The following is a 144,179-nucleotide window of genomic DNA, read 5'->3' on the forward strand; positions in this document are numbered from 1 at the left end:
CACAGCCCAGCCTCGTCTCATCACAACGTGCAGTGGAGGACTATGACGAGGAGGAGGATGAAGACATGGAGCAACTCTCCGGCCAAATTGAGGATATGACATGCACACCAGTCATATCCTCGGTTCAGCGTGGCTGGCCAGAGGACAGGGTAGATGAGGAGGAGGAGGAGGAGGAGGAGGAGGAGGACAGCATGTTCAGTCATCTTGTTGGTCAGGCTACTGAAGTCCTGGCTGTTAAGAGTCTGGCGCACATGGCTGACTTTATGGTAAGCTGCCTGTCTCGTGACCCTCGCGTTAAGAACATCTTGGCCGACAATCATTACTGGTTGGTAACACTGTTAGACCCACGCTACAAGGAGAACTTTTTGTCTCTTATTCCCGTGGAGGAGAGGTCAACCAAAATGCAGCAGTTCCGGAAGGCCATACTCACGGAAGTAGGCAAAGCATTCCCCTCACAAAACGCTAGCGGCATAGGTCAGGAATCAGTGGACAACCGAGGCGTACAGCCGAGAGAGGCACAAGTCCAATCCGCCAGAGGTAGGGGAACAGTCTTTAAGATGTGGGACAGTTTTCTCAGCCCCTCACGTACCACAGCCCCTGAGGTGCGGGGTAGTGCCACAAGAAATCCTAAGTTTGCCCAGATGCTGAAGGAGTACCTTGCAGATCGAACAACTGTACTCCGACATTCCTCTGTGCCTTACAATTATTGGGTATCCAAGCTGGACACGTGGCATGAATTGGCTCTCTACGCCTTGGAAGTCCTGGCCTGCCCTGCTGCTAGCGTTTTGTCAGAGCGTGTTTTTAGTGCCGCAGGTGGAATCATTACAGATAAACGCACCCGCCTGTCAACTGAAAATGCTGACAGGCTGACTCTGATCAAGATGAACAAGGGTTGGATTGGGCCAGACTTCACCACACCACCAGCAAATGAGAGCGGAATTTAAAGTTTGCCATGTACCTCCACTCACCCATGGGTACACACTTCTGGACTTTGGATAATCGCTGGACTGCTCCTCCTTCTCCTCATGCGCCACCATGATGATGACCGTTACAAATTGCAATACTTAGGCCTTTGTTTCAGGTATACCCCCAGTGGTAAATTTTTTCGCCCATTCTTTGCAGAATGGACATTACAACGACAGGAGACCCGCTCCTTTGCAATGGGAACAATGTTTTGAGGCCCTCATGCACGTCTCTACCCAGGGACAACGTGGAGCCTCCCAATTTTTGGCTGCCCTGCCTAAGGGCTATACTATAATACACCCACTTCCTTAAAATGGACACTTAATGTTTTGAGGCCCTCATGCACGTCTCTACCCAGGGACAACGTGGAGCCTCCCAATTTTTGGCTGCCCTGCCTAAGGGCTATACTATAATACACCCACTTCCTTAAAATGGACACTTAATGTTTTGAGGCCCTCATGCAAGTCTCTACCCAGGGACAACGTGGAGCCTCCCAATTTGTGGCTGCCCTGGCAAAGGGCTATACTGAAATAGACCCACTTCCTTACAATGGGCACTTCAGGTTTACAGGCCATCATGCACGTCTGTATGCAGGGGCATTGGTGAACCTCACAATTTTGGACTGCCCTGGCAAAGGAAAATACTACAAAGACTCACTTCCTCAAAATGGGCACATTAGACTCAAGAGGCCTTCATGTACGTCTCTTCTCAGGGACATCGGAGTGCCACACAATGTTTTCACGTAAAATCTTTCATGTATTAATCTCAAAAAGTAACATACACCAGCTCTATCTCACTATAGGGTATGTGCCCTTAACATTTCTGCCATGAAAAATCATTTTGGGGTCATTTTGGAAGGTTTTCTGGTGAGTCCGTAAAAATGGCGTGAAACGCGGACAAAATTGTTCACAGCTGTGACTTTTGAGTGATAAATGCTTCAAGGGGTCTTCCCCATGCTGTTGCCATGTCATTTGAGCACTCTTCTGAGACTTTTGTGCCATTTTTAGGGTTTCTCCATGCTGCCGGGGGGTCATTTCACAAAAATACTCGGGTCTCCCATAGGATAACATTGGGCTCGTTGATCGGCCCGAGTACACGAGTATCTTGGGAGGCTCGGCCCGAGCTTCGAGCACCCGAGCTTTTTAGTACTCGCTCATCACTAAAACTGACATGTGTCTGGGTAGGAGCCTGGGCACCTTTGGCCAGGAGGTATATGGTGGCCTCAGCCTGCAGGTGCCAGGAATACGGCCAGGTGGAGCCGTGGTGGACCGGGACAGGGTAGTGGCCTGCCGGTACCGACCCGGGGAACCGACTGGAAACCGGAGCACACAAGGGGGGTACTCAGACCCTGAAGCTAGGTCCAGAAACCACTGGGGACTAGCTAATTAACTGATTGAGGCTAGGACTTTAGGTCCTTTCCCACCCAAAGTACCGACTGAAGACAACAGCCCGACGAGGGGGATAGAAAGCCACCGCACAGGCAGAGAGATCCCATGGGCCAGCGTCTGCGGGCAACGGGCTCTCCCGACATCCACAAAGCCGGGGAGCGGGCTCCCGCCCCTGAAGCGCAGGCAGCCCACAAAGACACAACACGGTGCAGCAGATAGGCAGAGACCACCAGCTGGGTGGGGGACCAGACGCAGCCGGCTGCGGGCACAGACCACCATCATCTTGGTTTACCAGAGACTTGAGTGTGTTACTAATCGTGAATACAACAGTGCCCTCTGGCTGCACACCTCCCTGCACTGCACATCACACCAACACCCCAACGGGTCCCGGGGCCACCATCCCTACCCATGGAGGGGTTAACATCTTGCTGCGCAACATCTCCCCCGGGTGCCCAGTAACCACAGCGGTGGTGCCCACCTTCACCACAACCCGTGGGTGGCGTCACGAACTCAAACACAGCTCCGGCCGTACACCTACGTCCCCCTAAAGCACCAGTTCCCCTTCAGATCGAAGTGGACCATGGGGCCCCTGGGTCCGGAGATGCTCGAGCCACCACTCGGCAGGTCCGGATCCGAGCAGCTCGGTTGCAGCCGAGCGCGGGGCGGTACACAAGGCCTCGTGCACACGTTCAGTATTGGTGAGTATTTACCTCAGTATGTGTAAGGCCTAGTGCACACGTTCAGTATTGGTGAGTATTTGTGATGCCCTGGCACCGCCAGGTGATCACACAAAATAGGCCCCCGCACAACATCTTCCCTCACAGGGTTAAACCTTGCAAACCAAATCCTAGTCACCCACCCAGGGTAGGAAAGGCACACTAGTGGGCGGGACCAGGCGGATGAAGAACGCCCACCTAGGGGTCTAGAGAACCCGGGGGGTAGGAAAAGAGCAGAGAAAGAGTTGTTTTCAGTGTCAGCTAAGAGTGGAGTGAAGAGGAGCAGGAGGAGAAAGTGGAGTTCAAGCTGAGAGAGCAGAAGCGCCGGGGTTGGAGCCCTGATGTATTGGCTAGGTGGCAGACGGAAGTCCGTGTCTGACAGGAGATGGTAAGACGGCAGCAGGAGATTCGAGGTGGACCGGGCAGGGTTGGAGCCCCCCGATACCGACACCGGAGACCCGGACCAGAAACTGTGCACAGAGGGGGTACTTGGACCCTGAAGCAAGGACCGGAACCAACGGCCTAGCTAATTAGCCAATTGAGGGCAGGATTATAGGTCCTGTCCCAACCAAAGTCCCAAAAGCAGACAACCACCCACTGAGAGGGATAGGGCATCCACCAGGGCCCGTTAGATACCAAGGGTCAGCGTCAGCGGGCATGGCTCCCAACCAAAGGACCGGGAGCGGACTCCCGTGTTCCACACTGGGAAGTCCACCATTCTAGAACACAGTGCAGAGGAAAGTGACACAGACCATCACCCGGGTGAGGGACCAGAGTACACCCGACCACGGCGGCCGGCCACCAGCACCTTGGTTAACCACTGGACTTGTCTGATTCATTTAATCGTGAGTAACCTGAGACTCCCTGATCTGACCAGGGGCAATCAGCTGCCATCCCATCGCCCCCGGGTGCCCCACAACAGCAGCGGTGGTGCCACACTTCACCACACACCATGTGTGGCGTCACAGACTGTGTACCACAGATCCCGTACAAATACGTCCCTTTTCATTTGAAGTGTCCGCGGGACCCCCGGGTCCTAAGGATCCCTCGAGGCACACCGCGGATCCGGATCCGAGCAGCCCGGCTGCTACTGACGTGGGGGTGGCACACCTCAAAAACTGGCGTCACGAACAGGATTGTAACCCATCCACCTACCTGGTGGAAATGCGCCTTGTTCTGGACTGTCAGCGGTGCTCCACTACAAAGATTCGGAAAAGCTGCCATTTTGCCGCCATTTTGGTCGTGAAAAAAAAACACAACCCAGTGTCTTCTCCCTCGAAAAAGGGCGCAAAGCCGAAGCCCCGCCCCCCTGGGAACAGAGCCGGAAGGAAGTGACTCCTGAGGCCGAAAACAAAACTAAAAAGCCACACGAAGGACTGCTCGCGAAAGACCAAGGGGGAGAAGCGGGAAGATGTCTGCGCACAATGTTGATGGCGGGGCAGTGCCTCTCGATGGAGCGGCGGCGCCTAGAAGTAGCAGAGGTGGAGCAGTGGTTCCCGTGGAGGAGCGAGAATTGGACCGCCTACTACTGGGGACCGCTGCCTGCCTAGAGCGGGAACTAGCGAGGTTCTGTGTCCGGGTACGAGCCCAGTCGCTACAACAGGTGCTGGACTGGAAGGCGGAGATCCGGAGGATGGTGGCGGTGGTGTGGGCCCGCGAGAACCAAGTCGCCCATACAGTGCTGTGTCGGGAGAGAGGAAAACAGACCCTCACTGCCTCACTGACCTGCCTGGAGCCGGAACCCATTCCCAGTGTGGCCGAGGAACACCGGCCGACACCGCTTCCAGGAGTAACAGTATCGCCTGCTGCACTGCGTCCGTTCCCGATGCAAAACCTAAATTACGGGATGTGCTGCGGCTGGTCCAGAGATGATGTTCCCAGAGCGCTGAGTGAGCCGTATGGCCCTATACAGCAGTGGTAGCGGATTCCTGGCTACCCCAGTTATGTGTCCCCGTTGGGCCAGTTCTACAGTTTCAGTTTTAAAAAATGAACCAAGGCCGAGAACTGGCAGGCCAACCCAAAAACTATTGGGCTTTGTAAATAGACCCTAACACCACCTTCTTGTAGCACCGCCCCGGTCTCCGGAGAGGCTGATTGGAGGAAGGGCCTGCGATGGAGTAGGCCGAGGCCCAGTCATCATTGCAACCGGTGACTACACTCCAGACCGAGGGTCCCCGGACTGTGAAACCCGTAACAAGGACTTCCAGGTAAGGAACTTTTTACCCTGCCAGTGTGGGCATTACCCGGACCCGTTCCTGGACTTGGGCAAAGGGGTGTCCACCTGTTTTAATGGGGGCACCAGGGAACAGGTTGTTTTGGGTGGCGGGGGCGAAAAGAAGGTGGTCCGGTCCGTTTAAAGTTTGTAACGTTTAAGATGTGCGCCTCCCGTACCGGGAAGAAATGTTCAAATGTTTTACATGTTTAATATACATTACATTTTTCCCATCTAACACATATGCAGTTGAATAAATGTTGGTGGTCGGACAGCCTGCGGACGGTCTGTATTAAACCAAGGAGGAATGTGATGCCCTGGCACCGCCAGGTGGTCACACAAAATAGGCCCCCGCTAAACACCTTCCCTCACAGGGTTAAACCTTGCCAACCAAATCCTAGTCACCCCCCCCCCAGGGTAAGAAAGGCACACCAGTGGGTGGGACCAGGCGGATGGAGAAAGCCCACCTACGGGGGGGTAGGAAAAGAGCATAGAAAGAGTTGTTTTCAGTGTCAGCTAAGAGTGGAGTGGCGAGGAGCAGGAGGAGAAAGTGGAGTTCAAGCTGAGAGAGCAAAAGCGCCGGGCTTGGAGCCCCAGTGTAGTGGCTAGGTGGCAGATGGTAGTCCGTGTCTGACAGGAGACGGGAAGATGGCAGCCGGAGATCCGAGGTGGACCGGGGCAGGGTTGGAGCCCGCCGGTACCGACACCGGAGAGCCGGACCGGAAACCGTGCACAGAGGGGGTCCTTTGACCCTGAAGCCAGGACTGGAACCAACGGCCTAGCTAATTAACCAATTGAGGGCAGGATTATAGGTCCTGTCCCAACTAAAGTCCCAAAAGCAGACAACCACCCACCGAGAGGGATAGGGCATCCGCCAGGGCCCGTTAGATACCAAGGGTCAGCGTCAGCGGGCATGGCTTCCAACCAAAGGACCGGGACCGGACTCCCGTGTTCCACACCGGGAAGTCCACCATTCTAGAACACAGAGGAAAGTGACACAGACCATCATCCCGGTGAGGGACCAAAGTACACCCGGCCACAGTGGACGGCCACCAGCACCTTGGTTAACCACTGGACTTGTCTGATTCATTTAATCATGAGTAACCTGAGACTCCCTGGTCTGACCAAGCGCGCCGGCCCCTGCCATAACTGTCCCCTGCACCGAGTCACCGGACTCCGGGGAAACCATCTGTCAGGTTTCCAGGTTTTCCAGTTCTCTTTTGAATGAGCTTGCCCTCGGTTAACATGGAGTTTACTGTTCTGTTGCCCTACTTCCTGTCTAGCTGCTTAAAAGGCCGCCTCTAAGCCTAGTCCAGTGCCTGAGTATACTGCTTGTTGTGTGCTCCTGCTTTGCTGCTGCAAATCCTGTTTGCCTTTGGATCCTCCTAAAGACTACCGACCGACCGACTCTGGACCTTACCCGGTTTCTCAAGCTGTGCCCGGATTCCGTCTGCCATCTTCGGTCAGCACTCTGCCCGGTTCTCTCTGGTTCGTAACCACTCTGGACATTCATCCCGTACGGACACTCCTGGACTTTTACCGCTTGCCCCTTGTGTCCCGGCTGCTGCGCATTTAGGCCTTCCGGGGTGATTGCCGGACAGTCCCTGTATAGGGGTTCGCTCTGGTGGTCTCCCTGGGGGAGTCCGGTGCGTGGCCCCGGGAATTCCCTTCGCTCCGTTTCGGGAAGGTATTGTGTGTATTTGTACCGCTGTGTTTTCCGTTGTGTATCTACCGTGGTTACATATTATAAAATATCTTGTACCAAGAACTCGTCTCTGATTGTCATTGCCCTACGCTATCGAAATCCTCAGAACATATATAAGTATTACACCATCCCTGCCCACGGAGGGGTTAGCAATCAGCTGCCATCCCATCACCCCCAGGTGCCCCACAACAGCAGCGGTGGTGCCACACTTCACCACACACCGTGGGTGGCGTCACATACTGTGTACCACAGATCCCGTACAAATACATCCCTTTTCATTTGAAGTATCTGCGCGACCCCCGGGTCTGGAGAATCCCTCGAGCCACACCGCGGATCCGGATCCGAGCAGCCCGGCTGCTACTGATGTGGGGGTGGCACATATTTACCTCAGTATGTGTAAGGACTCGTGCACACGTTCAGTATTGGTGAGTTTTTACCTCAGTATGTGTAAGGCCTCGTGCACATGTTCAGTATTGGTGAGTTTTTACCTCAGTATCTGTAAGGCCTAAAACACACTTCCGCAAAAAAAAGTCCGTGTGACACGGTCCATTTTTCGGGTCCGTGTTCCGTTTTTCTGGGGCGTTTCTCTGGTACGTATGGCATCCGTGTGATGGCGTATGCGAGCCGTGTGTACGTGTAAAATGTCCGTGTTTGTGTGTAAAATGCCCGTGTATGTGTACGCGGAATGTCCGTGTGGAATGTCCGTTTGTGTGTTGCATGTATGTCGTTGATACATGTCGGCTGACAGCAGACAGAGTTGCGCGATGAGAATGAACTCGGGTGAACTTCACCCCACTTCATTGTCATGCCGCGGCTGTCTGTGTGCCGCGTACTGATTAGCGGTCACCTGTGAAGGATTTACCAGTGACCGCTAATCCCCCGAGTGACTGAAGTGAGCAGCCCTCTCTCATACTTACCGCTCCCCAATCACCAGCGCGGCGAGGAACAGCTGTGCAGAGAATACGCGGAAACAATTACTTTGAATATGCCGGCCGCTCATTAATCAATCTCGTATTCCCTGATTTCCCCGCCCACAGGCGCCTATGATTGGTTGCAGTGAGACGCGCCCCCACGCTGAGTGACAGGTGTCTCACTGCACCCAATCACAACCGCCGGTGGGCGGGTCTATACTGTGCAGTGAAATAAATAAATAATTAAAAAAAACGGCGTGCGGTCCCCCCAATTTTAATACCAGCCAGATAAAGCCATACGGCTGAAGGCTGGTATTCTCAGGATGGGGAGCTCCACGTTATGGGGAACCCCCCAGCCTAACAATATCAGTCAGCAGCCGCCCAGAATTGCCGCATACATTAGATGCGACAGTTCTGGGACTGTACCCGGCTCTTCCCGATTTGCCCTGGTGCGTTGGCAAATTGGGGTACTAAGGAGTTAATGACAGCCCATAGCTGCCACTAAATCCTAGATTAATCATGTCAGGCGTCTCCACGAGATACCTTCCATGATTAATCTGTAAATTACAGTAAATAAACACACACACCCGAACAATCCTTTATTAGAAAAAAACACACTAACAAATTGCCTTGTTCACCAATATAATGAGCCCGAAAAAGCCCTCCATGTCCGGCGTACTCCAGGATGGTCCAGTGTCGCTTCCAGCTCTGCTGCATGAAGATGACCGGAGCTGCAGAAGTGTTAAAAAATATACTCTTAAATATATTTTTCTTCAAATACGTAAAAGCGCATGAAAGAAAGGACTTCAAAAATGTAAAAAATAAATGTATTTTATCTATTTAAAAATGGTTGCCAGGGTTCAGTTACAGAAAGGAAAAATAATATACTTCGTTAGCTTACGTAAAAGAGTTCATTTAGTCCATATTGATCAATAGAAAATCTTCATCCATCTCTCCTTGGATTCTGAATGGCAAGTCAGCATGTGTTCATCTTGCAGCCTCTAATCATTCTGGCAGCAGGCGACGTGCAGGAGCGACAATAGCCCCCTCCATCGTGTGTTATATGACAACTGTTCAATCCATATAGGGAAATCACTGCTGGACTCATGTCACATGGTGTAATCTCTAGAAGCTTCCAAAAGAATATATATATATACATCCTTCCATATCAGCACTTATGTAAATTCAATATGGATATTTTAATATTTATTCCTTATAAAAACTTTATTAATAAACTATGCCCTCCAACATAAACAGAACTGTGAACTTATATGTCCTACTATAAAATATTTGATAACTAGATGTATTAATTTTAGTGTGTTTAACAATTCCCCCTTGAAGCGGGTGAATTTAACCCCGAAAATTAATTAATACATCATTAAAATAACAAATCTTCTTTCCTTATTTGGCGATAATGGATTAATATCAATAATAATGATGAATAATAATTAATCTGCATTATTCATGTTGTAAGTTCAATAATATAATAATGTGGATTCATGTTATGATAGGCCATGACTGATCAATCATATAAAAATATATAACTATACTTCGCTAGACCTAAAAAGAAATGCAAAAAACAAATCCGGTCACCATATGATGTCCTCCGAGTTGATGTCTTCTTATCTCCGATGTAATCTGGCATAAACACAGTCTCTTAGAAATAAATCCTTTGATAAAAAATGAATGGTTACCAATTTAATACAGTCCCGTATTGCGTTTATCATCGTTAGATCAAGTCCATAAACTTTATTCTTTATTACAAAGTCCATAGCCAATGTTGATAAACCACAGTTCATGAGTGTAGAAGAATAGTCTTTGATGTCTGTGCAGTGTAATTTACATTAGTCACCTTTATCCTCCATGCTGCCTGTTGTCAAATCCTGGAACAGATGTTAAGACGTTCTTGGTCAGCACGACAGGGGTTAACTTTAACACGTCATTGCTCTTCTTAGTAACTGTAGTGAGCTCTTAATGCACAGACCATGTGTCATTGTCCATCCTGGAACCATAAGATCACTGTGTTTCTAAGGTGCAAACAAGGTAAGTGTATTTTGTATGTTTCACAGTCTCATTTGAGACGTTACCTTTTGGACCTTTTTGCAGAATCCCTTTTAACTTTAAAAAAATTATAAAGTCTTTTTTATCTTCTGTAATCTTGATTGAAGACTTCATTCCCTAATCTAGATACCAAATATGGCACTAACTATCACTAATAAATGTCACAGCGTATCATAACTCTAATACTATAATACCATGTCATTATTATTATCATCGTAGAAGTATTAATATAATTGATACTTAGAATGATAAAATACTGCATAATGGTATAGACAATAGTATTCTCATGTAAAGACCTTTTTTTATCATTGGTGTATTACCCTTCCAAACCCATAGGTGGCAATGTGTTGAATGTAACCAAAATATAATATAAAATATGAAACAATATAATGTGTACCTATAACATGTATCATATTATAAATATGAAAGGCAACAATGTAGCTTATTTAGTTAGATCATTTGTAAAATTATAAACCAAAGCAAATAACCTTTTAGAAAAGACTGGATGATTCCATCAAAACACAATAATACCCATTATAAATTATTATTGATTAAAAATATAATATAAATATTATTTGTAAATATAGGAAGGTAAACCTAGATGTACCTCGATCTTCCATCTTTATTACTCTAATTTAATTTATTTGATTTGTCTATTATTTATTAAATAACCAACTACATGAAAATGTGTAACTATAAGTAATATTTCATCCTTATTGTGTTAACATACTAATATAAAAATAATGTATAACTAGGAAGTATTCTTTTCTTCCAAAAAGTGGAACTTTCCCTTTTAATATGATTCATATTTAATAAAGTAATATTCTTATATTAGATATTACTTAACTAAATATTGAAGTGTTTTCTCAATTGAGATATTTAAAATTTGAAGAAAAAATAAAAATTGTAGAATTAAAATTTTGATTAAAAATGTGTATATTAAATAATAATAATTAATATAAAAAAAGAAATAAAAGGAAAAATGAAAATCGGAATAAAAATAAAAATTGAAATAAAAATAAAGCCTTCTATGTATATAACACCTATGTCTTTAATAATACATAACCTTAATGTTACCAGTATCTTATAGGATTTCCATACCTATCATATCAGTAACCTATAAAAATAATTAAGTCATATAACCTTGCAAATAATACTCTTCTCTTAGTATATAAATGCATTATGATATACCTCAAATATATATTTTTTTTTATTCCCAATTCTTCCTTTGTACTTGAAATATTAATCATTAAAGTATCCTGTAAACACATATATTTATCAAATATAAATGTGTGATTGAGACCAAACCTTTCCCTTTCAATATCATGAAATATGATATAATAAAAAATAATGTCAAGTTTAAATTAAATTAAAATTTATGTTATATATCTTCAAGACCATATAATAAATATTACTTTCATATTTAAAAAGAAAAATGATTACCAAAAGGAAGTAACTCATAACTGTATAAAAATCAAAAGTTAAAACCTTATTCTAGAATGTAATTCTTCAAAATAAACCCTTAATAAAAAATCCGAACATCTCTATACTAAAGAAATATGTCTAAGAGTAAGATATATTCGGTATAAATTCCTCCATTTATACTTATGTACTATAACTTATTTATTCTAATAGTATACATACATATATTATAACCTCAAAGTTAAAACAAAAATTCCCTTTTTTTTTTTTCTGGATCCAAGTACTTGACATCGGCAGCTGCTCAGACAATCAATCATTCATAGACACATCTATGCACACAAGACTGTCATGGTTCTTTAACATATATCCACATAGAAACTGACAGACACATATCCCTTTTTTTCCCAATTATTCTATGCGCATTTCAAAAATTATGTTATTAATTTGAAGTACTTCTTGAAAAATACAAATTCCAATGTATTACATACTGTACATTTGACCATAGAACAAACATTTATTATTAGCTTTAGTAATTCAAAAGTCACATGCTCTGGTTACGTGCAAAGAACACCATTCCAAAACAGCAAGCAGTTTTACTACACTCCAAAGCTCAGATTACATTTCTAATAACTCTAAAGAAGATATATATATTCATAAAAGAAACGTTAAAGTAATAGTTCTCTGGCAATTGGTACCTGAGAAAATAATAATTATTATTAATCATGCTTTCGCGATTAACCTTACACAATAAGATATATGTTACCTGATTGAGGACAAGAACAAATGTATAAATAAAAAGTTAATACTTCATCAATCTGCTTTACTGATAAATTCTAAGGGAAATAAAAGAATAAAATTATTATCATATTTATGATAAAAATGAAACACTTAGAATCTGTTACTTTCTCTTATTATTTCATTTTAAATATTATTATTCATATACAGAGATCAAATTATTAATTTATAACATTAAACTATCATTTTACTAAATGAAAATATGACCTTGATTTACTATCACTACCTTTAATATATATATATATATATATATATATATATATATATATATATATATATATATATATATATATATATGCATAGATTCACTGTATATGAATAATCATATTTATCAAACAATAAAATTAATTTACCCAGAAATCCACTTTATTTAGCTGAAGACCAAACCTAAATTTTTCTTCAAAGATTCGATTTATTAGATTCATTTTAAACTTATAGGAATCTGTGAACTTATTTTGTAGCTCAAGTTTTGTTCTTAAATGAGAAAGAACGTCTCCCAGCTGTCGCTGGCTATCAAATTCTAACCCAGGGAAAGAATCTGCACAAGACACCTGTTTCTGTCTTTCAAAGCTTTTACTCATCATTTGTCTGGGACCATCAATATCTGATCCTGTGACCAATCCCTTCACTGGAGACAAGGGAAACAAAGGTTTTTCCTGTGGAAAAAGATTTTTAGATGATAATAATTGGGATGGATTGTATGGTTTATAACACGTATGCATTTTCCTGCGAATTTCATATATCCTGTCACAGAAATATCTGGATCTGGGAGACACTGTTGGTTTTTCACAGAAACTCTCCCTTTTTCGTGTTGGTTTTTCAGAATTAATTAATTTCTGTTTTGATTGACTTTGGTGATTTCTAACAAAATCGATAAATGTCGTACATTCGAATAGGGACTTTTTATTTAATGCCACCGCACAAGCTGCATTATCAAGGAAATTAAATTTCTTGATGAATAAATGTATCATTCCATCCAATCTGACATTTGGAATGACCGCCCTATACAAACGTTCAAAAACGGACATAAATGAGAACGTACCCTCATTCTGTTCAATTTGTAATTCCTTTAACATCTCATAATTTGGATCAGATTCATTCTTTGCACAGAAGATGAGATTTTTCAGCCTTATGATATCGTTATCATTTGAACAATCAAATGTCTCATTGTCAGAAGACTTTTTTAATGCCAATTGTCTAAAGAAATGCTGAGGTATCCACATACGGAATAACTGATTCGTCTCACTATTGGTTAAATTTAACTTCTCAACGGAACTTTCAAATATCTCTGAATTTCTGCAAACATGTATTTTAGGATTATATGCGGGAATTAATTTGCATATGTCCAATAGACTCTTTCTAAGTTTAATTCCTAACTTAGTCTGTTCTATTTTTTTAAACTGATCGTCGCCATTTTCTCTCTGCACGTGTCCTTCTCTGACAACTTTCTGCACATGTCCCACTCTGGCTCCTCCCCCTTCTGGCTTCTCTACGTCATTTCCTGCTTCTTTCTCAGTATGCTGAAAGTCACCTTGATTAGGTAGCACATGTCGGCCGCCATTATCAAGATTCTGATTTGAATTACAGTCTAAATCTGACTTTTCATTTCCAACATTACAGTCAGAATTCACAATATCACTGACTGACATTCCAGGTTCTAAGCAGTCTTTAGATTTCTCTATCACTGACTCTCCTGAAAATTCAGGTTGTCTATTTCCACCATTTTTACATTTTTCTACGATTAACTTGTGAAAATCATAGACTAAATGACAGACATTTCTGATTTTCTGTTTCTCTCTATTAAAAGACCTTGCACATTCTATACGTGAATTCTCAAGTTCACACTCCCCATAAAAGCGTAACCAAATCTCCTCCACGTTAGAAATATCTGAATAAGTGAACTGAATTTTACTTTGCTTAACATATGAAGAGATAAAATCCATTTTCTTACCTGAACTGATCAGATGATCTGATGGATGATCCTCTAAGACTTGATTCACCTTGCTCAGCACGTCCAATACTTCTTATGGACTAACTTATTCTTTCTTGCTCAAAAATACGTCAAAAGTTAACTTCTGTGGCTTTATAAAGTCTTTAAAGTTCATTTAAAAAAACTTTCATGCAACTTGACTTATACGTATTTCCTAGGTTCTGCGTGATTTTTACAAATTGTCGATTCCCTATCACTTTGCAGGAGGCATATGTCTCTCTGTCCCCCCTTATGCAAAGTGAAGGAAGAAGCACAAAAATGAACAAAAAAACACGAATGACTGAGCTCGCCAAATGTTAAAAAATATACTCTTAAATATATTTTTCTTCAAATACGTAAAAGCGCATGAAAGAAAGAACTTCAAAAATGTTAAAAATAAATGTATTTTATCTATTTAAAAATGGTTGCCAGGGTTCAGTTACAGAAAGGAAAAATAATATACTTCGTTAGCTTACGTAAAAGAGTTCATTTAGTCCATATTGATCAATAGAAAATCTTCATCCATCTCTCCTTCGATTCTGAATGGTAAGTCAGCATGTGTTCATCTTGCAGCCTCTAATCATTCTGGCAGCAGGCGACGTGCAGGAGCGACAATAGCCCCCTCCATCGTGTGTTATATGACAACTGTTCAATCCATATAGGGAAATCACTGCTGGACTCATGTCACATGGTGTAATCTCTAGAAGCTTCCAAAAGAATATATATATATATACATCCTTCCATATCAGCACTTATGTAAATTCAATATGGATATTTTAATATTTATTCCTTATAAAAACTTTATTAATAAACTATGCCCTCCAACATAAACAGAAATGTGAACTTATATGTCCTACTATAAAATATTTGATAACTAGATGTATTAATTTTAGTGTTTTTAATAAGAAGACACCGCTGCTCCTGTCACCTCCACACAGCTAATGAAGGGAATAGATCAGCTGAGCTGTCACTGAGGTTACCCGCGGCCAACGCTGAATACAGCTGATCGCGCTATTCCCTTCATTAGCTGCGTGGAGCTGACAGGAGCGGCGGTGTATTCTGCAGCTCCGGTATATACCAAAGTATGTGTAAGGCCTCGTGCACACGTTCAGTAATGGTGAGTATTTACCTCAGTATGTGTAAGGCCTCGTGCACATGTTCAGTATTGGCGAGTTTTTACCTAAGTATGTGTAACGCCTCGTGCACATGTTCAGTATTGGTGAGTATTTACCTCAGTATGTGTAAGGCCTCGTGCACATGGTCAGTATTGGAGAGTTTTTACCTCAGTATGTGTAAGGCCTCGTGCACACGTTCAGTAATGGTGAGTATTTACCTCAGTATGTGTAAGGCCTCGTGCACATGTTCAGTATTGGTGAGTTTTTACCTAAGTATGTGTAAGGCCTCGTGCACATGTTCAGTATTGGTGAGTTATTACCTCAGTATGTGTAAGGCCTCGTGCACATGGTCAGTATTGGTGAGTTATTACCTCAGTATGTGTAAGGCCTCGTGCACATGGTCAGTATTGGTGAGTATTTACCTCAGTATGTGTAAGGCCTCGTGCACATGGTCAGTATTGGTGAGTATTTACCTCAGTATGTGTAAGGCCTCGTGCACATGGTCAGTATTGGTGAGTATTTACCTCAGTATGTGTAAGGCCTCGTGCACATGGTCAGTATTGGTGAGTTTTTACCTCAGTATGTGTAAGGCTATGTGCGCACTTTCAGTTTTCACCTGCGTTTCAGGTGCGTTTAGGGTCAGTTTTGCACTGCAGCGTTTTTGTGCCCAAATGCATGCGTTTTGGTTTTACATTAAAGACAATGAGAATTCATGATTTCTTGTCCGCACTTTGCGTTTCAAAACGCATCTCAAAATTTGCATAAGTTTGGTCAAAAACCATGCGTTCAGAAAAGGACCCTGTCAATTGTTTTTGCCATTTGTGGTGCGTTTTGTTAACATTGAAGTCAATGAGAAGTAGCAAAAAGCAAGAAATATAAAAATTCCTGCGCTTTACCTGCTTTTTCATTGCAGAAAACATGCGTTTTGGACTACCAAAACGCATGCTTTTTGGACATCAAAATAATTATTTGATATGTCCCTTTACACACACACATAATCCGACAATTAAATTTAAGAATAATATGCATTTATTGCTATTTTACCGATAAAATGTATATTAACGCTATAATTTTATTAAATATATCTTTTTCCATTATTTTTCCCATTAATATAGATTTGTCCCTTTTTTTTCTCTTTTTTCATTCTGTTTGACTATTTAATCTTTATTTAGCAGTGTCTTGATGTTCAAAACGCATCTGTGAAAACGCATGTGGAAACGCATGGAAAAAGCGCTAAATACGCATCTAAAACGTGGTAAAAACGCATGCGTTTTCTGCGCTAAATTTCTGAAAAAGGAAACTTTGGCTAAATCAATTAAGGCTAAAACGTACATTTACAACTGCATGTAGGACGACGGAAAGTGCGCACATAGCCTAAGGCCTCGTGCACATGTTCAGCATTGGTGAGTATTTACCTCAGTATGTGTAAGGCCTCGTGCACATGGTCAGTATTGGTGAGTTATTACCTCAGTATGTGTAAGGCCTCGTGCACATGGTCAGTATTGGTGAGTATTTACCTCAGTATGTGTAAGGCCTCATGCACATGGTCAGTATTGGTGAGTATTTACCTCAGTATGTGTAAGGCCTCGTGCACATGGTCAGCATTGGTGAGTATTTACCTCAGTATGTGTAAGGCCTCGTGCACATGTTCAGTATTGGTGAGTATTTACCTCAGTATGTGTAAGGCCTCGTGCACATGTTCAGTATTGGTGAGTTATTACCTCAGTATGTGTAAGGCCTCGTGCACATGGTCAGTATTGGTGAGTATTTACCTCAGTATGTGTAAGGCCTCGTGCACATGGTCATTATTGGTATTTACCTCAGTATGTTTAAGGCCTCGTGCACATGGTCAGTATTGGTATTTACCTCAGTATGTGTAAGGCCTCGTGCACATGGTCAGTATTGGTGAGTTTTTACCTCAGTATGTGTAAGGCCTCATGCACATGGTCAGTATTGGTGAGTTTTTACCTCAGTATGTGTAAGGTCTCGTGCACATGCTCAGTATTGGTGAGTTTTTACCTCAGTATTTGTAAGGCCTCGTGCAAATGCTCAGTATTGGTGAGTTTTTACCTCAGTATGTGTAAGGCCTCGTGCACATGGTAAGTATTGGTGAGTTATTACCTCAGTATGTGTAAGGCCTCGTGCACATGGTCAGTATTGGTGAGTATTTACCTCAGTATGTGTAAGGCCTCGTGCACATGGTCAGTATTGGTATTTACCTCAGTATGTTTAAGGCCTCGTGCACATGGTCAGTATTGGTATTTACCTCAGTATGTGTAAGGCCTCGTGCACATGGTCAGTATTGGGGAGTATTTACCTCAGTATGTGTAAGGCCTCGTGCACATGGTCAGTATTGGTGAGTTTTTACCTCAGTATGTGTAAGGCCTCGTGCACATGGTCAGTATTGGTGAGTTTTTACCTCAGTATGTGTAAGGTCTCGTGCACATGCTCAGTATTGGTGAGTTTTTACCTCAGTATGTGTAAGGTCTCGTGCACATGCTCAGTATTGGTGAGTTTTTACCTCAGTATGTGTAAGGGTGCGACCGCACTTTGCGTTTCCACCTGCGTTTCAGGTGCTTTTTAGGTCCGTTTTGAGAAGCACCTTTTTCATGCCAAAAGGCATGCGTTTTGATTTACCAGCAAATTCAATGGAAAATGGGGATTTCCAGACCGCACTTTGCGTTTTGAAATGCTGCGTTTAATTTGCATATTTTGTGCCAAAAACCATGCGTTCAAAGAAGCATGTCAATTGTTTTTGCCATTTTGGAAGCGTTTTGCTAACATTGCAGTCAATGGGAAATGGCAAAAACCAAGATTCCTTCAAATTCCTGCGTTTTACCTGCTTTTTTGGTGCAGAAAACATGTGTTTTGGACTTCAAAAACGCCAGCTTTCTGCACATCAAAATAATGATTTCATATCTCCCTTTAAACACACACACAAAATCTGACAATTAAAATAAGGAAATTCATGACTTTATTGCTATTTTTCCTTAAAATATCATATTACCGCAATAATTTAATGAAATACATATAATTCCATGAATTTTCCTAAAAATATAGATTTGTTTATTTTTTTCCAATTTTTTCTTTGAGTTTGACTAAAAAGGTAAAAAGCGCTGAAAACGCATCAAATACGCGGTAAATACGCATGCGTTTTCAGCGCTAAATTTCTGAAAAAGGCAACTTGAGTCAAATCAATTAATTACTAGAGTTGAGCGCGGTTCGCGGTTCGAGGTTCTCCAGTTCGCGGCTCGAGTGATTTTGGGGGCTATTCTAGATACAACTAGAACTCGAGCTTTTTGCTAAACCTCGATAGTTCTAGATACGTTCGAGAACGGTTCTAGCAGCAAAAAGACCAGCTAATTCCTAGCTGGCTTTCCGCTGTAATAGTGTAAGTCACTCTGTGACTCATACTATTATGACATTTCAGTGTATAGTGTGCGGGAACAGCGCATTCAGAACACTGCTGTATGGATAATGGCGATCGCCATTTTTTTTTTTCCCTTGTCTTCCTTCCCTAAGCGCGCGCGTGTAGTGGGGCGGGCCAGCATGTCAGCCAATCCCAGACACACACACAGCTAAGTGGACTTTTAGCCAGAGAAGCAACGGCATGTGTGATAGGATGTCCATGTCACATGTCCCTGCATTATAAAAACGGACATTTTCCTCCAGCACGCCATAATCTGCCTTCTGCGTCTTGGTGTCAGTCACCGCTGGCGTAGCTCCTGTCTCCTATACTGCTGTGTACGCTCTATACACAGCGCTATACAGAATAGGGATAGAAGTTTCTTTCAGCCCTTGTAAGGGCTAATACCGGCAGGGTCAGAGCCATAGGTGACAGTCAGGGCCGTGATAACAGATTTTAACAGCTACACAAGATGACAGCGTCTGTGTAGCTAAGGTCAGGGATTCCCTCGCTGCATTTCCCCATTAAGAGGGATAGAAAGGAAGGCTTCCTTTCCTCTACCCAGACCCACAACCCTGCCACTGTACCTTCCTACCCTTTGCACACTCAAACTCATTGTTACTAAGCCATTATACTAGCAAACACTGAGGAAACTTAGTGGCATCCTAAATGTGGCTGTTGGACTTCTGTATTGTCCCACTAGTGCAAAGATATAATTTGCAGCATGTCTGCCTGCATTGCACACTCATGAGTGAAAACTGTGGAAAAAGAAAGCGCAATAGGGTCTTACCCCAATATATATAGGGTGAAGCAAAGAATAATCCTACTCACCAATTCGGGTTGTGACAGTCACAACACCTATAGCAGCATGTAACACCAAGTCCCGGCAGCGGTCCCCATGAGGCAGATAACAGAGAGTAGTAGAGAATGGGTTTCAAATTTGATGATTCTTTGCTGGTTTGTCCTGAAGAAGGGAGCTGTGTTCTCCTGAAACGCGTAGACTTGACCTGTTATGAAATAAAAGAAACATTAATCTGAGAAGAATCCAGTAGTCTTTTGGCGCTGCTGTGAAACCCATTCTCTACTACTCTCTGTTATCTGCAGTGCACACTCAAACTCTTTGTTACTAAGCCATTATACTAGCAAACACTGAGTGAACTTAGTGGCATCCTAAACGTGGCTGTTGGACTTCTGTATTGTCCCACTAGTGCAAAGATATTTGCAGCACGTCTGCCTGCATTGCACACTCAAACTCATTGTTACTAAGCCATTATACTAGCAAACACTGAGGAAACTTAGTGGCATCCTAAACGTGGCTGTTGGACTTCTGTATTGTCCCACTAGTGCAAAGATATTTGCAGCACGTCTGCCTGCATTGCACACTCAAACTCATTGTTACTAAGCCATTATACTAGCAAACACTGAGTGAACTTAGTGGCATCCTAAACGTGGCTGTTGGACTTCTGTATTGTCCCACTAGTGCAAAGATATTTGCAGCACGTCTGCCTGCATTCCACACTCAAACTCATTGTTACTAAGCCATTATACTAGCAAACACTGAGAAAACTTAGTGGCATCCTAAACGTGGCTGTTGGACTTCTGTATTGTCCCACTAGTGCAAAGATATTTTCAGCACGTCTGCCTGCATTGCACACTCAAACTCATTGTTACTAAGCCATTATACTAGCAAACACTGAGGAAACTTAGTGGCATCCTAAAAGTGGCTGTTGGACTTCTGTATTGTCCCACTAGTGCAAAGATATTTGCAGCACGTCTGCCTGCATTGCACACTCAAACTCATTCTTACTAAGCCATTATACTAGCAAACACTGAGGAAACTTAGTGGCATCCTAAACATGGCTGTTGGACTTCTGTATTGTCCCACTAGTGCAAAGATATTTGCAGCACGTCTTCCTGCATTGCACACACAAACTCATTGTTACTAAGCCATTATACTAGCAAACACTGAGGAAACTTAGTGGCATCCTAAACGTGGCTGTTGGACTTCTGTATTGTCCCACTAGTGCAAAGATATTTGCAGCACGTCTGCCTGCATTGCACACTCAAACTCATTCTTACTAAGCCATTATACTAGCAAACACTGAGGAAACTTAGTGGCATCCTAAATGTGGCTGTTGGACTTCTGTATTGTCCCACTAGTGCAAAGATATTTGCAGCACGTCTGCCTGCATTGCACACTCAAACTCATTGTTACTAAGCCATTATACTAGCAAACACTGAGGAAACTTAGTGGCATCCTAAACGTGGCTGTTGGACTTCTGTATTGTCCCACTAGTGCAAAGATATTTGCAGCACGTCTGCCTGCATTCCACACTCAAACTCATTGTTACTAAGCCATTATACTAGCAAACACTGAGGAAACTTAGTGGCATCCTAAATGTGGCTGTTGGACTTCTGTATTGTCCCACTAGTGCAAAGATATTTGCAGCACGTCTGCCTGCATTGCACACTCAAACTCATTGTTACTAAGCCATTATACTAGCAAACACTGAGGAAACTTAGTGGCATCCTAAACGTGGCTGTTGGACTTCTGTATTGTCCCACTAGTGCAAAGATATTTGCAGCACGTCTGCCTGCATTGCACACTCAAACTCATTGTTACTAAGCCATTATACTAGCAAACACTGCTGCCAGTTTAAGGACCGTAGTTGCATTGTCAGGGATAATTATTGTTGTTTATTCTGCTGTTAATAAAGCTAGACCACCGCTGCAATCTACACCACCTCCCAATTTTTACTACCACATTTTAAGTGCACAATCTTTTCGCAATCAAAATGAGTGGCAAAATGACAGATGCTGGTGGAAAGGGGAAGAGGCATGTTGGAAAAGGAAAAACAAGGGTTTGTCCGTGGGGAAGGTGGCAAAGCTCCATTAACATCTGCTGAAGATAGACCATGTTCCAGCAAAAGTAAGATGTCTACTACTTACCGTGGACAATCCGATGTGCTCCCTTTTTTACGGACACGAACAACTGGAACAAAGGTAGATGATGGCCAAAAAAGGAAAATGCTTGAATGGATCTCAAGTGGTCCAACAAGTGCCCTCTCCGCCACCTCAACTACCGAATCCAAAAAACACCAGTCCTCTGAGTTGTCAGCCCAATCACACTTGCATTCTCCCAGCTCTGAAATCTCCATCCGCCCTGCACAGTATGGTGGAACTGAGATGGCTGAGTCTGCAGAGCTGTTCAGTCACACTATAGCCTGGGAATCAGAGGTCTGCTCCCAAGCTACAGTGAGTACAGACCAGGAAATGGTCTGCAGTGATGCCCAGAACCTTTGTGACTCTGATTCAGGCCGTGAAGACCAAGTTTCTGAGCATAATGTTGACCCTTTTTCACAAACTGTAACACCTGTTGTTATAGACAATGAGGAACATACTGATGACGATGAGACGCAGATACCAGATTGGGATGATAACTTAAATATTCAGTCAGGGCAAGAAGAGGCTTGGTCTGAGGGTGAGGGGAGTGCAAACACAACAATTGATGAGGAAGTTCTAGATCCCACTTACTGTCAACCCACAGTCAGGCACTCGAGGAGGTCAACAGAGGCGGTGGAGGAGGATGCAACCGACGACGAAGTTACCTTGCGCCTTCCTGGACAGAGTCGGAGCACTGGTAGCATGTCTACAACTGCATCCTCAGCCACCACTCTGCCTCTGAGCACTAGTCGGGGGGGCTCAGCAGGTCACATGCCCTCTAAGCCTTGCCTAGCCTGGTCCTTTTTTGACATAGCAAAAGATCGCCCAAATTATGTGATCTGTAAAATTTGTCGTGATTCTGTTAGTAGAGGGCAAAACCTCAGCAGTTTGACAACTTCTTCCATGAATCGTCACATGAATAAATATCATATGTCCCAGTGGGAAGCTCACCGTGCTGCAATGCGGCCTAGCGGAGCGAACCATCCACCGCCTGCCCCTTCCAGTGCATCCGCGCGCTCTTCATCTTCTAGAACTGTGAGGACAGCTGTCACACCTGGTTTTCCACGCACAACTTCCACCACTGTAACCGCAACAGCTAGTTTGCTTGGTAGGTCGTCAGTTGGTTTGGAAGGGGAAACAAGTACGTGTGTACAGCTCTCTCAGACATCGATACCACCAACGTTGGATGAAGGCAACATCATGTCTACGCCTGCACTTTCCTCACAAAGCTGCATTTTTCCAGGGACACCCTTCTCAACACCGTCTACACACAGCAGCCAGATCTCTGTCCCTCAGATGTGGACAAATAAAAGGCCATTTCCTGCGAGCCATGACAAAGCTAAGAGGTTGACTTTATCCCTCTGTAAGCTCTTGGCTACCGAAATGCTGCCTCTCCACCTGGTGGACACACAGGATTTTAGAGACCTTATGTCTGTCGCTGTGCCCCAGTACCAGATGCCCAGTCGCCACTACTTCTCTAAGAAAGGTGTGCCCGCGCTACACCAGCATGTCGCACACAACATCACCGCTTCCTTGAGAAACTGTTAAAAAATATACTCTTAAATATATTTTTCTTCAAATACGTAAAAGCGCATGAAAGAAAGGACTTCAAAAATGTAAAAAAATAAATGTATTTTATCTATTTAAAAATGGTTACCAGGGTTCAGTTACAGAAAGGAAAAATAATATACTTCGTTAGCTTACGTAAAAGAGTTCATTTAGTCCATATTGATCAATAGAAAATCTTCATCCATCTCTCCTTGGATTCTGAATGGCAAAGCAGGGGGTGATATCCCCTAGGCTGGACAGCATGTGTTCATCTTGCAGCCTCGGAGCCTTCTGGGACAGCTGACAACGTGCAGGACCAGTAGCCCCCTCCATCGTGTGTTATATGACAACTGTCCAGTCCATATAGGGTGTTTTAGTTGAACATAGTTCCATATGACATAATAGTCTAGAAGCTTCCAGACGATTTATATATATCCTTCCATGTCAGTACTCAAGTATATTCAATATGGATATTTTAATATTTATTCCTTATAAAAACTTTATTAATAAACTATGCCCTCCAACATAAACAGAACTGTGAACATATATGTCCTACTATGAAATATTTGATAACTAGATGTATTAATTTTAATGTTTTTACAATCCCCCCTTGAAGCGGGTGAATTTAACCCCGAAAATTAATTAATACATCATTAAAATAACAAATCTTCTTTCCTTATTTGGCGATAATGGATTAATATCAATATTAATGATGAATAATAATTAATTTGCATTATTCATGTTGTAAGTTCAATAATATAATAATGTGGATTCATGTTATGATAGGCCGTGACTGATCAATCATTTAAAAATATATAACTATACTTCGCTAGACCTATAAAGAAATGCAAAAACAAATCCGGTCACCATATGATGTCCTCTGAGGTGATGTCTTCTTATCTCCGATGTAATCTGGCATAAACACAGTCTCTTAGAAATAAATCCTTTGATAAAAAATAAATGGTTACCAATTTAATACAGTCCCGTATTGCGTTTATCATTGTTAGATTAAGTCCATAAACTTTATTCTTTATTACAAAGTCCATAGCCAATGTTGATGAACCACAGTTCATGAGTGTAGAAGAATAGCAGAAGTCTTTGATGTCTGTGCAGTGTAATTTACATTAGTCACCTTTATCCTCCATGCTGCCTGTTGTCAAATCCTGGAACAGATGTTAAGACGTTCTTGGTCAGCACGACAGGGGTTAACTTTAACACGTCATTGCTCTTCTTAGTAACTGTAGTGAAGTCTTAATGCACAGACCATGTGTCCTTGTCCATCCTGGAACCATAAGATCACTGTGTTTCTAAGGTGCAAACGCGGTAAGTGTATTGTATGTTTCACAGTCTCATTTGAGACGTTACCTTTTGGACCTTTTTGCAGAATCCCTTTTAACTTTAGGAAAATTATAAAGTCTTTTTTATCTTCTGTAATCTTGATTGAAGACTTCATTCCCTAATCTAGATACCAAATATGGCAATAACTATCACTAATAAATGTCACAGCGTATCATAACTCTAATACTATAATACCATGTCATTATTATTATTATCGTAGAAGTATTAATATAATTGATACTTAGAATGATGTAATAATACTGCATAATGGTATAGACAATAGTATTCTCATGTAATGACCTTTTTATCATTGGTGTATTACCCTTCCAAATCATAGGTGGCAATGTGTTGAATGTAACCAAAATATAATATAAAATATGAAACAATATAATGTGTACCTATAACATGTATCATATTATAAATATGAAAGGCAACAATGTAGCTTATTTAGTTAGATCATTTGTAAAATATAAACCAAAGCAAATAACCTTTTAAGAAAGACTGGATGATTCCATCAAAACACAATAATACCCATTATAAATTATTATTGATTAAAAATATAATATAAATATTATTTGTAAATATAGGAAGGTAAACCTAGATGTACCTCGATCTTCCATCTTTATTACTCTAATTTAATTTATTTGATTTGTCTATTATTTATTAAATAACCAACTATATAAGAAAATGTGTAACTATAAGTAATATTTCATCCTTATTGTGTTAACATACTAATATAAAAATAATGTATAACTAGGAAGTATTATTTTCTTCCAAAAAGTGGAACTTTTCCTTTTAATATGATTCATATTTAATAAAGTAATATTCTTATATTAGATATTACTTAACTAAATATTGAAGTGTTTTCTCAATTGAGATATTTAAAATTTGAAGAAAAAATAAAAATTGTAGAATTAAGATTTTGATTAAAAATGTGAATATTAAATAATAATAATTAATATAAAAAATAGGAATAAAAGGAAAAATGAAAATCGGAATAAAAATAAAAATTGAAATAAAAATAAAGCCTTCTATGTATATAACACCTATGTCTTTAATAATACATAACCTTAATGTTACCAGTATCTTATAGGATTTCCATACCTATCATATCAGTAACCTATAAAAATAATTAAGTCATGTAACCTTGCAAATAATACTCTTCTCTTAGTATATAAATGCATTATGATATACTTCAAATATATTTTTTTTTTCAATTCTTCCTTTGTACTTGAAATATTAATTATTAAAGTATCCTGTAAACACATATATTTATCAAATATAAATGTGTAATTAAAACCCAACCTTTCCCTTTCAACATCATGAAATGTGATGTTATAAAAATTAATATGTCAAGATTAAATTAAATTAAAATTTATGTTGTATATCTTCAAGACCATATTATACATATCACTTCCATATTTGAAAAGAAAAATGATTACCAATCTGTGTATCAGTAAAAGTAACTAACACAAAAGATCCTAACATCTCTATATTAAAGAAATATGTCTAAGAATAGGATATATTCGGTATAAATTCCTCCATTTATACTTATGTACTATAACTTATTTATTCTAATAGTATACATACATATATTATAACCTCAAAGTTAAAACAAAAATTCCCTTTTTTTTTTTTTTTTCTGGATCCAAGTACTTCACATCGGCAGCTGCTCAGACAATCAATCATTCATAGACACATCTATGCACACAAGACTGTCATGGTTCTTTAACATATATCCACATAGAAACTGATAGACACATATCCCTTTTTTTTCCCAATTATTCTATGCGCATTTCAAAAATTATGTTACTAATTTGAAGTACTTCTTGAAAAATACAAATTCCAATGTATTACATACTGTACATTTGACCATAGAACAAACATTTATTAATAGCTTTAGTAATTCAAAAGTCACATGCTCTGGTTACGTGCAAAGAACACCATTTCAAAACAGCAAGCAGTTTTACTACACTCCAAAGCTCAGATTACATTTCTAATAACTCTAAAGAAGATATATATATTCATAAAAGAAACGTTAAAGTAATAGTTCTCTGGCAATTGGTACCTGAGAAAATAATAATTATTATTAATCATGCTTTCGCGATTAACCTTACACAATAAGATATATGTTACCTGATTGAGGACAAGAACAAATGTATAAATAAAAAGTTAATACTTCATCAATCTGCTTTACTGATAAATTCTGAGGGAAATAAAAGAATAAAATTATTATCATATTTATGATAAAAATGAAAGACTTAGAATCTGTTACTTTCTCTTATTATTTCTTTTTAAATATTATTATTCATATACAGAGATCAAGTTATTAATTTATAACATTAAACTATCATTTTACTAAATGAAAATATGACCTTGATTTACTATCACTACTTTTAATATATATATATATATATATATATATATATATATATATATATATATATATATATATATATGCATAGATTCACTGTATATGAATAATCATATTTATCAAATAATAAAATTAATTTACCCAAAAATCCACTTTATTTAGCTGAAGACCAAACCTAAATTTTTCTTCAAAGATTCGGTCTATTAGATTCATTTTAAACTTATAGGAATCTGTGAACTTATTTTGTAGCTCAAGTTTTGTTCTTAAATGAGAAAGAACGTCTCCCAGCTGTCGCTGCCTATCAAATTCTAACCCAGGGAAAGAATCTGCACAAGACACCTGTTTCTGTCTTTCAACGCTTTTACTCATCATTTGTCTGGGACCATCAATATCTGATCCTGTGACCAATCCCTTCACTGGAGACAAGGGAAACAAAGGTTTTTCCTGTGGAAAAAGATTTTTAGATGATAGTAATTGGGATGGATTGTATGGTTTGTAACACGTATGCATTTTCCTGTGAATTTCATATATCCTGTCACAGAAATATCTGGATCTGGGAGACACTGTTGGTTTTTCACAGAAACTCTCCCTTTTTCGTGTTGGTTTTTCAGAATTAATTAATTTCTGTTTTGATTGACTTTGGTGATTTCTAACAAAATCGATAAATGTCGTACATTCGAATAGGGACTTTTTATTTAATGCCACCGAACAAGCTGCATTATCAAGGAAATTAAATTTCTTGATGAATAAATGTATCATTCCATCCAATCTGACATTTGGAATGACCGCCCTATACAAACGTTCAAAAACGGACATAAATGAGAACGTACTCTCATTCTGTTCAATTTGTAATTCCTTTAACATCTCATAATTTGGATCAGATTCATTCCTTGCACAGAAGATGAGATTTTTCAGCCTTATGATATCGTTATCATTTGAACAATCAAATGTCTCATTGTCAGAAGACTTTTTTAATGCCAATTGTCTAAAGAAATGCTGAGGTATCCACATACGGAATAACTGATTCGTCTCACTATTGGTTAAATTTAACTTTTCAACGGAACTTTCAAATATCTCTGAATTTCTGCAAACATGTATTTTAGGATTATATGCGGGAATTAATTTGCATATGTCCAATAGACTCTTTCTAAGTTTAATTCCTAACTTAGTCTGTTCTATTTTTTTAAACTGATCGTCGCCATTTTCTCTCTGCACGTGTCCTTCTCTGACAACTTTCTGCACATGTCCCACTCTGGCTCCTCCCCCTTCTGGCTTCTCTACGTCATTTCCTGCTTCTTTCTCAGTATGCTGAAAGTCACCTTGATTAGGTAGCACATGTCGGCCGCCATTATCAAGATTCTGATTTGAATTACAGTCTAAATCTGACTTTTCATTTCCAACATTACAGTCAGAATTCACAATATCACTGACTGACATTCCAGGTTCTAAGCAGTCTTTGGATTTCTCTATCACTGACTCTCCTGACAATTCAGGTTGTCTATTTCCACCATTTTTACATTTTTCTACAATTAACTTGTGAAAATCATAGACTAAATGACAGACATTTCTGATTTTCTGTTTCTCTCTATTAAAAGACCTTGCACATTCTATACATGAATTCTCAAGTTCACACTCCCCATAAAAGCGTAACCAAATCTCTTCCACATTAGAAATATCTGAATAAGTGAATTGAAGTTTACTTTGCTTAACATATGAAGAGATAAAATCCATGTTCTTACCTGAACTGATCAGATGATCTGATGGATGATCCTCTAAGACTTGATTCACCTTCCTCAGCACGTCCAATACTTCTTATGGACTGACTTTATCTTTCTTGCTCAAAAATACGTCAAAAGTTAACTTCTATGGCTTTATAAAGTCTTTAAAGTTCATGTAAAGAAAACTTTCATGCAACTTGACTTATACGTATTTCCTAGGTTCTGCGTGATTTTTATAAATTGTCGATTCCCTTTCACTTTGCAGGAGGCATATGTCTCTGATGTCTCTGTCTGTCCCCCCTTATGCAAAGTGAAGGAAGAAGCACAAAAATGAAAAAAAAACACGAATGACTGAGCTCGCCAAATGTTAAAAAATATACTCTTAAATATATTTTTCTTCAAATACGTAAAAGCACATGAAAGAAAGGACTTCAAAAATGTAAAAAATAAATGTATTTTATCTATTTAAAAATGGTTGCCAGGGTTCAGTTACAGAAAGTAAAAATAATATACTTCGTTAGCTTACGTAAAAGAGTTAATTTAGTCCATATTGATCAATATAAAATCTTCATCCATCTCTCCTTGGATTCTGACTGGCAAAGCAGGGGGTGATATCCCCTAGGCTGGACAGCATGTGTTCATCTTGCAGCCTCGGAGCCTTCTGGGACAGCTGACAACGTGCAGGAGCGACCAGTAGCCCCCTCCATCGTGTGTTATATGACAACTGTCCAGTCCATATAGGGTGTTTTAGTTGAACATAGTTCCATATGACATAATCTTCTAGAAGCTTCCAGAAGATTTATATATATTCTTCCATGTCAGTACTCAAGTATATTCAATATGGATATTTTAATATTTGTTCCTTATAAAAACTTTATTAATAAACTATGCCCTCCAACATAAACAGAACTGTGAACATATATGTCCCACTATGAAATATTTGATAACTAGATGTATTAATTTTAATGTTTTTACAGAAAGTCTGTGTGTGAACGGGTGCATTTCACCACCGATACTTGGACCAGTAAGCACGGACAGGGACGTTACATGTCGCTGACTGGGCACTGGGTAACTATGGTGATAGATGGTGAAGGGTCTGCTGCACAAGTCTTGCCGTCCCCACGACTTGTGTGTCAATCCTCTGTCTGTCCAAGTTCCGCCACTGCTTCTGCCTCCTCCACCTCATCTGGGTCCTCCACCTCCGCCTCAAGCCTGCCTGGTCAGGCCACCAGCGTTCTCACTGCGCAGAAGGAATCACGCACCCCTCATTACTATGCTGGCAGCAGAGCGCAACGACATCAGGCGGTCTTTAGCTTGACATGTCTTGGAAATAGGATTAAGGAATAACGTTTGGAACTCCATTCTATGTCTGAACTGGGTGCAAAAAACCTAAAAAACATCACTATGGGTAGATAAGGTATGCACACCAGTGACTATGGAAGGGGAATACATGGAATAGCAGAAACTGCTGTGTGAATACTGACATGAAAAATTCAATAGCATTTGTAAGAATGAAATGTGAAAAATGGAACCTGCATTACTGCCATGAATATATGAATAAAGAGAAATTTAGCTACTGAATTGATCAATGCAGAAGAGCCCCAACACTACGCCAAAGTATTTCTCTACGTTGGGGTCCCTAGCTTGTGTGTGTCCTCTCATGCAGTTAAAAAACTTACCGTGTATGGGACGCTGAGACCCAGGCTATATATGCGTATAATGTGGATTGGCAATAGGTGTGTATGGGGAGGGTTCACAAACGAAAAACTACTAACATTAAGGAATAACGTTTGGAACTCCATTCTATGTCTGAACTGGGTGCAAAAAACCTAAAAAACATCACTATGGGTAGATAAGGTATGCACACCAGTGACTATGGAAGGGGAATACATGGAATAGCAGAAACTGCTGTGTGAATACTGACATGAAAAATTCAATAGCATTTGTAAGAATGAAATGTGAAAAATGGAACCTGCATTACTGCCATGAATATATGAATAAAGAGAAATTTAGCTACTGAATTGATCAATGCAGAAGAGCCCCAACACTACGCCAAAGTATTTCTCTACGTTGGGGTCCCTAGCTTGTGTGTGTCCTCTCATGCAGTTAAAAAACTTACCGTGTATGGGACGCTGAGACCCAGGCTATATATGCGTATAATGTGGATTGGCAATAGGTGTGTATGGGGAGGGTTCACAAACGAAAAACTACTAACATTAAGGAATAACGTTTGGAACTCCATTCTATGTCTGAACTGGGTGCAAAAAACCTAAAAAACATCACTATGGGTAGATAAGGTATGCACACCAGTGACTATGGAAGGGGAATACATGGAATAGCAGAAACTGCTGTGTGAATACTGACATGAAAAATTCAATAGCATTTGTAAGAATGAAATGTGAAAAATGGAACCTGCATTACTGCCATGAATATATGAATAAAGAGAAATTTAGCTACTGAATTGATCAATGCAGAAGAGCCCCAACACTACGCCAAAGTATTTCTCTACGTTGGGGTCCCTAGCTTGTGTGTGTCCTCTCATGCAGTTAAAAAACTTACCGTGTATGGGACGCTGAGACCCAGGCTATATATGCGTATAATGTGGATTGGCAATAGGTGTGTATGGGGAGGGTTCACAAACGAAAAACTACTAACATTAAGGAATAACGTTTGGAACTCCATTCTATGTCTGAACTGGGTGCAAAAAACCTAAAAAACATCACTATGGGTAGATAAGGTATGCACACCAGTGACTATGGAAGGGGAATACATGGAATAGCAGAAACTGCTGTGTGAATACTGACATGAAAAATTCAATAGCATTTGTAAGAATGAAATGTGAAAAATGGAACCTGCATTACTGCCATGAATATATGAATAAAGAGAAATTTAGCTACTGAATTGATCAATGCAGAAGAGCCCCAACACTACGCCAAAGTATTTCTCTACGTTGGGGTCCCTAGCTTGTGTGTGTCCTCTCATGCAGTTAAAAAACTTACCGTGTATGGGACGCTGAGACCCAGGCTATATATGCGTATAATGTGGATTGGCAATAGGTGTGTATGGGGAGGGTTCACAAACGAAAAACTACTAACATTAAGGAATAACGTTTGGAACTCCATTCTATGTCTGAACTGGGTGCAAAAAACCTAAAAAACATCACTATGGGTAGATAAGGTATGCACACCAGTGACTATGGAAGGGGAATACATGGAATAGCAGAAACTGCTGTGTGAATACTGACATGAAAAATTCAATAGCATTTGTAAGAATGAAATGTGAAAAATGGAACCTGCATTACTGCCATGAATATATGAATAAAGAGAAATTTAGCTACTGAATTGATCAATGCAGAAGAGCCCCAACACTACGCCAAAGTATTTCTCTACGTTGGGGTCCCTAGCTTGTGTGTGTCCTCTCATGCAGTTAAAAAACTTACCGTGTATGGGACGCTGAGACCCAGGCTATATATGCGTATAATGTGGATTGGCAATAGGTGTGTATGGGGAGGGTTCACAAACGAAAAACTACTAACATTAAGGAATAACGTTTGGAACTCCATTCTATGTCTGAACTGGGTGCAAAAAACCTAAAAAACATCACTATGGGTAGATAAGGTATGCACACCAGTGACTATGGAAGGGGAATACATGGAATAGTGTTGGGGCTCTTCTGCATTGATCAATTCAGTAGCTAAATTTCTCTTTATTCATATATTCATGGCAGTAATGCAGGTTCCATTTTTCACATTTCATTCTTACAAATGCTATTGAATTTTTCATGTCAGTATTCACACAGCAGTTTCTGCTATTCCATGTATTCCCCTTCCATAGTCACTGGTTTTTTGCACCCAGTTCAGACATAGAATGGAGTTCCAAACGTTATTCCTTAATGTTAGTAGTTTTTCGTTTGGAAATAGGAGTCACACAGTGGCTGAGTTGTGGGCAGCTCTGGAGACTGAGTTTAATAAATGGTTGTCTCCACTCAACCTGCAGCCTGGTAAGGCCGTGTGCGACAATGCTGCAAACCTGGGTGCGGCCCTTTGCCTGCGCAAGGTGACACACGTGCCTTGTATGGCTCACGTGTTGAACCTTGTTGTCCAGCAATTTTTAACACACTATCCAGGCCTAGATGGCCTTCTGACCAGGGCACGAAAACTGTCTGCTCACTTCCGCCGTTCAACCGCTGCAGCTGAGTGACTTGCATCGCTTCAGAAGTCTTTCGGCCTGCCGGTTGATCGCCTGAAATGCGATGTGCCGACACGCTGGAATTCGACTCTCCACATGTTACAGCAACTGTGGCAGCACCGCCGAGCCCTGGTGCAATACGTCATGACGTATAGCCTGGGCCAACGAGATGCAGAGGTGGGGCAGATCAACCTAATGGAGTGGTCTCAGATCAAGGACCTATGCACCCTTCTGCACAGTTTCGACATGGCGACGAATATGTTTAGCGCTGACAATGCCATTATCAGCATGACAATTCCAGTCATTTACATGCTGGAGCACATGCTAAACACTATTCGGAGTCAGGGGGTGGGACAACAGGATGGGGAGGAACTACAGGAGGATTCATATGCGCAAGACACAACAACATCACCAAGGTCCAGACGTTCATCATCACCAACGCGGTAGGCATGGGACCATGGGGGACAGGGATCAACAAGGGTGCATGGTAGCAGGCGAAATGCAGGAGAACATGAAGAAATGGAGGACGAACTGTCCATGGACATGGAAGACTCAGCGGATGAGGGAGACCTTGGTCAAATTTCAGTTGAAAGAGGTTGGGGGGAGATGTCAGAGGAAGAAAGAACGGTTAGCACCTCTATGCCACAAACACAGTGTGGACTTGGTCCGCATGGCTGCGCAAGACACATGAGCGCCTTCTTGCTGCACTACCTCCAACATGACCCTCGTATTGTCAAAATTAGAAGTGATGATGACTACTGGCTTGCCACACTATTAGATCCCTGGTACAAGTCCAAATTTTGTGACATAATTCCAGCCATAGAAAGGGACGCACGTATGCAGGAGTATCAGCAGAAGCTGTTACTCGATCTTAGCTCGGCTTTTCCACCAAACAACCGTGCAGGTGCAGGGAGTGAATCTCCCAGTTGTAACTTGACAAACATGGGACGGTCTCGTCATCTTCAACAGTCTACCCGTACCAGTAGCACCATATCCGGTGCTGGTAACAGCAATTTTATGGAATCTTTTCATAATTTTTTTAGACCGTCCTTTGCAAGGCCACCAGAGACAACAAGTCAGACACATAGTCAACGGCTGGAGAGGATGATACAGGAGTATCTCCAAATGAACATCGATGCCATGACTTTGCAAATGGAGCCTTGCTCATTTTGGACTTCAAATCTTGAAAAATGGCCAGAGCTCTCAACTTACGCCTTGGAGAATTTGTCGTGTCCAGCTGCCAGCGTTGTCTCTGAACATGTCTTCAGTGCTGCTGGGTGTGTGCTGACAGATAAGCGCACGCGTCTGTCCAGTGACAATGTGGACAGACTAACGTTCATCAAAATGAACAAGTCATGGATCCACAAGGAATTTACTACCCCTGTGTCTTCCTGGGGAGAGTAAATGCTTGTGGATTTGGAATGTGCTTGATGCAAATCAAAACATCCTATTTGCAACTAGGGCACAAGTCCTGCCACTGATGGGGTGTCTGTGTGGCCCAATTTTTGGAAAAAAGGGAGACTCCGCTTGCAATAACCCTTGCTTGCTGTGTTTTTTTAAAAGGAGCCAAGATGAACAAGTCATGGTTCAGCAAAGACTTAGCTAACTACCCCAGGGTCATCCTGGGGACGGTTAAGTATGGCGTATTTTTGAATGTGCTTGATGGAAATCTAGCTGTGAAGTGTACAACTGGGGCACAAGTGCTGCCACTGAAGGGGTGGGTGTGTGTGTGTGTGGCCCAATTTTTGGAAAAAAGGGAGAACTCCACTTGGAGTCACCTTGTGGTGTTTTACATGATTTTAGAAGGGCGTGCCATGCCTATATCTGTGTCTCCTCCTCTTTTTCCTTGTCCAGCTCTTTTGTTTTCGCATGAGTATATGTCCTTGTCACTTTCCCATGTGTTTGTGTTGTGTTGTGAGTTGTTTGTCACCTTTTGGACACCTTTGAGGGTGTTTTCTAGGTGTTTTTATGTTTGTGATTGCCTGCCATTGTTTCCTATGCGGTTCGAGTTTGGTTCATCGAACGTTCGCCGAACTGAACTTGAACGAGACCTCCGTTCGACGAACCGAACTCGAGCCGAACCGCGGCTGGTTCGCTCATCTCAATTAATTACACCATAGGCGTTTTGACCTGCGTTATGGACGACGCAAAGTGCGGTCGCAGCCTAAGGCCTCGTGCACACATTCAGTATTGGTGAGAATTACCTCAGTATGTGTAAGGCCTCGTGCACATGGTCAGTATTGGTGAGTATTTACCTCAGTATGTGTAAAGCCTCGTGCACATGTTCAGTATTGGTGAGTATTTACCTCAGTATGTGTAAGGCCTCGTGCACATGGTCAGTATTGGTGAGTATTTACCTCAGTATGTGTAAGGCCTCGTGCACATGGTCAGTATTGGTGAGTATTTACCTCAGTATGTGTAAGGCCTCATGCACATGGTCAGTATTGGTGAGTTATTACCTCAGTATGTGTAAGGCCTCGTGCACATGTTCAGTATGGTGAGTGTTTACCTCAGTATGTGTAAGACCTCGTGCACATGTTCAGTATTGGTGAGTTTTTACCTCAGTATATGTAAGGCCTCGTGCACATGGTCAGTATTGGTGAGTATTTACCTTAGTATTTGTAAGGCCTCGTGCACATGTTCAGTATTGGTGAGGTTTTTCTTACCTCAGTATGTGTAAGGCCTTGTGCACATGTTCAGTATTGGTGAGTTTTTTACCTCAGTATGTGTAAGGCCTCATGCATATGTTCTGTATTGGTGAGTTTTTTACCTCAGTATGTGTAAGGACTGCTTCTAACTTGTGAGTTTCTCGCAGTAGAGCAATGCGAGAAAATCTCGCATTGGAATCGGACACATGTTAGTGAATGATTCAGCTCGCATTTGCATTTTTTTTCTCAGTCCAAATCGGACTGAGTAAAAAATCGCAGCATGCTGCTTTTTTGCGAGTTTCTCGAACGATTTTTCTCAATGATTCCCTATGGAAGAGGATTAAAATAAGGATCACACACGCGCACCAGCGTTCACATTTGCGAGTGTGGCAGGAACTATGCTCATTAAATAGTCAACAGATGAATGTGACATCACATTCCCAAAGGTAAATTAAATGACACATGAGTAATCGCTTTTATCTACTGTGTTTTTTAGAGTTGAGCGCGGTTCGCGGTTCGAGGTTCTCCAGTTCGCGTCTCGAGTGATTTTGGGGGCTGTTCTAGATAGAACTAGAACTCGATAGTTCTAGATACGTTCGAGAACGGTTCTAGCAGCAAAAAGACCAGCTAATTACTAGCTGGCTTTCCGCTGTAATAGTGTAAGTCACTCTGTGACTCACACTATTATGAAATTTCAGTGTATAGTGTGCGGGAACAGCACATTCAGATCACTGCTGTATGGATAATAGCGATCGCCATTTTTTTTTTTTTCCCTTGTCTTCCTTCCCTAAGCGCGTGCGTGTAGTGGGGCGGGCCAGCATGTCAGCCAATCCCAGACACACACACAGCTAAGTGTACTTTTAGCCAGAGAAGCAACGGCATGTGTGATAGGATGTCCATGTCACATGTCCCTGCATTATAAAAATGAGTATCTGCCCGTCCGGACGCCATTATCTCTTCTGCGTCCTTGGTGTCAGTCACTGCTGGCGCAGCTCCTATCTCCGATACTGCTGTGTACGCTCTATACACAGCGCTGTACAGAATAGGGATAGCACTTTCTATCAGTCCTTTTAAGGGCTAATACCGGCAGGGTCAGAGCCATAGGTGACAGGTCAGTGAAAACAGAGTTTAACAGCTACACAAGATGACAGCGTCTGTGTAGCTAAGGTCAGGGATTTCCTCGCTGCTTTTCCCCATTAGGAGGGATAGAAAGGCAGACTTCCTTTCCTCTACCCAGAGCCCCACAACCCTGCCACTGTACCCTCCTGCCCTTTGCACACTCCAACTCATTGTTACTAAGCCGTTATACTAGCAAACACTGAGTGAACTTAGTGGCATCCTAAACATGGCTGTTGGACTTCTGTATTGTCCCACTAGTGCAAAGATATTTGCAGCACGTCTGCCTGCATTGCACACTCAAACTCATTGTTACTAAGCCATTATACTAGCAATCACTGAGTGAACTTAGTGGCATCCTAAAAGTGGCTGTTGGACTTCTGTATTGTCCCACTAGTGCAAAGATATTTGCAGCACGTCTGCCTGCATTGCACACTCAAACTCATTGTTACTAAGCTATTATACTAGCAATTTATGCTGCCAGTTTAAGGCTATGTTCGCACGTTGCGTTTTTTCCCGCGTTTCTGCAGCGTTTTCAGCAGCAGCGTTTTTGCGCTAAAACGCATGCGTTTTTGTTTACCAGCAAAGTCAATGGGAAAAGCAGAAATCCTGTCTGCACTTTGCTTTTTTTTCTGCAGCGTTTAGTTTGCATATTTGTGGTCAAAAACCATGCTGAAAAAGAAGCAGCATGTCAGTTGTTTTTGCCATTTCTGCAGCGTTTCCTTTACATTGGAGTCAATGAGAAATGGCAAAACGCAACCAAAATCAACTTTCCTGCGTTTTTCATGCTTTTTACCTGCTTTTCTACTGCGTTTTTGGCTTCAAAAACGCATGCTTTTCTGGCATAAAATTAAAGGGTTATAATGTCCCTTTACACACACACTAAAACCGAAAATTTAAATGATAAAAAATATTAAACTTTACCTATTTTTCTGTTAAAATGTGCATAACCGCTATTATTTCATTAAAATTGATAATGTTTCATATATTTTTATTAAAAGTTAATTTTATCCTTTTTTGCTCTTTTTTCATTATTTTTGACTATTCCAACTTTATTTCTCAGTGTCTTGATCTACAAAACGCATCTGCAGAAACGCAGGTGAAAACGCAGATAAAAAGCGCTGAAAATGCACTAAAAACGCGGTAAATACGCATGCGTTTTTAGCGCTAAAAAATGGCCAAAAGCCATTTGGTCAAAAACCAAGGGAAGGAAAACGTGCAGAATAAACTGCAGGTACTCCGACGCAACGTGCGCACATAGCCTAAGGGCCGTAGTTGCATTGTCAGGGATAATTATTGTTGTTTATTCTGCTGTTAATAAAGCTAGACCACCGCTGCAATCTACACCACCTCTCCTTTTTTACTACCACATTTTAAGTGCATAATCTTGTCGCAATCAACATGAGTGGCAAAATGACAGATGCTGGTGGAAAGGGGAAGAGGCGTGTTGGAAAAGGAAAAAAAGGGTTTGTCCGTGGGCAAGGTGGCAAAGCTCCATTAACATCTGCTGAAGATAGACCATCTTTCAGCAAAAGTAAGATGTCTACTACTTACCGTGGACAATCCGATGTGCTCCCTTTTTTACGGACACGAACAACTGGAACAAAGGTAGATGATGGCCAAAAAAGGAAAATGCTTGAATGGATCTCAAGTGGTCCAACAAGTGCCCTCTCCTCCACCTCAACTACCGCATCCAAAAAACACCAGTCCTCTGAGTTTTCATCCCAATTAAACTTGCTTTCTCCCAGCTCTGAAGTCTCCATCCACCACCATACATGGTGGAACTGAGATGGCTGAGTCTGCAGAGCTGTTCAGTCACACTATAGCCTGGGAATCAGAAGTCTGCTCCCAAGCTACAGTGAGCACAGACCAGGAAATGGTCTGCAGTGATGCCCAGAACCTTTATGACTCTGATTCAGGCCGTGAGGACCAAGTTTCTGAGCATAATGTTGACCCTTTTTCACAAACTGTAACACCTGTTGTTATAGACAATGAGGAACATACTGATGACGATGAGACGCAGATACCAGATTGGGATGACAACTTAAATATTCGGTCAGGGCAAGAAGAGGCTCGGTCTGAGGGTGAGGGGAGTGCAAACACAACAATTGATGAGGAAGTTCTAGATCCTACCTACTGTCAACCCACAGTCAGGCACTCGAGGAGGTCAACAGAGGCGGTGGAGGAGGATGCAACCGACGACGAAGTTACCTTGCACCTTCCTGGACAGAGTCGGAGCACTGGTAGCACGTCTACAACTGCATCCTCAGCCACCACTCTGCCTCTGAGCACTAGTCGGGGGGGCTCAGCAGGTCACATGCCCTCTAAGCCTTGCCTATCCTGGTCCTTTTTTGACATAGCAAAAGATCGCCCAAATTATGTGATCTGTAAAATTTGTCGTGATTCTGTTAGTAGAGGGCAAAACCTCAGCAGTTTGACAACTTCTTCCATGAATCGTCACATGAATAAATATCATATGTCCCAGTGGGAAGCTCACCGTGCTGCAATGCGGCCTAGCGGAGCGAACCATCCACCGCCTGCCCCTTCCAGGGCATCCGTGCTCTCTTCATCTTCTAGGACTGTGGGGACAGCTGTCACACCTGGTTTTCCATGCACAACTTCCACCACTGTAACCGCAACAGGCAGATTGCTTGGTAGGTCGTCAGTTGGTTTGGAAGGGGAAACAAGTGCGTGTGTACAGCTCTCTCAGACATCGATAGCACCAACGTTGGATGAAGGCAACATCATGTCTCCGCCTGCACTTTCCTCACAAACCTGCATTTTTCCAGGGACACCCTACTCAACACCGTCTACACACAGCAGCCAGATCTCTGTCCCTCAGATGTGGACAAATAAAAGGCCATTTCCTGCGACCCATGACAAAGCTAAGAGGTTGACTTTATCCCTCTATAATCTCTTGGCTACCGAAATGCTGCCTTTCCGCCTGGTGGACACACAGGATTTTAGCGACCTTATGTCTGTTGCTGTGCCCTAGTACCAGATGCCCAGTCACCACTACTTCTCTAAGAAAGGTGTGCCCGCGCTACACCAGCATGTCGCACACAACATCACCGCTTCCTTGAGAAACTCTGTGTGTGAACGGGTGCATTTCACCACCGATACTTGCACCAGTAAGCATGGAAAGGGACGTTACATGTCGCTGACTGGGCACTGGGTAACTATGGTGATAGATGGTAAAGGGTCTGCTGCACAAGTCTTGCCGTCCCCACGACTTGTGTGTCAATCCTCTGTCTGTCCAAGTTCCGCCACTGCTTCTGCCTCCTCCACCTCATCATGAAGAAATGGAGGACAAACTGTCCATGGACATGGAAGACTCAGCGGATGAGGGAGACCTTGGTCAAATTTCAGTTGAAAGAGGTTGGGGGGAGATGTCAGAGGAAGAAAGAACGGTTAGCACCTCTATGCCACAAACACAGTGTGGACTTGGTCCGCATGGCTGCGCAAGACACATGAGCGCCTTCTTGCTGCACTACCTCCAACATGACCCTCGTATTGTCAAAATTAGAAGTGATGATGACTACTGGCTTGCCACACTATTAGATCCCCGGTACAAGTCCAAATTTTGTGACATAATTCCAGCCATAGAAAGGGACGCACGTATGCAGGAGTATCAGCAGAAGCTGTTACTCGATCTTAGCTCGGCTTTTCCACCAAACAACCGTGCAGGTGCAGGGAGTGAATCTCCCAGTTGTAACTTGACAAACATGGGACGGTCTCGTCATCTTCAACAGTCTACCCGTACCAGTAGCACCATATCCGGTGCTGGTAACAGCAATTTTATGGAATCTTTTCATAATTTTTTTAGACCGTCCTTTGCAAGGCCACCAGAGACAACAAGTCAGACACATAGTCAACGGCTGGAGAGGATGATACAGGAGTATCTCCAAATGAACATCGATGCCATGACTTTGCAAATGGAGCCTTGCTCATTTTGGACTTCAAATCTTGAAAAATGGCCAGAGCTCTCAACTTACGCCTTGGAGAATTTGTCGTGTCCAGCTGCCAGCGTTGTCTCTGAACATGTCTTCAGTGCTGCTGGGTGTGTGCTGACAGATAAGCGCACGCGTCTGTCCAGTGACAATGTGGACAGACTAACGTTCATCAAAATGAACAAGTCATGGATCCACAAGGAATTTACTACCCCTGTGTCTTCCTGGGGAGAGTAAATGCTTGTGGATTTGGAATGTGCTTGATGCAAATCAAAACATCCTGTTTGCAACTAGGGCACAAGTGCTGCCACTGATGGGGTGTCTGTGTGGCCCAATTTTTGGAAAAAAGGGAGACTCCGCTTGCAATAACCCTTGCTTGCTGTGTTTTTTTAAAAGGAGCCAAGATGAACAAGTCATGGTTCAGCAAAGACTTAGCTAACTACCCCAGGGTCATCCTGGGGACGGTTAAGTATGGCGTATTTTTGAATGTGCTTGATGGAAATCTAGCTGTGAAGTGTACAACTGGGGCACAAGTGCTGCCACTGAAGGGGTGGGTGTGTGTGTGTGTGGCCCAATTTTTGGAAAAAAGGGAGAACTCCACTTGGAGTCACCTTGTGGTGTTTTACATGATTTTAGAAGGGCGTGCCATGCCTATATCTGTGTCTCCTCCTCTTTTTCCTTGTCCAGCTCTTTTGTTTTCGCATGAGTATATGTCCTTGTCACTTTCCCATGTGTTTGTGTTGTGTTGTGAGTTGTTTGTCACCTTTTGGACACCTTTGAGGGTGTTTTCTAGGTGTTTTTATGTTTGTGATTGCCTGCCATTGTTTCCTATGCGGTTCGAGTTTGGTTCATCGAACGTTCGCCGAACTGAACTTGAACGAGACCTCCGTTCGACGAACCGAACTCGAGCCGAACCACGGCTGGTTCGCTCATCTCAATTAATTACACCATAGGCGTTTTGACCTGCGTTATGGACGACGCAAAGTGCGGTCGCAGCCTAAGGCCTCGTGCACACATTCAGTATTGGTGAGAATTACCTCAGTATGTGTAAGGCCTCGTGCACATGGTCAGTATTGGTGAGTATTTACCTCAGTATGTGTAAAGCCTTGTGCACATGATCAGTATTGGTGAGTATTTACCTCAGTATGTGTAAGGCCTCGTGCACATGGTCAGTATTGGTGAGTATTTACCTCAGTATGTGTAAGGCCTCGTGCACATGGTCAGTATTGGTGAGTATTTACCTCAGTATGTGTAAGGCCTCATGCACATGGTCAGTATTGGTGAGTTATTACCTCAGTATGTGTAAGGCCTCGTGCACATGTTCAGTATTGGTGAGTGTTTACCTCAGTATGTGTAAGACCTCGTGCACATGTTCAGTATTGGTGAGTTTTTACCTCAGTATATGTAAGGCCTCGTGCACCTGGTCAGTATTGGTGAGTATTTACCTTAGTATTTGTAAGGCCTCGTGCACATGTTCAGTATTGGTGAGGTTTTTCTTACCTCAGTATGTGTAAGGCCTTGTGCACATGTTCAGTATTGGTGAGTTTTTTACCTCAGTATGTGTAAGGCCTCGTGCATATGTTCTGTATTGGTGAGTTTTTTACCTCAGTATGTGTAAGGACTGCTTCTAACTTGTGAGTTTCTCGCAGTAGAGCAATGCGAGAAAATCTCGCATTGGAATCGGACACATGTTAGTGAATGATTCAGCTCGCATTTGCATTTTTTTTCTCAGTCCAAATCGGACTGAGTAAAAAATCGCAGCATGCTGCTTTTTTGCGAGTTTCTCGAACGATTTTTCTCAATGATTCCCTATGGAAGAGGATTAAAATAAGGATCACACACGCGCACCAGCGTTCACATTTGCGAGTGTGGCAGGAACTATGCTCATTAAATAGTCAACAGATGAATGTGACATCACATTCCCAAAGGTAAATTAAATGACACATGCTTCTGCCTCCTCCACCTCATCTGTGTCCTCCACCTTCGCCCCAAGCCTGCCTGGTCAGGCCACCAGCGTTCTCACTGCGCAGAAGGAATCACGCACTCCTCATTACTATGCTGGCAGCAGAGTGCAACGGCATCAGGCTGTCTTTAGCTTGACATGTCTTGGGAATAGGAGTCACACAGCTGAGGAGTTGTGGTCAGCTCTGCGGTCCGAGTTTAATAAATGGTTGTCTCCACTCAACCTGCAGCCTTGTAAGGCCGTGTGCGACAATGCTGCAAACCTGGGTGCGGCCCTTTGCCTGGGCAAGGTGACACACGTGCCTTGTATGGCTCACGTGTTGAACCTTGTTGTCCAGCAATTCTTAACACACTATCCCGGCCTAGATGGCCTTCTGACCAGGGCACGAAAACTGTCTGCTCACTTCCGCCGTTCAACCGCCGCAGCTGAGCGACTTGCATCGCTCCAGAAGTCTTTCGGCCTGCCGGTTCATTGCCTGAAATGCGATGTGGCGGCACGCTGGAATTCGACTCTCCACATGTTACAGCGACTGTGGCAGCACCGCCGAGCCCTGGTGCAATATGTCATGACGTATAGCCTGGGCCAACGAGATGCAGAGGTGGGGCAGATCACCCTGATGGAGTGGTCTCAGATCAAGGACCTATGCACCCTTCTGCACAGTTTCAACATGGCGACGAATATGTTCAGCGCTGACAAAGCCATTATCAGCATGACAATTCCAGTCATTTACATGCTGGAGCACCCGCTAAACACTATTCGGAGTCAGGGGGTGGGAAAACAAGAAGGGGAGGAACTACAGGAGGATTCATATGCGCAAGACGCAACATCATCACCAACGCGGTAGGCATGGGACCATGGGGGACAGGGATCAACATGGGCGCATGGTAGCAGGCGAAATGTTGAGGAAGGTGCAGGAGAACATGAAGAAATGGAGGACGAACTGTCCATGGACATGGAAGACTCAGCGGATGAGGGAGACCTTGGTCAAATTTCAGTTGAAAGAGGTTGGGGGGAGATGTCAGAGGAAGAAAGAACGGTTAGCACCTCTATGCCACAAACACAGCGTGGACTTGGTCCACATGGATGCGCAAGACACATGAGCGCCTTCTTGCTGCACTACCTCCAACATGACCCTCGTATTGTCAAAATTAGAAGTGATGATGACTACTGGCTTGCCACACTATTAGATCCCCGATACAAGTCCAAATTTTGTGACATAATTCCAGCCATAAAAAGGGACGCACGTATGCAGGAGTATCAGCAGAAGCTGTTACTCGATCTTAGCTCGGCTTTTCCACCAAACAACCGTGCAGGTGCAGGGAGTGAATCTCCCAGTTGTAACTTGACAAACATGGGACGGTCTCGTCATCTTCAACAGTCTACCCGTACCAGTAGCACCATATCTGGTGCTGGTAACAGCAATTTTATGGAATCTTTTCATAATTTTTTTACACCGTCCTTTGCAAGGCCACCAGAGACAACAAGTCTGACACATAGTCAACAGCTGGAGAGGATGATACAGGAGTATCTCCAAATGAACATCGATGCCATGACTTTGCAAATGGAGCCTTGCTCATTTTGGGTTTCAAATCTTGAAAAATGGCCAGAGCTCTCCACTTACGCCTTGGAGATTTTGTCGTGTCCAGCTGCCAGCGTTGTCTCTGAACGTGTCTTCAGTGCTGCTGGGTGTGTGCTGACAGATAAGCGCATGCGTCTGTCCAGTGACAATGTGGACAGACTAACGTTCATCAAGATGAACAAGTCATGCATCCACAAGGAATTTACTACCCCTGTGTCATCCTGGGGAGAGTAAATGCTTGTGGATTTGGAATGTGCTTGATGCAAATCAAAACATCCTGTTTGCAACTAGGGCACAAGTGGGTGGGTGTGTGTGGGGCACAATTTTTGGAAAAAAAAGGGAGACTCCGCTTGGAGTAACCCTTGCTTGCTGTGTTTTTTAAAAATGATCCAAGATGAACAGAGCTGGGATCAGGAAAGACTTTGCTACCTACCCCGGAGTCATCCTGGGGACGGTTAAATATGGCGTATTTTTGAATGTGCTTGATGCAAATCTAGCTGTGAAGTGTACAACTAGGGCACAAGTGCTGCCACTGAATGGGTGGGTGTGTGTGGGGTACAATTTTTGGAAAAAAAGGGAGACTCCGCTTGGAGTAACCCTTGCTTGCTGTGTTTTTGAAAGGAGCCAAGATGAACAAGTCATGGTTCAGCAAAGACTTTGCTACCTACCCCGGTGTCATCCTGGGGACAGTTAATTATGGCGTATTTTTGAATGTGCTTGATGCAAATCTAGCTGTGAAGTGTACAACTGGGGCACAACTGCTGCCACTGATGGGGTGTCTGTGTGGCCCAATTTTTGGAAAAAAGGGAGAACTCCGCTTGGAGTCACCTTGTGGTGTTTTACATGATTTTAGAAGGACGTGCCATGCCTATATCTGTGTCTCCTCTTTTTCCTTGTCTAGCTCTTTTGTTTTCGCATGAGTATATGTCCTTGTCACTTTCCCATGTGTTTGTGTTGCGTTGTGAGTTGTTTGTCACCTTTTGGACACCTTTGAGGGTGTTTTCTAGGTGTTTTTATGTGTTTGTGATTGCCTGCCATTGTTTCCTATGCGGTTCGAGTTCGGTTCGTCAAACGTTCGCCGAACCGAACTCGAGCCGAACCGGGACCGGTTCGCTCATCTCTACTCAGTATGTGTAAGGTCTTATGCACATGTTCAGTATTGGTGAGTTTTTACCTCAGTATTTGTAAGTCCTCGTGCACATGTTCAGTATTGGTGAGTTTTTACCTCAGTATTTGTAAGGCCTCGTGCACATGTTCAGTATCGGTGAGTTTTTACCTCAGTATCTGATATGCGGGCTTTACACGCTACAATATATCTAACGATGTGTCGGCGGGGTCACGTCGTAAGTGACGCACATCTGACATCGTTAGTGTTGTTGTAGCATGTGAAACCTACGTGCGACCCAGATTGAATGGAAAAAACGTTGATCGCATACACGTCGTTCATTTTCTAAAAATTGAACATTCGGTTGTTCAATGTTCCCGAGGCAGCACACATCGCTGTGTGTGACACCCCGGGAACGATGAACACCGCTTACCTGCGTTCCGCCGGCAATGCTGAAGGAAGGAGGTGGGCGGGATGTTTACGTCCCGCTCATCTCCACTCCTCCGCTGCGCTCTAAAACGCCACATGCGCACGGCCACTGCACAATCTCCATAGAAAAGCGCATACAAAGCGCAGCGTAACTGCATGTATTTACGCAACGTGCGCACATAGCCTAAGGCCTTGTGCACATGTTCAGTATTGGTGCGTTTTTACCTCAATATGTGTAAGGCTGGAATCACATCTATGCGAGTAAAATCGGTCCGAGTTGGCTGAAAAAAACTCGGCTGATTTTAGTTCACGTTAGGTCCGAGTGCAACGCAAGTGCGATGCTTTTTCTGAATCAATTAATGACTTTACTAGCGTCTGTAATGCGTGTGTAATGCGTGTGTAATGCGTATTTTTTACTATGTCATCTGCCATTCAGCTCTGCTACATGGCCGCTGACAGCAGACACAGACAGCCATGTAGCAGAGCTGAATGGCAGATGACAGCAGACACAGACAGAGCCGCACGATCAGAATGAACTCGGGTGAACTTCACCCGACTTCATTGTCATGCTGCGGCTCTGTCTGTGCTGCGTCCTGATTAGCGGTCACCTGTGAAGGGCTCACCGGTGACCGCTAATCCCCTGAGGGACTGAAGTTAGCAGCCCTCTCTCATACTCACCGATCCCTGATCCCCGGCGCGGCGCTGCACGGCGTTCACACTGCTCCGGAAGCTTTTACTATTTTGAAAAAGCCGGCCGCTCATTAAACAATCTCGTATTCCCTGATTTCCCCGCCCACAGGCGCCTATGATTGGTTTCAGTGAGACGCGCCCCCACGCTGAGTGACAGGTGTCTCACTGCACCCAATCACAACAGCCGGTGGGCGGGTCTATACTGTGCAGTGAAATAAATAAATAATTAAAAAAACCGGCATGCGGTCCCCCCAATTTTAATACCAGCCAGATAAAGCCATACGGCTGAAGGCTGGTATTCTCAGGATGGGGAGCTCCACGTTATGGGGAACCCCCCAGCCTAACAATATCAGTCAGCAGCCGCCCAGAATTGCCGCATACATTAGATGCGACAGTTCTGGGACTGTACCCGGCTCTTCCCGATTTGCCCTGGTGCGTTGGCAAATTGGGGTAATAAGGAGTTAATGACAGCCCATAGCTGCCACTAAATCCTAGATTAATCATGTCAGGCGTCTCCACGAGATACCTTCCATGATTAATCTGTAAGTTACAGTAAATAAACACACACATCCGAAAAATCATTTATTTGTAATGAAAGACAAAAAAACACCCTCTTTCACCACTTCATTAACCCCTCAAAAACACCTCCAGGTCCGACGTAATCCACGCAAGGTCCCCCAACGCTTCCAGCTCTGCTACATCGGAAGTTGACAGGAGCAGCAGTAGAACACCTGCGCTCCTGTGTGCTCCATGCAGCAACTGAAGTGAGTCACGCGATCAGCTGTGCTGTCACTGAGGTTACTCGCGGCCACCGCTCTCCGGTGGAGGACTGCAGCTGTGGCCGCGAATAACCTGAGTGAAAGCACAGCTGTTCGCGCGGCTCACTGCAGTCACTCAGGGGATTTGCGATCACAGGTGAGTCCTTTACATGTGACCGCAAATCAAGCCGCGGCACACACACAGAGCCGCGCGATCACAATGAAGTCGGGTGAAGTTCATCCGAGTTCATTCTGATCGCGCGGCACTGTCCCGTAGCCAGCCATGACAGTGCGATCCTACTCGGCTCTGCTGAAAGTCTATGGGGATGCTGTAGAGCCGAGTTGGTGCGTACTGTGAAAAATGTGCGTTCTGGATGCTTTCCCACTCTGTCTATGGCAGAGAAAGCATCCAGAATACATGAATTCTCTCCAGGAATGTCCGCACTTTGCGTTCTGCCAAATGCATCTCAGAACGCAGCTTTTTCGGCTGCGTTCTGAGACGCACACGCAGTGACTTACACACTGCAGAATTGAACTGCAAAGTGCGGACATAGCCTAAAGGGCTAGTACTGTTTCCCAAAGAGCACAAGAGAGTGTTTGCTGGTTAAAGACTGTATGTCCTGGGTAAAAACAAGTTCAGCAATTCAGGCACAGGCAGGAAAAATGGAGGAGCTGAATAAGCATTTGGTCCAGGCCAATGTCCAGCAGCAGCAGCAATGGCAGCAGTTTCAGCAGCGGCACCAGCCTGACAGAGGCTGTCAAAGGCAAGGAAACTGCACAAACCCCAAGTCACAGTGATGACAGCCTGGTGAGGAAGACTGTAAGGCTATGTGTCCACGATGCGTTGAGCTAGTTGCAGTTCTAAACGCACCCTCTGGCAGTAATTGATTTTGTCAAAGTTGCTTTTTACCAAAAAATAGCGCTAAAAACGCATGCGTATTTACCGCGTTTTAGGTGTGTTTTTTAGCGCTTTTTACATGCTTTTCCATTGTGTTTTGACAGATGTGTTTTGAACATAAAGACACTGCTAAATAAAGTTTAAACAGTCAAACATAATGAAAAAAAGAGAAAAAAAAGGACAACATATATAATTTATTAAAACAAAAAGAAAATAGTTATATTTCATATAATTCTAGCGGTTATATACTATTTAGCGGTAAAATAGCAATAAATTGATATTTTTCATTAATTTAATTGTCGGACTATGTGTGTGTGTGTAAAGGGACATATCAAATCTTTATTTTGATGTCCAAAAAGCATGCATTTTGTTAGTCCAAAACGCATGTTTTCTGCACCTAAAAGCAGGTAAAACGCTGGAATTTTGAGGTTTCTTGCTTTTTGCAACTTCTCATTGACTTCAATGTTATCAAAACGCAGCCCAAATGGCAAAAACAATTACATGTTGCTTCTTTAAACGCTGAGTTTTTGCCCAAAATTATGCAAATTAAACGCAGCGTTTTTAACTGCATGGTGGGCACAAGAAATCCCTATTTCTCATAGACTTTGCTGGAAAATCTCAACGCATGCATTTTGGCATTAAAAAGGTGCAGTTGAAAACGCTGCAGAAAAGCATGTAAAAACGCATCGTGGACACATAGCCTTAGAGGGGTGTTGCAACAGATGACTCAAGGGTAGGATGTAGGAACTTCTGTCTGTTTTTAAGATGTTGACAGATCGGGAGAAGTTGCCTCCTGAATAGTGGGTGGAGGTTCTAGTGTCATATCTGACTGGAAAACCTCAGAAGCAGTACTGTGACCTGGCCCTTCAGGATGCCAAGTAGTATGATATACTCACATTGCAGATTATGGCTAGGTGTAACCCTGGCAGTCAGGGCACAATGGATGGACCACTGGGGCTACCATAGGAACAAACCTCTCAGGTCCCAGATGTTTGACCTTATGCACTTGTGTCGCCCAGGGTTATGGAGTACTCAGTCCCGGGCAGTGTATACATGGGAAATGTAACTTCGGTGGCCGTTGCCTGGTTCCGTGCCCTGAGTGCTTTTTTTAGAAAAGGGATATATTTACAGGGGATTAGAATAATGTTCACACGTGACGCCACTTGCGGTGTTGCGGCTATGTAGATGGAGCCGCCGCTGCACAATGTCCACTACTGGGGCTGGTGTTAATTGCAGCCTGGATGGTAGGCCCTCCGCAAGCAAGGCCTGGCCCAAGAGGAGGGGTCATATAACGGCCGCAGGAAGGAGGTCGTCCACACAGAAGTTTAGTGCAACTGGTCTTTACTCACTGCTGGTTGGTGGTAGCTGGTTACCCGAGGCCGGCTGGTTTAACCTCCAGGTCCCCTTCGTCCCAGTGCCAGTTCAGTACTCTGGTACCTTCTTCCTCTGCACCTGTTCTCTGGTAAATGGGTCCCCGTGGCGTAGAGCAACTGGGGGTCCCCGTCTGATGGTTTGTCCACTTCTGTATGCCTGACAGTAGCGGGAACCCTGAGGGATTGGAGTCTCTGGTCCTGTCCCTGGTTCTCTTTGCTACTGAGACTTCGGATTTTTAAGGTCAGGGAGGTTCTTGATGGTCCCCTCGCTGTGCATGTGTTGTCAGGCCTGCCAGGAGCTTCTGCCTGACCTAGGGTCCTGTACCCCATTGGTGCGTAGTTCCAGGAGTACTCCACCGTACTCCCGGGCACCAGGTTACTGTTCACTCCTAGTCAGTGCGTCTCCCTTCACTGCTCAACTCCTCTGACTGTCCACTGTCTGCCCCTCCCACCTGGTCAACTAGTGGACTGGACTGGCTCCCCCTCTAGGCGGCCATCCATTGGTCCGACCCTAGCTTTGTACCATACTATGGGGGATTGTTGGGGAAAAGCTGGAATTTTGTGAAGTGTTTGTGTGTGAACGGCACTGGTCTTCCGGGGCCCTAGGGGGTATGCCCTGCATCCTGGTGAGGATGCAGAACCTTGTAGCTCCTGATGGCTTCAGGGGCGCTACACACTTCTTATAGAATTTGGCGGCAGCAAGAAACTTGATACCCAGCCCAAATGGTGGAGAGTGTGGTGATGGACTGATTCGTCCACACTCTGCCAAGACCGGTTTATGTTGGGATGCCCAGGGAGATCCCGAGAACGCAGGTGAATTGGTGGGCCTGGTGGAGAGGTACCTGGTGGTCAAAAAATCCCTGGTGAGTCAAGGGTGCTTAAGGTCACCTCACTGGTGTTCCCAAAGGGAGGTTGAGGCCCAAAAGAAAAAACAAGTCTTCACCTGTGGAGTCTGTAAAGTCCCAGGAGAGGTCTGAGCCGGGTTCGAGGGGTACATCTCAGGACATTATCTGTTGAAGGTGTCATGCCCCAGGGCATAAATCATCCAATTATCCCATAACCGCTGAGCCAATGGCCTGCAGCATTAGTCTAATATTAGGCCATTTTAGTGATGTTACAATGCTAATCTTTTACCACATCTCAGGTCTACAAACATGTATGAACATGCTCTATCTATTTATCTATTTACCTAGTACATGTGACCTTGTATTTAGTTCAGGTTTAAGCAAAATGACATAACATTTAGGGAAAAATATGCAGCCCAACAGCCCAGCATTAGAGGTCAGGATGGCAAATATCTCCACAGCCACCATATATTTGCCTTTAGTGCTGAGATAAGCCGGGATCATGGCTATCCAGACGCTGCAGAACACTAGCATACTGAAGGTGATGTACTTGGCCTCATTAAAACTGTCCGGTAATGTCCGGGCTAAGAAAGCTGTAATAAAACTAACAGCGGCCAGAATCCCCATATAACCCAGGACAGAGTAGAACCAAAGATCGGAGCCTTCATTGCACTGAACTATGATCTTCTCCGTATAAGACTGTGTGTCCAGCTCCTGGAAGGGGGAACAGAGGGTCACCCAACTCATACAGATGGCCACCTGGACGGAGGAGCAGATCAGGAGCACACAATTAGGGAGTTTTACTCCGGTCCATGTTCTCCACACACTTCCAGGTTTGGTGGCTTTGAACGCGATGTAAACCGTTATGGTCTTGGCTAACAATGAAGAGATGGATATTGAGAGAAGTAATCCAGTGCAGATCTGACGTAACATGCAGGTAATATCCACAGAACGACCAAGGAACAAGAAGACACAGAGGAAGCTGAGCATGATGGAGACCAGGAGAACGAAGCTCAGGTTCTTGTTATTCGCTCTTACAATCGGGGTGTCACGGTGTGAAACAAAAATTGCAAAAATTAAAGTTGTCAGAATACAGAAGAAAAATGATAAACAAGAAAAAGCTACAGAAATGATGTCCTCACTATAAGATAAATATTCTATCTTCTTTGAGATGCAGAATGTTCTGTTCTCACTTGACCAGGCGTCTTCTGGACACTTCATGCAGTTTTCACTATCTGTAGGACAAAGTGCATGTGAGATCCGCTCATTAGTTGAGGTTATATGTGCAGTTATATACAATATGTCACTGAGCTATTTATTCATAATTATTTCATGGTTGTTTTCTTCCACTTACATTAGGTGTTTGAAAAACTGAAATTGTACAAATGGGCTCCATAAGGGAGTGGATGGGGCTTTTGCTTATTAATTTCACACTTCCCTTACATGAGAAATCCTCCTTCACTGTGGATCTTTCCATCTACAATGATTCAGACGACTCATCACCAATCGCTGGTCATTGGTTTGAATCACAGAATAGCCCTTTATTTGTCTTGTAAGTAGATGGCAATGACTGTAGCTAGCCATTGTTAGAAGGGTTCTATCTATTTCAGAAACTAGGCCACCTACAGCGGACGATCAGAAAATAGGCCACCTACAGCGGACGATCAGAAAATAGGTCACCTACAGCGGATGATCAGGGTGTTGAGTTCTCTTTTTCTTGGGTGGACTTGCTTGGTCTGGAGGAGGTCTGAGTCTTGTGTTTATTGCACTGTGTCATGGCTGTAGACTTTAGAAGTCTTTGTAATCTATAATACTATCACTATCAATGCTGATCTGTTTTATATGTTAATATAATTTATGTTACTGGAAAAAAAAGCTGCAAAACTGATTATACCTGTGACATTAGATGTTTCTCCTGCTGAACAAGGGGCACAATCGTAACAGCAGAAGTGTATGCTAGAAGTGGCCACTTTCCTCTGTCCAGGTTCACAGCTTGTTGAGCATTGGGACCTTGGAGCCTGTAGAAAGCAGACAAGGTTCATACATTTGTATTTTCAGTGTCATTAAAGGGAACCTGTCACTGGATGTTCATAATACTCACCTAACGGTTGGTAAAGAGCAGACTGGTCAGATGGACGTCTCTGTTCTCCGGGTCCCACGCCTCCTCTTTCACCACAAAAGGTGGACAAAGATGACCAAAAGAGGAGGCGCGGGACCCGGAGAACGGAGATGCCCATCCGACCAGTCTGCTCTACACCGACCGTTAGGTGAGTATTATAAACATTTGGTGACAGGTTCCCTTTAAATTCCAACATTGGTACAAATAAAAATGTGATGATACATTGTATTTGACCTTGTCCAAAGTATTAGATAAGATAAATATGATGGCACTGTCAACCAAAGATCACCGGACACCAATAGCGATGGGCGAACCCCCCGATGTTCGTGTTCGAGAGACTTGCCCGAACGTTTTGTAAAGTTCTAGTTCGGGATCTGAGATAACCTGAACTTGCGTCCAAACACCGAACTTGGACTTTACAGTTATGGGATGGTGCAAGGGGGCTGTTAAAGAAAGAATATAGTTAATAATAAATATCCAAAAAAAGAGAGGAAACTCTGGGCACTATTTTTTCTTTTTTAGCTGAGCGAATGATTACACTCCAAAACCACCAGTAAAGACAAATAGTCAATTTGCTGTTTTGTTCCACCTTTTCAGGTATACGGCTCATCTCTCTCACGTGTAACACTTGCCTTAGTGTCAGTTGCTGGTGCTGTGACGCCCTGGGCAAGCCAGGGGTCACAGGTCACAACACCACACGCACCCCACATTCCCTGCAGGTACACACAAGGTCAAAACTAAAATCCTTGTTGCCTTCCTCCAGGGGCTGGTGTCCACACCAGGGGGTGGGCCAGGCGGTTGGCTCCGCCCACCGAGGAGTTCACAGATCTGGAGGCGGGAAAACCAGGCAGTCCAGCTAGGGCAGTGAAAGTGAAAGGAAGTGGAGTGAAGCTGGTGAAGTGGTAAAGGAGGAAAGTGAGAGTAGTGACAGAGAAAGTGACAGCAAGAAGCCTGAAGTTAGTCCGGGTGTGTGCCCCGGACTGAGACAGCAAGGTTGGCAGACGGCAGTGACCGTCTGCAGGAGAGATTGCTCGGAGGTTGCCGAAAGGATCGCAGACGGGTGGTGACCCAGCGGTACCGGAGCGGTATACAAAGAACAGTCAGCACCAGGGCAGGGGCCTTTCGGATCCCGGCAAGGCTAGGAGTCGCCATAATTTGCCAAATCCGTCAGTGAAGGGGACGACTGTCTCCCAACAACCAAGTCCCGTTTGAAGGCAACAGTCCGACCGTTAAGGGGAGACACCGCCACCGCCAAGGCACCAGTTTCCCAGGGCCAGCGCCTGCGGGCAAGAGTGGAGCTCCTCCGGCTCATATCCAAGCCGGGGAGCGGGTTACCGGTGGGAACCCATCGCAACCAAACAACTACACATAGGTGCAGGGAAGAGACCGTCACCGTCAACTGCAGGGATCATCAGCACCGTAACCGTCCAAGGGACCCATCCAACCAGCCGTTTGTTTACCGAGAACTGTGTCGTGTTTACTGGCTGAGTGAGTACTTCCGTGCCGTGCGGCACAGCGCTGCCCCTGCGCCCCTGCACCTCCTCAGGCCCCATACCCACCTGTCCACCATCCCAATTCCATCACTGGGCCCCGGGATCACCAACCCCTACCCACGGAGGGGCAAAACAACAACTGGCTGCTCCATACCATCACTCCCGGGTTCCCCAGCCAGAGCAGCGGTGGTGTACACTCAATCACCACAACCGTGGGTGGCGTCACGGACAATAAACAATCCCAACAACCAAACCCCTTTCACTCACGGGCGAGGAGCGCCGCTAGAGTCCCCGGGATCCGGCCCATCGCTCGAGCCACCGAGCAGCAGCAGGCCGCAGCAGCCGCGGCAGCCGGACCCGAGCAGTGGGAGAGCGCGGTGTCCCCTCCTCCGCCCGCGACAACTTGGCGTCACGAACAGGATCTTACCGCTCTGCCGTCTGGTAGAGGTGTGCCTTGTTACCGCCGGAGGTGTCTGGCCGGAAAATTTCAGAAGTCGCCATCTTTGGCGCGAAGAGTCCCCGCTCGAGTGTCTTCTCGAGTAGCAGAGGCGCGAAGGCCAAAACCCCGCCCCGATAGAGGAGGGGCCGGAAAGAAGCTAAGGGGGACGTGATGGCGGCTGGCTGCATGTGAACGCAGCTATAAAAGCAGGGACGCCAGGACTCTGCAGCCACCCTGTTCCTGGAAAGCACGACTGCCGAGATGTCCGCTCCAGCTAATAACAGCGAGACCCCCGCGCCCGGCACGGCGACGTGGATGTGGGACCGGACCGTCCCGCTGAGTAATCGTCTGCAGGCCCACATGCAACTCCTCCTGGAGGAGTGGGAGATCGACATGGCGGACGTGGTGGCTGCTATGTGGAGACGCGAGGTGGAAGAGGATTTGGAGGAGCGGGTGAGAGACCCATGCCCCTGTATTCCTGAGGGATCGGCCATTGGAGCTGAGGGGCCCGGCCGGCTTCCGCTCACCCTGCCTCTCTCCCCGCTACCCGCGATGGCTGCTGCCGCTCCGCCATTAGGCCCGCTACCTGCCCAACCGGTAGCGATACCCTGCCCAGCCGCTCCGGCGGACCAGCCAGCTGCAGACGTCCGGGACGTCCCTGAAGTACACCAGGGGGAACCGCTAGGACCGCGGCCCCTTAACAGAATGGTGCCAGAAGTCCCGGTAGTGACTGTGCTAGACCCCGAGCCCGGGACCGTGGCCTGGATGAAGGCCTGGGTGATTCAATTCCATCAGCGTAAGCAGGATCAGATCTTCTGGATGATGGAGCAGTGGACCAACGAGGTGGAGATGCTGATTACAACTGTCCCGATGTACGGAGAGGGAATGGATGTAGCAGAGTCGACTGGTGACCCACGTCCCTTTGTCCTACCAGGACCGGCCGCTGCGGCTGAGGGGCCCGGCCTAGTCTCGGCCTATGCATCCCCCTTGCCGTTACTTATGGGGCACCTCAGTGTAAGCTCGCCTAATCTGCTGCTCCGTGCTACCGCGGAAGGGTCTGAAGTGCTAGATGCTGGAGGCCGGGATGCTGCGGCAGCTGGCGGTAACCCGCCTGACGCAGGAACAAGAGATGATGACTCCGGCTCCAGCCCCGGGTCCGCTGCTGAGCTTGAGGAGGCAAGTGAGCGTTCCCGCTATGTAGGAGACCCAGTGGTTTTCCATACCCCGCGTACCGGTGGAAATGGGTACCGGGTGCCCCTGCCACAGCAGGCATGTCAGTGCATGCTGGATATGCTGGTGGAGGGGGATGGATCTGCCCTAGCTGAGGACTCTGAGTAGGGCAGCGGAACTCCATTGTTCAGTCCCCGTTGGGACCACCAGTGTGTTTGTTTGAAAATGTTTGAAAGTTTAAAAATGATGATAAGAGAAGATGAAACCGTGAAGTAATCTGATTTACACCGTGATTTGGAAAACCGGCCGTTGCCGACACCGTTGTCCCCGTGGGGACCGTTTAAAAAGTTGCATAAGGGACTCCTTATGGACAAGCCTGTGAACTTGCAGGGCAACCACAAACGTTAAGTGGGATGTAAATAAAAATCTGTTTGTTGCAGCTACCGTCACCGCCTCCTTGAGAGGCAGGTTGGAGGGAGGGCCCGCAGTAGAGCAGGCTGGGGCCCAGCCACCACAGGAACCAGTGGCTACCCTCTGGAGGGGAAGGACAGATCCCGCTCGGGTAACTTGTGCTGGACTGGGGTCAAGGGGTGCTGCCTGGGTTTTAGGGGCAGCATCAGGGCCAGGTTACATGGGTGGGAGAGAGCGGAGCCGCAACCGTTTAAAATGTTTGCAATGTTTAAATACCGAACCTCCCGATGTGGGATGATGTCATAAGCTGTATTATGTTTACCTTTTACATATTTTTCAGAAAAACAAAAGGAAAATAAAACCGGTGTTGGACGGGCAGCCCGAGGACGGTCTGCGTTTTGCTAAGGGGGAATGTGACGCCCTTGGCAAGCCAGGGGTCACAGGTCACAACACCACACGCACCCCACATTCCCTGCAGGTACACACAAGGTCAAAACTAAAATCCTTGTTGCCTTCCTCCAGGGGCTGGTGTCCACACCAGGGGGTGGGCCAGGCGGTTGGCTCCGCCCACCGAGGAGTTCACAGCTCTGGAGGCGGGAAAACCAGGCAGTCCAGCCAGGGCAGTGAAAGTGAAAGGAAGTGGAGTGAAGCTGGTGAAGTGGTAAAGGAGGAAAGTGAGAGTAGTGACAGAGAAAGTGACAGCAAGAAGCCTGAAGTTAGTCCGGGTGTGTGCCCCGGACTGAGACAGCAAGGTTGGCAGACGACGGTGACCGTCTGCAGGAGAGATTGCTCGGAGGTTGCCGAAAGGACCGCAGACGGGTGGTGACCCGGCGGAACCGGAGCGGTATACAAAGAACAGTCAGCACCAGGTCAGGGGCCTTTCGGATCCCGACAAGGCTAGGAGTCGCCATAATTTGCCAAATCCGTCAGTGAAGGGGACGACTGTCTCCCAACAACCAAGTCCCGTTTGAAGGCAACAGCCCGACCGTTAAGGGGAGACACCGCCACCGCCAAGGCACCAGCTTCCCAGGGCCAGCGCCTGCGGGCAAGAGTGGAGCTCCTCCGGCTCATATCCAAGCCGGGGAGCGGGTTACCGGTGGGAACCCATCGCAACCAAACAACTACACATAGGTGCAGGGAAGAGACCGTCACCGTCAACTGCAGGGATCATCAGCACCGTAACCGTCCAAGGGACCCGTCCAACCAGCCGTTTGTTTACCGAGAACTGTGTCGTGTTTACTGGCTGAGTGAGTACCTCCATGCCGTGCGGCACAGCGCTGCCCCTGCACCTCCACAGGCCCCATACCCGCCTGTCCACCATCCCAATTCCATCACTGGGCCCCGGGATCACCAACCCCTACCCACGGAGGGGCAAAGCAACAACTGGCTGCTCCATACCATCACTCCCGGGTTCCCCAGCCAGAGCAGCGGTGGTATACACTCAATCACCACAACCGTGGGTGGCGTCACGGACAATAAACAATCCCAACAACCAAACCCCTTTCACTCACGGGTGAGGAGCGCCGCTAGAGTCCCCGAGATCCGGCCCATCGCTCGAGCCACCGAGCAGCAGCAGGCCACAGCAGCCGCGGCAGCCGGACCCGAGCAGTGGGAGAGCGCGGCGTCCCCTCCTCCGCCCGCGACAGTGCTCATATTTTTTTTTTTACTGATGTCCGTATTTTGTAGTTCGCCAAACTAATTTTTTTTTATGGGGGGAGGGGTCTAGTTTCCATAATGGGGTCACATGTGGGGGAGCTCCATTGTTTAGGCACCTCAGGGGGGTCTCCAAACGCAACATGGCGTTGTTAGGTTGACCTAACAGTCACAGCTGTTGCCAGCGATGTCCGAATGCAGAGAGGGTACCGGTAACCCCCTCTGCTACTCCCTTTGCCTCAAATGAAAACAGGGAGACACTGTTATACACATAAGACTGGAGATGTGTGGCTCCGAATAGAAAGTGTATTATTTTGTTTACATTACAAGGTTATACAAAGTTGATTAGGACGTAACTATGCAACATACATATTCATTAAAGGCGTGAATTACATATTTGTCGAGCAAGAAAAATTAACATAATGACTTATACTCCCATAACAGTCTATGACGTTTCTTCTTCCATAACAAGATGTTTTTCAATCGTCTCCAAGTCAAAACATTCTGCGTCCTTGAGTTTGGTCTCAGTTTATCATGTAAATAAGTCTGGTTTTGCTCTTGCATGGGAGAATGAATTTCTATTATTTTTCTATTTTTTTCCTAACCAGTCCAAAAAGGTTAACCCTTCCCTCACAATCCCCCCTTTTGGCGTGAGTGATGGACAGGGGACCATCGAGAAGCTGTGGACTATAGAGCGAGCAGGCTAGCCACCAGATACTTTCTGAGCCGCGGGGTTGCTCAGGGAGTGTGTCGTCTCACATCCAACACCCAGTGCTGCCTGCATGCCTCTCGATGGGAGTCTCATCATGATACGCCAAGGTGATTTCTAGAGGAATGAGTAGAGAGGAGAGAAATAAACCATATTAGTGATTTCATAGGGGTGCTGAATAATCATTGTATCTACATTGCTTAAGGCAGTGGGAAAACAAATCCATTAGCAACTTGAACACTACATAAGCAACTAATAAACAGACACCAGATTGTTAGGTAATCCAGTACCAAAGTATGTTGGTTGGTTACAATGATTAATTGTCTCTGTATAGCAATGGTACTATTTGCTGCTTGGAGAACCTAAAAAATTTGATCATCAAGATAGTCGGTGCTTTCTACCAACTTATCATACATCTGCATTACCATAGGGTAGAGAAAAAGGGTGCTGAAAAATTTGTTGACATGGCTCATTTGAACCACATGGGGTCGGCCACTAGGCCTGTCTAATGGGACTGGTATAGCTAAGTATGGCATAGAAGAGGCTGACACAGGTGCGTGTGTACATATCCAGCAGTTTGTGATCTCAAGTTTTTCAGCTAACACTTCATCATGGGTCTCAAATGAATTCTGCCATGGTGTAGAAAGCCCCAAAAAGGAAGTACACATAGAAATACTTATCAGCAGTATTAGGCCTTCTTGCAGTGGCTGGCATGGACCCCTGTCAATCTCCCCTCAAGTTTCACGGAGGTTGGAGTGGTCAGCTGGACAGTCAAAGGCCCTTCGAATCGTGGCTCAAGGGTCTTTCTCACGTGCTTCTTTAGGTAAACCCGGTCACCAGGCTTTAGAGAGTGGGTTCCTGGAACGGCATCAGGATCAGGTAGAGAAGAGTAGACCCTTTGGTGGGTTTCAGTTCGTCTCTTCTGCAGGGAAACAACATAAGACGTTAGGCTATCAAATTGCAGGTGTAACTCCTGCGGGAAGTAGCATCCTAATCTGGGTGCACTACCAAAGAGTATTTCAAAGGGTGAGAGCCTGTGCTTTCCCTGCGGGGTAGTCCTTATAGAGTAAAGAGCTATGGGGAGACATTCTGTCCATGGTCTAACAGTCTCCTCCACTGCCTTGGCTAGATTGAGCTTTAGAGTTCCATTTAACCTTTCCACTTTCCCTGATGACTGTGGGTGGTAAGGCATGTGTAAGGCTGACTGAATGCTTAACAGGGCACAGGTGTTCTGGAAAACTTGTCCAGTGAAATGAGTAGCTCGGTCTGACTCTATGACTTCAGGGAGTCCAAACCGAGGCACCAGCTCACAGGCCAATTTTTTTGCTGTAATTTGGGCAGTGGCTGAGCTAACAGGGTAGGCCTCTGGCCATCCTGAGAAGAGGTCTACACAGACAAGTACAAACTCGTAGATGCCATGTTTTGGCAACTGTATATAGTCTATTTGTACTCTTTGGAATGGGGCAGACGTCTTTGGCATGTGTCTTTGCGGGGTTTTAGTTAGCTGGCCTGGATTGTGTTGTTGACAGATGTGACAAGCTTTTATTCTCTGTGAGGCGTATTGTCTGAAGCCGGGGGCTACCCAATAAGGTTGCATCTGGTTCATGATTGAGTTTGTGCTACCGTGTGTAGGGTAGTGAAGTGCTTGGAAAATGGCAGGGAACCAACTTCGTGGCAGGACGGAGAGTCCGTTTAGGCGCCAAATCCCCTCCACTTTTTCTGCCCCTTTGGCCCGCCATCCGGCCTTTTCTTCCTCAGAGGCATTTTCTTGTGTCTCAAAGAGGTTCTGCATTTCTTCCTCCGTCGTTGACACTGTTTCCGTCTCCTTCAAAGGGAGTAAGGCTGCTTGTTTTGCTGTTTGGTCGGCCAAGCGATTTCCCCTTGCCTCAGGTGTTTGAGCCTTGGTGTGGGCAGCAACCTTTATGATTGCTAGTTGCTTTGGTATCAAAGCTACTTCCATTAGTTTCTTCACTGAGGCTCCATGCCTGATGGGATTTCCTGTTGCTGTGAGGAATCCTCTAGTCTGCCAGATAGTGCCAAAATCGTGCACAATTCCGTGTGCATAGGCTGAGTCCGTGTAGATGTTCGCTGTTCGTTCTTCCAGAAACTCAATTGCCCAGATGAGGGCGAGAAGTTCTGCTTCTTGAGCAGATATGCGTGGAGGTAGCGGTTGTTTGGCTAAGACTGCATATAGAGTCCCTACTGCAAATCCGGTTTGGAACTTGCCTGCTTCATCAGCGTATCTGCTACCATCCACAAAAAGTTCAAAGTCTGGATTTGTAAGCGGTGTTGCCTGAATATTGTGCAGGGGCTTTGCCTCATGTTCGATGAGTTCCTGACAATCATGGTCAAATGGTGTGCTAGTACGTTTGTCACTCTCTTCTTCTGTCCCCCCTTCTAAACTTGTGAAGATCAGCAGATCAGCAAGGTTTAGACTGGTCACTCGAGCAAATGAGATGTTTGGGGGTAGCAACAGCGTACACTGAAGTCTGACTTGTCTTGCCATGGAGAGATGTTTCAGCTGCACTTGATTGAGAATAGCATAGATGTCACGGCTGGTAAGGATGGTAGTCGGGAAATCGAGTGAGATTTCAGATGCTTTCTGAAGTATGTTTGAAACTGCTGTAACAGCACGGACACAGGTTGGTGCTGCTCTGGTGAAATTGTCGAGTTGAGAGGAGTAGTACCCTATGATGTGATGTTTGTCCGTCTTCTGGGTAAGTACTCCTACAGCAAAGCCTTGAAGCTCTGCTACGAACAGATTAAAGGTGAGATCATAGTTTGGTAGTGCCAGAGCAGGTGCATCAATCACTAGTTCCTTGAGCTTTTGAAAGCTTTGTCGAGCTTCTTCTGTAAGGGAGAAAGGAACATTTTTTGTGCAATCATACAGCGGTTGCATGGTAGTGACGCATTGGGAATCCACTGTCTGCAGAATGAGATCAATCCTAAAAATCCTCTAAGTTGCTTAAGATTCTTGGGAATGCTTGCTTTTCTGATAACTTCTTGTCTGTCCAGGCTGAGGTGTTTTTGTCCCGCAGAAAGGCAATGACCCAGGAACGTGACCCTTGTTTTGCAGAATTGCAATTTATCTCTGCTTGCTTTGCATCCTACTTCTGCCAGAAAGGTAAGAAGGCTTATTGAAGCCGTTTTACATTCTTCTTCATTAGGGCAGCACAGTAGTAAATCATCCACGTACTGAAGAAGGACACAGTGTTCAGGGCACTTCCAGCTTTCAAGAACACTGCTCATAGCCTGAGTATATAGCGTAGGGGAATGCTGCATACCTTGGGGCAGGCGTGTCCATGTATATTGATTTTGCTTGTGCGTGAACGCAAAGAAATCTTGGCATGCTGGGTCCAATGGTACTGAGAAGAAAGCATTAGCAAGGTCTATGACTGTGTAATGGGTGGATGTAGCCGACACCTGTGTGAGCAATGTATGTGGATTTGGTACAACAGGGGTGAGGGGCTCCAGTATTGAGTTCACTGCCCTTATTTGGTAATCCAGGGCAGCTTCTTGTTGAGCATTGAGAGGATATTGTCTCAGCTGCGGAGGTGTAATTCCAGGCTTGACTGAAACTTTTACGGGGGACTCGGGTAGTGTGCCGAGGTCAGTTTTTGATGTGGACCAGAGTTTTGCAGGAACTTGTAGAAGTATTGGATCTGTGTTTACTTCACGTATAACATCAAATTCAGGTTGATCTTCGATCATCTGGAGGGTGCACAGGACTTCTTCTGGGATATCTTCTGGAATTTGCAGGATAGCAGATCCATCTTCATTGTAGACAATCTGAGCTTGCAGTCTTGATAGTAGATCTGCTCCCACTAGGGCATCTCCACCCTGGGGGGACACTAAGAATTTGGACACGAACATGTGTGGTCCCAGTTTCACCTTCTGGGATGGATGGGAGAATGGGTTATTGGGATTATCTGGGCTTGTCCATCAAAACCAGATACTATAGTAGCTTCAGATGAGATGGATCCTTCAGGCACCAGGTTCCTGGGGAGTACGGAGCGTGAGGCTCCTGAGTCCACCAAAGCTCTTATTTCCTTGTTGCCAATGTGAACATACATAACATGACGTGTATAAATGGACCTCTGGCATCCCTATCCCGTGCTGCCGCAAGTCAGGCAGTCTTCTCCTCCTGACTCTCGGGTTGGTTTTGAGTGTCCCTCTTTTTCTTTCTACAGTCTCTGATCACATGTCCTCTGATCCCACAATAGTAGCAGGTCGGTGCCTTCTTTCTTGTACCTTCTGGCTGACCGTTCACTGCTGCTATGACAACTTTCTTGTTGCTCCTTTTATTCTTTGCGCCGGTTTCTAAGCCACTTGCTTTGTTGACTAGAAGATCTATGTCTTCCATGTTTCTCCATTCTGGGCAGCACACTTTCAATCTTTCTGTCAGAGGTGCATGTATTCCATCCATGAAGGACCTTACCATCAGGCGACGTATTGCGGCTGCTTGTATGTCCAGCCCTTCATCTGCGAATGACTGGATCAATCTGTAGTAAAATGAGCTGACATTCTCCACAGGACCTTCATGCACTGGTCCCATTGTGCCCTTAGTTCTTTGCTCCTGGGCGCAGAAAAGATTGAGTCTTATCATGAAGTCCTGGCCGGATGCCACAGTACGGGTATCGTCCGGAACATGCACTGTCAGATCAGCAGTGAGTTTGGCATACAGTTTGGGAGACATTTTAACTCTACACAAACCCTCCATGTCCAACCAAGTGCTTCTGTAGGAGACCTGTATTTGGTTCAGGTAACGGGAAAAACTGACTGGGTTTCTAGTCGGGTCTGGAGCATTTTGCAGGAAAGCCATCTGCTCGGCTGGAGTCCAGGGTACGTAGTCATCATACGTACGAGGAACTGCATCTCTGGGAGCATCTGGGTTTTGTGGATTAACAGGTGGTCTTATCAGGACTCTTCTTTCCACTACGGGATAAAGAGGCACTGGTGCTGTGGCTTGTAGCTTGTGCTGTGGGGCTTCACAGGCTAGGCATGTTTCACTCCAGTCCGGATTTTGTTGGCCACAGTTTGTGCAGGTCCATCCCAGGGATCCTGCTATTTTTGGAGCTGTTCCAGGACTAGTTGACAGGTATGGAGGAAACTGCTGTTCCTTATTAGCCTTCTTCCCAGTTTCTTCCCATGTGTCTGATTCTTCATGGTATATCCAACCTTGATCGTGGGCTGTTTTTGCCATGATAACACGTAATGAGATGTTGCAGGGTGCATCCAGCTCTTCTGTCTTTTGATATTCCTTGCCCCATTCTTCGTCTATCTTCTTCAGCTTTTAGACCCTTGAACGTCCTTTGGACTAAACCTACCTATCCTGGAGATACTCAGAGACTAACTCCTTATTTGTATTCCTACCTAAGGTGAGGTCTAGAACCACCTTTCCTGGAAGTACCCAGAGACTGACTCTTGATCTGTATTCCTACTGAAAGGTGGTGTCCTAACTGTTCAGAGGGGGCTGAGTAAGTATTTCAGGCACAAAGAACAATGAGCTTCACATGTTTGGATTCATTATCTCTTTTTCCAGCATTTTCTGACTAATTAAGACCCTCCCCAAACTTGTGAACAGCCCTCATACTTGGTCAACATGGGAAAGACAAAGGAACATTCCAAGGCCATCAGAGACAAGATCGTGGAGGGTCACAAGGCTGGCAATGGGTACAAAACCCTTTCCAAGGAGTAGGGCCTACCTGTCTCCACTGTTGGGAGCATCATCCGGAAGTGGAAGGCTTATGGAACTACTGTTAGCCTTCCACGGCCTGGACAGCCTTTGAAAGTTTCCACCCGTGCCGAGGCCAGGCTTGTCCGAAGAGTCAAGGCTAACCCAAGGACAACAAGGAAGAAGCTCCGGGAAGATCTCATGGCAGTGGGGACATTGGTTTCAGTCAATACCATAAGTAACGTACTCCACCGCAATGGTCTCCGTTCCAGACGAGCCCGTAAGGTACCTTTACTTTCAAAGCGTCATGTCAAGGCTCATCTACAGTTTGCTCATGATCACTTGGAGGACTGTGAGACGGACTGGTTCAAGGTTCTCTGGTCTGATGAGACCAAGATCGAGATCTTTGGTGCCAACTACACACGTGATGTTTGGAGACTGGATGGCACTGCATACGACCCCAAGAATACCATCCCTACAGTCAAGCATGGTGGTGGCAGCATCATGCTGTGGGGCTGTTTCTCAGCCAAGGGGCCTGGCCATCTGGTCCGCATCCATGGAAAGATGGATAGCACGGCCTACCTGGAGATTTTGGCCAAGAACCTCCGCTCCTCCATCAAGGATCTTTAAGATGGGTCGTCATTTCATCTTCCAACAAGACAACGACCCAAAGCACACAGCCAAGAGAACCAAGGCCTGGTTCAAGAGGGAAAAAATCAAAATGTTGCAGTGGCCTAGTCAGTCTCCTGACCTTAACCCAATTGAAAACTTGTGGAAGGAGCTCAAGATTAAAGTCCACATGAGACACCCAAAGAACCTAGATAACTTGGAGAAGATCTGCATGGAGGAGTGGGCCAAGATAACTCCAGAGACCTGTGCCGGCCTGATCAGGTCTTATAAAAGACGATTATTAGCTGTAATTGCAAACAAGGGTTATTCCACAAAATATTAAACCTAGGGGTTGAATAATAATTGACCCACACTTTTATGTTGAAAATTTATTAAAATTTAACTGAGCAACATAACTTGTTGGTTTGTAAGATTTATGCATCTGTTAATAAATCCTGCTCTTGTTTGAAGTTTGCATCTTATCAAACCTGCTAAATCTGCAGGGGGTTGAAGACTACTTGTAGGCACTGTATATAATCTATCCATATACAGCTCTCGGTAAAATTAAGAGACCAGTGCAAAATTGTCAGTTTTTCTGATTTTTCCCTTTATATTTTAGAGTAAAATGTAAATTGTTCTTTTATTCTATAAACTACTCACAACTTCTCCGAATTTCGAAGCAATACATTTTGCATTTATTTTCTGAAAGTGAGGAATGGTCAAAATAACAAAGCCATGCATTGCTTTCACACCTCAAATAATGCAAAGAAAACAAGTTCATAATCATTTAGAAACAACAATTTCATGTGCCTTGGCTGCTTTCCACCAGTCTTTCACACTGCTTTTGGGTCTCCTTATCTTTGATGGCTTGTGAATATCCATCTTCCTCTTGATTACATTCCAGAGGTTTACAATAGGGTTCAGGTCTGGAGATTGGGCTGGCCATGACAGTGACATATAAAAGGAATCTCAAATGGCAGCTGGGGTGAAGTGTACTGCAAGAACAGTTCGTGACAGGCTCCTAGAGGCAGGGCTTAATTCATGTAAAGCTAGAAAAAAGCCTTTCATCAATGAGAAGCAAAGGAGAGCCAGGCTGAAGTTTGCCAAAGACCATAAGAATTGGACCATAGAGGGCTGGAGTAAGGAAATCTTCTCTGATGAGTCTAATTTTCAGCTTTGCCCAACACCTGGCCGTCTGATGGTTAGACGGAGACCTGGAGAGGCGTACAAGCCAGTGGCTTCCACCCACTGTGAAATTTGGTGGCTGATCGGTGATAATCTAGAGATGCATCAGCAAGGCTGGAATTGGGCAGATTAAACTTTGCAAAGGACGTATGAATCAAGCTGCATACAAGGTTATCCTGAAAAAACAGCTGCTTCCAGCTGCTCAGGCAATGTGCCCCAACTCTGAGGGCTGTTTTTTCCAGCAGGACAATGCGCCATGCCACACAGCTAGGTCAATCAATGTGTGGATGAAGGACCACCACATCAAAAAACACCTTAATGGCCAGCCCAGTCTCCAAACTTGAACACCATTGAAAACTTCTGGAATGTAATAGTGTATGTAAAGTATACAGCATGTGTTTCTCTATATATGAGTGCAGGTGTAAAAACTGTATCAAAAGAGAACTCCACGCACTGAGGCAGCAGAGGGAAGGTGAGTATAATTGTTACATTTTTTTTTCTTAAGTGTGCAGTGTGATGGGGACCATATGTACCAGGATGGGGACATATATGCAAGGATGGAGAACAAAGATTCAAGCATGCTGTGTCATTTTCTACTTTGTATGGAGTGTTTACTTGGACCATCTGTGTATTTTTATTGAAACGCCAAGCGTGGACTAAAGAATTGGAAATTTACCTGGCTGAACCCTATCATTCCTCAGCGCTGGACAAATCCTTTGCCTTCTTCTTCTATGGGCAGCACGGTGGCTCAGTGGTTAACACTGCAGCCTTGCAGCGCTGGGGTCCAGGGTTCTAGTCCCACTAAGGACAACATCTGCAAGGAGTTTGTATGTTCTCCTTGTGTTTGCGTGGGTTTCCTCCGGGTTCTCTGGTTTCCTCCCACACTCAAAAAACATACAGATAGGGAATTTAGATTGTGAGCCCCAATGGGACAGTGTTGCCAATGTATGTAAAGCGCTGTGAAATTAATAGCGCTATATCTGTATATATAATTGCCTTATTCAGACTGTCTGTCTGTCTGTCTTGCTCCAAAATTCTGTCGATACCGTGACAAGCGTCTCATTGGCCGCTCGCCTCGGCTCCGCCCCCACACGGATTGGCCTCTCGCCCCAGCCCCCTGCACGCTTTGGCAACTCGGCCACGCCCCCCTCACGCAATGCACGCTCGCTCTGGCCCCGCCCCCCACACGCATTCCCCGAACCGACATGGAGCCCCGACTCCCAGGTGAGTGCTGTACCCCCGGGAGCCCACACCAGCGTAGGCCGGCAACCCAGCCGACACATACCCTCGCATTGCTGGGGTCGCCGGCGTACGCTGGTGTGGGCTCCCGTGCGTACGGGGGGTGGGGTATGCTGGTAACCATGGTACACATCGTGTAATATTGTGTAGCATGGTTACCAGCGTATGCCGGCTCCCTGCCCATTCAGATCGTTGGTCTCCCGCTGTCACACGCTGATGCGTGCTGCACAGCAGGAGACCAACAAGTTACCCAGCACTGTCTCTTTGATTACTTACCTGATGTGTAACATGCTTACTAGCATACCCCGACTCCCGGCACACGTACGCTGATAACAATGATACACATCAGGTATCTATGGAAACCGCTTTGCATAGTTGCCCCCGCTTGGCCTCTGTCCCACTCGGCCACGCCACCCCACACTCTGCCCCCCTCGGCCACGCCCCCCACACTTCCCCCTCGGCCACGCCCCCACACTCTGCCCCCCCTCGGCTACGCCCCCACACACTTGGCCACGCCTCCCCGCTCATCCACAACTGCCCCGCTCGGCCACGCCCCCCACACACATTGGGCACCTATACACCTCCCCCCAGGACTACTCCACCTATCAGACACCTCTCCCAAAGGACTACTCCTCCTATTATCCTGCTCTCCCCACAGGACTACTCCTCCTATTATTCTTCTCCCCCCCCCATGAATACTCCTCTTATTATCCTCCTCTCCCCCCAGGACTACTCCTATTATCCTCCATTCTCCCCAGGACTACTCCTCCTATTACCCTGCTCTCCCTCCAGGACTACTACTCCTATTATTCTTCTCTCCCCCCAGGAATACTCCTCCCATTATCCTCCTTTCTCCCCAGGACTACTCCTCCTATTATCCTCCTCTCCCTCCAGGACTACTCCACCTATTATCCTCTTCTCCCCCAAGGACTCCTCCTCCTATTATACTCCTCTCACCCCAGGACTACTCCTCCTATTATCCTGCTCTCACCCCAGGACTACTCCTCCTATTATCCTCCTCTCTCCCCAGGACTACTCCTCCTATTATCCTGCTCTCACCCAAGGACTACTCCTCCTATTATCCTCCTCTCTCCCCAGGACTACTCCTCCTATTATCCTGCTCTCACCCCAGGACTACTCCTCCTATTATCCTCCTCTCCCCCAGGACTACTCCTCCTATTATACTCCTCTCCCCCAGGACTACTCCTCCTATTATCCTCCTTTCTCCCCAGGACTACTCCTCATATTATCCTGCTCTCCCCACAGGACTACTCCTCCTATCATCCTCCTCTCCCCCCAGGACTACTCCTCCTATTATCCTCCTCTCCCCCCAGGACTACTCCTCCTATTATCCTCCTCTCCCCCCAGGAAAAAAACTCCTCCTATTAGACTCCTCTCCCCCCAGGACTACTCCTCCTATTATCCTCCTCTCCCCCCAGGACTACTCCTCCTATTATCCTCCTCTCCCCCCAGGAAAAAAAACTCCTCCTATTAGACTCCTCTCCCCCCAGGACTACTCCTCCTATTAGACTCCTCACCCCCAGGACTACTCCTCCTATTGGACTCCTCTCCCCCCAGGACTTCTCCTCCTATTATCCTCCTTTCTCCCCAGGACTACTCCTCCTATTATCCTGCTCTCCCCACAGGACTACTCCTCCTATTATCCTCCTCTCCCCCCAGGACTACTCCTCCTATTATCCTGCTCTCCCCACAGGACTACTCCTCCTATTATCCTCCTCTCCCCCCAGGACTACTCCTCCTATTATTCTTCTCCCCCCCATGAATACTCCTCTTATTATCCTCCTCTCCCCCCAGGACTACTCCTCCTATTATCCTCCATTCTCCCCAGGACTACTCCTCCTATTACCCTGCTCTCCCCACAGGACTACTCCTCCTATTATCCTCCTCTCCCTCCAGGACTACTACTCCTATTATTCTTCTCTCCCCCCAGGAATACTCCTCCTATTATCCTCCTTTCTCCCCAGGACTACTCCTCCTATTATCCTCCTCTCCCCCCAGGACTACTCCTCCTATTATCCTCCTCTCACCCCAGGACTACTCCTCCTATTATCCTGCTCTCACCCCAGGACTCCTCCTCCTATTATCCTGCTCTCACCCAAGGACTACTCCTCCTATTATCCTCCTCTCTCCCCAGGACTACTCCTCCTATTATCCTGCTCTCACCCCAGGACTCCTCCTCCTATTATCCTGCTCTCACCCAAGGACTACTCCTCCTATTATCCTCCTCTCTCCCCAGGACTACTCCTCCTATTATCCTCCTCTCTCCCCAGGACTACTCCTCATATTATCCTGCTCTCCCCACAGGACTACTCCTCCTATCATCCTCCTCTCCCCCCAGGACTACTCCTCCTATTATCCTCCTCTCCCCCCAGGAAAAAAACTCCTCCTATTATCCTCCTCTCTCCCCCCAGGACTACTCCTCCTATTAGACTCCTCTCCCCCCAGGACTTCTCCTCCTATTATCCTCCTTTCTCCCCAGGACTACTCCTCCTATTATCCTGCTCTCCCCACAAGACTACTCCTTCTATTATCCTCCTCTCCCCCCAGGACTACTCCTCCTATTATTCTTCTCCCCCCGCCCCCATGAATACTCCTCTTATTATCCTCCTCTCCCCCCAGGACTACTCCACCTATTATCCCCCTCTCCCCCCAGGACTACTCCTCCTATTGTACTCCTCTCCCCCCAGGACTACTCCTCTTATTATCCTCCTCTCCCCCCAGGACTACTCCACCTATTATCCCCCTCTCCCCCCAGGACTACTCCTCCTATTGTACTCCTCTCCCCCCAGGACTACTCCTCCTATTATCCTCCTCTCCCCCCAGGACAACTCCTCCTATTATCCTCCTTTCTCCCCAGGACTACTCCTCCTATTATCCTCCTCTCCCCCCAGGACTACTCCTCCTATTATCCTCCTCTCACCCCAGGACTACTCCTCCTATTATCCTCCTTTTTCCCCAGGACTACTCCTCCTATTATCCTGCTCTCCCTACAGGATTACTTCTATTATACTCCTCTCACCCAAGGACTACTCCTCCTATTATCCTCCTCTCCCCCCAGGACTACTACTCCTATTATACTCCTCTCTCCCCAGGACTACTCCTCCTATTACCCTGCTCTCCCCACAGGACTACTCCTCCTGTTATCCTCCTCTCCCCCCAGGACTACTTCTATTATACTCCTCTCCCCCCAGGACTACTCCTCCTATTATACTCCTCTCCCTCCAGGACTACCCCTCCTATTATCCTCCTCTCCCCCCAGGACTACTCCTCCTATTATCCTGCTCTCCCCACAAGACTACTCCTCCTATTATCCTCCTCTCACCCCAGGACTACTCCTCCTATTATCCTCCTCTCCCCTCAGGACTACTCCTCCTATTATTCTTCTTCCCCCCCCAGGAATACTCCTCCTATTATACTCCTCACCTCCAGGACTACTCCTCCTATTAGACTCCTCTCACCCCAGGACTACTCCTCCTATTATACTCCTCTCCCCTCAGGACTACTCCTCCTATTATTCTTCTTCCCCCCCCAGGAATACTCCTCCTATTATACTCCTCACCTCCAGGACTACTCCTCCTATTAGACTTCTCTCCCCCCAGGACTACTCCTCCTATTGTAGTGGGTGGGCCTACCCCCTACTAGTCCAGCATAGATAACCCGGCACTGTTGTTATTAAAAATGTTTTACTATTGTTATATGATGTGTTAGGGCACCCCCCTAGTGGCCGGGTGGGACGGCTGTTGCCACCGGGGAGGAGGAGTCGGCCGGATATCTAGGCAAGGTCTGAATGTGTGGGAGGGAGAGAGGATCCGGGTCAGCGGAGAGTGAACATCTGCAGCGGCAAGTGCGATTGTGTGAGCGGAACATCAGGGGACACCGGAGATAAGGAGGTGGACGCAACCTCAAAGCCTATTCTGCCGGTGTGGGTCCGGTGTATGCTTGGCTGAAGAGTGGGAGCCCGGAGGAAGTGGAGTACTTTGGGCATATCCCCACCAGAGGGTGCGTTTGGGCAGGTTGTCCCCAGCTCCACTAATATTGCCGGAATCCGCTGACCGGAGTGTTTTATCTTTGTGAATAAATGTCGTTTTTATTGCATCTGGACTTTTGCCTGCAGCCTCTTTGTGCATCGGCCGATGAAGATACCGACATACACTCTCTCAACATTATAGAAGTGATGAAGCCAGGGATGTGCCTTGAATACAGTGCTGCCACGACTACACAGCCAGAGGCCTCCCTGGCTCGTTACTTCAAGTGGCGTAGTCGGCAGGATCCGAGTCCCTTGCCGGAGAACCAGGAGTCTGAAGACCAAGTAGTGCCTGAAGCACGGAATTCGGACTATGAAAGAAGATTCCCAGTTCCCTGGTGGGAAGAAAACGAAGTACCCGCAGCGTTGGACCGGGTACAGGGTGACGACCAGGAAGCCGTTATCTGTGAGGAAGAAAAGGCGCGAAAAGTTGGCGCCGAAAGAAGAGCCTGGGGCTGGCCGGTGCCGAAGAGAAAGCATGGAGTACTCCGCCCAAAGAGGGGAGGTGCCAGCTCCAGGGCATTGAAGACGAAGAAAAAGAAAAAGAAGTACCTCAGCGGAGGAGTCAAGATGATGCGTGAGGCTGGGGGTGGAGTCCGTTTAAGAGCGGGAAACGAAGACCCGCCTCCACTTCCTCCAGCCTCAGCGTCGACACCACCGCCATTACTAGCGATTCTGTCGGAAACCGAGATGGAGAACTTTGGGCAACCTGCGGAGTTGGCGACGACTATGGCCCTCATCAGCCTCGGTCGAGGCCGACCTCGGTTCGCCCCCGCTAGCGAGGCCGCGATAGCGGACCTTCCCATTGGACCGGGAGGTTCTACGAGGCCAGACAAAGTTTCCTGGAAGACCTCATGGGATGCTCAAACCGGGAGCACCATCACAGAGGTGAAGGCGACCTATGCTACCCCGCCCATGCCAAGCCGTCCGGGGGTTGCTGCTTTCCCATGGGACACCCCGCAGCTTAACGCCGCCGCCACACCATTTGTTCCGGCGCCAGAGTCGGCCGAGGAGTTAGCCGGGCGTCTAGAGAAGGACCACCTGGGCTTCTTCTGGGACCCAGTCATCGTCCCGCCGGAGGTGTCGCACCCCAGTGTTCCGCCCCCGAAGCCTGACCCCGTCCAGGAACGGCTCCTGGCTGAGACCATTGTCCGGGAAATGCTGTTCGGTGCCGGTGGCGAGAAGTTAGCCCAGCAGTTTGTGACCGGGGTGGTAGTCAAGTTTAATCAGCAAGAGGGATACGGCTTCATCCGAGAAGTAGAGACCGGGGATGATTATTTTTATAACCGGGTTCATCTCGACGTCGAAGGACTCCCTAAGCGACTTCACACCCTTTGGCCGGGCGAAAAAGTCACCTTTCTGCCGGATGCCGGTAGCCGCGGCCTGTTTGCCGTCTGCGTCTCCCGCATGCCGACCACCCGGGAAGCGGAGCAGTGGCAGGAGGAGATAGAGTGGGAGGAGCAGCAAGAGCGGCGCCGGAGCCATGCCAAACCGCTCCCGCCCGCGCCTTCTCAGCCCCGGCGCGTCCTGGCTGCTGCCCCGGAAGCAGCGATGGAACCGGCTCCTGATCCGGAGAAGTTCCCAGCCGTGGTAGCGGTGACCCAAAACGTGACTAATAAGCCGGTCATTATGCTGGATGCACCACCACCATCCCGGGCAGGAACACCGTCACCGCCAAGAGGAGCTGCAGCAGCTGTGCCGGAGGAACCGTCCTACGCCCCGGTGTCTTTCAGGCGAATCCGCCGCCAGCCGGGACAATCTCTGGGGGCCTACATCCAGGCTCAAGCGGAAGAATGGAAGAGAGCCTGGCCCCCAGAGTAAGTTGTTGCCTCCAGCACCTGCCGAGACCGGTGTTGTTCAAGACCGGCAAAAAGTTCTTTTGTTGTTGCAAAGTTTGACGGGCCTGTTGCCCTCCAGCGAAGACCGGGAGCGCTACTGAAGCCTCCGGGCACCCATCTAAGACCGGGAGCGCTGTTGAGCCTCCGGGCGCTATCCAGAGACCGGGAGCGCCGCTGAACTGGTGCCGCTGTTGAGAACTGACCCGAAAGGTTTTTATGTGTTTATGTGTTTATGTGTTTAAGAGCCTTGCCGGGAGGCTCGGATTTTAAGAGGGGAGGCATGTAGTGGGTGGGCCTACCCCCTACTAGTCCAGCATAGATAACCCGGCACTGTTGTTATTAAAAATGTTTTACTATTGTTATATGATGTGTTAGGGCACCCCCCTAGTGGCCGGGTGGGACGGCTGTTGCCACCGGGGAGGAGGAGTCGGCCGGATATCTAGGCAAGGTCTGAATGTGTGGGAGGGAGAGAGGATCCGGGTCAGCGGAGAGTGAACATCTGCAGCGGCAAGTGCGATTGTGTGAGCGGAACATCAGGGGACACCGGAGATAAGGAGGTGGACGCAACCTCAAAGCCTATTCTGCCGGTGTGGGTCCGGTGTATGCTTGGCTGAAGAGTGGGAGCCCGGAGGAAGTGGAGTACTTTGGGCATATCCCCACCAGAGGGTGCGTTTGGGCAGGTTGTCCCCAGCTCCACTAATATTGCCGGAATCCGCTGACCGGAGTGTTTTATCTTTGTGAATAAATGTCGTTTTTATTGCATCTGGACTTTTGCCTGCAGCCTCTTTGTGCATCGGCCGATGAAGATACCGACATACACTCTCTCAACATTATAGAAGTGATGAAGCCAGGGATGTGCCTTGAATACAGTGCTGCCACGACTACACAGCCAGAGGCCTCCCTGGCTGGTTACTTCACTATTATTCTCCTCTCCCCCCAGGACTACTCCTCCTATTATACTCCTCTCCCCCAAGACTACTCCTCCTATTAGACTCCTCACCTCCAGGACTACTCCTCCTATTATCCTTCTCTCCCCCCAGGACAATTCCTCCTATTAGACTCCTCTCCCCCCAGGACTTCTCCTCCTATTATCCTCCTCTCCCCCCAGGACTACTCCTCCTATTAGACTCCTCTCCCCCCAGGACTTCTCCTCCTATTATCCTCCTTTCTCCCCAGGACTACTCCTCCTATTATCCTGCTCTCCCCACAAGACTACTCCTCTTATTATCCTCCTCTCCCCCCAGGACTACTCCTCCTATTATCCTCCACTCCCTCCAGGACTACTCCACCTATTATCCTCCTCTCCCCCCAGGACTACTCCTCCTATTGTACTCCTCTCCCCCCAGGACTACTCCTCCTATTATCCTCCTCTCCCCCCAGGACAACTCCTCCTATTATCCTCCTTTCTCCCCAGGACTACTCCTCCTATTATCCTCCTCTCCCCCCAGGACTACTCCTCCTATTATCCTCCTCTCACCCCAGGACTACTCCTCCTATTATCCTCCTTTTTCCCCAGGACTACTCCTCCTATTATCCTGCTCTCCCTACAGGACAACTTCTATTATACTCCTCTCACCCCAGGACTACTCCTCCTATTATCCTCCTCTCCCCCCAGGACTACTACTCCTATTAGACTCCTCTCCCCCCAGGAATACTCCTCCTATTACCCTGCTCTCCCCACAGGAATACTCCTCCTATTATCCTCCTCTCCCCCCAGGACTACTTCTATTATACTCCTCTCACCCCAGGACTACTCCTCCTATTATACTCCTCTCCCTCCAGGACTACCCCTCCTATTATCCTCCTCTCCCCCCAGGACTACTCCTCCTATTGTACTCCTTTCCCCCCAGGACTACTCTTCCTATTATACTCCTCTCCCCCCAGGACTACTTCTATTATACTCCTCTCACCCCAGGACTACTCCTCCTATTATCCTCCTTTCTCCCCAGGAATACTCCTCCTATTATACTCCTCTCCCCCCAGGAATACTCCTCCTATTAGACTCCTCTACCCCCAGGACTACTCCTCCTATTAGACTCCTCTCCCCCCAGGACTACTCCTCCTATTAGACTCCTCACCTCCAGGACTACTCCTCCTATTAGACTCCTCTCCTTCCAGGACTACTCCTCCTATTATACTCCTCTCACCCCAGGACTACTCCTCCTATTATCCTCCTCTCCCCACAGGACTACTCCTCCTATTATCCTCCTCTCCCCTCAGGACTACTCCTCCTATTATTCTTCTTCCCCCCCCCCCAGGAATACTCCTCCTATTAGACTCCTCACCCCCAGGAATACTCCTCCTATTAGACTCCTCTCCCCCCAAGACTACTCCTCCTATTAGACTCCTCACCCCCAGGACTACTCCTCCTATTATACTCCTCACCTCCAGGACTACTCCTCCTATTAAACTCCTCTCCCCCCAGGACTACTCCTCCTATTATTCTCCTCTCCCCCCAGGACTACTCCTCCTATTATACTCCTCTCCCCCAAGACTACTCCTCCTATTAGACTCCTCACCTCCAGGACTACTCCTCCTATTATCCTTCTCTCCCCCCAGGACTATTCCTCCTATTATACTCCTCACCTCCAGGACTACTCCTCCTATTATCCTCCTCTCCCCCCAGGACTACTCCTCCTATTATCCTCCTCTCCCCCAGGACTACTCCTCCTATTATCCTCCTCTCCCACCAGGACTACTCCTCCTATTATCCTCCTCTCCCCCCATGAGTATTCTTCCTATTAGACTCCTCACCTTCAGGACTACTCCTCCTATTATGCTCCTCTCTCCCAGGACTACTCCTCCTATTATACTCCTCTTCCCCCAGGACTACTTCTATTATACTCCTCTCACCCCAGGACTACTCCTCCTATTATCCTGCTCTCCCCACAAGACTACTCCTCTTATTATCCTCCTCTCCCCCCAGGACTACTCCTCCTATTATCCTCCACTCCCTCCAGGACTACTCCACCTATTATCCTCCTCTCCCCCCAGGACTACTCCTCCTATTGTACTCCTCTCCCCCCAGGACTACTCCTCCTATTATCCTCCTCTCCCCCCAGGACAACTCCTCCTATTATCCTCCTTTCTCCCCAGGACTACTCCTCCTATTATCCTCCTCTCCCCCCAGGACTACTCCTCCTATTATCCTCCTCTCACCCCAGGACTACTCCTCCTATTATCCTCCTTTTTCCCCAGGACTACTCCTCCTATTATCCTGCTCTCCCTACTGGACTACTTCTATTATACTCCTCTCACCCCAGGACTACTCCTCCTATTATCCTCCTCTCCCCCCAGGACTACTACTCCTATTAGACTCCTCTCCCCCCAGGAATACTCCTCCTATTACCCTGCTCTCCCCACAGGACTACTCCTCCTGTTATCCTCCTCTCCCCCCAGGACTACTTCTATTATACTCCTCTCACCCCAGGACTACTCCTCCTATTATACTCCTCTCCTTCCAGGACTACCCCTCCTATTATCCTCCTCTCCCCCCAGGACTACTCCTCCTATTGTACTCCTTTCCCCCCAGGACTACTCCTCCTATTATACTCCTCTCCCCCCAGGACTACTTCTATTATACTCCTCTCACCCCAGGACTACTCCTCCTATTATCCTCCTTTCTCCCCAGGACTACTCCTCCTATTATACTCCTCTCCCCCCAGGAATACTCCTCCTATTAGACTCCTCTACCCCCAGGACTACTCCTCCTATTAGACTCCTCTCCCCCCAGGACTACTCCTCCTATTAGACTCCTCACCTCCAGGACTACTCCTCCTATTAGACTCCTCTCACCCCAGGACTACTCCTCCTATTATCCTCCTCTCCCCACAGGACTACTCCTCCTATTATCCTCCTCTCCCCTCAGGACTACTCCTCCTATTATTCTTCTTCCCCCCCCCAGGAATACTCCTCCTATTAGACTCCTCACCCCCAGGAATACTCCTCCTATTAGACTCCTCTCCCCCCAAGACTACTCCTCCTATTAGACTCCTCACCCCCAGGACTACTCCTCCTATTATACTCCTCACCTCCAGGACTACTCCTCCTATTAAACTCCTCTCCCCCCAGGACTACTCCTCCTATTATTCTCCTCTCCCCCCAGGACTACTCCTCCTATTATCCTCCTCTCCCCCCAGGACTACTCCTCCTATTATCCTCCTCTCCCCCCAGGACTACTCCTCCTATTATCCTCCTCTCCCCCAGGACTACTCCTCCTATTATACTCCTCACCTCCAGGACTACTCCTATTATACTCCTCTCCCCCCAGGACTATTCCTCCTATTATCCTCCTCTCCCCCTAGGACTCCTCCTCCTATTATCCTGCTCTCCCCACAGGACTCCTCCTCCTATTATCCTGCTCTCCCCCTAGGACTCCTCCTCCTATTATCCTCCTCTCTCCCCAGGACTACTCCTCCTATTATACTCCTCTCCCCACAGGACTCCTCCTCCTATTATCCTCCTCTCCCCCCAGGACTACTCCTCCTATTATCCTCCTCTCCCCCCAGGACTACTCCTCCTATTATACTCCTCTCCCCCCAGGACTACTCCTCCTATTATACTCCTCTCCCCCCAGGACTACTTCTATTATACTCCTTTTCCCCCAGGACTACTCCTCCTATTATCCTCCTCTCCCCCCAGGACTACTCCTCCTATTATCCTCCTCACCCCCAGGACTACTCCTCCTATTATCCTCCTCTCCCCCCAGGACTACTCCTCCTATTATACTCCTCACCTAAAGGACTACTCCTATTATACTCCTCTCCCCCCAGGACTATTCCTCCTATTATCCTCCTCTCCCCCTAGGACTCCTCCTGCTATTATCCTGCTCTCCCCACAGGACTCCTCCTCCTATTATCCTGCTCTCCCCCTAGGACTCCTCCTCCTATTATCCTCCTCTCTCCCCAGGACTACTCCTCCTATTATACTCCTCTCCCCACAGGACTCCTCCTCCTATTATCCTGCTCTCCCCACAGGACTCCTCCTCCTATTATCCTGCTCTCCCCCTAGGACTCCTCCTCCTATTATCCTCCTCTCTCCCCAGGACTACTCCTCCTATTATACTCCTCTCCCCACAGGACTCCTCCTCCTATTATCCTCCTCTCCCCCCAGGACTACTCCTCCTATTATCCTCCTCTCCCCCCAGGACTACTCCTCCTATTATACTCCTCTCCCCCCAGGACTACTCCTCCTATTATACTCCTCTCCCCCCAGGACTACTTCTATTATACTCCTTTTCCCCCAGGACTACTCCTCCTATTATCCTCCTCTCCCCCCAGGACTACTCCTCCTATTATCCTCCTCACCCCCAGGACTACTCCTCCTATTATCCTCCTCTCCCCCCAGGACTACTCCTCCTATTATCCTCCTCTCCCCCAGGACTACTCCTCCTATTATACTCCTCACCTAAAGGACTACTCCTATTATACTCCTCTCCCCCCAGGACTATTCCTCCTATTATCCTCCTCTCCCCCTAGGACTCCTCCTGCTATTATCCTGCTCTCCCCACAGGACTCCTCCTCCTCTTATCCTGCTCTCCCCCTAGGACTCCTCCTCCTATTATCCTCCTCTCCCCCCAGGACTACTCCTCCTATTATACTCCTCTCCCCCAGGACTACTCGTCCTATTCTCCTCCTCTCCCCCCAGGACTACACCACCTATTATCCTCCTCTCCCCCCAGGACTACTCCTCCTATTATCCTCCTCTCCCCCCAGGACTACTCCTCCTATTATCCTCCTCTCCCCCAGGACTACTCCTCCTATTATATTCCTCTCCCCCAGGACTACTCCTCCTATTATCCTCCTCTCCCACCAGGACTACTCCTCCTATTATCCTCCTCTCCCCCCATGAGTATTCTTCCTATTAGACTCCTCACCTTCAGGACTACTCCTCCTATTATTCTCCTCTCCCCCCAGGACTACTCCTCCTATTATACTCCTCTCCCCCAAGACTACTCCTCCTATTAGACTCCTCACCTCCAGGACTACTCCTCCTATTATCCTTCTCTCCCCCCAGGACTATTCCTCCTATTATACTCCTCACCTCCAGGACTACTCCTCCTATTATCCTCCTCTCCCCCCAGGACTACTCCTCCTATTATCCTCCTCTCCCCCAGGACTACTCCTCCTATTATATTCCTCTCCCCCAGGACTACTCCTCCTATTATCCTCCTCTCCCACCAGGACTACTCCTCCTATTATCCTCCTCTCCCCCCATGAGTATTCTTCCTATTAGACTCCTCACCTTCAGGACTACTCCTCCTATTATGCTCCTCTCTCCCAGGACTACTCCTCCTATTATACTCCTCTTCCCCCAGGACTACTTCTATTATACTCCTCTCACCCCAGGACTACTCCTCCTATTATCCTGCTCTCCCCACAAGACTACTCCTCTTATTATCCTCCTCTCCCCCCAGGACTACTCCTCCTATTATCCTCCACTCCCTCCAGGACTACTCCACCTATTATCCTCCTCTCCCCCCAGGACTACTCCTCCTATTGTACTCCTCTCCCCCCAGGACTACTCCTCCTATTATCCTCCTCTCCCCCCAGGACAACTCCTCCTATTATCCTCCTTTCTCCCCAGGACTACTCCTCCTATTATCCTCCTCTCCCCCCAGGACTACTCCTCCTATTATCCTCCTCTCACCCCAGGACTACTCCTCCTATTATCCTCCTTTTTCCCCAGGACTACTCCTCCTATTATCCTGCTCTCCCTACTGGACTACTTCTATTATACTCCTCTCACCCCAGGACTACTCCTCCTATTATCCTCCTCTCCCCCCAGGACTACTACTCCTATTAGACTCCTCTCCCCCCAGGAATACTCCTCCTATTACCCTGCTCTCCCCACAGGACTACTCCTCCTGTTATCCTCCTCTCCCCCCAGGACTACTTCTATTATACTCCTCTCACCCCAGGACTACTCCTCCTATTATACTCCTCTCCCTCCAGGACTACCCCTCCTATTATCCTCCTCTCCCCCCAGGACTACTCCTCCTATTGTACTCCTTTCCCCCCAGGACTACTCCTCCTATTATACTCCTCTCCCCCCAGGACTACTTCTATTATACTCCTCTCACCCCAGGACTACTCCTCCTATTATCCTCCTTTCTCCCCAGGAATACTCCTCCTATTATACTCCTCTCCCCCCAGGAATACTCCTCCTATTAGACTCCTCTACCCCCAGGACTACTCCTCCTATTAGACTCCTCTCCCCCCAGGACTACTCCTCCTATTAGACTCCTCACCTCCAGGACTACTCCTCCTATTAGACTCCTCTCACCCCAGGACTACTCCTCCTATTATCCTCCTCTCCCCACAGGACTACTCCTCCTATTATCCTCCTCTCCCCTCAGGACTACTCCTCCTATTATTCTTCTTCCCCCCCCCCCAGGAATACTCCTCCTATTAGACTCCTCACCCCCAGGAATACTCCTCCTATTAGACTCCTCTCCCCCCAAGACTACTCCTCCTATTAGACTCCTCACCCCCAGGACTACTCCTCCTATTATACTCCTCACCTCCAGGACTACTCCTCCTATTAAACTCCTCTCCCCCCAGGACTACTCCTCCTATTATTCTCCTCTCCCCCCAGGACTACTCCTCCTATTATACTCCTCTCCCCCAAGACTACTCCTCCTATTAGACTCCTCACCTCCAGGACTACTCCTCCTATTATCCTTCTCTCCCCCCAGGACTATTCCTCCTATTATACTCCTCACCTCCAGGACTACTCCTCCTATTATCCTCCTCTCCCCCCAGGACTACTCCTCCTATTATCCTCCTCTCCCCCCAGGACTACTCCTCCTATTATACTCCTCTCCCCCCAGGACTACTCCTCCTATTATACTCCTCTCCCCCAGGACTACTTCTATTATACTCCTTTTCCCCCAGGACTACTCCTCCTATTATCCTCCTCTCCCCCCAGGACTACTCCTCCTATTATCCTCCTCACCCCCAGGACTACTCCTCCTATTATCCTCCTCTCCCCCCAGGACTACTCCTCCTATTATCCTCCTCTCCCCCAGGACTACTCCTCCTATTATACTCCTCACCTCCAGGACTACTCCTATTATACTCCTCTCCCCCCAGGACTATTCCTCCTATTATCCTCCTCTCCCCCTAGGACTCCTCCTCCTATTATCCTGCTCTCCCCACAGGACTCCTCCTCCTATTATCCTGCTCTCCCCCTAGGACTCCTCCTCCTATTATCCTCCTCTCTCCCCAGGACTACTCCTCCTATTATACTCCTCTCCCCACAGGACTCCTCCTCCTATTATCCTCCTCTCCCCCCAGGACTACTCCTCCTATTATCCTCCTCTCCCCCCAGGACTACTCCTCCTATTATACTCCTCTCCCCCCAGGACTACTCCTCCTATTATACTCCTCTCCCCCCAGGACTACTTCTATTATACTCCTTTTCCCCCAGGACTACTCCTCCTATTATCCTCCTCTCCCCCCAGGACTACTCCTCCTATTATCCTCCTCACCCCCAGGACTACTCCTCCTATTATCCTCCTCTCCCCCCAGGACTACTCCTCCTATTATCCTCCTCTCCCCCAGGACTACTCCTCCTATTATACTCCTCACCTCCAGGACTACTCCTATTATACTCCTCTCCCCCCAGGACTATTCCTCCTATTATCCTCCTCTCCCCCTAGGACTCCTCCTGCTATTATCCTGCTCTCCCCCTAGGACTCCTCCTCCTATTATCCTCCTCTCTCCCCAGGACTACTCCTCCTATTATACTCCTCTCCCCACAGGACTCCTCCTCCTATTATCCTCCTCTCCCTTCAGGACTACTCCTCCTATTATACTCCTCTCCCCACAGGACTCCTCCTCCTATTCTCCTCCTCTCCCCCCAGGACTACACCACCTATTATCCTCCTCTCCCCCCAGGACTACTCCTCCTATTATCCTCCTCTCCCCCCAGGACTACTCCTCCTATTATCCTCCTCTCCCCCAGGACTTCTCCTCCTATTATATTCCTCTCCCCCAGGACTACTCCTCCTATTATCCTCCTCTCCCACCAGGACTACTCCTCCTATTATCCTCCTCTCCCCCCATGAGCATTCTTCCTATTAGACTCCTCACCTTCAGGACTACTCCTCCTATTATGCTCCTCTCTCCCAGGACTACTCCTCCTATTATACTCCTCTTCCCCCAGGACTATTCCTACTATTATCCTCCTTTCCCCCAAGGACTACTCCTCCTATTATACTCCTCTCCCCCCAGGACTACTCCTCCTATTATCCTCCTCTCCCTCCAGGACTACTCCTCCTATTATCCTCCTCTCCCCCCAGGACTACTCCTCCTATTATCCTCCTCTCCCCCCAGGACTCTTCCTACTATTATACTCCTCTCCTCCCAGGACTACTCCTCCTATTATCGTCCTCTCCCACCAGTACTACTCCTCCTATTATCCTCCTCTCCCCCCAGGACTACTCCTCCTAATATACTCCTCTCCCCCCAGGACTACTCCTCCTATTATTCTCCTCTCCCTCCAGGACTATTCCTACTTTTATACTCCTCTCCTCCCAGGAGTACTCCTCCTATTATCCTTCTCTCCCACCAGGACTACTCCTCCTATTTTCCTCCTCTCCCACCAGTAGTACTCCTCCTATTATCCTCCTCTCCCCCCAGGACTACTCCTCCTATTTTCCTCCTCTCCCACCAGGAGTACTCCTCCTATTATCCTCCTCTCCCCCCAGGACTACTCCTCCTATTTTCCTCCTCTCCCACCAGGAGTACTCCTCCTATTATCCTCCTCTCCCCCCAGGACTACTCCCCTTATTATACTCCTCTCCCTCCAAGACTACTCCTCCAACACACACACACACACACTGCACAAAACATACCTCCCCCCAAAACACACACACCCACTCAAACCGCGCAACACACACAGCACCAAACACACACAATGCTGCAGACACACAGCGCTCTACAAACAACGCAACACACAAACAACACCGCTCTCACACACCCCCACCCAGACAACACCCAGAACATTTACAGCGCACTACACAAATACTTGGCAACTACAGACAACATCTATATATATATATATATATATAACAAAAATCATACAGTAACTACACAGTAAATTCTAGAATACCCGATGCGTTAGAATCCGGCCACCTTCTAGTAAATGAATAAATATATATATTATTCTTTCACTGAATACAGGCACAGCTCCTGCAAGTCTGTGCAGCAGTGGAGCTAAACATACAGGAATACTGAAGGTGAGCTGAATCATTTTTCCTTAAAGATTCAAGCATTGGATGGAAAAGCTGGGTGAACAAGGCTCTTTCTGTAAGCACCCAATTTTTCCATGCTCTGCTATACATCTTTTCCTCAGCATCCCGTTTTTAAATGCTCTGATATCAAGGGAAAGCTGGGTACTGAGGTAAACATGTACAGCGAAGCATGGAAAAGCAGGGTGCTGAGGGAAAGATGTATAGCAAAGCATGGGAAAGCTGGATGCTGAGGTAAAGATGTATAGCAAAGCATGGGAAAGCTGGATGCTGAGGTAAAGATGTATAGCAAAGCATGGGAAAGCTGGATGCTGAGGTAAAGATGTATAGCAAAGCATGGGAAAGCTGGGTGCTGAGGTAAAGATGTATAGCAGAGCATGGGAAAGCTGGGTGCTGAGGGAAAGATGTACAGCAAAGCATGGGAAAGCTGGATGCTGAGGTAAACATGTACAGCGAAGCATGGGAAAGCTGGATGCTGAGGTAAAGATGTATAGCAGAGCATGGGAAAGCTGGATGCTGAGGTAAAGATGTATAGCAAAGCATGGGAAAGCTGAGTGCTGAGGTAAAGATGTATAGCAGAGCATAGGAAAGCTGGGTGCTGAGGTAAAGATGTATAGCAGAGCATGGGAAAGCTGGGTGCTGAGGTAAAGGTGTATAGCAGAGCATAAGAAACCTGCATGCTGAGGTAAAGATGTATAGCAAAGCATGGGAAAGCTGGGTGCTGAGATAAGATGTATAGCAGAGTATGGAAAGCTGGATGCTGAGGTAAAGATGTATAGCAAAGCATGGGAAATCTGGGTGCTGAGGTAAAGATGTATAGCAGAGCATGGGAAAGCTGGGTGCTGAGGTAAAGATGTATAGCAGAGCATGGGAAAGCTGGGTGCTGAGGTAAAGATGTATAGCAGAGCATGGGAAAGCTGGGTGCTGAGGTAAAGATGTATAGCAGAGCATGGGAAAGCTGGGTGCTGAGGTAAAGATGTATAGCAAAGTATGGGAAAGCTGGATGCTGAGGTAAAGATGTATAGCAGAGCATGGGAAAGCTGGGTGCTGAGGTAAAGATGTATAGCAGAGCATGGGAAAGCTGGGTGCTGAGGTAAAGATGTATAGCAGAGCATGGGAAAGCAGGGTGCTGAGGTAAAGATGTATAGCAGAGCATAGGAAAGCTGGGTGCTGAGGTAAAGATGTATAGCAGAGCATGGGAAAGCTGGGTGCTGAGGTAAAGGTGTATAGCAGAGCATAAGAAACCTGCATGCTGAGGTAAAGATGTATAGCAAAGCATGGGAAAGCTGGGTGCTGAGATAAGATGTATAGCAGAGTATGGAAAGCTGGATGCTGAGGTAAAGATGTATAGCAAAGCATGGGAAATCTGGGTGCTGAGGTAAAGATGTATAGCAGAGCATGGGAAAGCTGGGTGCTGAGGTAAAGATGTATAGCAGAGCATGGGAAAGCTGGGTGCTGAGGTAAAGATGTATAGCAGAGCATGGGAAAGCTGGGTGCTGAGGTAAAGATGTATAGCAGAGCATGGGAAAGCTGGGTGCTGAGGTAAAGATGTATAGCAAAGTATGGGAAAGCTGGATGCTGAGGTAAAGATGTATAGCAGAGCATGGGAAAGCTGGGTGCTGAGGTAAAGATGTATAGCAGAGCATGGGAAAGCTGGGTGCTGAGGTAAAGATGTATAGCAGAGCATGGGAAAGCAGGGTGCTGAGGTAAAGATGTATAGCAGAGCATAGGAAAGCTGGGTGCTGAGGTAAAGATGTATAGCAGAGCATGGGAAAGCTGGGTGCTGAGGTAAAGATGTATAGCAAAGCATAAGAAACCTGCATGCTGAGGGAATGATGTACAGCAAAGCATGGGAAAGCAGGCTGCCAAGGACAAGATGCATATCAGAACATAGGAAAGCTGGATGCTGATAGAGTGATTTCAAGGCATGGGAAAGCTAGGTTCTGAGAGAAACAGAGTGATGGTGTCCTTATCCCGTACCGAGTGTCGATATAATTATCCCATACCTCAAGTATCGGTGTAATTATCCCATATCTCGAGTGTTGGTGTATCTGGGTCCAGGTCCAAATTTTGCATCAGGGCCCATTGAATTTTAGTTACACCACTGCTTTGGAGGTTCGGTTTGCCAGATACATTCGAACCTTAGATAAGGTTTGATTTGTGACCTTGACCTGATCTGAACCTCAATGGAAGTGAGCAATTGGGCAGTTCATGTCTCCGCCCACATGCAGCCAGTTATAGGCAAAACACTTCCGGGGGAGGATGGGTTTTTCAAATTTTTTTGTTGTTTTGTGTGCAGACTGCATCTGATCACGCTGCTGTTACCCCCAATGTGAGCTGTTCAAACACTGCACGTGGCTCGCGCAGGACTGAGCATCACTCATACCCAGCACAGAGCTGCTCGCTTCAGTGGTTTGCACTCGTAACTCACTCGAACTTCGAAACCAAACTATGCTTTTTTGGAAGTTGGTTTCTGAACCCAAACATCGAATTTCAGGTTCACTCATCTCTACTGTGAATGTATCTTAAGGAATAAGATGCTTTTGCAAATCCGGAATGTTCTGTAGTGCATTTGTACTGCCCCTGTGTCAGCGGCCAAGCTGCTCAGATCCGGAACCGCGGTGGCTCGAGGGGTCTCCGGACCCGGGGGTCATGCGGACACTCGAATTTGAAAAGGGGAAATATGTACAGGGGAGTTAGAAGTTCTTGACGCCACCCATGGTGCGTGGTAAGGTGGAGTACCACCACTGCTATTGGGAGCACCCGGTGACGGTGGTGTGGCAGCAAAGTGTTTAACTCCTCCGTGGGTAGGGGGTTTTGCCCTGAGGACCGGTGATGGTAGTGAAGGGGTGCCATTGGGGAGAAAGAGGGTTTCTGCGTACTCACTCAGTCCAAGAATACTGACACCGAAAACTTGTAAACCAGAATTCTGAGCACCGCTGCAGCAGGGTGGGAGCACGCTTGGATCCGTGCCCTTGGTGTTGCCTGTTAGCCTGTGACCCTTTCTGTGGCACTTTCTTCACTATTTGGACCCTGTAGTATGGAACTAGCCGGATCCCGGTCACCCGTATGGCTAACGGAGTGAGCTTGCTCTCAGGGTTTACGCTTTGGATTTTCTGGACTATGTATTGGGAAAGTCCTATCCCCTCATTGCGCTAGTACCCCAATTTTGGAGTGGGTGGGAGATGAATCTTGAAGACTTCACCCCCGTCGGGTAAATTACCAGGATGCGTGAAGCTACTTCCCGGCCTAGGGTCCACGTACCCCGTCGTGCCCTGGCCCCTGCCCGGAGATGGCTCAAAGCCGCCGGCTGCCCTCCTCGGCAGAACCGTGCCCCTTGACACGATCCCCTGTGACCGGGGTTCCAGCTCCTACCAGGCCCAGACCAACGTCTGCCACCTAGTATTTTTAGAGAGCCCTGCTCCTGACCTCCTCTCTCCTTCCCCTCTCTTCTCTTCCACTCCTCACACACCTCTCACTCTCCCCTACCAAGTCCACAAGTGGGTGGCGCTATTCCCTTCAGGCCGCCCAATGGTGTGTCTGGTGGATGTAGTGCAGAGTGTTCCTATGGTTTTGACTGGCTCTGCTCTTAGCAACACTGAAGGACAGGGATCCGTAACCAAGGAGGATGCGGATACTGTGCAGAAGGGCAGATTGCACAATACCCTGTGCCGAACTGATAGGCCAGGGTGTAACACATTCATCTCACAGCTGCAGAGAAGAAGAAGCCGTAAAGTTTAGAGATTTTCATATTCCAATATGAAGCCTATGCAACTGGCCTATAATATCATAGTGGCCATTACTGATGAGCGAATAGTAACTATTCGGGGTCGTATTATTCAGAACAAATCCCAAAGTCCTATTCCCGGTATTCATCATGAATAATGAATCTATTGCAAGACAATGTGGGAAATCTTCAAGAAAAATGGTTGATTATTCGTGCTGAATACTGGAAGAGTACTTTGGGATTCGTTACAAATAATCTTTACCAGAATAGTCACGATTCCCCCATCACTACTGGCCTCTCTAACCTTAGGTCTATAAAAAAAACATTTGCACAAAATCTCACGTTTTTTGCATTGTTTTTCCATCTTATGTCTTTTGTAGAAATTGAGAACTCCAGACCATTGATATCGCTCAGACTGTAGGATCCCACCACAGATAAAGTCGCATTCGCCTTCATGATTAAAATGTCATTATATATTACATAGCTGGATTCTTTTTCTCCTTTGTCATTAAAACACTTTGTCTCTGTCCCGGATTTAGTAGGACAAGTCATTGTCTTCAGGAACCGATGCACCTGTCATGGAGAGAAGGTCACATCAATACAGTAAACAGAAAAATATACAACATTTAGAGCATTTTCTTGATTTCTGAGCTTTGATGCTAAATTATTTTTAAAATATAACATTTCTGAGAAAAACATTTATTTGTGGATTTTATGAATAATTCAGTGGTTACCTCCTGTTACCGAAACTCACATTTACATCCAAAACTTGTCTGGATTGTCTTGATTCCATCAAAGTAAACTGAGTGTCTGTCCATCTCCTCCTGGACCTGCTCCTGAGACATCTGCTTGTGTCACCAGACGCTGCCATATTCATCCTGCAGGTGGCGCTGGTGATGGAGGAGATGTCAGAACCAGAAGCTCAGGGCAGCACTGGCTCAGGGTCATGGTGGCTGTATCCATCAAGTCCAGCAGTATGGGTGCATGTCCTTTCCAGCTGGAGTAATCTGGTCTCTAATCCAGCCAATTGGAAAGCACCACACCCTACTAAAACTCCCAGCATATTGGTGGATGCTGCCAGATATAATGTGGCGCCCTGGGCAAGCCAGGGGCCACAGGTAACAACACACAAACACCCCCACCCCCAGCAGTTTCACAACAGACATCCCCAGTGAAACTTGATTCCTTTCCTCGGGCTCAGACAGACACACCAGGTGGGCGGAGTCAGGAGATGGAGACGCCCACCCAGGAGTTTGGCTGGCCTGAGGCAGGAAACGAGCCCAGTCAAGTTCAGGCAGAGGAAGAGAGAGGAGGTCTGCAGAGAGGCAGACATAGCCAGGGGCCTAGGTTGGAGCCTAGGGCCCACGTACAGAAAGTTAGGCAGACGGTAGTGGCCGTCTGCAGGGAGCCGGGGAGACAGTTGGTGGAACCGTAGGTAGCCGGGGCTGGGCGGTGGCCCACCGGTACTGAACCGGGGAGCCAGCTGGAAGCCGGAACGCAGGAGGAGTGTGCACGGAGGTAAAAGAAAGGACTTACACCACCAAACTGGGTCAGGGGAGAAACAACAACCGCAGCCGTCTGTGGGACCCGTCCATCCAGCCATGTGTTTTATTGAGAACTGTGTCATCATCATTACCAGCTGAGTGAGTACCACCGTGCCGTGCGGCCCTGCACCTCACCAGGCTCCCTAACCCGCCTGCTACCCATCCACCTACCTCACCGGGCCCCGGGACAACCAACCCCCTACCCACGGAGGGGAGAACTAACATCTAGCTGCTCCATACCATCACTCCCGGGATCCCCGTCCAGAGCAGCGGTGGTGTTCCAATCTCACCACAACCGTGGGTGGCGTCACGGACAATCTCCCTAACCAAATCCCCTTTTACTGTGGAGCCTGGGATCACAGACCGGGTCACGCCACCGTGATACCCACAGAAGTGACCCTGTGGCCCGGATCTGAGTACCCCTTATCCACGGGCGACACAATAGCCTTTTGCTCCTCTGGTTCAGTTTTGTGTATTTTTTTGCCCTGTTTTGACCCAAGCCTGTTTATTGTAGACCTTCTCTATCCTCCTGGTTCTGAACCAACTACTTGCCATTCATGCCAGCTGTAGCACTGGCCAGAAACTCAGGAACCCCTGTGTTGGTCCAGATGCCTGTACATGAGATAAAGGGTCTGCCAGCACACAATGGCTGTTCATGCCAAGTACAGGCACTGGTGCATCATGGCGGGTAATCATTCAAGTACAGACTTTGAGCACAATTTAGTCATTTTAACTAAGAGGTGTACTCACATTTAATGCCAGAGGGTTAGACATTAATGGCTGTGTGTTGAGTTATTTACACTGTTATACAAGATGCACACTGACACTGCACATTGTATCACATGGTCAGATCTTTAGTGTTGTCCCAGGAAAAGATACAATACCATATTCACAACCATGGGAGGGGTGTACTGACTTTTGTGATATACTGTATGAATTCTAACACACACATATATATTACAACATAGCGTGTGATTCTATATTGTCCATGTTTTGTATTTCTCACCCATTCACCTTTTTTGTCTGTTGATGTATCTGAGGATCTGTAGATTGATGGCCGCGAGTATTGTCCATATTGTGTAAGGCGGTGGCCAGCGACCGGACAGCGAGATACATTTGGAAACTGTTTCCATGGGCTAGCGATAGACAATTATGAAGGTATTTGTCAAATAAATGTGTTATGTTACATTTATGAAGGCGTATATTAAATAATCTCGAAAACCTTTCATCCTTTTCCTTTTTTCCTGTTAAACAACGAAATAATCCAATCAAGAAATCTTCAAGGATCATGTCTTTAGGATTCTTCAAGATTTGGAAATGATTTAAGTAACTTTCCAGATTTGGTATTTTTACTGGATTTAGATCAAATAAAAAGCTGAGGTTGAATACCTGAGGGTAATTTTTCATATTTACAATCTGAGAATAGAAGGTGGGATTGAGAATGAAGATCCGGTCATGTGTCACATTCATTATTTTACTGAAAAATATCATTGTTGCGGAAGAAATAGTTCCGCATGTTATAATTATCTGGGCAGACGACTTCTTTATTATCTTGATGTTTTTCTCCATAAGAATTTCATTATCAGGAATACTTTTCTTCCCATAACGTCCAAGTTCACTTTTTATGACAAAGTCCACGCAGATCTCATGGCTGGTGAGAAGGTTTCTCAGTAGACTTGTTTCTGTATCTCCAGTGTCATCATCAGAGCTTATGATTCCAACCCAGGTCCATCCAAAGTAGTGTAAAAAATGACATATGATGGAATAAGTTGTGTAGTCATTGGGGACGGTCCGGAAAAAAGACGGGAACAGAGATCTGTCACTAAGAAATGTGTCTGTTGCTCCGTAACTAATCTGATATAAAAAAAACAAATGATTAGAGATTCAATTGATAGAGGAGGAACGAGATAGGAAAGGTGCCAGCAGCCATGCACAACTCAATGAGATAGCTCTGTGCTCCATGCTTAGCTGAGCTTTTGCTGAGAACATGTCTGCCGACAACATGCTTGATTAGGAGAACCAACCTAATCCATATCCACCAACAGAGATACCCAAGTGAACTTGGTCTGACTCCTTTTTCTGGCAGACACCCTGAACCCATGGACTTCTGGGTCAGCAGATTGGACCAGTGGCAACCAGTAGCTCTGTTTACCATCGGCGTACTATGTTATCTAACCTCTAGTTTACTGTCGGAGAAGGTATTCAGCTTGTCAGTTGGCTTTGTCACACCCATGCAGATTATTTTGTCCTACATAAGTATAGGAAATCTTACATTTGTCAAAATAAATCAGGTGAGGCTCACTGAGGATTTTAATCACATACATCAAAGAGGGACTAAACAAAAGATGTTTCAACCCATCTGAGTATTTTTTCGTATGGAACTTGTAGTATAGAAAAAGAAAGCGGGAAGGGAGAAAAGAAGTGAAAAAAACAATAAATTTTTTGTACAAAAAAATCAATAAAAACATAAAGTTAGATGCCTATAGTACCTGTCAGGGACAGCCTGGGGAGTCCGTCTGATATCTCACCACTGCCACCAATTTGTCATGAAAAGGGAGATGGAGAAAAGGACACCCCCTTTTCCAAAGGCGAGACTCACTCTCTAGCGGCCCCTTATCGTCAGGCAAATTGTGGAATTGCCAGACGATAAGCAATAAGGCCGCTATTCTACCTCTATGTTGATTATTGAAGGGCTCCTGGTGACAGTAGTGGACCGGGGCAGGGTAGTGACCCGCCAGTACCGACAGCAGGAATCCGGTCCGGAGGCCGTGCACAGTCGGGGTACCTGGACCCTAGGATGAGGATGGTTGCAAGCCCCCTTGTTAATCAACCAGTCGGGGCAAGGTTTCAAGCCTTGTTCCAGAGAAGCCCAGAGAGCGAAATGGCAGCCCAACATGGGGGATAGAGTGTCCGCCAGAACCCACGGAGATCCCAACGGTCAGATTTCACGGGCACAGCTCCCAACACACGCAGAACCGGGAGTGGACTTCTCCGTTCCATGCGAAGTCGTCCAACAGCAGAGAAAACACAAAGTGCAGGAGGAAGGGACAACTGTTCACTAACCTGGGTGTGGGACCCGAATACACCCTCCAACAGCAGCCGGTCCCTGGCAACTTGGTTTACTACTGGACTTGTGTGAAATTACTGAACGGTGAGTACACCATTGTCCCCCGGTCCAGCCCCGGCACGCCACCTCCAGCAGCCATCACCCCGTGTTCCGACACAGGGCCCCGGGACTACACCTTCCCTACCCGTGAAGGGGATCCCATCTTGCTGCCCCGCTCCATCAGTCCCGGGCGCTCCATCACCAGGCAGCAGCGGTGCCACCATCATCCCTCACCGCAACCCACGGGTGGCATCACAGACAACTCCCCTGTAAATATCCCCCTTTCCGATGGTTGTAAGGAAGGGCGGCTGTGCGAGCCGGGGTCTGGTCACCACTCAAGCCGAAGCAGCGAATCCGGATCCGAACAGGTCCCTGAGAGAAAGGCAGCAGCGGCCCCCACCCGCAACTTATACAAGATGAAATTTACAGAACATATATGTCAAAACACATTTACAGGTAAGACGTGGTAACAAACAGACAGATCGAGCAGTTACCTTATGCATCTGGCCATAGTGGGGGCGCTGTGGAACCAGGGTTTCATGGACTTCCTCACATTTGTAAAGTCTGCATGACCCCCAAGTAAAGACCAGGTAAAATGGCCAAATTGGGGTTATCAATCTACACAAACTCCCTGCCCCCTCTCACCTGGTGACCTCGCAGAGCTTTACTTATCTACCCTCTGTCCTGAGTCTAAAATAACATCCCAAAGTGAATATGATCTGCAACTCCGGACTGGGAGGTCCGATCGGGACGGGTCTGGTGTCATCAGATCCGCCTGAGTCCCCTCTTCATTCTGAGTCAAAGCACAACTTCTCTATCTGACTCCTGCTTGCAGTCCTTGGACTCTCTCTACCCCACGGTGCTACAACGAATCCGGGGGTATGCATAGATGCGGCTTGGAGTCCCGATTCTAACAATGTGGTCGGTATGTGGCTCAGGTGCATGGTAATATCATAACTGTGTATGATGTGACGGAGTCAGGAATATGAGGCCGAGGCAGAGTTTCATGGACCCCTTTGAAGCTTGTCAAGGTTCTGTAGTTTCCCACACACTTCCTTGATGAATGGACATATGCTCCCAAGGGGTGTGCTGGCTCAGGAATTGTCCTAATTACATTTTCAAACCTGTCCAGATGCTAAGTAGATCTGAGGGGAATCCCTGTTACAGAGTGTTGGGTGCATACACAGTACCAGCTTACTGATTTGTCATAATTCTCATCATGTCAGAATATTCCTCTGAGTACCATAAACACACACCTGTTCCAAGTACATGAAGGATAGGCGCAGGAACAAACTATAGAAAGTTCCTCCTCATGGACGGCCATGAGAAATTTTGAGAGACGAGCCAAATAATTTTCTTCCACACGGCATAGCTAGCCATTCCAGAAGAGTGTCCCCACAGCAAGACCGGTCTCCTAACAGACTTTTACACAATTTTTTTTCCAGTAGGTAGCCTGGAGAAGTTCACTGGGGCTAGATAAACTAATTCTGGTGGGTTCTATCGAACCACTGTGCAATCTACGTGGAGTCAACATATCAACTTCCTTCTTGTCGAGGGCATCAACGCTTGACTGTATTGCAGGAGGCAAACTCTGTGGGCTAGACCAAGTCTAAGCCACCTGAGATGGTCGAAACAAGTTGAGACATCCTTAGTGACATGATCGACCCCAGCGGAGCACTTCACCGGATCTCCAGTCTAGAATGGATTCATGAGTGTGCAGTAAAGGCACTCCCAGAAGGAGAGTATGTAACTGGTTTGGAAGCACCAGAAAGGAGATCTCTGTATGCTCTACCTGCTCAGTTACAAAGTGTACAGACTCAGATAGTGACCTTCCATCATCGGACTACAGTTGTGCTCAAACATTTACATACCCTGGCAGATTTTTTGCTTTCTTGGCCTTTTTTCAGAGAAAATGAATGATAACACAAAAACTTTTTTCCACTCATGGTTAGTGGTTGGATGAAGCCATTTATTGTCAAACTACTCTGTTATATCTTGTATTTGATAGAAGACATTTGAGCATCAGAATTGGTTGTCATTCCCTTTTCTCCCAGGCCTCCTGATGATCCAAAAAAAAAAGGGCTGGGAAACGCGTCAAGGCTGTGCAGATTGCACCTACTCAAGGGAAGTGATTTATTTTTATAATGGCATCTATGACTGTCTATTGGGACAAGGATGCTGAACTGGCATTCTACCAGTATATGATATGATATGATATGTGCCTAATGATTGTTAATTGTTTTGGTGCACTATCATTATATACATTTGGTCAAGTGCCTTACACTGTCTATTTGGGTGTATTGATTCGGCACTTGTGTGGAATTAGAGCCGAAAGACCATGATCTATCATTATTGTTTTTTAAAAACAAAAATGTATTTTCATTAGTGGCGTAATTGTTGTCCTCATATGGTAGGAAAGGTGAAGGGGAAGTGAGGGATATCTGACGAAGGAACGGGGGCGCCCAGCTAAGTTAGGGTACCAAACCCTCCATTAGCAGGTAGGGGGTCAGGTATAGATATATACTAGGGTCATTGTTGTAATTTGAGTATATTATCTCTCCAATTTTTCTGACCTATATTGTCATTAAGGAGATTTTTCTCCAATATTTTCTGACCTCTACTGTCAAATATTTAGAACAATAAACATATTTTCTGAGAAAAAACATATAAAATATAAAAAAAAAATCAGAAAATATTGTTTTTTTAGGATCCCTCATAGTTATATGGTACTTCCCTTCACTACTAGTGTGTGTGGGTGATTCACCTGGACAATTTTAATAATCGAATAAAGAGATTTTTTAATAGGGATTTGTGTTCTTCACGTAAACTTGAAATTTTTGAGTGTCCCAATATTATTGGTGTATGTTAGCCATCCAGTCAATCAACACTAAGGAGCAGGAGGGAAAAATTGCTCTGTAGGACAGACTGACTCATGCATTGTGGAAGTATAGAAGGTGGTCGATTCGCTCCTCCTCCTACTGTACAGTGTTTCCTTAATGTACAGTACAGTATTATTATTATTATTATTATTATTATTTATAGAGCACCATTGATGCCATGGTGCTGTACATGAGAAGGGGTTACATACTGAACACATATACAAGTTACAATAGACAGACTAGTACAGAGGGAGGAGGGCCCTTGCGGGCTTACATTGTAAAGGACTGTTACATTCTAAAGGACAGTACTGTTATATCATTGTGCTTCATGTTAAATGAATATAAATGCAGGGTGTTTATTGTAGGGAAACAAACGTGTTGGAGTAGATGACAGGAGTATTCAGCAACTTGCTTAGATTAGTGTAGGACAGGTGCAGACAGGTCAGTGGTAGATAGTGTGTATAGAGTGTTAGCAATAGCATGTGCAGGATGTTAGCAGACCAGCTGGATAGCGATACATTGGTAAATAGGAAATGGCGCACAGTGGGTGGAGTAAAGGTTGTAAATGCAGACAGAGCAAGGAAACAGTTCAGTTTACTGAAGATGGATCAGTGAGCTGCACAGGAGGTCCTGGGACATCGAGCTCTGTTCCACAGTTTGCCCAGGCCTTCAGGAGGAATCCTCCATTGTGACCTACTGGCACGACTGCAAGAGACGGGGACTATAGAAGTCAGACTCGGCAGCTGGAGGATTAGTGCCAAGAGCAAGTGCTGGACAGAAGGTTAGTCCATTGAGCAATGGCAGCAGAACAGTAACACAAGAGAAAGTGGCATGTCTGTGCTAAGAAGGTTAATATGAAGATTGAAATGTGTGTTATGAAGATGTCTCCCAGAAAGCTTGTAGGCTAAATAAAGAAGATAAAATTTGAGTTCAAAGAAAACATTTTCTGTGATGTGTTGCCCAAGTACAATGTCTATGGCAGTGACCAGTGATAGGGTAGCAGACAAGACATCGAAGGCACAAGTAAGTGTTGCACCCCCCAGACGGGGTGGAACACATCCACAATACTGGAGTGAGAAAGAAAAGCGGAGCAATGCGGCCATCAGACGGCTCCCGCCTACAGATGCACCTATGGACTTTCCCTTTTATTCTTTTTCATCCCTTTGTTGCAGTTGATGGACGCGTCTTTTTTCAACCAAACTATGTAACTGTCACTGTCAATCCTTCTAAATATTATGTGTGACTCACACCAATGTGACTGACCTGTGAGTACGGATATATCCCCAGGAGCCGCGCCACAGGTAAAGTGGTCAATGAGTAATGATCTCCAATGAAACCAACAACCTTCTTCTTAGTACAGGAATAATTTGGTACCATCTTTCCGGGCCCAGATAAAATTTGTAGAATGCTCTTTATCGCCTTCCTGGGATCTGAGCAAGAGTCATATAAGTGATATCCCAGAGTCTTGTTTGGTAGAATAAGAGGATTTTTATTGATTTCTTCAATAGAATAAAGAAAAGCCAAGAGATTCTTGTAGTAAAAAATGTATGGACTGAAATATAAGGGGATTGATTTATAACTTGCATATCTGATGTGTTTATATAGAATTTGTTTTAAGATATTTCTTACATCGGTAATTTTATTAATTAGTAAAGTATCTCAATGAAAATAAAATTATAACACAGCTTCAGTGTGGGTTTATCAAAGATTGTGGTAGACGTAGAGACTGAGCCAGAAGTGAAGTAAGTGCTGCTGAGGGAATTGCCAACAGATTGTTGCACATACAAGTACAATGTTGCAATTGTCATTATCTTATTACTGTATATGAACTGTCTACCTCTGCTCATGTCTTTTAACCTCTTCATGACCTGTGAAATACATGTATGTCAAAGGTCACATGCCGAGCCCCCATTTTTCTCGGCAGATGATGGCTAATTTAATAAGCCATCATGTGCCTTTAACAGCTGCAAGTGGAGAGGATCTCCACCCCCTGCTGGTAACATGTTAATTTCAATCTCTGACAGTGGCATTTAACATGTGTTGGCAGGGGGGTGTGCCATTGCATCCTCCCATCGGTGCAGCTGTGAAGTGATGGCAGGGTGCCATTGGGTTTCCATGACAGCCAAGGGTCTTCTGATGACCCCATGCCTATTACGTATCTCCTGCAAAAGACAACCTGTATCTGGCATTCATAGGAGTTTGTGATTTTAGCTATAGATAGCAATGTAGATGTACTGCTATGTATATTACAAGCAATTGGATAATCGCAGCTTCAAGTCAACTAAGAGGACTACTTAATACAGTAAAATGGTTAAAGGGAACCTGTCATCAGAAATTTACCTTTAAACCTAAAAGTTTCCCCCTCTGCAGCTCCTGGGCTGCATTCTAGCAAGGTTTTGTGCCCCCTTTGAAACCAAATTAAACACTTTATAAAGTTGTACCTTTTTGTCTGTAATTTTTCCATGGGGGCGGGCTCTCTTGCATCCGTTGCTGTCCCTCCTGCAGATTGACACCGTCCCCCATTGCTCCATTTCATATCTCAGGACCCACCCACTGTGCCCAAGGTCCCGTGCTCGCGAGGACCGCTGGTGACGTGGTCGCAGGCACGAGATTATGGGCGGCGCAGTGATTACATCGCAAGTGCCCGACCATAATCTCGTGACCGCGATCTCCCCTCTGCCTCCAGCGTTCTGCGCAAGCGCTGGAAGATGACCCGACGTCACCTCCTTCCCATCCTGCCCTGCAGCAGGAAATAGATGGGAGGAGCGGAGCAGCACAGCACAGGTTACAAAAAAAAACAAAAAACTTTTAGTGCTTTTCACTTTTCAGAAGACAATGTGTGTCTTTGTTTGATTTTACATTTTTTTTTACTGTTTACGTCGCTCAGATCCTCTCCACGTCTCCTCGTATCCTGTGCTGTCCTGGGAAACTTTTAGGTTTAAAACTAAATTTCTGACGACAGGTTCCCTTTAAAACCTCTTTTTCAAAATATGAAAAATAACTCATAAAAAGGTGCAGTTTTGTGGTTGTAGTTCATAACGGAGACAGTGTGGCTGTTCTAGTTTATAAGGGAAGACAGTGTGATGGTTATAGTTCAAGCATAAGGATAGAGGGGTGCTTATAGTTTATAAGAGTGGGCAATGTGGTCGCTATATTTCATAAGATAAGAAGGTACAATATGCCAGTAATAGTTCACAAGGGAGGGCAGTTTAGCAGATATCATTCATTACAGTGGAAATCACACATGGTTTATGCTTTTGGTGATATATTCTCATACTGATGATGGTTCTGGTGCTTTATCCATGTACTGATGCAGGATCTGTTGCTGTATTTATGTATCATATATGTGTCATATATATCTCATCATTATGCGAGTGCAGCACTGACATATAATCCATTGCCATGATTGTGCATTGCTTTGAATTAATTATATGAATGATCAGACTGATGAAAAGGAATGTCCTATAAAGGGACTAAGTAAAAAAATAAAAAAAAGTGGAAAAAATTGGTAAAAATTTTTATAAAATCTGAAAATAAATAACAAAATAAAAATTGCAATACATATGTACAGTTATGAAAAAATATAAAACAATAGATGAAAACAAAAGATTAAACAATAGATCATTCTGTGTGTAATGACTCTATATAATATATAACATGTGAAATAGATCCCTCTGTGTGTAATGACTCTAAATAATAAACACATGAAATAGATCACTCTGTGTGTAATGACTCTATATAATAAAGACATGAAATAGATCCCTCTGTGTGTGATGACTCTATATAATATATGATAACACATGAAATAGATCCCTCTGTGTGTAATGACTCTATATAATATATAATAAAGACATGAAATAGATCCCTCTGTGTGTAATGACTCTATATAATAAAAACTTGAAATAGATCCCTCTGTGTGTAATGACTCTATATACTATATGTCTTTGATTTGGTTTTGAGCAGTGTGAGGGGTGCAGTCTTTAGAATGGAGTCACTTTTGGATATTTTCTGTCACTACGGGCTCTTAAAGTCACTTCATATGTGATATGGTGCCTAAAAAATTATTTTCTAAATTTTATTGGAAAAATAAGAACTTGCTGATAAACTTTGACCCCTTCTAACTTCCTAACAAAAACAAAACATATTTCAAAAATTTATGTAAAAATTTGATGTAAAGTGACATGTGAGAAATGGGATTTAGTAACTATTTTCGGTGACATAACTCGAAATTAAGGGCATAAAAATTAAAAGTTTTAAAATTGCAAACTTTTCCAAATTTTCTCTAAATGACAAAGAAACACAAAAAATATCATCTTAGATTCAATACTATCATGAAGAACAATATGTAACGAAAAACCAATGTCAGAATCACCGGGATCCATTGAAGCTCCAGAGTTATAACCTGTTGAAGTGACGCTGGTCAGAAATGAAAAAAATGGCCGGGCCAGGAAGGTGAAAATGAGCTCGGGGATAAAGGGCTAAAAGCAAAAGGTTAGGCTACAAAATACTAATATGGCAGTGTAAGCAATACATGACTCTCTATGTTGTGATCAGTAAATAGTAAATGCAATACTTTTGGTAGTCAGTTTTCTTTAATTAAATGACTTGAACGATTTTCTAAAGCATTTTGATTAAAATTAAGGGGTACTTTACACACTGCGACATCGCATCCGGAATATCGTCGGGGTCACGTCGTTAGTGACGCACATCCGGGGCCGGTAACGTCATCGCAACATGTAAATCCTAGATGCACCGATAAACGATCGCAAAAGCGTCGAAAATCGGTGATCTGTGTAATGTCGTTTATTTCCATTATGTCGGGTCGACCGCAGGTACGATGTTGTTTGTCGCTCCTGCAGCAGCACACATCGCTGTGTGTAAACCCGCAGGAGCGACAAACATCTCCTTACCTGCGTCCCGACGGCAATGCGGAAAGGAGAAGGTGGGTTGGATATGTTCCGCTCATCTCCACCCCTCCGCTTCTATTGGACGGCCGATTAGTGACGTCGCGGTGACGTTGCTGTGACGCCGAACGCACCTCCCTCTTGAAGGAGGCATTGTTCGGCAGTCACAGCGACATCGCCGAGCAGGTATGTGCGTGTAAACCTGCCGTAGCGATAATGTTCGCTACAGCAGCAGTCACCACATATCGCATGTGCGACGGGGGCGGGTACTATCGCGCTGGACATCGCTAGCATCGGTTAGTGATGTCGCAGTGTGTAAAGTACCCCTAAGGTTTTGCATGACAACAACTTCATACACTTTCAATTTATTCATTCAGGGCCTATGTCATTTTTATATCCAATATAACAATATCTCATATTCAGCAATTATATAATTAATGAAATAATACAACACTTACAAATAACACACCATGACTTTCATAGCTCTAGGATCCGATATATGAGGTGCACACTGTACATGTGAATTGACACTGACGACTCCTCCGATCACAATGTCTCCCTCCTGGACATATTCGTAATCTTCATATACAGGTTGAGTCTCGAGGCGACACGCCGGTGACAGAGTCGGACTTGTGGACACCAAATGCACCACACACAGGAAAGAAATATGCAATTTGGTTTTCAAAGTTAATAATGCTGAAAAAAATGATAAATAATAAAAAGTCCCACATGCTATAGAAATGAGGAAAAGCCCCGGGCTGGAGGCATTCAGTAATATGGTGACAGGCAGAAACTTCTGCAGCATCGTAGCATCTGCACAGCCGGAGAAATCCTCCCTCGTTTTATAGACGTTCTGCTCCCCAGAATAGTCGTGCCCTAAATTTACACACACGTCTTGTAGGATTTATTTTGCAGAAAGTCTATTCTTCACTTAGGTAAAAACAATAGATTCTAAAATATGGAATTAAAAAAAATAAAAGACACTTTTTTTTTAACCATTGAATAATATACTGCTCAAAAATTAAAGGGGACACTCCAATAACACATCCTAGATCTGAATGAATGAAATATTCCCATTAAAGACTTTATTCTGTACAAAGTTGAATGTGCTGACAACAAAATCACATAAAAATCATCATCAGTGGAAATCAAATGTTTTAACTAATGGAGGCCTGGATTTGAAGACACACACAAAATGAAAGTGGAAACAAGTCAAAATGATGCTCATTATTGTGTGTGGCCTCCACGTGCCGGTATGACCTCCCTACAGTGCCTGGGCATGCTCCTAATGAGGTTGCAGATGGTCTCTTGAGGGATCTCCTTCCAGATCAGGATTAAAGCATCCGCCAACTCCTGGACAGTCTGTGGTGCAACGTGACATTGGTGGATGGAGCGAGACATGATGTCCCAGATGTGCTCAATCGGATTCAGGTCTGGGGAACGGGCGGGCCAGTCCATAGCTTCAATGCCTTCATCTTGCAGGAACTGCTGACACACTACAACTACATGAGGTCTGGCATTGTCCTGCATTAGGAGGAACCCAGGGCCAACTGCACCAGCATATGGTCTCACAAAGGGTCTGAGGATCTCATTTCGGTACCTAATGGCAGTCAGGCTACCTCTGGAAAGCACATGGAGGGCTGTGCGGCCCTCCAAAGAAATGCCACCCCACACCATTACTGACCCACTGCCAAACTGGTCATGCTGAAGGATATTGCAGGCGGCAGATCGCTCTCCACGGCGTCTCCAGACTCTGTCACGTCTGTCACATGTGCTCAGTGTGAACCTGCTTTCATCTGTGGAGAACACGGTGCCAGTGGCGAATTTGCCAATCCTGGTGCTCTTTGGCAAATACCAAGCACCCTGCACGATGTTGGACAGTGAGCACAACCCCCATCAGTGGACGTCGGGCCCTCATGCCATCTTCATGGAGTCGGTTTCTAACCGTTTGTGCAGACACATGCACATTTGTGGTCTGCTGGAGGTCATTTTGCACTCTGGCAGTGCTCCTCCTGTTTCTCCTTGCACAAAGGTGGAGGTAGCGATCCTGCTGCTGGGTTGTTGCCCTCTTAGGGCCCTCTCCATGTCTCCGGGTGTACTGGCCTGTCTCCTGGTAGCGCCTCCGCCTCCACAGCAAAGCGTCCTGCCACAGCTCGCATTGATGTGCCATCCTGGATGAGCTGCACTACCTGTGCCATTTGCGCGGGTTGTAGAGTCCACCTCATTCTACCAGGAGTGTGAGAGCACAACCAACATTCAAAAGTGACCAAAACATCAGCCAGAAAGCATTGGTACTGAGATGTTGTCTGGGGTCCCCACCTGCAGAAACACTCCTTTATTGAGTGTGTCTGACTCTTGATAATGGCCAATAATTTCCATCTGATGTCTATTCCATTTACACAACAGCATGTGAAATTGACTGTCAATCAGTGTTGCTTACTAAGTGGCCAGTTTAATTTCTCAGAAGATTGATTAAAGGGGGTGTTACATGCAGTGATATCGCTAGCGATATCGCTGATGAAAGCACCCGCCCCGGTCGTTTGTGCGTCATGGGCAAATTGTTGCCCATGGTGCACAAAATCATTTGGAGCCGTAACACGGACTTACCTGCTTAGCGACGTCGCTGTTGCTGGCGATCCGCCTCCTTTCTAAGGGGAAGGTTCGTTCGGCGTCACAGCGGCGTCACTAAGCGGCCGCCCAATAGAAGCGGAGGGGCGGAGATGAGCGGCCATAACATGCCGCCCACCTCCTTCCTTCCTCATTGCCGGCGGCCGCAGGTAAGCTGCAGTTCGTCGTTCCCGAGGTGTCACACGTAGCGATGTGTGCTGCCTCGGGAACGACGAACAACCTGCATCCTCTACAATCAATGATTTTATGAAACTGAACGACGTGTCAACGATCAACAATAAGGTAAGTATTTTTGATTGTTAAAGGCCGTTCGTTGGTGTCACACGCAACAACGTCGCTAACGATGCCGGATGTGCGTCAGGGAGTCCGTGACCCCAACAATATATGATAGATACGTCGTTGCGTGTAACAGGGCCTTTACTTGGAGTTATATTCAGTTGGTTAAGTGTTCCCTTTAATTTTTTGAGTAGTATATGTGTGATGCCCCAAGGCTGTGGGGTACTAGGTCCCGGGCGTGTGGTGCGCAGGGGGGAACAGTTGTGGTCACGGCCGATGCCTGGTTCTGTGACCCTGGGGGTCGCTCCGATAAAAGGGGTGAAAAATGAAAAAAAAGAAAAGAAAGAAAAGAAAAGGTTTCGACTACGCCACTTGTGGTGTGCGGCCAGGTTATTTAAGCTGCCGCTGCAGGGTCCTGCTGGGGCCGGTGGAGTAATGCAGCTTAGGTGTTTTGGGCCCTCCGCAAGCAGGGCTAGGCCCCAGAAGTGGATGATGAGGGGGCTATAGTAGGGGACAGTCAGTGTATGTGTACGGAGGTAAGAAGGAAACAGTCCACACCGGTATTGCAGTTTCAACATGCCTTTTTACTTTGGCTTGGTACCTGGTGCTGGTTTCAGGTGTTTCCGCTCCCCTTGTTCTCCGAGCCAGCTGTGACCTGGGATAGCTCCCCTCCATGCACACTTGTTGATATTGGGCTCCCGTGGCTTAGAGCTTCTGGGGGAGCCCCTCCATTTCAGTCTTGGTTCTATTGCAGGCATCCTGGACTATTCAATGGGTGGACTTTCGTCCCTGATCCCAGGTACCTACTTTGCTGCTGATGCTTCAGACTCTTTGTGTGGTGAGGGACCCTGAAGATCCCCTCACCTGGCAGATTTAACAGTTGACCAGAAAGTATCCAGCTGTCCTAGGGTCTGCACCCCACCTTGTGCTGAGTCCTGTGAGCCTTGGTTCCATACTTCCATAGGTGCCCCGCAGTTCCTGGCGTCCTATACTTCCACAGGTAACCCATGGTTCCTGGAGTCCCGGTTCCTTACTCCACAGTGCTTCTCTCCTTTACAGCGTCCTGATCTTACTTTAGGTCTTTACATCTTTCCTTCTTTACTTCACTCCTCACTCTCTCTCTCCGCACTCCTAACTCTCTTCTTCACTTCCTCCCGCCAACTTCCCAACTGACCACTGGCCCCTCCCCTTGCTGGGTTTCTCCCTACAGATTGGGTGGCAATTAGCCAATAAGTGCCCATCCCTTTTACCTGTTGCTAGGCAGTCTCCCAGTCTGGAATTGGGGTTATGTTTGTGGCCTGAGGGTGCTGGTGTGTTGACTGGAACAGATATTCTGGGGTATGGGTTTCCACAGGTTACATTTTTTACAGCCTGCAGATGTGCTGGAGTTAACCACCTTAGGGGTGCTACATTCCCCCTTGGTTAACTCCAGCATGTCCGCAGGCTGTAAAAAGTAAAACAATTTGACACATGTTCATTTTTCAATATAAAACATAACATTCTTCCCATGCAGGGGAGGCATTTCCTTAAACGTTGCTAACTGGAGTGCCCTTCCCATCACCCACCACCCAAAGGTCCTAGTCCCAAAACCCCTAGGAGGAAGGTCACCGGTTTCCATGGTGACCGGGTCTCGGCCGACTCTACCACAGACCTTTCCTGCAACCTTTTCCTTTCCTGTTGGTGGTGTTAATGAGGGTTGTACTCTGGTGGTAGACACAACTGGTGCAACTATTTACAAGGTTAGTTCTTGTCACAACTAGTCCTGTCAGTCTGGTCCATTTTTAAAGCAAGCTATTATGCAACATTTATTATTTTTTATTTTTAATGGCAGAAATGAAACAATACAACTGCAAACTGGGTAGCCTGGTCCAGCTACCAAACTTTCAGCACTGGAAGCTTGGATCTGTCGAGGAAGCGGGGACTGGTACCGCAGCAACGCCCCCTGCTGGATGCATTTTTACATCCAGGGCATACCAGCCCCGCTCCCCATGATGCCGGGTATAAGTAACGACATTACCCGGACATAATTCCCGACCAGGGTGATCTTTAGGGAGGTGGGCCATCATGTCTCACTGGGAAACAAATACACCAGCTTGCAACCCAGGCTCAGTGATGAAGCCCCACCCCTTTTTCTGATTGAATTCTTACACCACACCTTGGTAACGAACTCCGCAGTCCTTCCAGCTGACTTGACGCAGACTTTCCTTTTTGCAGAGGTCGCAAACCTTCACCTGCACCCTCTGAGCATTCCGCTCCTCCTGCTCCAAGGCCAATTGGCGGATCGTGGCCTGGCATGCCGCACACGTTTCCTCTGGAACAGCGGCTCTCAGTCTGGCCACCTGGACCGCCCAGAGGCGGATTATAATGAGGGCAATCTGGGCTACCGCCCGGGGCCAGTGGCTCCAGGGGGCCCATGTTCCAAAAAGTAAATTGCCCCCATTATAATCCGCATGAAACTGCTGATTCGTCCACCCGCCCTGCAGCAAGTCGGAATGACCAGGGGCGCCATCAGGACCATCAGGGCAATGATTGGGCTCAGATCGCTCATAGAGAGCAGCCGTCTCTCTTCCTGGCTGCACTGATCTATGTGATCGACAAGACAGGAAATGTACTGGAACAGAACGGAGGCTGAGATGGTGAAAGACCTTGCCTAATCACATGACCGGCGGAGAACTGGCAGGTCCTGTAGCTCTTCAACTGCTGAAGCCTCCATGCAGATCACAGTGGCGTCGCTCCTGCTCTGCACCGTTCAGGAACTGCGAGATGTAGTAATGCATAGTATGTAAGGAAATGTTCCTGTTGTACGGCTGTGTGTATATGTGCATGCAGTCTTTCTGTCTCTTTCCATGTCTGTCTCTTTTCATGTGTGTCTCTTTTCCCTGGCTGGCAGTCTCTGTCTGTCTCTTTCCCTGACTGGCAGTCTCTGTCTGTCTCTTTCCCTGGCTGGCAGTCTCTGTCTGTCTCTTTCCCTGACTGGCAGTCTCTGTCTGTCTCTTTCCCTGGCTGGCAGTCTCTGTCTGTCTCTTTCCCTCACAGGCTTTCTCTGGCTGGCAGTCTCTTTCTCTGGCTGGCAGTCTCTTTCTCTAGCTGGCAGTCTCTGGCTGGCAGTCTCTTACCTGGCTGGCACACTCAGCTTTATAAATTAGATAAACGCAGATAGCTGATGATTCATTTTGGTAGCCCAAAAAAGCATACAGTCAAAATGATGACTAGCGGTTAATGTGTGATTGGTGAGGACTGTCTGCAGAATTGGAGATTTTCCAAGAGTGATGGTGGGACTGTGGATTGTTCGAGGTAAGTATGAATTTGAGGATGCCAGCTCAACCGGTAAATGCATCACTTGGGTCCTTTCGCTGGGGGATGGTGCAGGGAGGTCGGGTGTGTGTTCAAAGAGGCAAAGTCCGTCAATAGAAAAAAGTTGTTTCCAGCATCATGTCCAAGAAATAAGGTTAAAAACCAATTTTGTTCCATAACTTGTGCAAATCTAGCAGGATATGTCTAAAGCGAGCTTTACACGCTACAATATATCTTACGATATGTCAGCGGGGTCACGTCGTAAGTGACGCACATCCGGCATCGTAAGTTATATTGTAGCATGTGACAGGCACGTGCGATTGTGATTGAACGATAAAACGTTCATCGCATACACGTCGTTCAATTACTAAAAATTGAACGTTGGGTTGTTCAATGTTCCCGAGGTAGCACACATCGCTGTGTGTGACACCCCGGGAACGATGAACAGCAGCTTACCTGCGTCCCGCCTGCTATGCGGAAGGAAGGAGGTGGGATGTTTACGTCCCGCTCATCTCCGCCCCTCCGCTTTTATTGGCCGGGTGCCGCGTGACATCGCTGTGACGCCGAACGTCCCTCCCACTCCAGGCAGTGGATGTTTGCCGCCCACATCGAGGTCGTATGGAAGGGTAAGTACGTGTGACGGGAAATAATTGTTTGTGCGACACGTTCAACAAATTGAACGTGCCGCACATACGATGGGGGCGTGTCAAATCGCATATGAGATCGTATGTGAGATTGACACGTGTAAAGCATGCTTTAGACTAAAGGCCACTTTACACGCAACGACATCACTAACGAGATGTCGTTGGGGTCACGGAATTCGTGACGCACATCCGGCGTCGTTAGCGACGTCGTTGCGTGTGAAACATACGAACGACCGCTAACGATCAAAAATACTCACCTTATCATTTACCGCTGACACGTCGTTTTAATCCCAAATATCATTGCTGGTGCTGGACGCAGGTTATTCGTCATTCCTGAGGCAGCACACATCGCTACGTGTGACACCCCAGGAACAACGAAAAAGCTTACCTGCGTCCTCCGGCAACGAGGTGGGCATCATTTTCTTTCGGCTGCTTTCCGCCCCTCCGCTTCTATTGGACGGCTGCCGTGTGATGTCGCTGTGACGCCGCACGAACTGCCTCCTTAGAAAGGAGGCGGTTCACCGGCCACAGCGATGTCGCTAGGCAGGTAAGTCCGTGTGACGGGACTAACGATATTGTGCGCCACGGGCAGCGATTTGCCCGTGATGCACAAATGACGGTGGCGGGTACGATCGGCAGCGACATCGCTAGCGATGCCGCTGCGTGTAAAGTGCCCTTAAGAACCTCTTGTAGGTTTGAAATATGTAAGCCATTGTTTTATACTTCGTGGACGTCCATTCAACCTAGTGTTGGTTTTAATCTTATGGAATAAAATTATTTTTTAACCGTATTTCTTGGACGCGATGCTGGAAACAACTTTTTTCTATTGACGAAGGTTCGAGGGGTGGAGATAGAGCTGTAGTGGAATCTGAAGGGAGCCCAAAAATTTTGGCAGTATAGGGCCCTGAGATTCCTGGTGGCAGCCCTGGGCAGGACGTACTTGCAACATACAGGGTGCGGTGCAGCTGAGGGAGTCCCGGCCACCTGCCTGCCGAAGAGGAGCGTCCTCTGTAATGGTGATGGCAGACGGCGTTGTTGCAGGCCACGCTGGAGCCCAGCAACCTGAAGAGTGGAGACGGACCGGTGATCTGTTTTTTGGAGGTGCCTGCTAACCTGTTCACTTGCAGCAGGTAACGGCCGCACACTATGTGAAGGGGGTGGGGGGCAACGGCAGCACACTATGTGAAAGGGGGGAGGGATTGTAATTTTCTATAAGGTGTGGACGAGGGTGTCATCTATCAAAGTGTTCTGGGGCATCTGATCTATGTAGTTTCAATCTTCCATTCCCAATCCATACACTGTGTATGTATAGATTGGGAATGAAAGATTGAAACTCCATGGGTGAAACGCCCCAGCACACTGTGCCCCACTGACCCTTCCTCCATCTTGGATATTTCCAATGTCTGACGCCGCATACTGTGTGTGCTCCGGCTCCATAAGGATATTATGCATGTATCATGATGTATGAAGTGGATATAAACACATGATACAAGCAGAATGGAGGGGCACACATAGTGTGCAGGCCAGGGACATCTGCCCATATATACCAATACCCCATATATATTTTCACTACGACAATAAGGCCACGTGCACACATTGAGTATGTGAGGTTTTTTACCTTGGTATTTTTTACAAATACGGAAGTAAAAAAAAGTCACCAATTGCTGAACGTGCATACAGTTAGGTCCAGAAATATTTGGACAGTGACACAAGTTTTGTTATTTTAGCTGTTTACAAAAACATGTTCAGAAATACAATTCTATATATAATATGGGCTGAAAGTGCACACTCCCAGCTGCAATATGAGAGTTTTCACATCCAAATCGGAGAAAGGGTTTAGGAATCATAGCTCTGTAATGCATAGCCTCCTCTTTTTCAAGAGACCAAAAGTAATTGGACAAGGGACTCTAAGGGCTGCAATTAACTCTGAAGGCATCTCCCTCGTTAACCTGTAATCAATGCAGTAGTTAAAAGGTCTGGGGTTGATTACAGGTGTGTGGTTTTGCATTTGGAAGCTGTTGCTGTGACCAGACAACATGCGGTCTAAGGAACTCTCAATTGAGGTGAAGCAGAACATCCTGAGGCTGAAAAAAAAGAAAAAAATCCATCAGAGAGATAGCAGACATGCTTGGAGTAGCAAAATCAACAGTCGGGTACATTCTGAGAAAAAAGGAATTGACTGGTGAGCTTGGGTACCCAAAAAGGCCTGGGCGTCCACGGATGACAACAGTGGTGGATGATCGCTGCATACTTTCTTTGGTGAAGAAGAACCCGTTCACAACATCAACTGAAGTCCAGAACACTCTCAGTGAAGTAGGTGTATCTGTCTCTAAGTCAACAGTAAAGAGAAGACTCCATGAAAGTAAATACAAAGGGTTCACATCTAGATGCAAACCATTCATCAATTCCAAAAATAGACAGGCCAGAGTTACATTTGCTGAAAAACACCTCATGAAGCCAGCTCAGTTCTGGAAAAGTATTCTATGGACAGATGAGACAAAGATCAACCTGTACCAGAATGATTGGAAGAAAAAAGTTTGGAGAAGAAAGGGAACGGCACATGATCCAAGGCACACCACATCCTCTGTAAAACATGGTGGAGGCAACGTGATGGCATGGGCATGCATGGCTTTCAATGGCACTGGGTCACTTGTGTTTATTGATGACATAACAGCAGACAAGAGTAGCCGGATGAATTCTGAAGTGTACCGGGATATACTTTCAGCCCAGATCAGCCAAATGCCGCAAAGTTGATCGGACGGCGCTTCATAGTACAGATGGACAATGACCACAAGCATACAGCCAAAGCTACCCAGGAGTTCATGAGTGCAAAAAAGTGGAACATTCTGCAATGGCCAAGTCAATCACCAGATCTTAACCCAATTGAGCATGCATTTCACTTGCTCAAATCCAGACTTAAGACGGAAAGACCCACAAACAAGCAAGACCTGAAGGCTGCGGCTGTAAAGGCCTGGCAAAGCATTAAGAAGGAGGAAACCCAGCGTTTGGTGATGTCCATGGGTTCCAGACTTAAGGCAGTGATTGCCTCCAAAGGATTCGCAACAAAATATTGAAAATAAAAATATTTTGTTTGGGTTTGGTTTATTTGTCCAATTACTTTTGACCTCCTAAAATGTGGAGTGTTTGTAAAGAAATGTGACAATTCCTACAATTTCTATCAGATATTTTTGTTCAAACCTTCAAATTAAACGTTACAATCTGCACTTGAATTCTGTTGTAGAGGTTTCATTTCACATCCAATGTGGTGGCATGCAGAGCCCAACTCGCCAAAATTGTGTCACTGGCCAAAGATTTCTGGACCTAACTGTACGTGGCCCTACAAATAATGAGGTAAAAACTCACCAAATTCTCAACAAGTGCCCATGGCCTAAAGGGGGCTTTACACGCTACGATATCATTTATGAATTATCGTCGGGGTCACGTTGTTAGTGACACACATCCGGCGTCATTAACGATATCGCAGCGTGTGATACTTACCTGCGACCTTAAGCGACCTCAAAAGTGGTGAAAATCATTCACCATGGAGAGGTCGTCCTAAAACCAAAAATCGATAATGGTTGATTATCGATGTTGTTCGTCACTCCTGCGGCAGCACACATCGCTATGTGTGACACCGCAGGAGCGACGAACGTCTCCCTACCTGCGTCCTGCCGGCAATGCGGAAGAAAGGAGGTGGGCGGGATGTTACGTCCCGCTCATTTCCGCCCCTCCGCTTTGATTGGCCGGCCGCTTAGTGACGTCGCGGTGACATCGCTGTGATGCCGAACGCACCTCCCCCTTGAGGGAGGGATTGTTCGGCACACACAGCAACGCCGTCGACCAGGTAAGTGCGTGTGACGCTGCCATAGCGATAATATTTGCTACGGCAGCGATCACACGATATCACACGTGCGACGAGGGCGGGTTCTTACACACTCGATATCGCTAGCAATTGCTAGAGATATCATAGCGTGTAAAGCCCCCTTAAGGCCCCGCGCACAAGTTCAGTATTGGAGTTTTTGTTACCTTAGTATTTGTTAGGTTGTGTTCACATAGGGCGGTTTTGAATTTTTTTCATTGTTTTTTTCATTGGTTTAATGCTAATATATGCTAATAACAAGCTGCAGCTTTTGCTGCAGAAAAAAACACCCTGTGTGAACATAGGCTAAGGTCATGTGCCATGTTCAGTATTGGTGAGTTATTACCTCAGTATTTGTAAGTGTGACGCCCTGGACTAGCCAGGTAGTCACAGATAGCGCCCCACATAACACCAGTCCCTCACTAGGAAACACCAGCCAACCACATTAAACCCTGGTCACCTCCCTCAGGGCTTGATGTTCACACCAGGGGGCGTGTCCAGGCAGTTGGACACGCCCACCAAGGAGTTCACAGGTCCTGAGGCAGGAAAAACGTTAGTTAATTTTTGGGAGTGGAGTTGTATAGTTCAAGGAGAGTGGAAGCAGGCCTGTGACAGGGCCTGAGGCAAACTGACAGGTGTCTGGGTAGGAGCCTGGGCACCTTTGGCCAGGAGGCATACGGTGGCCTAAGCCTACAGGGGCCGGGAATATGGCCAGGTGGAACCGTGGTGGACCGGGACAGGGTAGTGGCCCGCCGATACCGACCCGGGGAACCGACTGGAAATCGGAGCACACAAGGGGGGTACTCAGACCCTGAAGCTAGGTCCAGAAACCACTGGGGACTAGCTAATTAACTGATTGAAGCTAGGACTTTAGGTCCTTTCCCACCCAAAGTCCCGACTGAAGACAACAGCCCGACGAGGGGGATAGAAAGCCACTGCACAGGCAAAGAGATCCCACAGGCCAGAGTCTGCGGGCAACGGGCTCTCCCGACATCCACAAAGTCGGGGAGTGGGCTCTCGCCGCTGAAGCGCAGGCAGCCCACAAAGACACAACACAGTGCAGCAGAAAGGCAGAGACCACCAGCCGGGTGGGGGACCAGACACAGCCGGCTGCGGGCACCGACCACCATCATCTTGGTTTACCAAAGACTTGAGTGTGTTACTAATCGTGAGTACAACAGTGCCCTCCGGCCACACACCTCCCTGCACCGCCCATCACACCAACACCCCAACGGGTCCCGGGGCCACCATCCCTACCCATGGAGGGGTTAACATCTTGCTGCGCAACATCTCCCCCGGGTGCCCAGTAACCGCAGCGGTGGTGCCCACCTTCACCACAACCCGTGGGTGGCGTCACGAACTCAAACACGGCTCCGGCCGTACACCTACGTCCCCGTAAAGCGCCAGTTCCCCTTCAGATCGAAGGGGACCACGGGGCCCCTGGGTCCGGAGATGCTCGAGCCATCACTCAGCAGGTCCGGACCCGAGCGGCTCGGTTGCAGCTGAGCGCGGGGCGGTACACAAGGCCTCATGCACACGTTCAGTATTGGTGAGTATTTACCTCAGTATGTGTAAGGCCTAGTGCACACGTTCATTATTGGTGAGTATTTGTGACGCCCTGGCACCGCCAGGTGATCACACAAAATAGGCCCCCACACAACACCTTCCCTCACAGGGTTAAACCTTGCCAACCAAATCCTAGTCACCCCCCCAGGGTAGGAAAGGCACACTAGTGGGCGGGACCAGACGGATGGAGAACGCCCACCTAGGGGTCTAGAGAACCCGGGGCGGGAAAAGAGCAGAGAAAGAGTTGTTTTCAGTGTCAGCTAAGAGTGGAGTGGAGAGGAGCAGAAGGAGAAAGTGGAGTTCAAGCTAAGAGAGCAGAAGCGCCGGGGTTGGATCCCCGATGTATTGGCTAGGTGGCAGACGGTAGTCCGTGTCTGACAGAAGACGGGAAGATGGCAGCAGGAGATTCGAGGTGGACCGGGGCAGGGTTGGAGCCCCCCGATACCGACACCAGAGACCCGGACCGGAAACCGTGCACAGAGGGGGTACTTGGACCCTGAAGCAAGGACCGGAACCAATGGCCTAGCTAATTAACCAATTGAGGGCAGGATTATAGGTCCTGTCCCAACCAAAAGTCCCAAAAGCAGACAACCACCCACCGAGAGGGATAGGGCATCCGCCAGGGCCCGTTAGATACCAAGGGTCAGCGTTAGCGGGCATGGCTCCCAACCAAAGGATCGGTAGCGGACTCCCGTGTTCCACACTGGGAAGGCCACCATTCTAGAACACAGACCAGAGTACACCCGGCCGCGGCGGCCGACCACCAGCACCTTGGTTAATCACTGGACTTGTCTGATTCATTTAATCGTGAGTAACCTGAGACTCCCTGGTCTGACCAGGCGCGCCGGCCCCTGCCATCACCGTCCCCTGCACCGAGTCACCGGGCCCCGGGGAAACCATCCCTGCCCACGGAGGGGTTAGCAATCAGCTGACATCCCATCACCCCCGGGTGCCCCACAACAGCAGCGGTGGTGCCATACTTCACCACACACCGTGGGGTGGGTCACAGACTGTGTACCACAGATCCCGTACAAATACGTCCCTTTTCATTTGAAGTGTCCGCGCGAACCCCGGGTCCGGAGGATCCCTCGAGCCACACCGTGGATCCGGATCCAAGCAGGCCAGCTGCTACTGACATGGGAATGGCACACCTCAAAAACTGGCGTCACGAACAGGATTGTAACCCATCCACCTACCTGGTGGAAGTGCGCCTTGTTTTGGACTGTCAGCGGTGCTCCGCTACAAAAATTCTGAAAAGCCGCCATTTTTACGCCATTTTGGGCGTGAAAAAAAACGACAACCCAGCGTCTTCTTCCCCGAGAAAGGGCGCAAAGCCAAAGCCCCGCCCCCTGGGAACAGAGCCGGAAGGAAGTGACTCCTGAGGCCGAAAACGAAACTAAAGAGCCACACGAAGGACTGCTCGCGAAAGACCAAGGAGAGAAGCGGGAAGATGTCTGCGCACAATGTTGATGGCGGGGCAGCGCCTCTCGATGGAGCGGCGGTGCCTAGAAGTAGCAGAGGTGGAGCCGTGGTTCCCGCAGAGGAGCAAGAATTGGATCGCCTACCACTGGGGACCACTGCCTGGCTAGAGCAGGAACTAGCGAGGTTCTGTGTCCAGGTATGAGCCCAGTCGCTGCAACCGGTGCTGGACTGGAAGGTGGAGATCCAGAGGATGGTGGCAGTGGTGTGGGCCCACGAGAACCGAGCCGCCCATACAGTGCTGTGTCGGGAGAGAGGAAAACAGACCCTCCCGGCCTCACTGACCTGCCTGGAGCCAGAACCCATTCCCAGTATGGCCGAGGAACACCGGCCGACACCGCTTCCAGGAGTAACAGTATCAACTGCTACACCGCGTCTGTTTCCAATGGAAAACTCAAATTCCGGGATGTGCTGCGGCTGGTCCAGAGATGATGTTCCCAGAGCGCTGAGTGAGCCGTACGGCCCTATGCAGCAGTGGTAGCGGATTCCGGGCTACCCCAGTTATGTGTCCCCGTTGGGCCAGTTCTACAGTTTCAATTTTAAAAATGGACCAAGGCCGAGAACTGGCAGGCCAACCCAAAAAGTATTGGGCTTTGTAAATAGATCCTAACACCATCTTCTTGTAGCACCGACCCGGTCTCCGGAGAGGCTGATTGGAGCAAGAGCCTGCGGTGGAGTAGGCCGAGGCCCAGTCATCATTGCAACCGGTGACTACCCTCCAGACCGAGGGTCCCCGGACCGTGAAACCCGTAACAAGGACTTACGGGTAAGGAACTGTTTACCCAGCCTGTGTGGGCGTTACCCAGACCCGTTCCTGGACTTGGGCAAAGGGGTGTCCACCTGTTTTAATGGTGGCACCAGGGAACAGGTTGTTTTGGGTGGCGGGGGCGAAAAGAAGGTGGTCCAGTCCATTTAAAGTTTGTAACATTTAAGATGTGCGCCTCCCGTACCGGGAAGAAATGTTCAAATGTTTTACATGTTTAATATACATTACATTTTTCCCATCTAACACAGATACAGTTGAATAAATGTTGGTGGTCGGACAGCCTGCGGACGGTCTGTATTAAACCAAGGAGGAATGTGACGCCCTGGCACCGCCAGGTGGTCACACAAAATAGGCTCCCGCTCAACACCTTCCCTCACAGGGTTAAACCTTGCCAACCAAATCCTATTCACCCCCCAGAGTAAGAAAGGCACACCAGTGGGTGGGACCAGGCGGATGGAGAACGCCCACCTACGGGTCTAGAGAACCCGGGGCAGGAAAAGAGCAGAGAAAGAGTTGTTTTCAGTGTCAGCTAAGAGTGGAGTGGAGAGGAGCAGGAGGAGAAAGTAGAGTTCAAGCTGAGAGAGCAGAAGCGCCGGGGTTGGAGCCCCGGTGTATTGGCTAGATGGCAGACGGTAGTCTGTGTCTGACAGGAGACGGGAAGATGGCAGCCGGAGATCCGAGGTGGACCGGGGAAGGGTTGGAGCCCGCCGGTACCGACACCGGAGACCCAGACTGGAAACTGTGCACAGAGGGGGTACTTGGACCCTGAAGCCAGGACTGGAACCAACGGCCTAGCTAATTAACCAATTGAGGGCAGGATTATAGGTCCTGTCCCAACCAAAGTCCCAAAAGCAGACAACCACCCATCAAGAGGGATAGGGCATCCGCCAGGGCCCGTTAGATACCAAGGGTCAGCGTCAGTGAGCATGGCTCCCAACCAAAGGATCGGGAGCGGACTCCTGTGTTCCCACCGGGAAGTCCACCATTCTAGAACACAGTGCAGAGGAAAGTGACACAGACCATCAACCGGGTGAGGGACCAGAGTACACCCGGCCACGGCGGCCGGCCACCAGCACCTTGGTTAACCGCTGGACTTGTCTGATTCATTTAATCGTGAGTAAACTGAGACTCCCTGGTCTGACCAAGCGTGCCGGCCCCGCCATAACCGTCCCAAGCACCGAGTCACCGGACCCCCGGGAAACCATCCCTGCCCACGGAGGGGTTAGCAATTGTACCACCCCGCGGCCTCGGCTGTGACCGCCGAGCCTCTCGGATTTGTGCTCGTACTGCTGGCGGTGGCTCGAGCCTCTCACGGACCCGGGGGTCACATTGCTCTGAAAGGGGGGGCTGGCGCTGCACATTGGGGATGCGGGTATGTTTGTGTTGGGGTGGTTTTCGTGACGCCACCCACGGGTTGTGGTGATATGGGACACCACCGCTGCGATAAAGGTGGAGGGGCTCCCGGGAGAGATGGCAGGGCGCAGCTTGGTTGTTAACCCCTCCATGGGTAGGGGCGGTGTGTCCTGGAGCCCGGTAGTGGGGGAGCTGCGGTGCGGGGCGCAGTGCTGCGGTGCGGTGCGATGGTGTCGTACTCACAATTAAGTCACTCAGAGTCTCTGGTAAACCAAACGAGATGTAAGACGGGCGGCCCACAGCCAGCTGCAGCACTGGACGGTGTGACAGGGTCCCCCTTTCTCCTGCACCTCAACTTGTGTGGACCACGGTGCCTAAGCACGGGTGGTCCGCTCCCCGGCGGGTATGTCGCGGGAGCTCCTTTGCCCGCAGGCGCTGGCCCTCGGATCTATGGCCTCTGGTGGTGGCTGGTATCCAATCTGGTTGGGCTGTTGCCGTCAATTGGGTCTTTGGGTGGGAAAGGACCCCGGGAGGTCCAGACCTCAATCAGTTAATTTGACTAAACGGTGGCCTATGGCCTAGTCAGGGTCTGAGTACCCTTCCTGGTGCTCTGGTAAACTGTTGGCTCCCCGGTTCAGGTCCGGTGGGCTCCAACCCAGTCCCGGTCCCTACGATTCCACCGGTCGTGTTCCCGGTCTCCTGCAGGCGGCCCCTGCCGTCTGCCTGCCTGACTGTGTGTCGGTCCTGGGCTCCTACCCAGGCCCCGAGCAGCGCTGTGTGTCACACGACTGTACTCCTCCACTACCACTCTCAACTCCTCCTAACAACCAACTCACTGCTTTTCCTGTCTCAGCCCAGCAGACTCCTCGGTGGGCGTGTCTTTCCTGACTCCGCCCACCTGGTGTGCCTGTCTAGCACTGAGAGAGGCAATCAGGGCTTGATTGACGGGTGTTACCTTCCTAGTGTGTGTGGGTGGTGTGGTGTGTGTAATGACCTGTGACCCCTGGGCTCCAGGGCGTCACACTCCCCCTTGGTTTAATGCAGACCATCCGCAGGCTGCCCGTCCACACCGGTTTATTTTTGTAAACTGAAAAAGATAAAGTTTGTTAACAAAGTATTTTTCATTCTTCCCTTATGGGAGGCACATTCTTGAACCGTTGCAAACGGGGAAAACATTTTTAATAATAACAAACGGGAACGGGTCCATGTCCTTCCGCCTTTCCCACCCAAACAACCTAGCCTTGATGCTGCCCCTAAGAAACGGGCAGCACCCCTTTTCCCCAGTCCGGAAACGGGAACCTGGCCTAGGCCACCCAGGCAGGAACAGGTACGGGAAGCGCACCCGGCAGTCATACAGGGACCCTCGTCCAAGGGGACCCCTGCCCCCGGAGGATGGTCACCGGTTCCGGTGGTGACCGGACCCCAGCCTGCTCTGCTGCGGGTCCTTCCACCAACCAGCCTCTCCGGAGACTGGCAACATGGGAAGGGCATGGAAGGGACAGGAAGGGACAATATTTACAAACCCACTAGTTTATGGGTTGGCCTGCAAGTTCTCGGCCGTGTTAATGAGCAGTTTCTTATGCTGAACAGGGAGGGGACAAGCTGACAAAAGGGTGACGACAAAAGGTGACAGGACATGTCCCAACGGGGATGGGGCTCTTCATAGCCAACGGGCTACCACGAACTTGTAGGTCCCAACGGGGACTGTAACTGTAGGTGAAAACTTCGCTGCCGATGCAGCATCTTCCAGTCACTTTCCCCTGTCCACCGCAGGGCAGCACGCGTCCCCAATGCCACACCCACACATGGTGGCACTGTCCAAAAGACCCCTCTCTCTTACCGCCTGCGGTGCGGGTACGGCCGACTGTGCTCCAGGTGTAGAACTGTCCTCATCCCTCAAATTTCCCGCCTTCTTCCACCAGGGGCTCCGACCCCCTGATGACGCCCACTGGGGCTCCGACCCCAGCGGCGTTCAACAAGTGGGGCGGGGTCTGGCTCCTTCCACTTGGCGGATGGTGCCACCTGAAACATGGGGGCGTTCAACAAAGGACCGGGGCACAGGAACGGGCTTTTTATAACTTCAACTTTCAAACAAGGAACAATTAACTTCCAGAATCATGTCGGGGCGCGGATACCAGGGGGCCGGCTCGGCCGATGGTCTGACGCTCCATCGGGCTCCCCATCCACGTGCATTAGGTGCCGGAACTGTGTACCGTTAACGGGAATGGTGGCGTACTCGGGACCTCTTCCTCCATCAGCTGCATCACTTCTGGCTTGCCCGCCGCGGCGCGGCTGGGTCCCGGTTCCCACTCGATAAGGGCAGGTTCGGGCATCTGCGTAGCTTGATCTCGGTGCTGCACGACTGTGGCGGCCCCTTGCTCACGGGCCCACACTATGGCAACCATCCTGCGGACCTCCTCTTTCCAATTGAGCAGCTGCTGCAGACTCTGCGCCCTCACCTTCATACAGAACCGGCCCAGCTCCCGTTCCAACCAAGCAGCAGTCCTCAAAAGCTACTCCTCCTCTGTTTCTTCCGGGCCCTGCAGTGACGGGCACCCCTCCGCTCCTGTCTGAGAACGCCGACATGCTTCCATCTGTCCTCTCTCGGTTCTTTCTGCCCTTCCTTCTTTTCGGGCGGGGTCTCTCTTTTTCGTGCCTCCCCTGCTCGGGGAAGACGACTTGAGTGGCAACTTTTCGCACCAAAGATGGTGTGCCTGTCTAGCACTGAGAGAGGCAATCAGGGCTTGATTGACGGGTGTTATCTTCCTAGTGTGTGGGGGTGTGGTGTGGTGTGTGTAATGACCTGTGACCCCTGGGCTCCAGGGCGTCACACAATCAGCTGCCATCCCATCGCCCCCGGGTGCCCCACAACAGCAGCGGTGGGGTCACAATTCCCCACACACCGTGGGTGGCGTCACAGGCTGTGTACCACAGATCCCGTACAAATACGTCCCTTTTCATTTGAAGTGTCTGCACGACCCCCGGGTCCGGAGGATCCCTCAAGCCACACCGCGGATCCGGATCCAAGCAGCCCAGCTGCTACTGATGTGGGGGTGGCACATATTTACCTCAGTATGTGTATTGGTGAGTATTTACCTCAGTATGTGTAAGGCCTCGTGCACACGGTCAGTATTGGTGAGTTATTACCTCAGTATGTGTAAGGCCTCGTGCACATGTTCAGTATTGGTGAGTTTTTACCTCAGTATGTGTAAGGCCTCGTGCACATGGTCAGTATTGGTGAGTATTTACTAGAGATGAGCGAACCGGTCGCGGTTCGGCTCGAGGTTGGTTCGCCGAACGGACCTCCCGTTCGAGTTCGGTTCGTCGAACGTTCGACGAACCGAACTCGAACTGCATAGGAAACAATGGCAGGCAATCACAAACACAGAAAAACACCTAGAAAACACCCTCAAAGGTGTCCTAAAGGTGACAAACAACTCAAACACATTGGAAAGTGACAAGGACATATACTCATGCGAAAACAAAACAGCTGGACAAGGAAAAAGAGGAGGACACACAGATATAGGCATGGCACGCCCTTCTAAAATCATGTAAAACACCGCAAGGTGACTCCAAGCGGAGTCTCCATTTTTTCCAAAAATTGGGCCACACACACCCACCCCTTCAGTGGCAGCAGTTGTGCCCCAGTTGTACACTTCACAGCTACATTTGCATCAAGCACATTCAAAAATACGCCATTCTTATCCATCCCCAGGATGACACCGGGGTAGGTAGCAAAGTCTTTGCTGACCCATGACTTGTTCATCTTGGCTTCTTTTAAAAACAATGTAAGCAAGGGTTACTCCAAGCGGAGTCTCCCTTTTTTCCAAAAATTGGGCCACACAGACACCCACCCCATCAGTGGCAGCACTTGGGCCCTAGTTGCAAACAGGATGTTTTGATTTGCATCAAGCACATTCAAAAATACGCCATTCTTATCCGTCCCCAGGATGACACCGGGGTAGGTAGCAAAGTCTTTCCTGATCCCAGCTCTGTTCATCTTGGCTTCTTTTAAAAACACATCAAGCAAGGGTTACTCCAAGCGGAGTCTCCCTTTTTTTCCAAAAATTGGGCCACACAGACACCCACCCCATCAGTGGCAGCACTTGGGCCCTAGTTGCAAACAGGATGTTTTGATTTGCATCAAGCACATTCAAAAATACGCCATTCTTATCCGTCCCCAGGATGACACCGGGGTAGGTAGCAAAGTCTTTGCTGATCCCAGCTCTGTTCATCTTGGCTTCTTTTAAAAACACATCAAGCAAGGGTTACTCCAAGCGGAGTCTCCTTTTTTTCCAAAAATTGGGCCACACAGACACCCACCCCATCAGTGGCAGCACTTGGGCCCTAGTTGCAAACAGGATGTTTTGATTTGCATCAAGCACATTCAAAAATACGCCATTCTTATCCGTCCCCAGGATGACACCGGGGTAGGTAGCAAAGTCTTTGCTGATCCCAGCTCTGTTCATCTTGGCTTCTTTTAAAAACACATCAAGCAAGGGTTACTCCAAGCGGAGTCTCCCTTTTTTTCCAAAAATTGGGCCACACAGACACCCACCCCATCAGTGGCAGCACTTGGGCCCTAGTTGCAAACAGGATGTTTTGATTTGCATCAAGCACATTCAAAAATACGCCATTCTTATCCGTCCCCAGGATGACACCGGGGTAGGTAGCAAAGTCTTTGCTGATCCCAGCTCTGTTCATCTTGGCTTCTTTTAAAAACACATCAAGCAAGGGTTACTCCAAGCGGAGTCTCCCTTTTTTTCCAAAAATTGGGCCACACAGACACCCACCCCATCAGTGGCAGCACTTGGGCCCTAGTTGCAAACAGGATGTTTTGATTTGCATCAAGCACATTCAAAAATACGCCATTCTTATCCGTCCCCAGGATGACACCGGGGTAGGTAGCAAAGTCTTTCCTGATCCCAGCTCTGTTCATCTTGGCTTCTTTTAAAAACACATCAAGCAAGGGTTACTCCAAGCGGAGTCTCCCTTTTTTTCCAAAAATTGGGCCACACAGACACCCACCCCATCAGTGGCAGCACTTGGGCCCTAGTTGCAAACAGGATGTTTTGATTTGCATCAAGCACATTCAAAAATACGCCATTCTTATCCGTCCCCAGGATGACACCGGGGTAGGTAGCAAAGTCTTTGCTGATCCCAGCTCTGTTCATCTTGGCTTCTTTTAAAAACACATCAAGCAAGGGTTACTCCAAGCGGAGTCTCCCTTTTTTTCCAAAAATTGGGCCACACAGACACCCACCCCATCAGTGGCAGCACTTGGGCCCTAGTTGCAAACAGGATGTTTTGATTTGCATCAAGCACATTCAAAAATACGCCATTCTTATCCGTCCCCAGGATGACACCGGGGTAGGTAGCAAAGTCTTTGCTGACCCATGACTTGTTCATCTTGGCTTCTTTTAAAAACAATGTAAGCAAGGGTTACTCCAAGCGGAGTCTCCCTTTTTTCCAAAAATTGGGCCACACAGACACCCACCCCATCAGTGGCAGCACTTGGGCCCTAGTTGCAAACAGGATGTTTTGATTTGCATCAAGCACATTCAAAAATACGCCATTCTTATCCGTCCCCAGGATGACACCGGGGTAGGTAGCAAAGTCTTTGCTGATCCCAGCTCTGTTCATCTTGGCTTCTTTTAAAAACACATCAAGCAAGGGTTACTCCAAGCGGAGTCTCCCTTTTTTTCCAAAAATTGGGCCACACAGACACCCACCCCATCAGTGGCAGCACTTGGGCCCTAGTTGCAAACAGGATGTTTTGATTTGCATCAATCACATTCAAAAATACCCCATAATTAACCGTCCCCAGGATGACACCGGGGTAGGTAGCAAAGTCTTTGCTGACCCATGACTTGTTCATCTTGGCTTCTTTTAAAAACAATGTAAGCAAGGGTTACTCCAAGCGGAGTCTCCCTTTTTTCCAAAAATTGGGCCACACAGACACCCACCCCATCAGTGGCAGCACTTGGGCCCTAGTTGCAAACAGGATGTTTTGATTTGCATCAAGCACATTCAAAAATACGCCATTCTTATCCGTCCCCAGGATGACACCGGGGTAGGTAGCAAAGTCTTTGCTGACCCATGACTTGTTCATCTTGGCTTCTTTTAAAAACAATGTAAGCAAGGGTTACTCCAAGCGGAGTCTCCCTTTTTTCCAAAAATTGGGCCACACAGACACCCACCCCATCAGTGGCAGCACTTGGGCCCTAGTTGCAAACAGGATGTTTTGATTTGCATCAAGCACATTCCAAATCCACAAGCATTTACTCTCCCCAGGATGACACAGGGGTAGTAAATTCCTTCTGGATCCATGACTTGTTCATTTTGATGAACATCAGTCTGTCCACATTGTCACTGGACAGACGCGTGCGCTTATCTGTCAGCACACACCCAGCAGCACTGAATACACGTTCAGAGACAACGCTGGCAGCTGGACACGACAAAATCTCCAAGGCGTAACTGGAGAGCTCTGGCCATTTTTCTATGTTTGAAGCCCAAAAGGAGCAAGGCTCCAGTTGCACAGTCATGGCATCGATGTTCATTTGGAGATACTCCTGTATCATCCTCTCCAGCCGTTGAGTATGTGTCAGACTTGTTGTCTCTGGTGGCCTTGCAAAAGAGGGTCTAAAAAAATTATGAAAAGATTCCATAAAATTGCTGTTACCGGCACCAGATACGGTCCTACTGGTACGGGTAGACTGGTGAAGATGACGAGACCGTCCCATGTTTGTCAAGTTACAACTGGGAGATTCCCTCCCTGCACCTGCACGGTTGTTTGGTGGAAAAGCCGAGCTAAGATCGAGTAACAGCTTCTGCTGATACTCCTGCATACGTGCGTCCCTTTCTATGGCTGGAATTATGTCACAAAATTTGGACTTGTACCGGGGATCTAATAGTGTGGCAATCCAGTAGTCATCATCACTTCTAATTTTGACAATACGACTGTCATGTTGGAGGTAGTGCAACAAAAAGGCACTCATGTGTCTTGCGCAGCCATGCGGACCAAGTCCACGCTGTGTTTGTGGCATAGAGGTGCTACCCGTTCTTTCTTCCTCTGACATCTCCCCCCAACCTCTTTCAACTGAAATTTGACCAAGGTCTCCCTCATCCGCTGAGTCTTCCATGTCCATGGACAGTTCGTCCTCCATTTCTTCATGTTCTCCTGCACCTTGCTCAACATTTCGCCTGCTACTATGCGCCCTTGTCGATCCCTGTTCCCCATGGTCCCATGCCTGCTGCGTTGGTGATGATGAACGTCTGGACCTTGGTGATGTTGTTGTCCCTTGCACATATGAATCCTCCTGTAGTTCCTCCCCTTCATGTTGTCCCACCCCCTGACTCCGAATAGTGTTTAGCGTGTGCTCCAGCATGTAAATGACTGGAATCGTCATGCTGATAATGGCATTGTCAGAGCTAAACATATTCGTCGCCATGTCGAAACTGTGCAGAAGGGTGCATAGGTCCTTGATCTGAGACCACTCCATCAGGGTGATCTGCCCCACCTCTGCATCTCGTTGGCCCAGGCTATACGTCATGACGTATTGCACCAGGGCTCTGCGGTGCTGCCACAGTCGCTGTAACATGTGGAGAGTTGAATTCCAGCGTGTCGCCACATCGCATTTCAGGCGATGAACCGGCAGGCCGAAAGACTTCTGTAGCGATGCAAGTCGCTCAGCTGCGGCGCTTGAACGCCGGAAGTGAGCAGACAGTTTTCGTGCCCTGTTCAGAAGGCCATCTAGGCCGGGATAGTGTGTTAAAAATTGCTGCACGACAAGGTTCAATACGTGAGCCATACAAGGTACGTGTGTCACCTTGCCCAGGCGAAGGGCCGCACCCGGTTTGCAGCATTGTCGCACACGGCCTTACCAGGCTGCAGGTTGAGTGGAGACAACAATTTATTAAACTCGGACCGCAGAGCTGACCACAACTCCTCAGCTGTGTGACTCTTATTACCAAGACATGTCAAGCTAAAGACCGCCTGATGCCGTTGCGCTCGGCTGCCAGCATAGTAATGAGGCGTGCGTGATTCCTTCTGCGCAGTGAGAACGCTGGTGGCCTGACCAGGCAGGCTTGGGGCGGAGGTGGAGGACCCAGATGAGGTGGAGGATGCAGAAGCTGTGGCGGAACTTGGACAGACAGAGGATTGACACACAAGTCGTGGGGACGGCAAGACTTGTGCAGCAGACCCTTCACCATCTATCACCATAGTTACCCAGTGCCCAGTCAGCGACATGTAACGTCCCTGTCCATGCTTACTGGTCCAAGTATCGGTGGTGAAATGCACCCGTTCACACACAGAGTTTCTCAAGGAAGCGGTGATGTTGTGTGCGACATGCTGGTGTAGCGCGGGCACACCTTTCTTAGAGAAGTAGTGGCGACTAGGCATCTGGTACTGGGGCACAGCGACAGACATAAGGTCTCTAAAATCCTGTGTGTCCACTAGGCGGAAAGGCAGCATTTCGGTAGCCAACAGCTTACAGAGGGATAGAGTCAACCTCTTAGCTTTGTCATGGGTCGGAGGAAGTGGCCTTTTATTTGACCACATCTGAGGGACAGAGATCTGGCTGCTGTGTGTAGACGGTGTTGAGTAGGGTGTCCCTGGAAAAATGCAGGTTTGTGAGGAAAGTGCAGGCGGAGACATGATGTTGCCTTCATCCAACGTTGGTGCTATCGATGTCTGAGAGAGCTGTACACACTCACTTGTTTCCCCTTCCAAACCAACTGACGACCTTACAAGCAAACTGCCTGTTGCGGTTACAGTGGTGGAAGTTTTGCGTGGAAAAACAGGTGTGACAGCTGTCCCCACAGTCCTAGAAGATGAAGAGCGCGCGGATGCACTGGAAGGGGCGGGCGGTGGATGGTTCGCTCCGCTAGCCGGCATTGCAGCACGGTGAGCTTCCCACCGGGACTTATGATATTTATTCATGTGACGATTCATGGAAGAAGTTGTCAAACTGCTGAGGTTTTGACCTCTACTAACAGAATCATGACAAATGTTACATATCACATGAGTTGGGCGATCTTTTTCGATGTGAAAAAAGGCCCAGGCTAGGCAAGGCTTAGAGGCCATGCGACCTGTTGATCCACCCCGAATAATGCTCATAGGCAGAGTGGTGGCTGAGGATGCAGTTGTAGACGTGCTACCAGTGCTCCGACTCTGTCCAGGAAGGCGCAAGGTAACTTCGTCGTCGGTTGCATCCTCCTCCACCGCCTCTGTTGACCTCCTCGAGTGCCTGACTGGGGGTTGACAGTAGGTGGGATCTAGAACGTCATCATCAATTGTTGTGTTCGCACTCCCCTCCCCCTCAGACCGAGCCTCTTCTTGCCCTGACCGAATATTTAAGTTGTCATCCCAATCGGGTATCTGCGTCTCATCTTCATCAGTATGTTCCTCATTGTCTATAACCACAGGTGTTACAGTTTGTGACAAAGGGTCAACATTATGCTCAGAAACTTGGTCCTCACGGCCTGAATCTGAGTCACAAAGGTTCTGGGCATCACTGCAGACCATTTCCTGTTCTGTACTCACTGTAGCTTGGGAGCAGACCTCTGATTCCCAGGCTATAGTGTGACTGAACAGCTCTGCAGACTCAGCCATCTCAGTTCCACCATACTGTGCAGGGCTGATGGAGACTTCAGAGCTGGGAGAAATCAAGTGTGATTGGGATGACAACTCAGAGGAATGGTGTTTTTTGGATGCGGTACTTGAAGTGGCTGAGAGGGCACTTGTTGGACCACTTGAGATCCATTCAAGCATTTTCCTTTTTTGCCCATCATCTACCTTTGTTCCTCTTGTTCGTGTCCGTAAAAAAGGGAGCACATCGGATTGTCCACAATAAGTAGTAGACATCTTACTTTTGCTAGCAGATGGTCTATCTTCAGCAGATGATAATGGAGCTTTGGCACCTTCCCCACTGACAAAACCTTTTTTGCCTTTTCCACCACGCCTCTTCCCCTTTCCACCAGCATCTGTCATTTTGCCACTCATGTTGATTGCGACAAGATTGTGGACTGAAAATGTGGTAGTAAAAATTGAGAGGTGGTGAAGATTGCAGTGGTGGTCTAGCTTTATTAACAGCAGAATAATAAAGAATAAATATCCCTGACAATGTAACTTAGTTATAATTCGTTGGAGTGTGCAACGCAGGCAGACGTGCTGCAAATGTCTTGGCACTAGTGGGACTATAGCAAAGTCCAATAGCCACGTATAGGATGCCACTAGGTACACTGAGTGTGTGCTAGTATAATGGCTTAGTTATAATTAGTTGGAGTGTGCAACGCAGGCAGATGCGCTCTGCAAATGTCTTGGCACTAGTAGGACTATAGCAAAGTCCAATAGCCACGTATAGGATGCCACTAGGTACACTGAGTGTGTGCTAGTATAATGGCTTAGTTATAATTAGTTGGAGTGTGCAACGCAGGCAGACGTGCTGCAAATGTCTTGGCACTAGTGGGACTATAGCAAAGTCCAATAGCCACGTATAGGATGCCACTAGGTACACTGAGTGTGTGCTAGTATAATGGCTTAGTTATAATTAGTTGGAGTGTGCAACGCAGGCAGACGTGCTGCAAATGTCTTGGCACTAGTGGGACTATAGCAAAGTCCAATAGCCACGTATAGGATGCCACTAGGTACACTGAGTGTGTGCTAGTATAATGGCTTAGTTATAATTAGTTGGAGTGTGCAACGCAGGCAGACGTGCTGCAAATGTCTTGGCACTAGTGGGACTATAGCAAAGTCCAATATCCACGTATAGGATGCCACTAGGTTCACTGAGTGTGTGCTAGTATAATGGCTTAGTTATAATTAGTTGGAGTGTGCAACGCAGGCAGATGCGCTCTGCAAATGTCTTGGCACTAGTAGGACTATAGCAAAGTCCAATAGCCACGTATAGGATGCCACTAGGTACACTGAGTGTGTGCTAGTATAATGGCTTAGTTATAATTAGTTGGAGTGTGCAACGCAGGCAGACGTGCTGCAAATGTCTTGGCACTAGTGGGACTATAGCAAAGTCCAATAGCCACGTATAGGATGCCACTAGGTACACTGAGTGTGTGCTAGTATAATGGCTTAGTTATAATTAGTTGGAGTGTGCAACGCAGGCAGACGTGCTGCAAATGTCTTGGCACTAGTGGGACTATAGCAAAGTCCAATAGCCACGTATAGGATGCCACTAGGTACACTGAGTGTGTGCTAGTATAATGGCTTAGTTATAATTAGTTGGAGTGTGCAACGCAGGCAGACGTGCTGCAAATGTCTTGGCACTAGTGGGACTATAGCAAAGTCCAATAGCCACGTATAGGATGCCACTAGGTACACTGAGTGTGTGCTAGTATAATGGCTTAGTTATAATTAGTTGGAGTGTGCAACGCAGGCAGACGTGCTGCAAATGTCTTGGCACTAGTGGGACTATAGCAAAGTCCAATAGCCACGTATAGGATGCCACTAGGTACACTGAGTGTGTGCTAGTATAATGGCTTAGTTATAATTAGTTGGAGTGTGCAACGCAGGCAGACGTGCTGCAAATGTCTTGGCACTAGTGGGACTATAGCAAAGTCCAATAGCCACGTATAGGATGCCACTAGGTACACTGAGTGTGTGCTAGTATAATGGCTTAGTTATAATTAGTTGGAGTGTGCAACGCAGGCAGACGTGCTGCAAATGTCTTGGCACTAGTGGGACTATAGCAAAGTCCAATAGCCACGTATAGGATGCCACTAGGTACACTGAGTGTGTGCTAGTATAATGGCTTAGTTATAATTAGTTGGAGTGTGCAACGCAGGCAGACGTGCTGCAAATGTCTTGGCACTAGTGGGACTATAGCAAAGTCCAATAGCCACGTATAGGATGCCACTAGGTACACTGAGTGTGTGCTAGTATAATGGCTTAGTTATAATTAGTTGGAGTGTGCAACGCAGGCAGATGCGCTCTGCAAATGTCTTGGCACTAGTAGGACTATAGCAAAGTCCAATAGCCATGTATAGGATGCCACTAGGTACACTGAGTGTGTGCTAGTATAATGGCTTAGTTATAATTAGTTGGAGTGTGCAACGCAGGCAGACGTGCTGCAAATGTCTTGGCACTAGTGGGACTATAGCAAAGTCCAATAGCCACGTATAGGATGCCACTAGGTACACTGAGTGTGTGCTAGTATAATGGCTTAGTTATAATTAGTTGGAGTGTGCAACGCAGGCAGACGTGCTGCAAATGTCTTGGCACTAGTGGGACTATAGCAAAGTCCAATAGCCACGTATAGGATGCCACTAGGTACACTGAGTGTGTGCTAGTATAATGGCTTAGTTATAATTAGTTGGAGTGTGCAACGCAGGCAGACGTGCTGCAAATGTCTTGGCACTAGTGGGACTATAGCAAAGTCCAATAGCCACGTATAGGATGCCACTAGGTACACTGAGTGTGTGCTAGTATAATGGCTTAGTTATAATTAGTTGGAGTGTGCAACGCAGGCAGACGTGCTGCAAATGTCTTGGCACTAGTGGGACTATAGCAAAGTCCAATAGCCACGTATAGGATGCCACTAGGTTCACTGAGTGTGTGCTAGTATAATGGCTTAGTTATAATTAGTTGGAGTGTGCAACGCAGGCAGATGCGCTCTGCAAATGTCTTGGCACTAGTAGGACTATAGCAAAGTCCAATAGCCACGTATAGGATGCCACTAGGTACACTGAGTGTGTGCTAGTATAATGGCTTAGTTATAATTAGTTGGAGTGTGCAACGCAGGCAGACGTGCTGCAAATGTCTTGGCACTAGTGGGACTATAGCAAAGTCCAATAGCCACGTATAGGATGCCACTAGGTACACTGAGTGTGTGCTAGTATAATGGCTTAGTTATAATTAGTTGGAGTGTGCAACGCAGGCAGACGTGCTGCAAATGTCTTGGCACTAGTGGGACTATAGCAAAGTCCAATAGCCACGTATAGGATGCCACTAGGTACACTGAGTGTGTGCTAGTATAATGGCTTAGTTATAATTAGTTGGAGTGTGCAACGCAGGCAGACGTGCTGCAAATGTCTTGGCACTAGTGGGACTATAGCAAAGTCCAATAGCCACGTATAGGATGCCACTAGGTACACTGAGTGTGTGCTAGTATAATGGCTTAGTTATAATTAGTTGGAGTGTGCAACGCAGGCAGACGTGCTGCAAATGTCTTGGCACTAGTGGGACTATAGCAAAGTCCAATAGCCACGTATAGGATGCCACTAGGTACACTGAGTGTGTGCTAGTATAATGGCTTAGTTATAATTAGTTGGAGTGTGCAACGCAGGCAGACGTGCTGCAAATGTCTTGGCACTAGTGGGACTATAGCAAAGTCCAATAGCCACGTATAGGATGCCACTAGGTACACTGAGTGTGTGCTAGTATAATGGCTTAGTTATAATTAGTTGGAGTGTGCAACGCAGGCAGACGCGCTCTGCAAATGTCTTGGCACTAGTGGGACTATAGCAAAGTACAATAGCAACGTATAGGATGCCACTAGGTACACTGAGTGTTTGCTAGTAAAATTGCTTAGTTTAAAAAACTTGGAGTGTGCAATGCAGGCAGATGTGCTCTGCTAATGTCTTTGCACTAGTGGGACTATAGCAAAGTCCAATAGCCACGTATAGGATGCCACTAGGTACACTGAGTGTGTGCTAGTATAATGGCTTAGTTATAATTCGTTGGAGTGTGCAACGCAGGCAGATGCGCTCTGCAAATGTCTTGGCACTAGTGGGACTATAGCAAAGTCCAATAGCCACGTATAGGATGCCACTAGGTACACTGAGTGTTTGCTAGTAAAATTGCTTAGTTTAAAAAAGTTGTAGTGTGCAATGCAGGCAGACGTGCTCTGCAAATGTCTTTGCACTAGTGGGACTATAGCAAAGTCCAATAGCCACGTATAGGATGCCACTAGGTACACTGAGTGTTTGCTAGTATAATGGCTTAGTTATCAGTTGGAGTGTGCAGAGGACAGGAGGGTACAGTGGCAGGATTGTGGGTCTCTGGGTAGAGGAATGGAAGACTGCCTTTCTATTCCCTCCTAATGGTGAAATGCATTGAGGAAATCCTGACCTGGGCTACACAGACGCTGTTGCTGTTTGCAGGACCTGTCACCTATGGCTCTCTGACCCTGCCGCTTTGAGCCCTTAAAAGGACTGCTAGAATGTGCTCTCCCTAAGCTGTCTAACGCTGTGTATGCAGCGCATACAGCTGTATCGGCTATAGGACTCAGGAAGACGGAGCTGCGACAGTGATGTCTGACACCAAAGACGCAGAAGGCAGATAATGCGTTCGTGAAGAAAATGTCCGGTTTTATAATGCAGGGACATGTGACATGCAGATCCTATCACACATGCCGTTGCTTCTCTGGCTCAAAGTCCACTTAGGTGTGTGTGTGTCTGTGATTGGCTGACATGCTGGCCCGCCCCACAAGACGCGCGCGCTTAGGGAAGGAAGACAAGAAAAAAAAAAAAAAATGGCGATCGCCATTATAGAAACAGCAGTGATCTGAAGGCGCTGTTCACGCACACTATACACTGAAATGTCATAATAGTTGATTCACAGAGTGACCTTACACTATTACAGCAGAAACCAAGCTAGGATTTAGCTGTTTTTTGGCTGCTAGAACCGTTCTCGAACGTTTCTAGAACTATCGAGCTTTTGCAAAAAGCTCGAGTTCTAGTTCGATCTAGAACATGCCCCAAAATCACTCGAGCCGCGAACTGGAGAACCACGAACCACGAACCGCGCTCAAACTCTAGTATTTACCTCAGTATGTGTAAGGCCTCGTGCACATGGTCAGTATTTACCTCAGTATGTGTAAGGCCTCGTGCACATGGTCAGTATTTTACCTCAGTATGTGTAAGGCCTCGTGCACATGGTCAGTATTGGTGAGTTATTACCTCAGTATGTGTAAGGCCTCGTGCACATGGTCAGTATTGGTGAGTTATTACCTCAGTATGTGTAAGGCCTCGTGCACATGGTCAGTATGGTGAGTTATTACCTCAGTATGTGTAAGGCATACCTCCCAACCGTCCCGGATACAGCGGGACAGTCCCTCTTCTGAGCCTTTGATCCCGGGTCCCGCCCGTGAGGCTGTTTATCCCGGGCTCCACCCACCCACTGTAGCCCCGCCTCGCTGTTTCTCCCTTCTATTCATTACAGAGCCGACCGCGCACCTACTCCTGTGACTGCTGCTGAGGTATGAATCACCCCCTGCAGCAGAGCGACCCCTCCCTGCAGCAGAGCGATCCCCCCTCCCCCAGAGCCGACCCCCCCAGTCCTGGAGCCTGCGTTTGTCTGCAGCTGTTCTCTGACTCCCCCTGTGCGGCTTCTCACTGCTGCAGATACGCGGGGAGTCAGGACGCTGAGGAGACCGTGCAATCAGCACTTCTCTCTCCTGCAGATAGCAGTGGCCAGTAATAACCTATGCAGAGTGACATCTGCAGGCTTCTATTAGCTTACCGATCAGTGGTCTCCTGCCTGTGGAGCAGAGCTGCTGGGTCCTAGCTTCCCAACAACTTCAGCTCTGCTTTATCCTGGCTGCCCTACCAGTTAAAGGGAACATGTCAGCAGAAATTTCACAATAAAAGTAATAGATTCCCCTCTGCAGCTCCTGGGCTGCTTCTAGAAAGGGTCCTGTTGCTATTGTGCCCCCTTTGAGACCTACAAAAATACTTTATGAAGTCTTACCTTTTTGTATGCAAATGTGTTTTTATGGTCACGGGGGCGGGCTGTCTGGCGTCCGTTATTCCCCCTCCTGCCGCTTTACGCAGTCCCCCATTGCTCATTTACATACACAAGGACGCCTTCCTCATGTAACTGTCCTCCCGAAGATTTGCGCATGTGAACGCTTTTTCAGGTGATTGCGCAGGCACGAGATTATGGGCGGCGCTGTGATTGTCATCAACAGCGTTAACCAAGTACCCGCCCATAATCTCGTGCCCGCACTTTTCCCTCTGACTCCACCGTTATGCGCAAGTGCTGGCCATATGAACCATGTTACCTATTACCGCTTGCGCGAGATTATGGGCGGGTACTTGGATGACTTTGCTGATGACAATCACAGCGCCGCCCATAATCTCGCGCCCATGATAATAGGTAACATGGTTCATATGGACAGTGCTTGCGCATAACGGTGGAGGCAGAGTGAGAAGCGCGGGCACGAGATTATGGGCGGGTACTTGGATGACTTTGCTGATGACAATCACAGCGCCGCCCATAATCTCGCGCCCATGGTAATAGGTAACGTGGTTCATATGGCCAGTGCTTGCGCATAACGGTGGAGGCAGAGTGAGAAGCGCGGGCACAAGATTATGGGCAGGTACTTGGATGACGCTGCTGATGACAATCACAGCGCCGCCCATAATCTCGCGCCTGCGCAATCACCTCAAAAGCGTTCACACTTTGCACAGTGCTCAGTCCCGCGAGAGTGGCACTGGGCATGCACAAAACTTCAGGGGGACAGTTACATGAGGAAGGCGTCCTCATGTATGGAAATGAGCAATGGGGGACGGCGTACAACGGCAGGAGGGGGAATAACGGACGCCAGGCAGCCCGCCCCCGTGACCATAAAAACAGATTTGCATACAAAAAGGTAAGACTTCATAAAGTATTTTTTTAGGTCTCAAAGTGGGCACAATAGCAACAGGAACCTTTCCAGAATTCATCCCAGGAGCTGCAGAGGGGAATCTTTTATTTTTTTTGCTAAATTTCTGGTGACAGTTTCCCTTTAAAGGGAACCTATCAGGTGCAATCTGCACTCAGAGCCAGGAGCAGTTCTGGGTGTATATTGCTAATCCCTGCCTAACCGTCCCTGTATACACCAGCATAGATAAAGGCATCTATAGAAAAAGTATTTTTAAAGAGCTTATATCTTATGCTAATTAGCGCGGGGACTAGTCCCAAGGGCGTTACTTCACTTGGCTAGTCGGCTCATATAGCGTGTTAGTACTCACACAGGGGCGTAATAACATGCTAACATGCTATGCGAGCCGACTAGCCAAGTGAAGTAACGCCCTTCGGACTAGTCCCCGCGCTCATTAGCATAAGATATAAGATCTTTAAAAATATTTGTTCTTGATCTCTTTATCTATGCTAGTGTATACAGGGGGTTAGGCAGGGATTAGCAATATGTGCCCAGAACTGCTCCTGGCTCTGAGTGCATATTGCACCTGACAGGTTCACTTTAAAGGGAACCTGTCACCAGATTTGGGGCCTATAAGCTGCGGCCACCACCAGCGGGATCTTATGTACACATTCTAACATGCTGCATACCTCCCAACCGTCCCGGATACAGCGGGACTTTCACGCTTTACGTTGTTTGTCCCGTTGCCACGGGCGGGACAGCCGGCTCCCGGGCTCCGCCCACCCACTCTCTCTCCGCCTCCCTGCTTTTCCCTCCTACCATCCTAGTAGACGTGGCATAGAGAGGAGCGCTGCCTGTGCTGCTGCTGGTACAGTAAACTAATCTCCCCAGCGCTGATTTCCCTCCCTCCCCCCCCCCTCACCCCCGGCCGGAGCCTGTCTGTGCGGTCGGCCGGCCGCCTGTCTGTGCGGTCGGCCGGCCGCCTGTCTGTGCGGTCGGCCCGCCACCTGTCTGTGCGGGCGCCCCCCTGCCGCCTGTCTGTGCGGGCGCCACCCGCCGCCTGTCTGTGCGGGCGCCCCCCGCCGCCTGTCTGTGCGGGCGCCCCCCTGCCGCCTGTCTGTGCGGGCGCCCCCCTGCCGCCTGTCTGTGCGGGCGCCCCCCGCCGCCTGTCTGTGCGGGCGGCCCGCCGCCTCATTGTGCGGGCAGCCGGCCGCCTCTCTGTGCGGGCGGCTGGCCGCCTCTCTGTGCGGGCGGCCCGCCGCCTGTCTGTGAAGGCGGCCGGCCGCCTGTCTGTGAAGGCGACCGGCCGCCTCACTGTGCGGGCGACCGGCCGCCTCACTGTGGCTGCCTGCGTGTCCGTGCTGGAGGCCCGCCGGCTGCCTGCGTGTCCGTGCTGGAGGCCCGCCGGCTGCCTGCGTGTCCGTGCTGGAGGCCCGCCGGCTGCCTGCGTGTCCGTGCTGGAGGCCCGCCGGCTGCCTGCGTGTCCGTGCTGGAGGCCCGCCGGCTGCCTGCGTGTCCGTGCTGGAGGCCCGCCGGCTGCCTGCGTGTCCGTGCTGGAGGCCCGCCGGCTGCCTGCGTGTCCGTGCTGGAGGCCCGCCGGCTGCCTGCGTGTCCGTGCTGGAGGCCCGCCGGCTGCCTGCGTGTCCGTGCTGGAGGCCCGCCGGCTGCCTGCGTGTCCGTGCTGGAGGCCCGCCGGCTGCCTGCGTGTCCGTGCTGGAGGCCCGCCGGCTGCCTGCGTGTCCGTGCTGGAGGCCCGCCGGCTGCCTGCGTGTTTGTGCTGAATGGGTGTGGATGGGGAGTGGATATGGGCGTGACTGTGAAATGGGTGTGGTTAGGGGGCGTGGCCTAAAAATTTGCAAACTTTGTCCCTCTTTTCCTTCTTTAAAAGTTGGCAGGTATGTGTAAGGCCTCGTGCACATGGTCAGTATTTACTTCAGTATGTGTAAGGCCTCGTGCACATGGTCAGTATTTACCTCAGTATGTGTAAGGCCTCGTGCACATGGTCAGTATTGGTGAGTTATTACCTCAGTATGTGTAAGGCCTCGTGCACATGGTCAGTATTGGTGAGTTATTACCTCAGTATGTGTAAGGCCTCGTGCACATGTTCAGTATTGGTCAGTATTTACCTCAGTATCTGTAAGGCCTCGTGCACATGGTCAGTATTGGTGAGTGTTTACCTCAGTATGTGTAAGGCCTCGTGCACATGGTCAGTATTGGTGAGTTATTACCTCAGTATGTGCATACCTCCCAACCGTCCCGGATTCTGCGGGACTTGCACGATTTATCAGGGCTGTCCCGCACTCCCGCGGCTCACAGCTGATGTCCCGGCTCCTCCCCTCAGTGGAGTGAATAAATTAAATTAAATTATCATCGGCTCTGGATTTTCCGGCGGCCGGGACTCAAACTCGTGGAGCTGTGAGTTCTTTGTTTCAAAGGCAGCAGCTTTACCACTGAGCTACTGCCTGTATTGAAAGCAATAGGAAGATTTTGTTATCTTGACCTCTATACTGCAGGTGAGACACCAGAAGCAGATTATTCAGCTGCAAAGATGGATGGAGGGATGGATGAATGGAGGGATAGAGGGAGGGATAGAGGCAGGGATAGAGGCAGGGATAGAGGCAGGGATAGAGGCAGGGATGGATGGATGATAGAGGGAGGGATAGAGGGATGGATGGATGAATGGAGGGATGAATGGAGGGATAGAGGGAGGGATGGATGGATGATAGAGGGATGAATGGAGGGATAGAGGCAGGGATGGATGATAGAGGGATGAATGGAGGGATGAATGGAAGGATAGAGGGAGGGATGGATGGATGATAGAGGGATGAATGGAGGGATAGAGGGATGAAAGGAGGGATAGAGGGAGGGATGGATGGATGATAGAGGGATGAATAGAGGGATAGAGGGAGGGATGAATGGAGTGATAGAAGGAGGGATGAATGGAGGGATGAATGGAGGGATAGAGGGATGAATGGAGGGATGAATGGAGGGATAGAGGGATGAAAGGAGGGATAGAGGGAGGGATGGATGGATGATAGCGGGATGAATGGAGGGATGAATGGAGGGATAGAGGCAGGGATAGAGGCAGGGATAGAGGCAGGGATAGAGGCAGGGATAGAGGCAGGGATGGATGGATGATAGAGGGAGGGATAGAGGGATGGATGGATGAATGGAGGGATGAATGGAGGGATAGAGGGAGGGATGGATGGATGATAGAGGGATGAATGGAGGGATAGAGGCAGGGATGGATGATAGAGGGATGAATGGAGGGATGAATGGAAGGATAGAGGGAGGGATGGATGGATGATAGAGGGATGAATGGAGGGATAGAGGGATGAAAGGAGGGATAGAGGGAGGGATGGATGGATGATAGAGGGATGAATAGAGGGATAGAGGGAGGGATGAATGGAGTGATAGAAGGAGGGATGAATGGAGGGATGAATGGAGGGATAGAGGGATGAATGGAGGGATAGAGGGATGAAAGGAGGGATAGAGGGAGGGATGGATGGATGATAGCGGGATGAATGGAGGGATGAATGGAGGGATAGAGGCAGGGATAGAGGCAGGGATAGAGGCAGGGATAGAGGCAGGGATAGAGGCAGGGATAGAGGCAGGGATGGATGGATGATAGAGGGAGGGATAGAGGGATGGATGGATGAATGGAGGGATGAATGGAGGGATAGAGGGAGGGATGGATGGATGATAGAGGGATGAATGGAGGGATAGAGGCAGGGATGGATGATAGAGGGATGAATGGAGGGATGAATGGAAGGATAGAGGGAGGGATGGATGGATGATAGAGGGATGAATGGAGGGATAGAGGGATGAAAGGAGGGATAGAGGGAGGGATGGATGGATGATAGAGGGATGAATAGAGGGATAGAGGGAGGGATGAATGGAGTGATAGAAGGAGGGATGAATGGAGGGATGAATGGAGGGATAGAGGGATGAATGGAGGGATGAATGGAGGGATAGAGGGATGAAAGGAGGGATAGAGGGAGGGATGGATGGATGATAGCGGGATGAATGGAGGGATGAATGGAGGGATAGACGGAGGGATGAATGGAGGGATAGAAGGAGGGATGAATGGAGGGATAGAGGGATGAATGGAGGGATGAATAGAGGGATAGAGGGATGGATGATAGAGGGATGAATGGAGGGATAGAGGGAGGGATGAATGGAGGGATAGAGGGATGAATGGAGGGATAGAGGCAAGGATGGATGGATGGATAATAGAGGGATGAATGGAGGGATGAATGGAGGGATAGAGGGAGGGATGGATGGATGATAGAGGGATGAATGGAGGGATAGAGGGAGGGATGGATGGATGATAGAGGGATGAATGCAGGGGTGAATAGAGGGATGGATGGATGATAGAGGGATGAATGGAGGGATAGAGGGATGAATGGAGGGATAGAGGGATGAATGGAGGGATGAATGGAGGGATGAATGGAGAGATAGAGGGAGGGATGGATGGATGATAGAGGGATAGATGGAGGGATGGATGATAGAGGGATGAATGGAGGGATGAATGGAGGGATGGATGGAGGGATGGATGGATGATAGAGGGATGAATGGAGGGATGAATGGAGGGATAGAGGGAGGGATGGATGGATGATAGAGGGATGAATGGAGGGATAGAGGGAGGGATGGATGGATGATAGAGGGATGAATGGAGGGATAGAGGGAGGGATGAATGGAGGGATAGAGGGATGAATTGAGGGATAGAGGCAGGGATGGATGGATGATAGAGGGATGAATTGAGGGATGAATAGAGGGATAGAGGGAGGGATGGATGGATGATAGAGGGATGAATGGAGGGATGAATGGAGGGATAGAAGGAGGGATGAATGGAGGGATAGAGGGATGAAAGGAGGGATAGAGGGAGGGATGGATGGATGATAGAGGGATGAATGGAGGGATGGATGGAGGGATAGAGGGAGGGATGAATGGAGGGATGAATGGAGGGATAGAGGGATGAATGGAGGGATGGATGATAGAGGGATGAATGGAGGGATGAATGGAGGGATAGAGGGAGGGATGAATGGAGGGATAGAGGGATGAATGGAGGGATAGAGGCAGGGATGGATGGATAATAGAGGGATGAATGGAGGGATAGAGGGAGGGATGGATGGATGATAGAGGGATGAATGGAGGGATAGAAGGAGGGATGAATGGAGGGATAGAGGGAGGGATGGATGGATGATAGAGGGATGAATGGAGGGATGAATGGAGGGATGAATGGAGGGATAGAGGGAGGAATAGAGGGAGGGATGGATGGATGGATGATAGACGGATGAATGGAGGGATAAATGGAGGGATAGAGGGATAAATGGAGGGATAGAGGGATGAATGGAGGGATGAATGGAGGGATAGAGGGATGAATGGAGGGATGAATGGAGGGATGAATGGAGGGATAGAGGGATGAATGGAGGGATGAATGGAGGGATAGAGGGAGGGATGGATGATAGAGGGATGAATGGAGGGATAGAGGGAGGGATGGATGAATGGATGAATGGAGGGATGAATGGAGGGATGAATGGAGGGATGAATGGAGAGATAGAGGGAGGGATGGATGGATGATAGTGGGATGGATGGATGATAGAGGGATGGATGATAGAGGGATATATAGATACACGACAGATAATAGATAGATATAGAATCATAGATAGATAGAGGGATAGAATCATAGATAGATAGAATCATAGATAGATAGAATCATATAAAGAATCATAGATAGATGGATAGATAGAATCATAGATAGATAGATAGAGGGCTAGAGATAGATAGAGGGATAGATAGATAGATAGATAGATAGATAGATAGATAAATACTGTATCTCAATGTTGGTGAAAGAGTCAGATTCATTTGTTCCCATAAAACTACTATAAAGAAATGAGGAAAAAAATAGAAATACAATTTTTTTATTTTTTTTTTATCTTCACCACCTTGGATTCAAACCAGCAACGTTCAAAACTTGTGTCCAGCAACCTCCTGGCTTTCCTAGCTGCTCTAGCTGTTGAGCCACTAGGATTGATGATGTTAGAGGGAGGATTTCACATAAATGAACCTACAATGCAGCCTCTGATTACACAGCAGATTACACAGGACACAGCTACATTGTACAGAGCAGCATCTCTATGTCCTGTATTCTAGAGGGAGAGGAAAAGAGGATTTTTTTTCTTCTAATAAAGTTACTAAAAATAATAAAAAAAATAGAATAATGTAATTTTATTGCACTTTTTTTATAAAATAATAAACATCACAGATCAGCAAATAACATGGACATATTTGGTGTCCCTGTAATCGTAATGACCTGAACAACACAGCGATCAGATTATTTATGGGGATCGGTAAATGGCGGGAAAAAAAGGCGCAATTTATTATTTTTCTTTATTAAAACCCATAAAAAATTTAATAAAAATGGATCACTGAGGCCGTGTTCACACATAGCGTAAATGCGGCATTTTTTCTGCAGGTGTCCGCGCCACGAGTGCAATAACAATGTTCTCTGATTATTGCGTGTTTGCGGTATTTTTTATACATTGTCCCCCTTATTTGATACATGTTTGTTGCTGATGTGAATCCTGAAGCTTATAAAGAAAGAAACACCAAATCCGCACAGTTTAGTGGCGTCTTTCCACGCACCAGGAGCGGAGATTTCAGGACGTCTCATCCACTTTGCTTGGACAATTAGTCCATATTCACATTTAGTGTAAATGCTGCATTTTTTTCTGCTGTTTCTTTGCACATTTATTCTGCTGTGTTTAATTGTCCAAGTAAAGTGGATGTGATTCCATGAAAAGACGCCGCTGAATTCTGCGGTTTTCGGGGGGGGGGGGGGTTCTCTGGAGGTTTCTATGTGGAGCTTAAAAAAATGCAGGAAAAAGCTTCTCTGTACGATAAAAACACTAAAAACGCAGATTCACATCTGAACCAAAAACACATTAAATAATGGAGAAAAGGCAGAAAAAATGCAGCAAAAATGGAAAAAACAGAGAAGATTGTTATTGTATAGTTTGGTGCAGACAGAAACAAAAAGAAACAGAATTTATGCAACGTGTGATATGTTCACACGGATTGATAGGCACAAATAAGCAACAAGTGACACAGAAATATAAAAAAATTCTGACTGCTATAAATATGAATGAACAGTCCGGGGCATCTGCTGAATGACCCTTACTGCTAAATGGGTGGGGCTAGGGGTGTGGCTAGGGGTGTGGTCAAAATTTGCCGCATACTTTGTCCCTCTTTCCTTTCTTGAAAAGTTGGGAGGTATGGTATGTGTAAGCCCTCGTGCACATGTTCAGTATTGGTGAGTTTTTACCTCAGTATGTGTAAGGCCTCGTGCACATGGTCAGTATTGGTGAGTTTTTACCTCAGTATGTGTAAGGCCTCGTGCACATGGTCAGTATTGGTGAGTTTTTACCTCAGTATGTGTAAGGCCTCGTGCACATGTTCAATATTGGTGAGTTATTACCTCATTATGTGTAAGGCCTCGTGCACATGTTCAGTATTGGTGAGTATTTACCTCAGTATGTGTAAGGCCTCGTGCACGTGTTCAGTATTGGTGAGATATTACCTCAGTATGTGTAAGGCCTCGTGCACGTGTTCAGTATTGGTGAGTATTTACCTCAGTATGTGTAAGGCCTCGTGCACGTGTTCAGTATTGGTGAGATATTACCTCAGTATGTGTAAGGCCTCGTGCACGTGTTCAGTATTGGTGAGATATTACCTCAGTATGTGAAAGGCCTCGTGCACATGGTCAGTATTGGTGAGTATTTACCTCAGTATGTGTAAGGCCTCGTGCACATGGTCAGTATTGGTGAGTTATTACCTCAGTATGTGTAAGGCCTCGTGCACATGTTCAGTATTGGTGAGTATTTACCTCAGTATGTGTAAGGTCTCGTGCACGTGTTCAGTATTGGTGAGATATTACCTCAGTATGTGTAAGGCCTCGTGCACATGGTCAGTATTGGTGAGTATTTACCTCAGTATGTGTAAGGCCTCGTGCACATGGTCAGTATTGGTGAGTTATTACCTCAGTATGTGTAAGGCCTCGTGCACATGTTCAGTATTGGTGAGTATTTACCTCAGTATGTGTAAGGCCTCGTGCACATGGTCAGTATTGGTGAGTAGTTACCTCAGTATGTGTAAGGCCTCGTGCACATGGTCAGTATTGGTGAGTAGTTACCTCAGTATGTGTAAGGCCTCGTGCACATGGTCAGTATTGGTGAGTATTTACCTCAGTATGTGTAAGGCCTCGTGCACATGGTCAGTATTGGTGAGTAGTTACCTCAGTATGTGTAAGGCCTCGTGCACATGGTCAGTATTGGTGAGTTATTACCTCAGTATGTGTAAGGCCTCGTGCACATGGTCAGTATTGGTGAGTATTTACCTCAGTATGTGTAAGGCCTCGTGCACATGGTCAGTATTGGTGAGTAGTTACCTCAGTATGTGTAAGGCCTCGTGCACATGGTCAGTATTGGTGAGTAGTTACCTCAGTATGTGTAAGGCCTCGTGCACATGGTCAGTATTGGTGAGTTATTACCTCAGTATGTGTAAGGCCTCGTGCACATGGTCAGTATTGGGGAGTATTTACCTCAGTATGTGTAAGGCCTCGTGCACATGGTCAGTATTGGTGAGTAGTTACCTCAGTATGTGTAAGGCCTCGTGCACACGGTCAGTATTGGTGAGTAGTTACCTCAGTATGTGTAAGGCCTCGTGCACATGGTCAGTATTGGTGAGTATTTACCTCAGTATGTGTAAGGCTATGTCCGCACGTTGCTTTTTACCTGCTTTTTTGTAAATGGCAAAAACAATGGACATGTCAATTGTTTTTGCCATTTGGGTTTTGCACAGCAAAGCTGAGTTTTTGACCAAAGTTCTGCAACAAAAAGGCTGCAGTTTGAACTGCATAGTGCGGACAAGAAACCCAAATTCCTATAGACTTTGCTTGAAAAGCAGAGCAAAACCATTTTGGCATTAAACGCTGCAGTTGAAAAAGCAGCAAAAAAGCAGGTAAAAAGCAACGTGCGGACATAGCCTAAGGCCTCGTGCACATGGTCAGTATTGGGGAGTTATTACCTCAGTATGTGTAAGGCCTCGTGCACATGTTCAGTATTGGTATTTACCTCAGTATGTGTAAGGCCTCGTGCACATGGTCAGTATTGGGGAGTTATTACCTCAGTATGTGTAAGGCCTCGTGCACATGGTCAGTATTGGTGAGTATTTACCTCAGTATGTGTAAGGCCTCGTGCACATGTTCAGTATTGGTGAGTATTTACCTCAGTATGTGTAAGGCCTCGTGCACATGGTCAGTATTGGTGAGATGTTACCTCAGTATGTGTAAGGCCTCGTGCACATGGTCAGTATTGGTGAGTTATTACCTCAGTATGTGTAAGGCCTCATGCACATGGTCAGTATTGGTGAGTATTTACCTCAGTATGTGTAAGGCCTCGTGCACATGGTCAGTATTGGTGAGTTATTACCTCAGTATGTGTAAGGCCTCGTGCACATGGTCAGTATTGGTGAGTATTTACCTCAGTATGTGTAAGGCCTCGTGCACATGGTCAGTATTGGGGAGTTACTACCTCAGTATGTGTAAGGCCTCGTGCACATGGTCAGTATTGGGGAGTTATTACCTCAGTATGTGTAAGGCCTCGTGCACATGTTCAGTATTGGTATTTACCTCAGTATGTGTAAGGCCTCGTGCACATGGTCAGTATTGGTGAGTATTTACCTCAGTATGTGTAAGGCCTCGTGCACATGGTCAGTATTGGGGAGTTATTACCTCGGTATGTGTAAGGCCTCGTGCACATGGTCAGTATTGGTGAGATGTTACCTCAGTATGTGTAAGGCCTCGTGCACATGGTCAGTATTGGGGAGTTATTACCTCAGTATGTGTAAGGCCTCGTGCACATGTTCAGTATTGGTGAGTATTTACCTCAGTATGTGTAAGGCCTCGTGCACATGGTCAATATTGGTGAGTATTTACCTCAGTATGTGTAAGGCCTCGTGCACATGGTCAGTATTGGTGAGTTATTACCTCAGTATGTGTAAGGCCTCGTGCACATGGTCAGTATTGGTGAGTTTTTACCTCAGTATGTGTAAGGCCTCGTGCACATGGTCAGTATTGGTGAGTTTTTACCTCAGTATGTGTAAGGCCTCGTGCACATGGTCAGTATTGGTGAGTTTTTACCTCAGTATGTGTAAGGCCTAAAACACACTTCCGCATAAAAAACGTATGTGTCTCATGTTCCGTTTTTCGTGTCTGTGTTCCGTATTTTTGGGGCGTTTCTCCGGTACGTATGGCATCCGTGTGATGGCGTATGCGAGCCGTGTGGGATGTCCGTATTGTCATAAAATACGCACGTGTGCGGTCCGTTATTTAAGAACCGTATTTTACCACAAATAACCTTGTTAACCCATCATGATGTGATCCAGTTGTGTTTAATTGGACAATTAACTTCCCAATTTTGTTTTTCTGTTTAAAAACTCTGTGAAAACAAGGCTTTTGGGCGCTTAATCACATCATACACACTACAACATGTCTCTCTCCAATGAAGCAATCATGTATTTGCTGTGGTTGATATCTAGGAGATTTGGGGTTAGGCGACATATGATTGAAGAAGAGCCAGCACAGGAGAAAATGATGTGGATTCATCCCCTTGTGAAGCTCAGGAAAACTCATGGGCATTTTAATATTCTGTATGCTGAAATGCGGAAATTTCCTGCAAAATTCCAAGCCTACTGCCATCTCACCATAATTCTTTGGACAACATCCTTGCCCTTGTGTATAATCGTTTGAAGCATCAGGACACCTCTATGCGCCTCAGCATCTCCCCTGATGAACGACTGTTGGTTACTTTACGGTAGGTTTTGTTATGTATACTCATGTTTTTTTTACAACTGTAAGAAAATGTGTAAAAACTTAAAGGCACGCATTTTGCTAAACTATGCATTTTTTTTTATTGTAAGTTCTATGTGTGCAGAAAATTCATGTACACCACATAACATCATTGTAAACAATGATAATGGTCTGAGTGCTTACACATACCATTCTATGGCTAAAAAGAATTAACACACAAGAGACTAACATCAAACAATCTTGTTTATTAAATAGATCAGTGTTTTTGTTTCCAATATGGAAAGTAAATATCAACAAATATGTTTTCACCACAAAAACAATAAAATAGTCATACAGAGTATGTTGCCAGCCACTGCATGACACAAATATTTGTATTGAAAAACAACTGTAATGATTACACAAAGTAATGTCTTGTTCTGTTGCAATTTGTTACCTTGCAACTGGGCAATCCATCAGCAGTCTACATTTCAAATTCTTATTGGGAAGGTCTACAATAGCCAAGATAATCCTGCATACCTGCACTGTGCTATGGGAGACTGTTGTGAATGTTAGTTATGTTTTGGCTGCTGGGAGGCTCCCTCTGGTGGCCAGGAAGGGTTTGGACTTGGACCAGGTGTGTTGTGCAATGGGTGTTTCCTTTGCTAACTCTCTGCTTATTTAAATCCTGGTCTGATTGCAGGCTGTTGCCGGATGTCAGTTGTTCTTTGTATCTCCAGCCTTCTTCATCCTGCTCTACACCACATCTATCCCAGATAACTGCTTGCTCTTTATTTATTGTCTGGTTCTTTTGCTTATCTGGGTTTGTCATTTGCTGTGTTGTTTTCAGCTTATTTGCATGCAGGGATTTTCCCCCTCAGTGGTTTGTTGGGGAACTCCCTGCAGTTCTGTGTGGAGTATAGGTCCTTTGAGTCCATGTGTTTGTGGCTTGTTGAATTTGTTATGATTCTTGTTTTCTATTCATTGGTATGACAAGGGCACCTGGTATAGGACGGAGTTCAGATCGTGCGATCTTAGGGCCTTTTTGTACTATCAGGAAGTTGGTATTTTGCAGGGTTTTTCTCTGGCCACCATCAGTCCCTTTCCTGTCCTTTCCTATTTTAGTCAGCGGGGGCCTCACCTTTTGCTAATCCTGTCATCTATCTGTGTATTGTGTTTTTCCTATATCACTGCAGTCTTTTAATGTGGGGGGCTTGCTATTCTTGTCTATTTTCTGAGGCAGAGAGTTATTCATCTTTCCTACCTTTAGGATAGTTAGTTCTCCGGCTGGGTTCGCGGTTCACAGGATGTTAGTTCACCCCTTGGCTACTTCTAGTTGTGATGGTTAGTAAGGGGATGGCGGCCAGATTAGTTGCCAATGCTCTTGTCACCTTTTGCCAATGATTTGTAGTGGTCTTCCATGGTTCCGGATCATAACAGGAGACCCTTAGGCATCATGTCATGGAGCAGCCAACAATACAGGATTGGATGCACATTTCGGACGAATTTTTGGAGAAAACATCTTTCCCAAATTGTATAGGCGCCATTGACGGAAAGCACATTAGAGTGAAGAAACCACCTAACTCTGCATCAAGATATTATAATTTTCACAAGTTTTTTTCTGTAGTTATATTGGCAATGGTAGATACAAACTTCTGCTTTGTTTTTGATGATATTGGGGCCTATGGCAGTGCCTCAGATGTGCGCATTTTCAGAAGCTCACGTTTAGCAAGACAATTAATG

The 144,179-nt window shown here is 47.1% G+C and overlaps 2 protein-coding genes across 2 annotated transcripts in view; one reads left to right on the forward strand and one right to left on the reverse strand.

Annotated features, from left to right (window-relative positions):
- Positions 1-50,461: 50,461 nt before the first annotated feature.
- Positions 50,462-95,597, reverse strand: LOC142255065 (vomeronasal type-2 receptor 26-like). Its single transcript, XM_075326505.1, has 6 exons — positions 95,484-95,597; positions 90,412-90,483; positions 89,250-90,089; positions 87,034-87,264; positions 52,020-52,143; positions 50,462-51,360 (listed from the first exon to the last, which is right to left on the reverse strand). Exons 1-6 carry the CDS (start codon positions 95,595-95,597, stop codon positions 50,462-50,464), a joined length of 2,280 nt encoding a protein of 759 aa, XP_075182620.1.
- Positions 95,598-112,841: 17,244 nt separating this feature from the next.
- The window catches only part of LOC142255066 (vomeronasal type-2 receptor 26-like), a 114,090-nt gene continuing 82,752 nt past the window's right edge, over positions 112,842-144,179 (forward strand). Inside the window, exon 1 of the mRNA XM_075326507.1 lies at positions 112,842-113,009. Within this exon, the coding sequence (XP_075182622.1) occupies positions 112,842-113,009 (168 nt within the window). The remainder of the gene's footprint in view (positions 113,010-144,179) is intronic.

This window comes from Anomaloglossus baeobatrachus, chromosome 10 (genome assembly GCF_048569485.1).
Source record: "Anomaloglossus baeobatrachus isolate aAnoBae1 chromosome 10, aAnoBae1.hap1, whole genome shotgun sequence".
NCBI classification, from domain to species: Eukaryota; Metazoa; Chordata; class Amphibia; order Anura; family Aromobatidae; genus Anomaloglossus; species Anomaloglossus baeobatrachus.

Excerpts from the sequence above, each read along its gene's own strand:
- LOC142255065 (XM_075326505.1), bottom strand. The coding sequence starts at position 95,597 with ATGGTACCAAATTATTCCTGTACTAAGAAGAAGGTTGTTGGTTTCATT. Across the intron at positions 90,484-95,483 it reads GGATATATCCGTACTCACAG|GACAAAATAATCTGCATGGG; the intron begins GTCAGTCACATT and ends ATACTTATGTAG. Across the intron at positions 90,090-90,411 it reads TCTCCGACAGTAAACTAGAG|ATTAGTTACGGAGCAACAGA; the intron begins GTTAGATAACAT and ends TTTTTATATCAG.